The 144179-nt window shown below is 39.0% G+C and overlaps 1 protein-coding gene across 6 annotated transcripts; it reads right to left on the bottom strand.

The window, feature by feature from the left end:
- Positions 1-26720: 26720 nt before the first annotated feature.
- On the bottom strand, positions 26721-110281 carry LOC126365850 (uncharacterized). Of its 6 annotated transcripts, none has more exons than XM_050008504.1 (7): positions 109594-110281; positions 109021-109091; positions 85837-85986; positions 84222-85781; positions 68955-69123; positions 68519-68717; positions 26721-28382 (listed from the first exon to the last, which is right to left on the bottom strand). In XM_050008504.1, exons 3-7 carry the CDS (start codon positions 85966-85968, stop codon positions 28196-28198), a joined length of 2247 nt encoding a protein of 748 aa, XP_049864461.1. In that variant the 5' UTR covers positions 85969-85986; positions 109021-109091; positions 109594-110281; the 3' UTR covers positions 26721-28195. The 6 variants fall into 6 exon arrangements, with proteins under 6 accessions (XP_049864461.1, XP_049864463.1, XP_049864465.1 ...); XM_050008506.1 differs by having other exon boundaries at positions 84222-85757; positions 109594-110280; XM_050008508.1 differs by having other exon boundaries at positions 84222-85757; positions 109499-109602.
- Positions 110282-144179: the final 33898 nt, after the last annotated feature.

The raw sequence follows: 144179 nt of genomic DNA on the forward strand, positions 1-144179 counted from the left end.
AAAAGTGAAATTTTGGAGGATTGAAAGTTGATCATTTAACTATACTCCAGGGATGAGTGATAACTAATAAGAAATCTCTGAAACCCAAAGAAGCCAAAAAAAAAAAACTGCCTTACCAAACAATGTTCAACTTATGTTCGATCCACTGGAGAAAGCTGAACTATATGCAAGGACTTATGAAGACCAAAACACCCCAAATTTCCAGGATTTCCAAAACAATATAAACAAAGACAACAGTACCAAAGAAGTGGCTAGCAAAAAACATATCACAATCAGCAAAGACAGCTCAGAACTGACTTTTTTGTTCCCATTAATGGCAAGAAATTGGACATCAAACCAAAATATGAAGGAATTTCCCAGGCCTCAGTGCTGTCACTTGTACTTTTCACCATCTATGTCAATGACATACCCAAGCTGCCTAACATCATCCTTGTGCAATTTGCTGACAGCACATTCTTCATAACCGGCACTAGAGCCCTAAAAACAGCGATAAATTGTCTTCAACAACTGGACAGCCTAGAACTCTGAATCACGAAAAACAAAATAAAAATAAACTTACAAAAAACTAAGGGAATATTATTTATGAGAAGAAGACCAGTGCTTTGCACAAGACTGAAGATTTATGACCAAGAAGGTGACTGGACCAACCATACTTGATGCTTGGGAGTTACACTTGACAGGAATCTAACACACAGTCATCATATCACAACAAACAGAGAGAAGATCATCAAAACCATGCATGCACTCTACTCATTTTTAGTAGCAAGGATGTGCTCATCAAAACAAAACACAAGTAATATCTTACAACTATAATTTCCATAATTCTGTATGTGTGTTCTACTTGCAATACAACAAGCAAGACCAACATCAGTAAGCAGCAGTTACTACAAAACTGATATCTCAGGCCTATTCTCAAAGCTCTTAAATGGATCAGGATTTACACATTACGTGGAGAACTTAATACATCACGAACTGAACAAGAAATAAAAACCGGAACACAAAACTCGCAAGACAAATAGACTCACTAAGGCCATTCAGTTAGAAAATATAGCTACAATTGAGCCACAGCCCTAGCCGACATGGGGTAAAAGTCCCAAGAACTATAGTTACAATACCATAAACAAATTAAATGGAATGTAGGAAAGAAGTCTCCCAAGAGCCCACTGTCCTGCAGATAAAAAAAAAAAATTAAGACTGACTAAACCCTACCGTTCATCATGGAAGTCCAACTATCAGTGTGTAATGGTCATTCTTTTGGTTAGGCAGATGTGTTGTCAAACTTAATGGAAGTTTCTATTATGTAGAACAGCTTTTACTAATATACGAATGCATGGTTTCGTGGTGATATGTACTAATAAAAATCTCTCTAGATTCCAGCCATGTCAGGTGGTTTAAATTCCATAAGGTTTAGGCTAAGTACTCCTCAACCATTGTCAAGTGGTGACTGTCTTTTGGTTGCTATTACCATCCCTATAATAGTGCCTCTTTTGGTTGCTGTTATCATCCTCATAATAGTGCCTTATTTTACATCACTCATGCTTGCTCCAGCGCCATATAAGGAAATATCTTCATGTTTTCATTGTGTGCCTGCCTCAACCTTCCAACAATGGCTGGGCCCCAAGCTCTGCTTAACTGCAGGCCACTGCTTCCCCCTTTCCCAATAAAGATGGCAGCCTGCAGCTAAGCACGACGTGGGGCCATCAGAAGGTTGATGTGGGCCCATAATGAAAAAAAAAAAAAAAAATGTTGTATGGCACTGGAGCAAGCATCAGTGATATCACAGAAGGTGGTGCAGCTATATAAGGATGGTAGCAGCAACCAAAAGACAGTCACCACTTGACAATGGCTGAGGACTACTCAGCTACTTACAGTGACCTAGGGCTGGTTATTATACAAAGGAAAAATTATCTACTGGTTTAAAAAATAACAACCATAATCACTTAAATAATATTTCAGCATAGTGCAAAAACTGTCTTTTCAAACCTGAAACACTTAGATAGTACATTACTGCATTTACAACTTGTTTATAAATGCAGATAGCCGGCCAGGGTGGCCGAGCAGTTCTAGGCGCTACAGTCTGGAACTGCGTGACCGCTACGGTTGCAGGTTTAAGTAGTTCTAAGTTATAGGGGACTGATGACCTCAGAAGTTAAGTCCCATAGTGCTCAGAGCCATTTATTTATAAATGCAGATAAGTTAACATACAGACATAGCCCTCACTCTTACAGGTTCATCCATATGAGTATACCAACACTTCGTCTAGCAGACATTCTAAGGATATGTCAGCAACTATTGGGTAAGAGGATACTTGCAGGCCACGACCACCCATTGATGCTTCCACTGTGTGCCCTGTCAGTCTTCCCTGATGTGCAGTAGCATAAGGGTTCCGTTGAACTCATCTCCACTCTAGAGCACACTGTTGGTACTATGGACATTTTATTTACTCTGTTTTATTTATTTAACAAGCCAATGAGGCTACTTTGTTTTATGAGTGGAGTGTGCTCTCATTTTGTTAGTGCAATTTATGCACAGTAATATTAATTCCAGAAGGCCTGTAAAAATATTGTGCTATCTGGTTATTATGTTGTTTTCCCTTAGCATATTGGTTGTACAGCTGTGTGGATTGTCATTGTAACATTTTTTCCTGGTACATTGTAAAGACGAAGATGAGAGCTAGACTCTGTTGAAACTGATCATTGGAAAAATAAAATAAAATTATTACAACATACAATCTTGGCTGCCAAAAATTGTTATGTTGAGAATACTCTATCTGTAGTGAACTTTTGATGAAATGGTTATTGATGCAGTATTTTCATGGTGATGCAGTTAGGTGAGAGGTAACTGGGAGCAGAAGTTGTGGGTAGTTTCCTTCCATGGCACAAACAAGTAATGATTCAATGATACAAAGAGACATAGAATTTCAATATACAGGGTGTTTCAAAAAGATTATACATATTACAAAGTATTATTTTGCTCAAACTATCAATCGCTGCACCTCAGCTCGGCTGTTGGAGAAACGAATACATAGTCTAGTTTATATTAATAGCTGTTAGATGTCAGTTGTCGTATGTTTTTTATTGGTAACTGTCATATGTTTAAAATGGCTACTCTGCAGCAGAAATCATTTTGTGTTCTCAAGTTTGCGAGGTGCAATTCCGTGATTACAGTGAAAAGACGTTTCAGGTTGAGGTAGCAAATTGATCCTCCAAATAGGTGGAACATTTGCAGACTCTAGATACAGGATGTGTATGTAAAGGAAAGAGACCTGGCCGCCCTCGTGTTCCTTAGCAAATGTGTGGCATTTTGTAACGAGATTCTTGATGCTATTGACAATGACAACACTTTCGCACAACACATCCTTTTCAGCGATGAACCAACTTTCCATGGTAGTGGTCAGGTAAACAAACACAATGTTCAAATTTGGTGCCTACAAAACCCACATGCAGCCACTGAACATGTACAAGATTCACCCAAAGTCAATGTGTTTTATGCAATATCCCGATCATCTGTTCACAGCCCATTCTTCTTCGATGGAAACAGTTAACGGTCCCCAGTATCTCGCAACGTTATAAAACTGGTTGTTTCCGAGGCTGCACGAAGACAACTTAATTTTTCAGCAAGATGAGGGACCCCCTCACTGGAGTTACGAAGTGCATGAACATATGAATGAAACTACTAAACCGTTGGATTGGTCTTCAAGGAGCTGGCGACTTAGCATGTCTCAGCTGAGCTCCACGGTCACTGGATTTGACACCCTCTGACTTCTTCCTGTGGGGTTAACCTGGAAGAGTTGAAGAGCTGGATCCATACTGCTATAACATCAGTGACAAAGGACATGGCTTGCCCGAGTATGAGAGGAATTTGAGTACTGATGTGATATTGTTCGTGTTGCTGATGGAGGACATATGAAACATTTGTAATCTGAACTTGAGAGGTTTGTAAATATGTGTGTAAAATTTCATATTTGTATGTCTTAAAGTTTACTAAATGTATGCATTTGAAATACGTACATTCTTCTTCAGAAACACTGTACATCTTTTATTTTACACAGCATGGTACAAAAACTGTAGTGCCTCAAGAATTTTGGTGTAAAGTCTAAAAACACTAGGCCTTCCGCCATGAGAAACACCTGATATTTTAGGAGTGCAGGAGAGTGAGAATGTTTCTACCGATCCACCTGCTTCTATATGCATGTTGGAAGTTTGTTATTAGAAGACTGTAAGAGGGGCGAGTCACTGACGATGACAAGTATTTGCCACCATGCCACAGGATATGTGATGAAAACTCAAGGAATAACTATGTAGTATTCTTTGATGTGTTAGTGAAAGTGATTATTGTAGAAAAAGAGAAGAAAACAATTGACTATATACTTTTAATTTACTTCATGTCTTAGCTTTGCGTGAGGCTGGACAAATATGATGTCCATAAATTATTGGATTATTACAACTTACCCCATGAACCATCGACCTTGCCATTGGTGGGGAGGCTTGCGTGCCTCAGCAATACAGATGGCTGTACCATAGGTGCAACAACAATGTAGGGGTATCTGTTGAGAGGCCAGACAAACTTGTGGTTCCTGAAGAGGGGCAGCAGCCTTTTCAGTAGTTGCAGGGGCAACAGTCTGGACGATTGACTGATCTGGCCTTGTAACACTAACCAAAACGGCCTTGCTGTGCTGCTACTGTGAATGGCTGAAAGCAAGGGGAAACTACAGCCGTAATTTTTCCTGAGGGCATGCAGCTTAACTGTATGGTTAAATGATGATGGCGTCCTCTTGGGTAAAATATTCCATAGGTAAAATAGTCCCCCATTCGGATCTCTGGGCGGGGACTACTCAAGAGGACATCGTTATCAGGAGAAAGAAAACTGGCGTTCTATGGATCGGAGTGTGGAATGTCAGCTCCCTTAATCAGGCAGGTAGGTTAGAAAATTAAAAAAAGGAAATGGATAGGTTAAAGTTAGATATAATGGGAATTAGTGAAGTTCGATGGCAGGAGGAACAAGACTTTTGGTCAGGTGAATACAGGGTTATAAATACAAAATCAAATTGCTACAACACACAGCATAGTGAACGCATTATTATGTCCAAGATAGACACGAAGCCCATGCCTACTACAGTAGTACATGTTTATATGCCAACTAGCTCTCAGATGATGAAGAAATTGATGAAATGTATGATGAGATAAAAGAAATTATTCAGATAGTGAAGGGAGACGAAAATTTAATAGTCATGGGTGACTGGAATTCAACAGTAGGAAAAGGGAGAAAAGGAAACATAGTATGTGATTATGGAATGGGAGTAAGGAATGAAAGAGGAAGCCGCTTGGTAGAATTTTGCACATAGCATAACTTAATCGTAGCTAACACTTGGTTCAAGAATCTTATAAGAAGGTTGTAGACATGAAAGAATCCTGGAGATACTAAAAGGTATCAGATAGATTATATAATGGTGAGACAGAAATTTAGGAACTAAGTATTAAATTGTAAGACATTTCCAGGGGCAGATGTGGACTCTGACCACAATCTATTGGTTATGAACTGTAGATTAAAACTGAAGAAACTGCAAAAGGTGGGAATTTAAAGAGATGGGACCTGGATAAACTGACTAAAGCAGAGGTTGTACAGAGTTTCAGGGAGAGCATAAGGGAACAATTGACAAGAATGGGGAAAGAAATACAGTAGAAGAAGAATGGGTAGCTCTGACGGATGAAGTAGTGAAGGCAGCAGAGGATCAAGTAGGTAAAAAGACGAGGGCTAGTAGAAATCCTTGGGTAACAGAAGAAATATTGAATTTAATTGATGAAAGGAGAAAATATAAAAACGCAGTAAATGAAGCACAAAAAAAGGATAAAAAACGTCTCAAAAATGAAATCGACAGGAAGTGCAAAATGGCTAAGCAGGGATGGCTAGAGGACAAATGTAAGGATGTGGAGGCTTATCTCACTAGCGGTAAGACAGATACAGCGTACAGGAAAATTAAAGAGACCTTTGGAGAAAAGAGAGCCACTTGTATGAGTATCAAGAGCTCATATGGAATCCCAGTTCCAAGCAAAGAAGGGAAAGCAGAAAGGCGGAAGGAGTATATAGAGGGTCTATACAAGGGCGATGTACTTGAGGACAATATTATGGAAAGGGAAGAGGATGTAGATGAAGATGAAATGGGAGATATGATACTGCGTGAAGAGTTTGACAGAGCACTGAAAGACCTAAGTCGAAACAAGGCCCCAGGAGTAGACAACATTCAATTGGATCTACTGACGGCCTTGGGAGTGCCAGTCCTGACAAAACTCTACCATCTGGTGAACAAGATGTATGAGACAGGCGAAGTACCCTCAGACTTCATGAAGAATATAATAATTCCAATCCCAAAGGTAGCAGGTGTTGACAGATGTGAAAATTACTGAACTATCAGTTTAATAAGTCACAGCTGCAAAATACTAACGCGAATTCTTTACACACGAATGAAAAGACTGGTAGAAGCTGACCTCGGGAAGATCAGTTTGGATTCCGTAGAAATGTTGGAACACGTGAGGCAATACTGACCCTATGACTTATCTTAGAAAATAAATTAAGGAAAGGCAAACCTACGTTTATAGCATTTGTAGACTTAGATAAAGCTTTCGACAATGTTGACTGCAATACTCTCTTTCAAATTCTAAAGGTGGCAGGGATAAAATACAGAGAGCGAAAGGCTATTTACAATTTGTACAGAAACCAGATGGCAGTTATAAGAGTCGAAGGACATGAAAGGGAAGCAGTGGTTGGGAAGGGAGTAAGACAGGGTTGCAGCCTCTCCCCGATGTTATTCAATCTGTATATTGAGCAAGCAGTAAAGGAAACAAAAGAAAAATTCGGAGTAGGTATTAAAATCCATGGAGAAGAAATAAAAACTTTGAGGTTCGCCGATGACATTGTAATTCTGTCAGAGACAGCAAAGGACTTGGAGGAGCAGTTAAATGGAATGGACAGTGTCTTGAAAGGAGGCTGTAAGATGAACATCAACAAAAGCAAAACAAGGATAATGGAATGTAGTCGAATTAAGTCGGGTGATGCTGAGGGAATTAGATTAAGAAATGAGACACTTAAAGTAGTGAAGGAGTGTTGCTATTTGTGGAGCAAAATAACTGATGATGGTCGAAGTAGAGAGGATATAAAATGTAGACTGGAAAGTGTTTCTGAAGAAGAGAAATTTGTTAACATTGAGTATAGATGTAAGTGTTAGGAAGTTGTTTCTGAAAGTATTTGTATGGAATGTAGCCATGTATGGAAGTGAAACATGGACGATAAATGGTTTGGACAAGAAGAGAATAGAAGCTTTCGAAATGTGGTGCTACAGAAGAATGCTGAAGATTAGATGGGTAGATCACGTAACTAATGAGAAGTTATTGAATACAATTGGGGAGAGGAGAAGAGATGAATACACTAAGCAGATTCAGAAGGATGTAGGTTGCAGTAAGTACTGGGAGACGAAGAAGCTTGCATAGGATAGAGTAGCATGGAGAGCTGCATCAAACCAGTCTCAGGGCTGAAGACAACAACAACAACAACAACAACACAACCTATGATATTGTACTTGTGTTTTATCAAGTCTGACGTTTAAAGACACCAGTTGGCTTGGCAGAGTTTACATACTTATGTGAAAATTGCTTTGTGTTGAGAGTTGAAAATATATCATGAATGAATTGAAAGTGCTCCATGAGTACACAAATTATTTCAAGAATAGAGAAGTAGCTTAATAAATTCCTGTAACGTGCTATAGTCTTCGGAGAAGCAGCTTTTAGAGATCGATATAACTGATTACCCAGAGAAGAGGATCGGCTGTACAAAATATGTAAGTCAACTGTGAGAGACGTGCGAGTCTTGCACCCCAGTACCACACTGTCTTGTGTCTTCAAAAAAATGTTAAAAAACAGTCAGTCACTTCATCCAAATTAACTGTTTTCAGTGCGGACACTTCACTCTGCACTATCATCGCTGGTCAGTAATAGTCTTTGGGGCGCTGTCCCCACAATTCTGGTAAGCATCCCACAAGAATGTGTAGTAGATGTCAAAACTATACACATGGAATTTCAAACCTGCCAAGATGAGCTCGCACATGACAGTCCACTTTACTGTGTTGACAGTCTAGGCACACCTTTGTCCATTCCTGACAATCATGCTTAACACATGGCCAAACAAAATAATCAGTAATGATCGGAGTTGTTGCCCTTATGCCTGGGTGGCTGAGATTATGTAGTGTGCTGAAAAACACGCATTGCACCAATGGAGGTATATTAGGCGAATACATTGTTGTGACATGTCATATAGAAGAATTGCTTCCATTCCTGGAATCAGTCTGAGTTCTGTCTTGAGGTTAGTTGACACATCCTCAGGCAATGTACCAGTTGTCTGATTGCATTCCTGTTGTTCTGCAGCTCTGTTGAAGTTGAGGGTGAGGGATATGGTGCTGACTCACTACAAGTAATCCATGATGATGTTATCTGCCCCACAGAGGTGGCAGACATCCATAGGATACTGTGTAATCAGATAAAGATGTTGAAATTGTCTCAAGTGACCGTAGGTGAAGGATGTTGAATGGCGTCCACCAGAGGTTTATGAGTAGTACAGATAATCTATGACATCCCTCAATATCCTCACAAAAATAGCAGCATACAGCCTCGTAAACCACGAGTAGTTTTTTGTCAAAAGAAGACCAAATTGTCAGTGAGGCTGTAAGCTTCTATAGAAAAATCTCAGGGATTGTGTATCACCTACTACTTCCTACTGGAGGATAGCACCTAAAGCTGTGTCATTTGCGTCCATCATAATTGTAAGCTCTGCATCTGGTACCAGGTGCCTTGATGCAGGCAAATGCTGATAGCTTTTTCAGTGTCCATAATACACTGATTAGCCAGAACATTATGAGTACCTATGTATAGCCATTACATATACGTTTGGAATGGATAACGGAGAGTCAAGGAGGCTTTGGTAGATCGAACATATCCCAGATGTGCTCGATCAAACAAATCTGTCAAGTTGGGGGGGGGGGGGGGGCAGCACATCAATAGGAATTAACCACTGTGTTCCTTGAACCACTATCACACTCCTGGCCTTGTGAAATGGTGAATTATCTTGTTGAAAAATGCCACTGCCATTGGTAAACATGATTGTCACGATGAAGGGGTGTATGTGGTCTGGAACCAGTGTCTCATACTCCCTGGCTGTCATGCAGCCTTTTACGAGCTCCACTGAACCCCATCAATAACCACATGAATGTTCCCCAGAGCATAATGGAGCCACCGCCAGCTTGTCTCCATCCTGGAGTACTGGTGTCAAAAAGCTGTTCGCCTGGGAAGATGACTGATTCACACCTCACCCTCAGTTTGATGAAAAAGGTATCAGGATTCATCAGACCATGCACTGTTCTGCCATTGTGCCAACATCCAGTGCCGACGGCCATACACCCATTTTAGTCGTAGTTGCCGATGTAATGGTGTTAATGTTGGAACATGCATGGCTGTTAGTTTGGAGGCACATTATTAGGATTGTTTGGTGCACTATTTGTTCAGACACAATTGTAATTTGTCCAGAATTAAAGTCTGATGTTAGTTCCACCACAGTTCGCCACCTGTCCTGTTTTTCCAGTCTGCCCAGCCTATGATGTCCGAGGGATGGCTGCCCACCCCACTTCTGGATGTGGTTTCATCTTGGTATCACCATGTGTTGAAACACTCACCACAGTGCTCCTTAAATACCTGACAAGTTGGGCAGTTTGGGAAAATCTTATGCCAAGCCAACACAATCTGCTCTTGGGCAAATGCAGATCATGCATCTTCCCCATTTTACACATGGAGAGCACACTCACTGACACTATGTGCACCGTGCGTGTCTAACTAGAGGACATTCCTGGCCAGGTGACGCTGATATGGCCTGGACGGATTTATATCAACAGTAGGTTTATAGGCATAATGTCTTGGCTGATCAGTGTAATCTATAGTTTCCTTGCATGTGAGGCCTGACAAGGGTGTTCATTATCGGTGCTTCAAAATGAGCAGCTTATGGGGATACCATCTGTAAAAATTAAGGATTCCCAAGAATCATTGAATATCGTGATATGTGCAAGGCGGTGGCAGCCATTGGGTCAGTTGCATTTGGTAGAGGGTAATGAGAATGCATTTGAGATGAACTTTGTGGCTCTGATGACCATGGGGAAAAAATCAGAATGTCATCTAAAAACACATAGCTTCAGCATAATTTAAAAAATACCCCGTCGATGAACCATTGCCAGGTCTGAGTTGCACATATTTTCTTTTTTTGTTTTTGGCCATTTGGCACCTTCAGAAACTCAAATAAGCTGAACGGCATGATTATGGCCATTTTAGCAACATTTTTTGGTTGCAAAGATATCTGGTCTGGTAGTATGCCTTTTTACAATCCCTCATGGAAAAACTGTTGCCCCTGTGAGTGCATGAGTAAAGTTCTGTGTATTTGGTAAGGGTAACTGTTGTAAATCACGCATGAGTTAAGTGTTCTATAATCTCCACATATTCAAACAGAACCATCTTTCTTCATTATTAATTTAATGAGACATGCCTGTGCACTGTCTGATGGCCATACAACGCCCATGTGCAACCTGTCATTTACTACTATCTTAAAAGCTAGCAGGAGGGTTGGAGCAAGGTGGCATGCCTTGTACCAAACAGAGGGACCCACTGCCATACTGATGTGTACATTGTACCATTTTTAATACTGACTAATAAAGTAGAGCCCGTGATGCATTACGTCAAGCACTATCATGGCATCTGTTATAGGCATGGTGTAGCTGTCTTCAGACCATAGCAATACTACTGTCCTGGGGTTTCGCTGCAGAATGGTCATCTTGAAAGTTCATAATTGTGGCACGGTAGATGCGCAGCAGTCACATACATTATGGTAGGTATAGCAGGGTCGGGCATGACATCCAAACTTCATTTGTGCATGGCGTACAAGCCAAGGCCTGGCCTGTCTCAGCTTTGTCATTCTTGGAAGTACCCAGAACAGTGTGGCATTTCATTGAGTACTGCAGCATGGCATTTTTCAGTCAGCACAACTCTCTTTGCTTCACCCAGAATTGTGATGTTGGCACACAAAGAATTTAAAGATTTAGTTGACAATGAAAGGGCAAAAAATTACAATGATCAAAAGATGGGATTCATCATTCTATACATCAACTGGTGGCATGAATAACAAAATTTGTGAAGTTGCCTGCATAATTCCACTGTCAGATGCAACAATTTTCAATGGACCTGAACAAAGAGTATGGAGACATTATAATTACTGCAAAGTGCTTTGTTTAAGTCAAGGGCCATGCCTAAAATGATTTTTCAATTTAAAAGTGCTATTGTTTAATTTATGGAGAAAAAATGAGTACAGGAACGAAAATTAGAACATTTGTAATGGATTGCAGACATTGCATTTTAAGTGGACTTGAATGAACACTGCCCACAGTAGGACATTGCAAGATGAGAAACAATTGCTTTCTCATTTAATGGGGGTGCATTCAAAAAGAAAATTGAATTGTAGAAGGGACACTTTCTGACAAACACAGACCAGGTCTCTAAGCCCACTAGCATTAAAGAATTCATTGTGGCCTTGAAAGAATTACAAGGATTGTTTTGTAAATGTTTTGAGGCCGTTTGCCATTTCAGTTGACAGTGCCCCTGTGGGTGTAACTGACTGATCTGCAAAGTAATTATCATTTTAAACAGAAGTCCCTTTAGTGTTAAGACTGTCCAGGACATTTACTTTGATTTGCTCAGATAGTTTCCATGTCTAAATGGTGAAGTCACAAAAGTACTAAAACATTTCAACCAACATGCGTGAAAGATGTTTCTTAGATTATGAAACTAAATAAGATAAGATTACTTGGCAACTTGAGAGTGAAGATCTGTGAAATTGTCTGTGTCTGTCCATATACCAAAAATGTGCAGCAGATAAAAATTAGATTATGTCTACAACACACCAAAAATAATTAAATAATAGTGAAAGTTTTTTTTTGTCTGTGTTGTTGATAAATGTTAAATATAAAACAGAGTCATATGCAGTGTGACTTTAGTGCCAATTAAATGTGGTGCGTTCTCAGTTTCCCCCTCAGTCTGCATGTTGGGGAAATGTGCAGCAAGGCTGTGCATTACACCACTTGTACCAAGGAATGGATCGCAAGCAAATTCTTGGGCACCCCTGCGGTACAGTATGCCCCATCAGAATATTATTTGCTCTCACAAACACTACGAATTTATAGTTTCGCTGCACATGGCGTCAATGTAGCACAATAGTTGAGAGTAAGGACCGGACATAACGTATGCCTGTATATACAATATTGTAGGTGTAAAATCAGTCTGTACATATGTAGACCATGAGGGATCACCAAAATTCACTGTATTAAGTTTGGAGAAACAGTTCACAGTTAAAGACTGCCATTGTTGCATCACACTCACTGTGATCTGTGCAGCAATGTTAGCACTCAGGTCCTGTTCTAATCTACACACTGTTTGTTGTTGCGAGTACCGAGTTCCTTTAATAGCCCATATAATCGGAGCATACCCCATATAATCGAAGCCCTCCCCCCAAGAACCATGGACCTTGCCCTTGGTGGGGAGGCTTGCGTGCCTCAACGATACAGATAGCCGTACTGTAGGTGCAAGCACAACAGAGGGGTATCTGTTGAGAGGCCAGACAAATGTGTGGTCCCTGAATAAGGGCAGCAGCCTTTTCAGTATTTGCAGGGGCAACAGTCTGGATGATTGACTGATCTGGCCTTGTAACAATTTAGATATAGTGGGAATTAGTGAAGTTCGGTGGCAGGAGAAACAAGACTTTTGGTCAGGTGAATACAGGGTTATAAACACAAAATCAAACAGGGGTAATGCAGGAGTAGGTTTAATAATGAATACAAAAACAGGATTGTGGGTAAGCTACTACCAACAGCATTATTGTGGCCAAGATAGACACAAAGCCCATGCCTACTACAGTAGTACAAGTTTATATGCCAACTAGCTCTGCAGATGACAAAGAAATTGAAGAAATGTATGATGAGATAAAAGAAATTATTCAGGTAGTGAAGGGATATGAAAATTTAATAGTAATGGGTGACTGGAATTCGACAGTAGGAAAAGGGAGAGAAGGAAACATAGTGGGTGAATATGGACTGGGGCTAAGAAATGAAAGAGGAAGCCGCCTGGTAGAATTTTGCACAGAGCGCAACTTAATCATAGCTAGCACTTGGTTTCAGAATCATGAAAGGAGGTTGTATACATGGAAGAACCCTGGAGATACTAAAAGGTATCAGATAGATTATATAATGGTAAGACAGAGATTTAGGAACCAGGTTTTAAATTGTAGGACATTTCCAGGGGCAGATGTGGACTCTGACCACACTCTATTGGTTATGAACTGTAGATTAAAACTGAAGAAATTGCAAAAAGGTGGGAATTTAAGATGGGACCTGGATAAACTGACTAAACCAGAGGTTGTACAGAGTTTCTGGGGGAGCATAAGGGAACAATTGATAGGAATGGGGAAAGAAATACAGCAGAAGAAGAATGGGTAGCTGTTGTTAAATATCACGAATGGGGTGAAAACTTCGCCATGGAATAATTTACATGAAATAATTATACAGTTTTTACTAATCAGCATTTTTTTATGATGTATTGAGAGGTCATATTTCAGATTTTGTTGCCTTTTAGTTTCATGTTTGTATATATCAGCACTTAGTTGCCGTTTCTAGGATTAGTCTTGCTTAAGCATATTCTAGTTTGTTGGTACAATACGTACAGAATAAATACATGGTGATTTTAAAACACCCTTTCAATACATTACGGGAACCACCGTTATTCACTAATGTTGTTAAGGATGAATCTTTATATACTGTGATAGATGAGGGAATGTTTGTGAAAATAGGCGTACGAAGTGGGAAGGGCTACTAACCAATTTAATTTTTAATGAGCAAAATAATTAACATTTCATTTTCATTGTTACTAATGTAGGCACAAAGTAATCACTTCAGTATACAACCACAATTATAAAAGTGCATTGTGTTTTTTGTAGTAATTATGAATCTATTCCAACACTGTGATCAGAATACTTACGTAATGTGAAGGTGCTGTCTTACTTAATGTTTGCCACTGTCATGAAATTCTGTACAAGTGTATGATGTCTTGTACATGTTGTGCATATTCTTTCTAAAAAGGCAATTTGTTTGTTCACATTGTCAGTTTTGACAAACATACCACAGCTGTAGTAATTATAAAGGATTTGAGACACTACTTCAGATATTGAGCTCATCTTGCTGCTATTGTACTTGGATTTGTGTATGTAGTGATGTATAAATACTCTACAGTTTTTGAAAACATTTTTCATGCACCAGTTATCTTATTTATGCAATTGGATACTGTATTGGTAGGCCTTTTTGAATACGTTCCTACTAACATACATATCCATCCCTCCGACATTTATAGTTTCATCTGTTTAATGCCTCTGTCATTCCTTAATTGTATACAATGCTAATTAGGGTGTACGAATTGTAGGAAAAAAGCAATCTCTAATGTAGAGTTCAAGCAGGATACAAGCAAAGGAGTTGAAGAAAGAAGACTATGCCAGGAGACAAGAAACAGGGGTGAAGAAGATGTGTCACATACAACAAAAACAATTACATAGTATGCAGGGGCACCTGTAATAAAAGATACCTGTCGATTCAGTTCGTCTAGTGTCTACACAATTCAGACACCTAGAATGTATATTTTTTCTTTTACATTTATGTATCAGCAGAATCTCCTGTATAAAATTGTATGCACAAAATTCAGGGAGTGTGCGCAATGAAACAGACCAAGACTCACATACTGAATAATATGATAACCACAACTAAAATATTTAACGATACACTTGTCTATTTCGTCTTTTGTAGTAAACCTGTCCATTTTTATATTACGCTAGTGCTAATCAATTATGCTAATTTTCCTGTATTTTTTCTTTCATTTACACTCATCTATAAATTAAATATCTAACCAAATGAAATAATAATAGATGTTCTTACATCACTGGATTGTTAAAATCACGATTCATGTAATTTTCATATAAAGGCGCCAGATTTTGAAGAACTGTATTTACTGGAAAGATGATTGTACAAATTAATATCCTAATTCTCGTGGGAAATATTAAAGCTCAAAGTAAATAAAAAAATAGGTAAGTTAAATTTGAGAAGTTTGCTAATATCACAAAAAAAGGCTGATAAAATTGTCATTGTGATAGCCTGAATGGTAAAGGAAATTTTAACATGACCCTCATAGCACAATTATCTGGGTTATAAAATTGTTATTATGCTACATGTCTTAACTAGGAGGTTAGCACTAATCCATTGTTGAAAGTTAATATAAGCATATGTGCATTGCAGTTCAGTTTGGGACAGTTTTTGCTCAGTTCAACACAGTTGTGTCTCAGTTTTGCCACAATATTTTCTCAGTCTGATTGTTAATGAAAAGTTCTGTAATGGAGAACAGAAGAAACAACAAATAAATTTTGGATACTGAAAAATTTTGGTTATGAGAACCTAATTTCTAACGATGTAAGGATGCGACTTATATGAAGATAACCAATGCAATACTTTCTACACCAAACAAAACGAATGTGTCAATATGATCAACAATCATCAACACCTCTGACACATCAAGATCAGTATTTTAATAATACTGATTCATTTTCCTCCTTCGATGTTTATCTTTTACAATAACTTCTGTAAATTAATGCGAAGATTGAAATTAATGCACTTAAATTTATGTCTTAGTCACGAGCAGGAAGGTTTTAAGAGTATCGGTTATACACCATCTACAATGCTCTGAAGCACCAGTGTGCACTTTTAAGGTGGTGACTAATATTTTGTCCAGTAAGCTTATATGTTTTAGGGACTTGCCACACATTGTACAGGTCTTCCATAAAAAATGATAAAAGTCGAGTTACACAATGATTTACCTTTCCTCTTGCTATGTGATGAAGGGAACAACAATACAATAGTGATAGTGGAAAAAGTGCAAAGAGTACAAGTTTCATTCATTCCATTTTATTAAATATTAAATTGTGAATACAGACTGGTTTATTTTAATAAGAGTTGCATCTGCGGCAATAAAATGTCTCGTGAGTGGGCACATGACCAGCATGGTTGCCACTGGAATGAACAAGACAGAGCACACTAGTGTAATAAAATCACATTTGCTGGCAGATGAAAATTATTGAAGTCAAGAAACATCACTTCGCATGTGAAAAAAGTTTTATGGAATGTACTTCTGACTTGGCCATTCCACACATGTATTTCTGGTGCTGTATTCTGATTCATTATTATTTAACTGTCCCTGTTAACATATGACAGAAACTGAAAGGATATTATGTACAACTGAACTGGGACGAACTGCAACTTTTTGTTCCATACATACACACATACATACATTCTTATACAAGTTTTTGATGACAGTAATGACAAAATGGGAAATAAGCTCTTGTAGCAATTAGCATGGCCATGAACAGACCATTACATTAGTGATCTTTCTTAACCTGTCTGCTTACAAATGACCAGTATCACAGAGTGGCTGTACCAAATTGTACTCCTCATCTTGTGAGAATCAACACCTGGAATGGAGACAAGTGGTGTACAGTCCTAATAACAGTTTTACAAAAACCACATGAGATTATTTCTATCAGAAGTATAAACTTGTAGTGTATTACTAAATTATGTAATTTTATAGAAAATGTTATCAAATATTAATTTAAGCCAAAATATTTCCACCATAATTTCTTTTTCAAGAAATTTCATCTGACAGTCAATTGCCTCCTGGTGTGTCAGACTCACAAAATACATACTCCAAATATTTCTTTTCATGCACAGATTTGTCCATTGTTTCACAGTTTGTCTTAGATCGCATGAAATTACTTCTTATAAATTCAAAATTCAGTCACCTTTTTATGTTGTGATTACACACCAATTAAGTACAATGAGATTTTGAAATGAATTAGGTTTTTTGAGTGATAATAGTTCACTGCTAACTCTACTCATTATCATCTTAATTTTAAAATGTCAAATTGTACCATGAACTCTACATTACCAGAGTTCCTTTATGAAATACCTCTGGAATTTTCATCAGGCAGAAACCAAAACCACATACCCACATAAATGAAATGCAACTATGCCTTGTAACAGAGTGTGACAGTGATAATTAAAACATTAATCAGATGCTGCCCCCCCCCCCCCTTCCCGCCCTTGAAATCTACTCACTAAAGTGTATATTGTAACTAACTAAACTCTCTTTATAGCTTGGGAGTTGATAAGTACAGGTAATATAGCCTTGTAACTATCATCTTATGTAAATTTGAAATGTAACATGCTTCAATACCAGAAGGGTAATTATACAAAAGAAAAGAGTATTTGGGAGAACTTCCAGTTTAAGGGTACTGAAAAAAAGCTATATTTTGCTTTCTGTTATTACCAACACTAGTAACACGTCAAATATGCAGTTCATCAGTAAATTCATCAAAGCTGAAAAGGTGGAGTCTTAAGTCGCTGTCATGCTCTTCCTCTCTGTGCTGAACACATTTACAGGAATAAGTGAAAATGGCACTCTTAGTTAAGAAAAGATCACATCTTTTGTAGTTCATTACAGTTCATGTGCAAATGTTAATTACTTAAATTCATGGATAAAGTTCAAAAATATCCAGTTATTTTTTGACAGCTTCAAGAAAAAAGGTCATGAGCACTATGTGAGGATTTCTGCACTGAATCACTGGTTAAAAAGTCTGTGCCAAAACAGTGAAGCTGCAGGATGGAATTAAAAGCAATCACAACAACACTGCAGTGTGACAAACAGAAATGGAAGATGAATTAAAAAATGCTTGTGAACTCAATCACAATGCTGGAAAATAATACTAGTATATTTTAACTTGCACAATTAAATTATTCGTTTCTTAGTGGGTAAAAGCCTAAACTCCATAGGGTGGAGGAAGATAGGGTGAAACCTCCATTAGGACCATGCCTAATAAACCACTGTCATGTGCAAAAACATGACCATTTTCTTACTTCTATTATTTCTAGTCTGGATTCTATATCCTTTTCAGTGTCATTCATGCAATATCACAAATTTACATTTATACATACATTTCCTAATAACACAAAAAGCTGTTACACATAATGAAAAATGAGCATCTTCTTTCAAGGTTAATCATTCTAGTTTAGCTTGTAGAAATGTAAATTTCATGAAAACACCGTATCACAATTCATAATCACATACAATTGACACAATATTCTCAAGTGCCATAAGAATTAACATAAAATGTATTGTGTGGAAACAAATGATTGCAGTGTTTCCAAAAGTTCCATTGGTCACATTTGTTTCATGACTCCAAAGCTCATTATTTTGCTAATGTCATTACAGACTCAGTCTTCTATCCACAACAGCTGTATGGACAAATAAAATAGTAGGCACAATGAGTATATGTTTTTGTAACTACATACTACAGTATTGACTGAAAACTCTAATTACATCATTTGTTCACACATAAAGCATAACAATACAGCAATATTAAAACAACTCAAAACTGCATTGTGCATAAACAGTAGATGGGGATCTTTTGTGATTTCTGATTTATGGACATTAGGCTGTGGACTAAGGCAAGTTTCAGTGTCTAAAAATTTCATCTTGTAAAGCTGGAGACATCTTGAGGTTATAAAGACATCTTCAGTTGACTTTCAAACTTAAAAAACTGTTCAATTTGCTGAGACTGATTTTGAAAATCAACTAATGACATCTTTCTAGTCTCTGAGAATTTCTTCAGCATTAGGAGATGAAATAATCAGCACTCTAACGTGCTTTAAGCCATAGCCTAATGCCCAAAGTTGCTAAGAATGTAAATACCGGCTGTGAAACCAGCATTGTATGGCCAATGGCTAGGGACATCAGCATGTAACTAAGCTGGACATCACTGTGCAATTACAAAAACATTTATGTTGTATACACTGTACACTTTCATGAGAAATTTCAAGACACAAACAGCATTCAGATTGCTTAGGCTAGACAAAAACCAAAAACTAACGCCCTGTTCTGTTAGTACCAGAATAATGACAGACCAGAAAGATCATATGTTATAAGTAACACAAATTAAAATTGGATGATTACTTTTGTGGTATACAGCACTTTATAAAGTTCTGTTTAACTATTCCAGTATAATACAGCTGACCTAAACAATAAAGTAGGTTATATACATATATATAAAATATAAGAACAGAAAGACTAGTACTGTTGATGAAATAAGTTTTCGAGGGCTGCAACTATTACTTTAAGCTACTTCAGACTTGAAGCCAGTGAGTATATGTTTGTGGATTCTGTAAAACATAATAAAATATTTATTGTTCCCTTTCTGTCCTCATATTCTTCACTAACTCAATTACCAGTAGTCACTGAAAATGTTTGTTTCACTTTTGAAGATCAGCTTACTGTGTTGGTAATAAATGTGGGCCTAAAGTTCATACAACTTTCATCCTACTGTCTTAGATAACACATGAAACAAATAAAAATAGTACCTGAAAACTAGTGTTTAATCTGTGGTGATGTATTCACGATAGCTTGCCAATATCCCATGGTGACTAAGAAAGTGAAAACTCACTTCCTGCTAATTTTTCCAACTGTGATATTATACATGGAAATTGTTTTGATAAACTGGCAGGTATAACAACAGTTTCAAAACTGAATTGTGTATCAATAAGAAATAAATCAGTCGAATACAATAATTGACATATTACATTCCAGTTCATGAAACAAAATCATTTGGAATGTAATATCACCTTCTTTTAAACTTTTCTCTCTCTCTTTTAACAAAATTTCTCCAGTTAAATGTGTTATTAAGTAACCTTATTCACAAGTGGTCATACTGGGTAATTACACTTGTATTTGTTTGCATGGATAAATACATGCCAATGTGCAAATTTAAACTATTAAAAAACCCCACTTTCTTTTAAACAACTTGCAGAACTAATACACAAACAGCTTACTCTGTTAAATATCTGTGATTATCATAACTTTTTGCACCAAACTGTATCTATAATCAGAAATTATAATTAAAATCTTCAACTAGTCATTCATGAACAATTTCTACTGTAACTTCAGTTTTGTAACTGCTGGAGGAGGAGGAGGAGGAGGAGGAGGAGGAGGAGGAGGAGGAGGAAGGGGGGGGGGGAGAAAGGTGCTTTAGGAAATCCTCCTTTCAGTTAAAAATTGAACAATGGAAAATCCAAGATGAATGTAACAATATTATGAAAGAATAGTTGCTACTCATCTTATTGACAGATGCTGAATCACTGATAGGCACAACAAAAAAGACTAAAAAAATTAGCTTTCGGCCAACAAGGGCTTTGTCGAAGATACAACGAACTCTCTCTCTCTCTCTCTCTCTCTCTCTCTCTCTCTCTCTCTCTCTCTCTCTCTCTCTCACACACACACACACACACACACACACACACACACACACACAAACACAAACACAAAGTGCGCGCAGGCGTAGTATCTCCACTGAAGACCTTGTTGGCTGAAAGCTCATTTTCTGACAATCTTTTTGTTGTGCCTATCTGCAACTCAGCATCTTCGCTTTATGGTGAATAGCAACTATCTTCCTCATAATATTGTTACATTCTTTTCAGTTAACTACACCCACAAGTACATTGTTCAACATGAACCTGCAAATGTCTGTGAACACCTTACATAATGCAGACACTGTTCTCAACACTATTAACAAAATTTTGCTCAAACACGAGCTTTGTGTTTCAACAAATGTAATGTCTCTACAAAATGGTCCTGTCGTAACTAAATTTTGAGTAGTTGCTGATGAATAACAAAGCATTTATTATCTGTAATTCCCCCCCCCCCCCCCCACACACACACACACACTTCTTTCCTTGAAAAATAAAAAAAAAAGTGAAACCCAAGTGATCTGCTGAATCTTCTGATCATGATTTTCGAAGCAGATAAGACAAAAAAGTTCTTGGTTTTGGGTAAAATAGGAAACTTTAGCTACACCAATAAATTATCTGTATTAATCTGACCTGCATCACATATGAATCATAAGCTAAAAGATCATAATACAGATAGAACATCAACTTATTAACCACACAAATATGGCGTGACACCTTGGGATTTATCCAAATAAAACTAAACCAGTCTCCAGCAGTCCATAACAAATGAATCGGTTACTTTAAACTGAAGAAAGCAGTGTAAGATAAGTGGCACGACACACTTTACTTAACTGAAAACAAATTTTCTAACCGTTGTACATATTACGCAATTAAATTCTTACCTTCCCGTAACAAACATTGCTGCTACAAATAGATATTTTATTACACTTCAAATTTGGATGTAAGTATTTCTTCCCCACTTCACGGACATCAATTTTTCATGCAATAATGAAGAATCAAAATTTAAAATATTTGACTTTTTCTCTAAGGGTAAAAAAAGAATATGCAATTAAAAATAGTATACTGGAAGATGGCAAAATTTAATAATAATCAGAATGGAGAAGGGTTTAACAGACATTAACCAAGATGGACCATAGCTGAAATTCTGATGTTTCATTTAAGAGCTGACAAGTTCAGGTCACTGTCTTGCCATTATTATAATATTTCCCATTACTTCTCTGTGGAACTGAGTTAAAGCTTCGTTTTTAGTGAACGTTGAAATAACAACATGGTAGATCGCAATAAACAAAGATAGAACAGAGGAAATGTTGAAAATAAAGATTAGAGTGTCTAATGTTCACAGGTGATCTGGCATTATTAGCAGAAAATTATAGTATACAACCAGAACCTGATTGAAAAACTACTTACAAGTGCAGGAAAGACAGAACTAAAGCCATCTTATAAGCAGACAGATTACATTTATACCAATACAATAAACAAAACCATCTGGAAATGAGGTTTAAAAACTTCAAGAGAACAGACAAATTTAATCATCTTGGGGAATTGTTACAGCAAATAAAGGACTAGCTGAATGAGATTTTCACTCTGCAGCGGAGTGTGCGCTGATGTGAAACTTCCTGGCAGATTAAAACTGTGTGCCCGACCGAGACTCGAACTCGGGACCTTTGCCTTTCGCGGGCAAGTGCTCTACCATCTGAGCTACCGAAGCACGACTCACGCCCGGTACTCACAGCTAAACTTCTGCCAGTATCCGTCTCCTACCTTCCAAACTTTACAGAAGCTCTTCTGCGAACCTAGAAGAGCTTCTGTAAAGTTTGGAAGGTAGAAGACGGATACTGGCAGAAGTAAAGCTGTGAGTACCGGGCGTGAGTCGTGCTTCGGTAGCTCAGATTGTAGAGCACTTGCCCGCGAAAGGCAAAGGTCCCGAGTTTGAGTCTCGGTCGGGCACACAGTTTTAATCTGCCAGGAAGTTTCAAAGGAATAGCTATCTAGATGGAACTAGCATACATGATTGTACACAACAAGAGAGTTAACAACAAAGCATTACACCAAATTAGTAAAGACAGAAGCATTTTATAGTTCAGAATGCCTGTCATGGAACAAAAAATATACAATAAAAGAAAAGAATTAAAAAAATTACTGAACATTTTATGATGCAAAATGCCAATTGATGAAAGGAGGTGAAAATAAATATGTATGCAGATGTCTAGAGAAGATAACGGACACCCTATGCAACATAACACTAAAATTATGAGTGCCCTGCAAGAAACAGATAAATTAGATTCTAAAATGACAGCTAAATTATCAAGTCAAAAGTAACCATAAAATGGAAAAAGGAAATACAAAAAATACACCGAAGTTATGACTGATTAAATGGATACTTGCAAGTGTTTCAGACATATGTTAAGGGACCCTACGAAATAAAAACTACAGTACCCTACAGCATATTTCAGAAGAAAGCAGGAAGATGCTCAGTAAAAGAATGAAGAAATTCTGAGATAAAGAAGAGAGTCAAAGCACATCAAAAGTATTTGACACATTGTTTACTAAGCAGCAAATGGGACATAATGTAATAAGAAATAGAACTCATTACAGAAAAATAATGCAGATCAAATAAGTACAATGTAAAGTTTGTATACACACTGTTTCTTTAGTAAGTATGAAAAACATTAAGCAATTAATGTGATATATGGAGGATCAAGGAAACATTTCCAAATTAGTTGTCTTAGATTAGGATAAAATCACATAATTACAGGATGTTACTAAACCTACTACTATGGTCACTTGAGGCCCATCATGAAGTTTCATGCTAATTACAAAAAGGCTGGTATAAGACAAAATAACACAGCAAACAAATTCTCCACACACTGTGAGATATTATGAATTTTGTCCCACACAGTATACAGCATGTTCCCTCAACTATTCATTGAAATCACATTTGTTCATTGTTCTGCGTTGCATGCTTGATGGGACATCTCATATTTTGTCCTGTTCTCTCTCGTCTCCCACTAACAGGAGCACCTCTTTTTTCCTATTTGTCTTCTGTCTTCAAATTTGAATCAATGCTTTATCTCATATGGTTACATAAACAATATTTGTTTCTCCAAGCTGGGGAAAAAAAGTATGGAGTTGCTGGCCTGGAGGCCACATCTGGGGAAGTTCAGCCACCAAGTGTGTCTTATTTCAGTCGATGCCACATTGGGCGACTTGCATGCTGGAGATGAGGATGAAATGATGATGAGGACAACACAACATTCAATCCACAAGTGGAGAAAATCTCCAAGTCAGCCGGGAATCGAAACCAGGCCCGCTGCACAGGTGGCAAGCATTAACCACTCAGCTAAGCAGATGGACTGATAATCTGCAGAACAGACTGAACAAGTTAAGAACCTGGTTTCTGTTTATTGTTACCTGGCCATTGCTTATAGTCTGCCTATTAGATATTTCCTGTCAAATGAAAATCAACATGGAGAATATACTTTAAAACAAATATACCAGTACTTGTGAAAAACAAGGCTTGCGTACAGTAATGTCCTCACTGTGCTACCAAAGTTAATTAATATATCACAGGTGGAAATTCTGTGTTCATTTTACTGCACTTTAACCTTTTCTCCCAAAATTACTTTGTTTTTCTATAAAATTAGTACAAAATCAAAACTTTTTAACTAATACTTATGATTCATTTCCACACTAGCACCCCTTTTCATCAATGCCTGCTACCTGGAAATATGTCCACATGTCCTTTCAAGTCACTTATCTTTTACTGCAGATATAAATACATAAAGAGCATGTTTGCTCTGATTATACTGAACATAAAATACAGTGAATGTTATAATAACAAACATGCACAAGCAATTTATTTTTGTGTGCTAAAAACTATGCATTCTCGTCTTTCAAATGGTACAATAAAAACAATGAATGCTTGTGCATTAAGTATCAGTTCCAACTGAAACAGATCCAAGTTCAATATGAAAGTATGTACATTTAAATGTAACAAGCAAAACAATCAATTATTGATAAAATTATTAAACTGGATAGATAAAAAATCTACTCACCAAGTGGGGGCAGCAGAACACAAACATCAAATACTGTTGTGACTGGCAAGCTTTCGAGGTCAATGGCTCCTTCTTCATGCAGAAGGGTTGAAAGGGAAGGAAGAAGAGTGAAGGAAAAGGACTGGAGAGGTCTTGGAAAAGGTATAGATTATGGGAAAGTTGCCCAGAACTGCGGGTCAGGGGAGACTTACCATACGGGATGAGAGGGAAAGAGAGAATGAGAAAGAAGATCAGTCTTTCCTTCTCATCCCGTACAGTAAGTCTCCACTGACCCGCAGTTCTGGGTGACTTTTCCATAATCTACCCCTTTTCCAATACCTCTCCAGTCCTTTTCCTTCACCCTCCTTCCTTTCCTTTCAACTCTTCTGCCTGAAGAAGGAGCCACTGGCTCCGAAAGCTTGCCAATCACAACAGTCTTATATGTGTGTTCTGCCACTGCTTGGTGAGTAGATTTTTTTATCTAACCAATTAAATAATTTTGTGCATTTAAATGGTTTAATAAGAGATTTTAAAGTCTTAATAATGATTAGAAACAGTTGTGTTAAATTAGAACAGTATCTTTTTGGTAAATCTTGAAAAGATGTGACATAACTGTTTGATGTAACAATAGCTATTGAAAGCAAGCACCAAATTATGTAAGAGAAGCCGCTGTTTCAACAAAACACAGTGTTAGTAACAGCAAAGTAATTAAAAGGGGCAAAGTGCAGCTTGTTTTTGTTGTATTCATTGAGGCAAAATGAATTCTTATGTAAATTTACAATTTATTTTGTTAATGGCTTTCACAGCCATAACAGCACAGGTAGAATTACTATTTTCCTTTATTTCCAACAAAAAGTGCAAAATAACGGGCTTTACCTGTTGGCTATTAATATTTTTCTTTATTTGCCACGATTGTCAGCAGAAACAGGAACTGCCAATTCCTTTATCACAACAGAGCAGTCTACTACCTTCTCTCGTGTAATTAAAATCTCAGGAGTTGGCCATACAGGCATAAGAATACAAATGCAGTATTGGAAACAAAGATACGGTACAAAGCTTGCTGATACTTCTCACAATAAAGTATGTTTAATGTTCTGTGTCAAAATACTTTTATATTATCCAACGAAGTAATTTATTTCCTACAATGTCATGTGGCTTGGTGCCATTATGCAAAAATCACAGTCTAAACTGAATGGATTGTGAAATAAAGCAATAAGTTGTGAATTTGATTTGCTGTAGCCAACTTGATAAAAAAATACAGCATACATGTAGAACAGAAAATCTAACTTGTAATGAGCACACATATGGCATGAATTCTCCTGTATCAAATGTTCACAACAGCATTTGGAACTGTTAAAAATTATGTTAATTTCAAACAAAGTATCTCAAGATATTCAGACAGCAAAAATTTCTGTAGATGGCTAATGTTATTTTGTTTCTGGATTACATGTTGTGCATTTACAAAATGCCTATTCACTAGTTGAGAATGATATTTTCATACTTTCCCTGTAGCTTTGTACAATATTCTGATGGTAAGAGGGAGGAGGAAGAGGGGGGGGGGGGTTGGAGAGGGAGGGAGGGAGGGAGGGAGGGAGGGGAGAGAGAGAGAAAGAGAGAGAGAGAGAGAGAGAGAGAGAGAGAGAGAGAGAGAGAGAGAGAGAGAGAGAATGTTGGGGGAGGGGAGAGTTTTAAACCTATTCGTGCACTGCCATTATACCATGAAAATTAGCCACATTAGGCATTCAAATGGAACTGCTTTGTGGCAGTTCCCATCTTTACGTTTTCTCCTCTCTTTTCTTCAATATGTGGACAGTGCTACGACTATCAAAGGCAAAATCACAAAGAGAAGAAAGAGTGTAGAGAGGGAGAGGCACTGCTGGCTCTTATAAATGGCAGCACAATATTTATATCGGAAAAAAGCCTACAAATGAGAACAACAATCACATATAAAACAAATTATGCGAAATGGAGGAAGGTGTATAAGAAACATCCAAAATACAGCACAATAACAAGCATCCCTTAACCTGGAGTCCACAGTGACTTGTAAAATATGTAAACAGAATTGTCAGCAGCCAAATATCACAATTTTTAAGTGTGATTGTAAATGTGGTTTAGAAGTTCTGCCACTGGAAGCTCATTCAATCAGAGCTAAACCTAATATTGTAAATAACATCACAATGTACAAAATAATAAAGGACAAGAAAGAGTATAATTAATATACCAAGTGATTCATTCATATTAGAAAATATTTATCTTTCATAACATGAATATTCATTTGAACACAAATAATAGAACAAAATAGAAAAGAAGGTAACAAAAATAATTCTGGACAGTATATTTTAAGTCACATAAACTTTAGCTTTAGTTCAAAATATCACAACACTGTAGCAGCCTCAACAGGCTCAGTATGAAACTATGAACTGGAAAGCCATTATGAATGTAAATTGTGACTGGTATTGCACTGTGGTTACTACAATGGTACAGGTACTAATGATTCAAAATCTTTGTCATGAGACATATTTGAAATAAAAAATTGTAACTGTATAGCTAAAAAATCTTCAAATTAGGTTTTAGAAAACATATTTTATAAACAGAATCTTCTTCATGGAACAGTCATGAAAATACAGTTTCTGTATTTCCTACATATAAATAAGTGAGGGGGATAATAACTAGTTAGAAATATGTATCAGTCAAGACACCATGGAAATTGCTTCCTGAAAAGACATGTATGTAAGCCAGATATTCTCAACAATATTTGTACGAAGAAATAACAGTTTATAACTGCAATGAAAGCAATTATTTATGGTATAGCATTATTCCATAAGAAATAAATTAGAAACTGTTAATTAATTCACTTTGAAACACCTTACTCTTTAGAATAAACCACATATGAGGCATAGTGATACACTATTTTACAATATGCCAATGGCAGCAAGTATGGGACAAATTGTAATCAATATCTGAATTAAAGTAATAAAAAATTGTCGTGTAGCACCAAGATACCCTCAAATTCTCAGAGTACGTAAACCTGTTCTGTAGCCAAAATTAAATATTAAATGAGCTATGTCTTTAAAATGATACACAGAAATAAATATTTTGTTATCATATTTGAATCTGAATTGATACTCAGAATTCTGATGGCTTTGGTATATTACAGGAAAATCTTTTTCTCATGAAATAAAAGTAAAACACTTAAAGTTTAGCAAACACTTTTGCAAAGAGAAAACTCACCATGCATCAAACACACATTTAATAGTACAAAAATAACACATTCTAACACATTTTTGAAGTACGCATAATACTTTCAAACATTTGCTATCATGTAGCACAAATGATTTAAATGTTTAGCCACCATACATACATAACTTTTAGGACACAAAACAACTGTTTGTCTTGTCCTAAATAACGCACCGGAAAACGTAATTTAAGAGGAAAATACCCAAATCTAAACCATTAAGTCTTCTGACAATGCTCCACATAGAGCAGAAGTTCTTAAAAGTTATATCACAGTGACAATTCTATTATCTAGACATTTACTGTATTGGCATGATTTGCTCTTTCAAAGAAAGAGCCAACGTTAATACAATTACATTATGCTGCTCATACAGCAACTCATATTTGATACAAAACAATAACAATTACACGTACAGATTAAAACACATTAGCAAGAGACATGACAAATCGTTGACTAAAGGCAGCAACCTCAAGAGACGTGGTGGGGTACAAAAGAAATCAGTTCCACTTGAGCGTCTGCAGAGGGGGAGGAACTGCGTTCATCTTCCAGCAACTGCTCACTGTAGTAGTGAGGGGTATTCAAGTAGTCTATGACTCGGCGAGGCAGTGGCAGGGTGTGAATCAAGTCACGCCGTACTAGTTTCAGTATAACAAACCTGTAACAATTGGCATTATAGTACAAAGGTTATAGAATAACAATGATGCAGAAATAAAAAGGTTACTCTAGCAGTGCATAAAGTTAAAACTCTGCATTACCCCTTAAAAAAAAAAAAAAGTAAATAAACTTCATATACAGTTATGGATAACAATATTTTAATCGTCTATACTAGGTACATAGCAGTTAAGAGTGGAAATGTCAACAGTGAATAGATATGGATAACAATCAGTTTTCTTCCCTCCACCACCTCTCATCCAACTGCGAGGGAGAATGTTACACAGTTCTTCACAGAACTAGACTGTTAAAGAATGATTAACTAACTGCTGTTATACTTCAGGGGTCTCTTGTGTGTCACATTCCGATCCTGTAAGCAGTATGAAATGATTCTACAATATCATTTCGTGTGTGATTACTGACTCTCAATGGTATTTTAACAAACATATGGGAATTTCTGAGCAGATGATTCTGTACATCTGTTTCATCTGGTAACACAGAATGAAGGATAATCAATAATTAATGAACTCCACGAGTTTAAATAAAACAGACAACACAATTGTCTGAGTGTATGACTAATTGTGTTGCTGACAGACTACAAGAAGTGATTTGTTACTACATAAATGTAATTTGCATCTTACAATAACTGAATGATCAGTAAGTACGTTTTCAAGAATTCACTGACCAGATTTTTGATATATTATTTAACCAATATTTAAAGCTGGAATGTCATTCACAGTAGTAGGGAGTTTAACAGGAGCCATACTGCAAACAGGCTTCATAATTTTTGTCCATAAGCAGAAAAAAGAGGAGCTTCACTCACACTGCTCCCCCTTCCCAGAAGACAGATATTTATAAATACCTTAAAAAGATAAAAACGAACGTTGACTGAAATATCTGCTTCTGTAGACAATAGTACAGAAAGTGGTGTGAGGACATTAAAGATGGAGCATAAGCTCATTGAAGAATGTGGTAGGACTTCTGCCACATATTTTCCAAAGGAACTATACCAGTAGTTGCTAAGTAGGCTTATCATATGTCCAAGTCTAGACCTAACGGCCCTGGTCTTTTAGTACAGTCCAAGGTAATGTCTGGTGTTCCAAAAGTGTCCATGGTTTGAGCATTTTATTACTGGGGAGGACATTTTTAAAGATTCATAAGAGACTGTTTAAAAATGCCAGGCCACTCTCAGCTGAACATGAGCAAGCAATGATGTTGGTTAGGTGGTATGGCTACTGGTTCCACAACAACTTTTCACTGAGTCATTTAACAACACAAAAGGTGCAACGTGTTCATGTTGTTTTCATCTGTAAAGTAACTTTTCAATAATTCTCTCTGTATATGTTTTCCATTGCATTATTTGGCAATGGGGAAAAGAGAATGTGTATTTCAAGTTTTACACCATCTTCGGCCAAAGATCTGCTACCCACTCTAAAAGAAAATACTAATACCCAATACCTAGACTTGAGGAGAATCAGCTTCGATAAAGTTGGTAAATGGATAAATTTGTGAACTGAAATTGCCTGGTCTAGAGTGTGCACAAGTTGTCAATGAAATTATTAAAGATTCCATAAATACAGATGACCTATTTCATGAACATACATTTTTGAACCATATAGTTGAAAATCACATGGTTTAGAACATCGCTCCAGTTAAGAGTGTTTTCTCAATTATGCAGAAAGGCATAGCCTTTCAGCATCTACTGTTAAATACGTGCTAGTGTTAAAATTAATGCAAATCTTCCTTATTGTGAGTTTTATGTTGTAATTCAAACAAACCTATTCTGAAGAGAGTCATGTCCAGTGAAAAATACAACTGAATAAATACATTTTTAATGTTTCCGTAAATTGTTAAAGACATTTCAACGATTTCAAAACTATGTGCTGACCCAAAAAATATGGTTAGCCAAGCTTTAAGCAATTAAGCAAAGTCACAGAAAACATAAATTGTATTGGCAGAATAGGTATGAACCTTAGCCCTCTTGGATGTGAGACCAGGTCTTAACCATTATGCCACCTCACTTGGTGGAAGAGACCCAATGAAACATGCTAGGATATCTGTACTTCTCGATACATATATAGTAAACTACAGATAATACCATTTGCAGGTTATTTGCGACCGATTTTTCCCTATTTTTTTAACCTGCACAAAATTTTTCTTTTAGCCACAAGTGGTCACTGGTGAATGATAATGTCACATTACAACATGAGTGTAGTAAACAATGTGCTGCACGAACACTTCATGCACTGGACTGTATTGTTCTGATGGACACTGTAGTTATTTGGTTTATGTTAGTGCTGAAGAATGTATGAATAGCGAAGACTTGCTGTGCTTATGACATAGCAGAAACTGGAAATAATCAAACTTGAATAAGGCGGTAACAATATGTGGAATCTGGCACTGATTTACAATGTGGATGAAACTATGATCTGTGATACTTGGGGAAAAAAGGACAAAATAATTTAATTTGCTAGCAGTTCTGCCTCATCTGTAAGTGTGTGTGTGTGGTGTGGTGTGGTGTGGTGTATGGTGTGTGTGTGTGTGTGTGTGTGTGTGTGTGTGTGTCTCTCTCTCTCTCTCTCTCTCTCTCTCTCTCTATCTCTCTTTTCTTTTGATGAAGAAGGCCGTAGCCGAAAGCTTTGTGTAAGCGTCTTTTAATTGCGCCTGTGTGCAACCTGATGTATTTTCTTTACTGTAAGTAGTAATCATCTTTTCCTACATTCTTGACTCATCTAACAGTTTGTCAAAGTGGAAAGTTATTAAAATGTCTCTGTATGCAGAACTGGATAAATCCATGTTGGAATGCTTTCAGCATAAAAGAGCAGAGGGCACACAAGTATCTGGCCCAACATGCACCCAAAAGTCCCAGTTTTTCTTTGAAACCTTGGGGACTGAACGAAATTTTAATCCATCTTCCAGCTGGCTAATCAGATTTAAACATCATGGTAGCCAGGACATTGCCACCCAAGGGGAAAAGTTAAGTGCAGATAATAAGGTTGCTTCTGAATTTTGTAATGAGTTCACGGAGTTTACTGTATGAGAAAATTTAGAGATGGAGCAAATACAAAACACAAACATAACTGGGGTGTTTTAAAAGTTTCTACCAGCAAAGACTTTAGTTTTCCAGACAATGCACCTGATTATACATCAAGTAACAAAAGGATGACTGTGTTGTGTTGTGCTAATGATTTGGGATCAAGTAAAGTTAAGTTTCGTACAGAGGTAAAGCTAAAAAATAGTGCTATTTCAGAGGAAAACGAATGTACAATTTACCTGTTCATTATTTTTACTAAAAAGGGATGAACTGCATAATATTTCAAACAGGTTCCGTAACTGCTTCATGTCTCAGGTGTCAGACCTGCAAGGGCTTTATTGTTACTGGGCAATGCATCATCACATCTGAATGAATTTGTTCTGAAATTGGATGACAGGATGATGATATTAAAACATTTACCCCCTAATGTGACAGCCTTAAATCAGCTAATGGATCAGGGTGTCACTGCCACTGCGAAGAAAAGTTACAGAGAAAATCTGCTACAAAAATTAATGATGAGGGCAGCAAGCTTCAAACATTTTGGAAATAACTGATAGTGCTAAATGTAATTTATGAAATTTTGAAGGTAAGGTAAGGTAAAACACTCAACCATACCCAAATCTCGAAAAAACATTAATCCTAAAACTAATGAAATCAGTGATTCCGATGATCGAGAAGACTGCTCATTAGCAACATTAGCTGATGTTCTGAAACGTACTCTAGGCAGTGAAATTGTTGACAAAGAAAATATTTCTGAATAGTTGAAGTGCACTGCACAGAGCCAGGTCATGAAATGCTGAGTGACAGTGCAACTGTTCAGCGAGTAAATGGGAAATCTGAGGTGGTGAATGACAAGACAAAGACGAAAATATTCCTCTAATTTCAGAAACAGTAATTTGTTGTGCATCAGCACTTCAATGGGCCAAAGGGTTACTAGACTATCTGCAACAGCAAGAAGATGCTCCCCTTTCTGACAAGTTGGTGTTGTGTAAGATTCATAGTCTGATGTGTAAAAGACAAGCTACCTCACTGAGGCAGAAATCAGCTGACTATTTTATTTCAAAAGTAGTGTGGTGTAATGTGAAATTATTTTTCACTCTATTCTTTGTAAATACTATATTATCACACATAATACGATGAACAAAGTTGAACTTATTACAAACATTTGTCAAGTTATTTTAATTACGACAGTGTAATTAATCTTCGTTTTTGAAAAAGTCTAATACATTACTGCAAACTTCAATTGTGGGTTCTCTACAGAATTCGATTATCTGCAGTTTTCAAGATGGCAATTACCATGGATAACCGAGAGTACATTGTAAACAATCTATTCCACAGTGTGAGAAGCACACACAGATTTCTGCTGAAAAAGAATGTATCTCCAGGAAGGTACTGTACTTAAGTAATAGTTGTGAAACTAATTGGATTCAGTTATATCATTAAAATACCTAGGTTTACCTACCAAAGTAATGTTAAGTTTGGATGAGTGCACCAAGTCAGTTGTGAGGGATTTATCGGAAGAAATCTGGGAAATGTAGCACAACTGCAAAGCAGCTATTAGAAAGACGTTCGTGGAACCAATTCAGGTCCAGCTTGAATGTTAGGCACCTTCCCCAAATCAGATTACAGTAACAAAAATAAGGAATTAGAATTGGGTTGATAACTTTGCAAAAACTGACTGGTTTAATCAGTATAAAAATGTTACAGGAATGCTCAGGCATTATACAAAGGGTTCATTTTAGCTGAAAACACACACCCCCCTCCCCCCTATCTCATGCAAGCATGGTGAGGGACAACTCTAAAATCTTCAAAGGAACCCCTCATTTTTTATTGCAGATTATGATTCTACAGCTTAATCTACACACATTTTGACTTAAGCATTTTCTTCGTTCTGCCACAGATTATGTTGTAATCGGACAAACAGAGATTGGTACACAATTGTAATTTACGACATGCTACTCAATGGCCCTTGAATATCCAATGGCACATGGGACCCCACCCCAATGCTGCGAGGGTAGGACAGGCCAGTAAATCAAAACTTCTAATTGCAAACCCCATTTGCAACATTGTATACACCTGACATATCACATCAAGAAAGTTATAATTCCAATTTATTTGTCTCAGAGGGAAACAATGAACAATACCACACTGGACCCACTACCCTAAACTGTACATGGGCAGCAGAGGGCAACTTTGAAATTTTCAATGGGAACCTCCCTTTTTTATTGCAGATTACAATTCTATGGCAAAATCTACGTGTGTTTCGTCTTAAGCATTTTCTTCATTTCTCCACAGATGGCACTGCAATCAGAGGAATAGAAATGGGTATACAATATCAATATACGATATGCTACTCAGTGGCCCTTAAATATCCAATGGCACGTGGGACTCCATCTCCATGCTGTGAGGGTAGGACAGGCCAGTATTTCACAACTTTTTGTTGAAAACCCCATTTGCAGTGTTGTATTCCTCTGACACATCGAACAGGGTACTACTTGACATGCCCCTCTGAACTGCAAAGTATCATAACAGACAGTACACTGTGACTGGAGCTCACTTATTATGCAGATGTAGAACAGGGGACTACTCGACACACCACTGAGGACGTGGATCAAGGCAAACGCTACTATACTTTTCCAAATAGAGTAAGTGTTCAAACATAGTACCACTGACTTCAGTACTCTTTGTGATCTGCTTTTCAAATGAACATACACAGGACAGAAGCATATGTGCAGCAATGTCAACATAGGCGCTTCTGAAGTGGTCGATTATGTCTTCACTGTAGCGGCACCACCGTTTAGGATAGGGAAAGTTAGTTTTAAGTGATATTCGGAGCACGAGTTACAGCCAGGTGCAGGCTGGATTGCAGTAAGTTACGCATACCAGCAGTTGCGAGGGCAAATAGAGGCCACAGGGGTGTAGAACTGTCGGAGAGGGTGCACACAGCAGTTTCCATGGCACAAGTCACAGGCAGAAGAGGGCCACTGGCCAACCTAAGTGTTATGCATATGTGATGCGAAGTGGCACACTTGACAAAACAGAAGCACACATCCGAGTATAAATAGGTGCCGTTTTCTAACGAGATTCATTGAAGTGTGATGGCTCTCCTAGATGGCATGGCATGGCATGTCACACCGCTGGCTACACGCAGCAACAGATGGGGTGCCAGCATTCCAGTCCACGGCGAGTCACTGGTTCGACCCTCTGAGACCAACGCAGGGCATTCAAGTGTGGCAGCTCTCCTGGACGGCGGGACGTGTCACACCGCTGGGCTACACCCAGCAGCAGATGGGGTGACAGTGTCCCAGTCCACGGTGGGCCATTGGTTCAACCCTCTGAGGCTGTCGCAGGGTCCACAGCCAGCCAGCAGCGGGCCACTCTTCAGCTCGCTAACGCGGGCAGTCGTCTTGGCTCCCGACACACGCCAGGGACATCCGAGGCGTGGGCCACAGATTCGGACGCCGGATCGCGGGCGATCGTTGCCTCCGCGTTCTCAGCTTCGCCAGCGAGAAAGAAGCAGCAGCGCGCCTGACCTACAACTCCGGCAGAGCACCGCGGACTCAACAGGGACAGTGGCCGCTGAGTCAGCTGCTGGTGCAGCTATCCTGACATTATCAGAACTCAGCAGGCCGGCCAAGGCCGGCACGGCACAGCGTTGCATTGCATAGGGCGCTGGGGTGCTTCCTCAGCATTGCTGGGCCCTGTGATGCAGACCGAGGCGAACGGAACACTGTAGTGGAAACGAATAAATCATTTGGAAAGTTCTCGCCGATTTTTAATACGGCACCTCCTGGCACCCACCCACTACATTTGGTGTCTTCCTGCTACATTTGGCCATCCTGATACATTTGGTGGCAGAAGCCGCCACAACATCACGGTTGTTGGCACTTGCTGGTACAGCTTATCTTTTAAATATCCCCACTAAAAGAAATTTGGAAATGTCAAATCTGGCAACATAATGGGCCAATTAAAAGGGCCACATCTGCCGATCCACTGATCAAGACTAAACACAGTCTAATACCTCCCATGCTTCAACTGCGTAATGTGCTAGGCTACTATCAGGCTAAAACCACATTGTCGAACACCCAGTGTAACGTCCTCCAATAGTACTAGTAGCTCCTGTTCCAAAAATGTTTAATGTTTATGCCCATTCAAAGTATCATCAATAAAATACAGACCAACGACTTTACTCCCCGTGATGCCACATCATATGTTAATCAACCAGGGACATTGATAGACAACTTGCCATAAACAGTGGGGATTGTCTACACTCCAGTAATGCATGTTACACTGGTTAATGTTAACGTGGCCTGTGAGTATAGTCTCATTGGAAAATAGTACCTCAGCAAAGAATGTGGGGGTCGTCTGCATTTGTTGATGTTCCTATTCACAAATCACTACCTGATTATGGAAATAAGTGTCATGAAGTTTCAATGCTGTGACACATGGTATGAATGATAGTTATGAGGATGCAGCACTACCTATGGACATATTGAAATTGCAGCGTAATTGCCGAGTGCTTATCCACAGATTGTGCTGCACTGCTGCTAGTACAGCTGTTTCATTGGCTTCCCCTGTAACACGTTTACTTTGTTCCCTTTTGCCGGTCCGTGTGCTGCCATCAGACATAAAAGTTTTTCACAACTTTGTAAAAGAATGAATGAGAGTGACCTTTCCCTGAAAAATGCTCTGCACACACGGCAACAGCAGCCTCAACATTTCTCCTACATTCTTCACAAGTCAGTATCACTTCAATTTTTTCTTCTGTGGTAGCAACATTGATAATCCACTTGCACATCTGTTCTCCAAATGATACATAGATGTGCAGGCAATAAATACTGTGCAAATACAATAATGTCAGGAGCTGCTATCTGTTCTACATCTGCATAATAAGTGAGCTCCAGTCGCAGTGTACTGTCTTGTATGATACTTTGCAGTTTGCCAGAGGGGCTCATCAAGTAGTACCATGTTCCGATGTGTCAGAGGCATGCAACTCTGCAAATGGGGTTTTCAACAAAAAGTTGTGAAACACTGGCCTGTCCTACCCTCGCAGAAAGGAGATGGAGTCTCATGTGCCATTGGATATTTAAGGGCCACTGAGTAGCATATTGTAAATTAATACTGTATACCCATTTTTATTCCTCTGATTACAGTGCCATCTGTGGAGAAATGAAGAAAATGCTTACGACGAAACGCACGTAGATTTTGCCACAGAATTGTAATCTGCAATAAAAAAGGGAGGTTCCCATTGAAAATTCCAAAGTTGCCCTCTGCTGTCCATGTACAGCTTGGGGTAGTGGGTCCAGTGTGGTATCGTTGAATGTTTCCCTCTGAGACAAATAAATTGGGATTATAACTTTCTTGGTGTGATGTGTAGTTTGAGATATTTCAATGTCTTCAGTTAAAATGAACACCGTATACAATGGACTTTGTGCAAGAAATTGATATGAGGGCTATCCACAAAGTACATTACGTTTTGGAATTAAAAATAAATGAAGTATTGAATTTTTTTTATTATAGACAGATGAAAGCCACACTTAAATACTACTTTTCTACATAGTTGCCATTTAAATTAAGGCACTTATCGTAGCGATGGACGAGCTTGGAAATTCCTTCGTCGTAAAATTCGGCTGCCTGTGCCTTCAACCATGTGGTTACCTCTTCTGGGAGAAAAAGGTGTGATTTTTGTGGATTTCCTGGAAAGAGGCACTACAATAAACTCTCAAAGGTATTGCCAAACTCTGCACAACCTCAGAAGAGCAATACAAAACAAGCGCAGGGGAAAGTTGGGCCCAAAGATCTTGCTGATTCATGACAATGCCCGGGCCCACATGGCAAATGCCACTCGTGAAGTTCTCGAATCTTTTAAGTGGGAGTTGTTTCCTCATCCGCCATACAGTCCCGACTTGGCACCGAGCGACTTCCACTTATTCCCAGCAATGAAGAAGTGGTTGGCTATGCAGCATTTTGATGATGACGCACAGCTTCAAGAAGAGGTAACCACGTGGATGAAGGTGCAGGCGGGCGAATTTTACGACAAAGGAATTTCCAAGCTCGTTCATCGCTGCGATAAGTGCCTTAATTTAAATGGCAACAATGTAGAAAAGTAGTATTTAAGTGTGGCTTTCATCTGTATATAATAAAAAAATTCCAATACTTTATTTTTTTTTTAATTCCAAAACGTAATGTACTTTGTGGATAGCCCTCGTATTTTTGTGAAACTCTTCTGTGCAATTTAATAAAACTAAACTGAAGACAAACCTGAAAAATGGATTTTACTAGGCCCACTGTATCACTGTGGTCTAGGTCTACCATCTTTGTGTCTACTAATCTAATAGTCCTGTGGTCCAGCCACTGATTAAGTTTTGAATAACAATGATTACATATGATGGCCAAGGAGTGGCCCACATTCTGTCAATGCCTTTGTCAAAAGAGAGTGGGTAGCAGTTCAGGGCCTTGGGAATGGGAAATTGCCTTAGATGGCAGAAGAATCATTAACGGTCAACAGGGTGATGGAAACCACTGCATTAAAAACCCAGTAAGTGTATCCACAGGAAATGTGGTTTGTAGCTGAAAAGGTGTCAGGATGATCTCTCCATCGTAAAATGATACCAGATTAGTTCTCCAAGGTAATTGGATCTCTAGTAGAGTATCACGAGAAAAATACTGAAAAATCAACAAAGCAGTAACATTCTATGAGTTAGAGCATGGAATGGCAGAATTTTGAATGTAGCAGAGAAATTATAAATTCTGAAAATAAATGTAAGGCCAAGTCTAGAAGTAAAAGGGTTCAGTGAAGTTATATGGATAGAAGATAAATGATTCTAGTAAGAGGAAAATAGGACAGAATTAAATAGGAAGGTAGGGCAAAAAGTGAATTACTGTAAACAGTTTGACAGGATTATTCTAAACAGCTTCCAAACCAAACCAATGCCAAAAACAGCGATTTAGGTACATACACTGTGATCACAAGCAGAAGATGATGAGATAGAGATAGTATGTGAGGGAACTGAACACATAACTTAGTATGTTCAGGTACATGAAAATCTGATAATCATGGGGAATTGTAACACTACAGTAGAAGAAGGAATAGAGAGCAGAGTTTTGAAAGAATATGGGCTCAGCAATAGGAATGAGAGAGGAGAAAGACACTGAGTTTCAGTTATTAATGGCAAATATACAGAACAAAAATCATAAAAGGAAGAGGTATACATGAAAAGTCAAAGAGACACAAAAAGATATCACCTACATTAAAGAGATTTTGAAATCAAGTATTAGATTGTAAGGAATAGCCCGCAGCAGATACAGACACAGATCACACTTCAATAATGATTAACAGTACGGTGAAGTTTAGAAGAATTGCCAGGAAGAAGCATTATATACGAGGGTCAGTCAAAAAGTAATGCCTCCTATTTTTTTTCTACGTTTAATTGTCAGGAAATTTAAATGCAATTACATAGGTTGAAAACCACAACATTGAGGATCATTTTGTCATTTTTCAATGTAATCTCTGCCCATCTCTACAGTTTTGGTCCATCTTTGAACAAGGGCATGTATCCCAGCACGGTAAAAATCAGAGCTCTGGTTCCTAAGCCATTGACGCACGGATGTTTTGACGGCCTCCTCATCTTCAAAATGAATCCCACGATGAGCTTCTTTTAGTGGCCCGAACAGATGGAAGTCTGATGGTGCCAGGTCAGGGCTGTATGGGGGATGAGGCAAAACTTCTCATCCAATTTTGACAATCTCGTCAGAGGTGTGACGACTGGTGTGTGGTCTTGCATTGTCATGCAAAAGAAGAACATCTGCCATTGATTTTGTTGGGCGAACTCGCTGAAGACGTGCTTTAAGTTTTTTGAGGGTTGTGACGTATTGAACAGAATTTATTGTGCATCCCTGCTCCAAAAAATCAACCAGAATCACACCCTCTGTATCCCAGAAAACTGTTGCCATAACTCTCCCTGCCGATCGCACGGTTTTGAATTTTTTCTTCCTCGGCGAGCTTGTGTGACGCCACTCCATTGACTGCCTCTTTGATTCGGGTTCAAAAAAAATGCACCCATGTTTCGTCCCCGGTCACAATTTTTTTCAGAAACTCATCTCCCTCCAAACGGAAGCGCTGCAAGTGTTGGGAGGCTATTGTTTTCCTTGCCTCTTTATTCTGATCGGTTAACATTCTTGGAACCTACCGTGCACAAACTTTTGAGTACCCCAATTGTTTAATAATCGTGATCACACTGCCTTTACTAAGAGAAATAATGCGACACACTTCATCTGCAGTCACCCGACGGTCACCACGAATGATGTCATCAACTTGCTGAATGTTGTGTGGAGTCACCGGCCTGCCGCTCCGCTTTTCGGCAGTCAACGGTGTTTGCCCTTCAGCTTCCTTACAACGACGAACCCATCGTCTAACAGTGCTGACATCCACTGTCACAACACCATACACCTTCTTCAGTCTTTCATGAATGCGTATGGGCGTTTCACCTTCTGCATTCAAGAATTCAATCACACAACGCTGTCTCAAACGAACATCGATGTCGGCCATCTTACACAGAAAGTTACTACTGCAGTGGATTGCAGAAGAAGGTTTGAGGAATGGCGCCAAATTCAAATTTTTCACTTAACTTAATTTTTTTAAGTAGAAAAAAAATGGGAGGCATTACTTTTTGACCGACCCTCGTATAAGAAGTGGGAAACAGAAATATTGAGGAATGAAGATGTGTATCTGAACTTTGCTAAGCCTGTAATACAGCAATAGTGAACACTTCAGTAGGAAGCTCAGTTCAGTAAGAAAAGATATGCATATGAAAGTTAATCAAAAAAGTTGAACGGATAAAAATATAAGAAACTGTGATGAAATTGCATGTAACAGGGGAAATACTTTAACTGATGGACAAAAGGAAGCAATACAGAAACAGGCATCATTAGGATGAGATCAAATTGGAATTGCAAGGAAAATAAAGCGAATTGGCTGCAAGAAAAAGTGAAGAAACCGAAAAGGAAATGCTTGCTACAAGGAATGATCCAACAAACAGAAAAATCAAATTAACTTCTGCTAAAATTAATAGCAAAGCTGGGCCATTCCATGACAAGTGGTCAACTTTTGGAGAAAGTTACTGCATGTTCATTGATTTTTCTGAATTTTTGTGTCAACATTCACACATGTTCCCAATGGACATTGCTAAAGTTTTACTTTCATCACTTTAATACTTTCACAGATATACTCATTTGTTTGACCCTATAGCCAGCTATCGAATGTGTACCCATTCGTTTTTGACAAGTTTGAGACATAATATCAACAGAACTCTTTCAAACTGTTTCCATTAGAAAGAGCACATTCTAAACCACCTAAAAAACTATATTTGGTTTCCCTTTCTAAACATATAAGGTCCTAGAAACCAACTAGGTGGAGGTGCACTGAAAATGGGCTCATATTCTGCTGGTACTCAAATAAAATCTGACATCTTTCATTATCTCTACAATTTTTTAATACTCTCTGTGGGAGACAATATCAAAAGTGTTGATGACTAGGAAATGAGTTTGAGTCAGAAAAAACTGCAAATAAGTAGCTCTTTCGTTTAAATTAGAAATCTCAACAGCATTTAGCTCTACAAAATTCCTTTTATAAAAAATTAAATGGAATATGGAATCCAATAAAAAGATTTGTTTTCTCTTTATTGTGGCTCTAACAACTTGAGGTAATCACACCTGAAAAGCGAAATTCGTTGAGTTCTATCTAATCAAAATTTTTCCTCAAGACATACAACAAATTAATGAAACCTATAAAAAAATTTAAGTAGTTTGAAGTAACTGTAAGCTTCGGATTCTAAAGAGACTTCTTCTACCTGTGGCCTCTGACACTTATTCTATATCACCAGCTTGGAATCCTGTATAAAGAAACCTTTATCAGGCTTGGGAACATGTGGTAAAGATACAACCCTTGGCTGCTGTTGCATAGATATCAGGCATGGTCCCTACAGCAATGGGGATGTTGATTTTCTGACTTTAAAAGAAACCAGCAGCGGTTAAGCCACCACGGACCACAGCAACACATTTACACAGTTTTTCCATCAGTACACTAATGTTCCACATTAATCGCGAACTATGCTAACATAAAGTATGCCATATATTAAACTAGAATTAAATAAGCACATCAATAGCATTACACAATAAAAAGACCTACTAATAATTCTCAATAATATGAATCCGTTCAAAAAATTGTCAGCAAGGTTGCCATGAACATCAAAAAATTTACACATTAAAAACAAAGATTCCACAACTTAGTAAGCGGGAAAGCGCCGGTAGACAGGCACAATAAAATAACACACAAACACACACACAAAATTTCTAGCTTTCGAAACCAATGGTTGCTTCTTCAAAGCAACCATTGGTTGCGAAAGCTAGAAATTGTGTGTGTGTGTTTGTGTGTTATTTTATTGTGCCTGTCTACCGGCACTTTCCCCGCTTGGTAAGTCTTGGAATCTTTGTTTTTAATATATTTTTCCCATGTGGAAGTTTCTTTCCATTTTATTTACATCAAAAAATTTACACAATGTGACAATGGTATAAAACCTAAAGGCTATTTATTCGATGTGTGCTGCAGCTGCTATACAAACATTTTACCACCATGATCTCCACTGCTCTGCTAACACACAATTAAATTGTAAAGTTTGTAACAAGTTTGATTCTGTAGTTACAGCAGAAAAAAGACTGAAATATTTCAGGACTCATTGCAAATAAAGACACTTCTTTCTGTAAGTTTGTCAAGTTGTTTTTACTTTATCTCACTTCTAAGTCACACAGACTTTTGATATTGCCTTTCCTGAGATTGCTAAACAACTGTAGAACATAACAAATGGAGTCAGAGTTACTTTGAGTACCAAAAGAATGTGGCCCACTTTCGATGCACCTCCACCTCGTTGCCGTTTTTTAAGGCCATATATGATCACATTGCAAAACCAAACATAGCTTTCAGGTAGTTTAGAACATGGCCTTTCTAATAAAAACAGTTTAAAAGAGTTTATGTAAAAATGGGCTACAAATAACCATTTTTGATGCTTTTAGTAAAATCGTCTACTTCGCCCTCAATTATTATTGGAAAGCCGAAGAGGAATGAATGTTGTATTCTAAGACCTTGTTATTATATCTCTGGAAGTATTCCATTAATGATCATGGGACTTTACCAATGTTCATTGGGAATGTGTGCAATAGTTCATAAAAAAATTTATCAAAATCTGTGATGCTCATGTATAGAATTCCACTGTCAAACACAGAGGAGGGAGTGGAAAGGATGAATGAGATAGTTAAGAGCCTTCCAGCTGGAAGAACTATCTGCTGATGTGATAGAAGAAGAAATGGATGCAGATTTGGAAGATAGAGGGGATAAAGAATTAAAATGAAATAAGAATGTAAGCTTTCCAGGCCACTGTAGATGATGTTTCAAGTTCTTGGGTATTGCTATTGTGACCCTTTTCCAAAAGAGAATATTGTATCAATGTTGCTGCAATTTCTTTTCTTTTTCTTTTTTTTAACAAAGAACTATGTCATCTAAGGAGAACTTTGGTTATAAACAGTAGTTGTCAGTAGACAAATCTCCACAGTGTAAGTAAGTATCAGACATGAAAGGAAAAGAGGACATGTTCCGTAACTTGTATTTCTGCAATATATACAGAGCGTGACTGGTTGTGTCAGAATGTTCAGATGTCATTAACATTTAAAGCCAGGCATACCTAACCCCTGACACAGTATGTAGTGTCTGCAATGAAATCTGCCTATAGCTGAGCCAGATGGTAAGTTGTGATTTGGATTGGTGTTGAACTGGTACTTAATGCTGGTTTGGTATGCCACATAAGTAAACACTGACATGACGTATGCTATGTGGACAGATGTTGCATAACATATTCTCCAGCTTGCAATGTGACTAATTGTCACAACATGGTAATGAAAATAGAGCTAAAACGGTAATAGTGTCGAAAAGGAAATAAAAGATCAAATGATGAAAGTGTTACCATTTAGACAATTCCATAAGAAGATAACTCCTAAAAATAAGAAAACTCTTTGATGTTTTCAATAGCACTGATGCTCTGGTCTCCTGGCCATAACTGACTTACTGACAAGGCTGTTACAGGTACACTATGTGATCAAAAGTATCAGGACACCCCCTAAAACACACATTTATCGTATTAGGTGCATTGTGCTGGCACCTACTGCCAGGTACTCCATTTCAGTTACCTCAGTAGTCATTAGACATTGTGAGAGAGCAGAATGGGGCGCTCCATGGAACTCACGGACTTTGAACGTGGTCAGTTTGATTGGGTGTCACTTGTGTCATACATTTGTACGTAAGATTTCCACATTCCTAAACATCCCTAGTTCCAGTGTTTCTGATGTGATAGTGAAGTGAAAACGTAAAGGGACACATGCAGCATAAAAGCGTACAGGCCGATCTCCTCTGTTGACTGATAGAGATCGCCGACAGTTGAAGAGGGTCTTAACATGTAATACACAGATATCCATGTAATGTGTAATTGGCAGATTTATATCCAGCACCTCACACAGTAATTCCAAACTGCATCAGGATCCACTAAAAGTACTATGACACTTAGGCAGGAGGTGAGAAAACTTGGATTTCATGGTCAAGCGGCTGCTCGTAAACCACACATCACGTCGGTAAATGTCAAACAATGCCTCGCTTGGTGTAAGGAGCGTAAAAATTGGACAATTGAACAGTGGAAAAACATTGTGTGGTGTGATGAATCATGATACACAATGCGGCGATGTGATGGCAGGGTGTGGTTATGGTGAATGCCCAGTGAACATCATCTGCAAGTGTGTACAGTGCCAACAGTAAAATTAGAAGGCGGTGATGTTATGGTGTGGTCATGTTTTTCATGGAGGGGGCTTGCACCCCTTGTTGGGTTTTGCATGGCACTATCACAGTACAGGCCTACACTGATGTTTTAAGCACCTTCTTGCTTCCCACTGTTGAAGAGCTATTCATGGATGGCGACTACACACTCACGCACCTGTTCATAATGCACAGTAACATCCCTGTAATGAACTGGCCTGCACAGAGTCATGACCTGAATCCTACGGAACACTTATGAGATATTTTGGGATGCTAACTTCATGCCAAGCCTCACCAACCGACATCAATACCTCTCCTCAGGGCAGCACTCCGTACAGAATGGGCTGCCATTCCTCAAGAAACTTTCCAGTGCCTGATTGAACCTATGCCTGCGAGAGTGGAAGCTGTCATCAACGCTAAGGGTGGGCCAACACCATACCGAATTCCAGCATTACCGATGGAGGGCGCCATGAACTTGCAAGTCATTTTCATCCAGGTGTCCGGATACTTTTGATCACATAGTGTAAAAATCCAGAATTATCACTCTGACGGAACAGTGCAGCACTTTAACCAAAACCTTTACAAGGCTATAAAACCATTTCCACCTCTTTAATGAATTTCTTAGGAAACAGATGCTGCACAGGTTTACCAATCATAATTTTATTCTTTACACAGTCATCTGGTTCTTTGTGGAATTGGTAAGATAATCACCCATTTTAAGAAAATACTGTAGGAACTGTAAAATGGGTCGTGTGAGATAGCACAATGTGTAAAAGTTTAATACAGTATAACAATGAATCATCAGAAGCAGCAGCACATGAAAGATTGAGTCTATCTGTGTAGTGTAGTTACAAAGGTAATATCCTTTACTGACAACTCATTAGATCACAAATTTTTAAAAAATCACACTTAACTTCCCAACTGGTCCCAGGATTACTGTACGACACTTCAGGCAACTTTCAAATCTCAAAGATTTTTTTGCATTTCATCCTTGATGAGATTCCTGAGTCTCTCAAAAATGTATGTACAGAATGAGATATAAATAGGGTATTTTAATCTGTAGTGTTCCTCAGGCATCCATACTAATGGCATTTCTTGGGCTGAGGAGGGGGGGAGGGGAAATCTGGCAAGGGGTGGCAGGAGAACACACATACAAAAAAAGGTTTTACTTACACAAGCTTTCAGAGCCAGTGGTCCTTCTAGCAGAAGGGCTAAAGCGGAAGGAAGAGGGGTGAAGGAAAAGGACTGGATAGTTTAAGAAAAGCGGCAGAGTTCGGAAATCCAGCTCCTGGGTCAGGGAAGACTCACTGGTCAGTCTTTCCTCCTCATCCCACTCAGAAAGTCCCCTCTGATCTGGGGTTCTGGGCGACTTTTCCGAAATCTATTCCTTTTCTTAAACCTCTCCCGTCATTTCCCTTCACCTCTCTTCCTTCCCTTTCAACCCTCTGCCAAAAGACCAAGCCATTGGCTCCACAAGTTTGTGTAACTAAAACCTTTTTTTTTTATGTGTGTGTTGTTCTGTCACTGCTTGGTGAGTATATTTTTTTATCTATCTAATTACATGATATGAATATAATAAAGGGAAACATTCCACGTGGGAATAGATATAATTACATTATATACATTACTGCTTCACCAGCTGCAAAAGATAACAGTAATGCTGTTTTGTTTGCAGGTGATACAAGCACAAGAGTTTTTCTTTCAGATTTAAATGAGAAATTGACTAACATTCTGATTTGAGGGGAAACAATTCTGATTCACAATAATAAAACACAGCACATACAACAGTTTCTTATACAACATTCAATAGAAGGCATATTAGTGAAGCAGAAAATACCAGCCAGAGTGGATGGTAAGCTCTCAAGGAGGGCACATATTCACAGCTTCCTCCAGAAGTTCAACGTGTCTATCTTTGTGACTGTCTACAGAGAAACCAATGATACCCAGTTCTTTTCACCAGGGACAATATTTTAGGGCAATTCAGTTCAAGAAGAAATAATATTTTTAGTGTAAAAGCAAGTGTCTGGGTCACATGCAGTATTAATTAACACCACTCATGTAGATGTCTAACACCAGAATGGCAGAACGGATCAAAATGCATCCTATCATACTTTTTTTCTTCAATTTCATATCCATTTTTTTACTTCAGTCTTGAAATTATGTGAATCTTCATAATTTTTTCTCCTCTTTACCATGATGTTTAAGAGTTCAAAAATATTCAAATTTTTTTGGTCATTTCATGTGATATACCTAGAACTGGGACAATTTGATACCACTGTAATTTCTCTTCTGAATATACGTAAACAATTCAACTAAAAAGTGGTAACAATCAGCAATTATGTAGAGTTGCTTCTGCACATTGTTGCATCTAGGCATGTGCACATTACAATCTGCCAAAGCTTACATTTAGGTAATGTTCTTTTCACATGAAAGACATTTTAGAACTTCTTGCCCTTGTGGACTTTCTGATAAAGAAATGTTATATCTCTTAGAGAATTCCAACTTCAAATTGGAAATCGACTTCACTGATGAAGATGATGATTCTGTACCAGACAAGTGAAGATGAAGACAATGTGAGAGGAGGAATTGGTGGAGGTGGTTTCAGACACTGATCTACAATAATTCTCACCTTATTTGTCACAACAGGTCCAGTTGAATACCTCTACAAAGATGATCGTTAGGGATGGAAATGAGTAAGACATTGCCAATTCCTCAGCTTTTAGAGAAAGGTCAGCTATAAAGGAGAGAGGAGGTCCAACTACTTATACTTGTCAACAAATGGACGACTTTGTCATCAGAGCTTTCTGTCTTATTTTTGATGAAGTGATGCTAGGGCTCATTAAGAAACACACACAATGAAATGCTCAAAAACACTAAAAAATAATTATTTGACAGTGTCACTTGAAGAACTGCAACAACTGATAGCTGCCATATATCCTTGGAGCATCATCTGTAGAAAAGGTATGTCTGCAGGTGATCTTTGGTCGCATTCTTGGGTGCCTACTTCATCAAATACTTTATGACAAGGGACAGATTTCAAGAGCTTCTCCAACTTTTCCGTTTAAATGAAAAACAATGCTGCCAGCCAACAAATTTGCTCTTGTATCTGAAATTTGGGAAAATTTGATGGAAAACAGTATTCATATAGACGAGCAACTGTTACCAAGGAAAACAAGATATAGGTTCCCTCAACTGAAGTCTCAAATTTTGGACTGCTGCTCTGGCATAGATGAAGTTATGGTTTCCCATACCTTGGAAAAGAGGACATGCTTGCAGGGAGTATAATGTGTCTCATGCAGCTATTTCTAAATTAAGAATGAAACATGATGACATACAAAACACCTCTTCAACTTGCTAGGAAGCTCACAGACATCATTAGGTACCAAATGCTGAAATACAATCTGCCACCATCTTGCACCAGACTGGCAACACAGACTGCACCATGGCTGTATAGCAAGGAAAAATAGAATAAAGACTGCATTCTTCAGACTACACTGCATACTGAAGTATCAATAAGCAAAGAAGGAAAGTCGAAACCTGACACCATAACATTCTACGATGCAACGAAGTATGGTATGGACGTGGCTGATAAAATAACTTGTACATGTAACACAAAGGTTGCACATAGGAGATAGCCAATTCATGTCTTCTACATCAACTTGGACATGGCAGCAATAAATATATGGGCCATCTACAAAATAGTAGCAAACAAGAAAATGGAAAGGAAGATGTTAGTACTTCTGCTGGTAAATGAACTCAAGGGATTGAAAGAGCAGAAGAAGAACAGACAAAAGAAGAGAATACAGGACCAAAATTATCTAGAAAGAAGGAGACGTACCAAATTAGCAACTGCAAAGGCAACAAAACGAGCGACAACTGTGTAAAGTGCCAAAAAGCTTTATGGGGAAAAAATGTGCATGAAACAAGTCACCTGTGTGAAGTACATCTAGCAGATTCCAATGGCTTTAGTACAACACAGCCATTTGTAGAAAACATGAGAGTTCAACATGGACCACAAATACTAAATGTGGTTAGAAGGTTCTAAAATTAGTTATATATAAAGGCTACAGTTTGGGAAATTTATTAGCATGAATAACGACCAACTGGTAAGATTTGGTTTGTTGAAATAAGTAAATAATGTACTAATCAATATCTTAAATAATTGTTGTTATAACTCGCAAAAAGGTAGGGATAAACGTATGCTAATTTAAAGTGCTTGTGTCAGTCAAATATGAAAATATTTTATAGGGTTCAAGAAAATTGCTTTCCACTGTTCTAGAAATGTCAGAAACTCCACCGTTCTAGTGTTAACATGCCTAGGGCTGTTACTTTCACATCACAGTAAACCTACTCACAAATGAGACCTATAGTTGACATGAAGTTGTCTGAAAGGAACAGCAACATCCATTTGGTGAACATAAGACATAAGGTATGCTCTTCATGTCGCCAGGATACTTTTTACTGTTCAATGAGAAGTGCTGGACTCTACAACACACATTTTCAACAGGGTTCCAGAAGAGTAGAAAACTGGCAAACCTGTAAGCCTACAGTCATTTATCCGCGTTAGTTTACTTTTTGAATGTGCACCTGCATCATTTAGGTATTGGTAGGTTTTGTTGTAGGTGTTCCTGGTGTACTGTTGCTTACGCAGTAAGTGCAAGCAATAGAGTATGGAATGCAATAATGTGCAATTGGGCCATAGTATATCTTTAGCATAATTTTAATTACTGATATTAACTATGATCAATTAGAGATTGAGAAACAATTTTACCATTTTCAAGGAATGTAATATTTGCTTCAAAGTGTTTTGTAACAATATTATGAAAAGGATAGTTGCTACTCATCATACAGCAAAGATGCTGAGCCGCACAATGAAAAGACTGTCAGATAACAAGCTTTCAGCCAACAAGGTCTTCTTCAACTAACACACACACACACACACACACACACACACACACACACACACACACAAAACCACAGTCTCGGGCTGCTGAGACCACACAAAGTAAGCGTTTTATTGTAGTGGGTAAGTATGGTTTGCTGAAGTGAGCTGTATTGGTTTACTTTGTAGTGTCATTTACATATTGAGAAAAATATTAGGCCTACAACCTATATTATCACAAAATACACTAGTCAGCACCTCTGATGAGCAGACATTCTACATCTACATCCATACTCTGCAAACCTATGTGAAGCGCATGGCAGAGGGAACGTTCCTCTGCACCAACCATTAGGGTTTCTTCCTGTTCCATTCACGTTTGGATAATGATTGATTGATTGCCTCTGTGCATGCTGTAATAATTCTAATCTTGTCCTCACGATACTCACGATACTTAAAATTGAACGTATATTGAAGAACCATGGAGTAAAAACTGTCTTTTGCCCACCCAATAAAACATGAGCATTATTGGCAAGCATAAAAGAGTATCTGGATTTGTGGAAGGCCAGTAAATAAAAGGTTCCATGTCAATTGCCACACTGTCAAACAATGTTGCTAATAACACCAGAAGCACACACGACTGATGTACTCCAACAAGCCAGCACTTGCAGAACACTGTTTGCCCTACAATTACACGACGGAGTACGGACGTACCAACTTCCAAATACTGGGACAGCGTAATCAGAGAAGCAATTGAAATTTGCACCAGGGACAATCTCATCAACCAAGATTGTGGCTATAATCTTTGCAAGGCTTAGGAACCAGTACTGAGTTTAATTAAGAAGACTCTCAGCAAATAAAATGATCTAGTGATCAGGGCAGACAGAGTACTTACAACAATGCTATCATAGATGCTGAAGCTAGTGTGTCTGTGACCACCGAAGAGCAGCTGCAGGAGTGGAAGGGACAGCTCGTGGGGGCAGCGCTATTAGTCGGTTGCACGTCTTCAGGAGCTCAGTTAGTCAGTGCACCTGATGATGGCAACTTGTCTGATCACCGAAATATTGTGCCCATTGAACGCTATGAACCAGCAGTACACCCATGGACTGTTTTATCACTTCAGCTTTTGCTTTGCTACTTTCAAATTCAGTTTCTATCCCATTCATTAGGGACTGGGTCTAACTGTTGTGCTATGAACAGCCTTTATATATGATCAGAATTTCTTTGAGTTTTGTGAAAGATCATTTGATAATATTCCGTATGGTAGACACTGAAGGCTTTACACATTACCCTCTTGACAGCCAAATGTACTTCACTCAGCTTGTCTCTATCTATAGTCCTATGTTTTGTTTACACCTATTACGCAGTGGTTTCTGTTTCTTTAGAAGTTTCTTTGCAGTGACTGAATACCATGGAGATTCCCTGCCATTATGCACTGTTCTACTGGGTATGTATCTAACCAATGCACTGGATTGTCAACTATTCTTTTAAACCTGAGCCATAATTCCTCTACTGTGCTAAAAGTTTGAAGTTTCTCCTTGAGATATGACACTACTGATTTTTTATCTACTTAACTGAACATGAATTGTGAATCACATCGGCACAATTCTCTGACATCTTAAAGTGTGGTTTCAGTTACCTGATACTGCAGTTGTGTTCGTGCGTGTGTGTGTGTGTGTGTGTGTGTGTGTGTGTGAGAGAGAGAGAGAGAGAGAGAGAGAGAGAGAGAGAGAGAGAGAGAGAGAGAGTTGCAGACGGACACAAGAAAAAGATGAACAAGTAAGGTTTCAGCCAGAAAGGCCTTCCTCTGAATTAAACACACACACACACACACACACACACACACACACACACACACACACAACCACCACCACCACCACCACCACCACCACCACCACTACATTTCTGCCTGCTGAAGCCAGATTGCGAGCAGCAGCACAGGATGGGAGAAGCAATCTGGGTGGTGGGAACACCGGAGGAGGGGATGGGGAGGGGTAGCAGGGTACGGGTGGGGGACAGTAAAGGGCTGCTTGTAGGAGCACACATGGACGAGGTGGAGACAGGTGGGCAGCTACATGCAGTTGAGAGCTTAACATCTGGCAGGAGGGGAAGGGAGGGAGAGAGAGAGAGGAAAATGAAAGTAGTAGAATAGAGGGCTGTGTAGTGCTGGAGTGAGAACATGGAAAGGCATAGGTGGGTGTAGGACAAATACTAACAAAGTTTGAGGCCAGGAGGGTTACCGGAATGTAGGATATATTGCAGGGACAGTTCCCACCTCCACAATTCAGAAAAGCTCGTGTTGGTAGGAAGGATCCAAATGGCACAGGCTGTGAAGTAGTCATTAAAATGAACAGCACTGTGTTCAGCAGCGTGCTCAGCAACTGGGTGGTCCTGCTGTTTCTGTGCTGTTGCTGTCACAGTTTGTCAGTGGCTATTTGTGCAGTGCAGACTGACAGCTCATTGGTTGTCATGCCCACGTAGAATGTAACATAGTGGCTGCTGCTAAGTTTGTAGATCACATGACTGGTTTCGCTGGTAGCCCTGTCCTTGGTGGGATAGGCGATGCTCCTCACCGTACTGGAGTATATGGCAGTGGGAATCTGTATGAGACAGGTCTTGCATATATGTTTATTACATGTATATGAAACATGAGGCAAGGGGTTGAGAGCAGGGGTTGTGTAGCGATGGAGGAGGATATTGTGTAGGTTTGATAGGCGGTGAAATACCACTATGGGAGAGGTGGGAAGGATAGTGGGTAGGACATTCCTGCTTTCAGGGCACATGTGTGGCAGTCAAATCCCTAGTGGAGAATGTGATTCATTGGTCCGGTCCTGGTGGTACTGTCTCACGAGATGAATGCTCCTCTGTGGCCAGACAGTGGGACTTCAGAAGGCTGGGGGTGACTCGAGAGAACAGGCATGGTAGATCTGTTTCTGTACAAAGTAGGGATGGTAATTATGGTCTGTGAAGGCCTCAATGAGACCCTGGTATATTTTGAGAGGGACTGTTTGTCACTACAGATACAATGGACATGGGTGGCTAGGCTGTATGGAAGGGACTTCTTGCCATCGAATTGGTGGTAGCTGTTGAAATGGAGGTATTGCTGGTTGTTGGTAGGTATGAAATGGACAGAGATACTGGTATAACCATTTCTTAGGTGGAGGTCAGCATCAAGGAAGGTGGCTTCTTAGGTTGAGGATGACCAGGTGAAGTGAATGGGGGAGGTGTTGAAATTCTGGAGGAATGTGGATAGAGTGTTCTCATCCTCAATACAGATCATGAAAATGTTATCAACGAATCTTAAACTAGAGGAGGGGTTTGAGATTCTGAGTGGTTAAAAAGGGCTCCCCTAGAGGGTCCATGAATATGTTGGCATAGGATGGTGCCACATGGGTGTCCATTTCCATGCTCTGGATTTGCTTCTTGGATTTTATATTGTTTCATTGTGTCAACAAACAGGTGTGTATGATAGCTTAATTTGGCTACATTGTGTACCAGTGAACTATTTTAAAAGTGCAAGTGAATGTGAAATGTGATCATTGATGGAATATTATTTTCAATAGCGAAATATGCCCCTCATGCTCCTGATATGCACAATCCAACAAGTCTAAATGGCGTATGCAGACTAACAACAGAAGACTTGTAACCCATACCACTTGAGAAGTTACATAAAGCTGCCAGATTCTCAGACCCTGAATCCCAAAGAACTGTCCATGAACATACAGAAAAATTCAAGCAGACTTTCAATGCACATCAACTGCTACATGGCACTTCATGCAGATCAGACAGATGAAAATTCGACAAGAGATTTCTCACAACTGAGCTAAGTGAACCCCTGAAGGACTACCCTGCTTCATAAGCAATGCCCAGTGGAAATACAGCAAGCTGGAAGATGTGAAAAACACTTAATCACATCAGAACAGGTATAGTGTCACTTAAAACAAATCTTATTAAATGGGTGCCCAGACATGAAGCAGACAACAAATGTGACAGGGCATGAAACACCTTGTACAATGTCCAATTGTTGCACGAGATGTACCCTTGACTGTCTATGGTTTGACAAGACTGAAACACTGGACAAGGCCCGATATAGGGCTAAAAAACTGTATAAGAAATTTTCAGGACACAAAAAAGTGAAACAGTATTAGATGTTTACTGATCATTATTCAGGTGGATTGTCTTCATTTTCCCATTCACTGAAGATGCCACACTGATATACTAGTGGATCACTGACTGAGAACATCACAAAGTGATTGAGAAACTCCCTGGAGTGTTTTTTAGGACCTATTTCTGTACGGGCAGTTAAGCCCTACACCGTAATTTGTTCAGCAGCAACAGTGGGGTTTAAGCAAATGGTAAAAGACAAATGTAACATTCCATCATAGGTTTACAAGCTAAAGTTTTTCTCCATGCAAACTACTTCTAGTCTTCTGTGTGTGAATGGTTTAGATTCACTTAACTTAGTTAAGAGAATGAAAATCATGAGAAAAAATTGAATATGAAACTTGATCATATATTTTCCACTGCTTTCTCAAATCAATCTAGGCACATGAGATAGTTGTTTCTAACCTGGCATGTCTGGTGACTAATCCTCCCCCTTCTCATCACTGACATTCGTTAAATTAAGGAATTATTATTGTTTTCACTGTTGCTTTCATTCTAGAATTGATGTTATTTGTAGGGGTGATAGTGGGATAGTTAGAAATCAATATCAAGACGAAGAGCATACTTTAGTGAAATATGGAAGTAAAATGATTTTCATTCATTTGTGATGAATTCCTGATTGTAAATGTGGAAAGAAACAGCTTTTGTTAATCTGTATTACTCCACAGCTATTATGATTTGTGTGAAAAACATGGTTCAGAGACATACAACTGAAAACTCCTGCTTTCAGCAAAATTATGTAGAGATGGTTTTCTCTTAAATTCTCAGAGGGTAGTGATAACTCTACCAGTAATGTGAAAGAGAAAGATTATTTTAAATTAAAAAAGATGTTGGCAAATTCAAAAACAATACTGTTGATAAAAGTTCCTAAACATTCCACAGCACAATTCACCCTCATCAAAAGCTCTCCAGTGACTAAAGCCTACTGTTGCTCAAAGGGTAATTGGCTTTCAAACAGTAAATTTCCTCCAAACAAAATAGGTTTGACTGTTGAACTAGGTATGACCTGGATCTATTTTGTAAACAGGTGGAAACAGGTTTCCACAATTTGAGGAATAATGCAACACTCAGGAAACAATAATTAGCATGGGGGCACTCTCTTTACATTGACAATCGGTATTCAAGCATGGACCTGTTCCTGCGGTTTCATAATTATGGCACAACTGCAGGTCGTACTGTTTGTTGGAACAACCACAACATGACAAAACAACAGGACAAACTGAAACAAGGAGAAATTCAGTTTACATCCACTGATGTTATGAATTCATGGAATGAAAGATAAGTATGGATGTGAACCACCCTCAATACCAAATAAATATTTGAGGCTGGAAAAACTTTTGGATTAAGGGAGACCATTCACCGAAAAGCAGAAGCACAGAGTTTTTGATAAGCAGAAGCACCAAGTTTTTGATAGGCACGCACAAAAGAAAGGAAAGTTGTTCACTTTTGGAGTTATCCTTTGACAGTACAACACACATACGCACGCACGCTACTCACACATACAAATACCTCTGCCCCTTCTTGGTACCATTTGGACTAACAGTGCCAATGCTTTGTTTCTTGGCAGATGGACTGGTTGTAGTGGAGGTAGTGATGTGTGAGGTGGGTAGAGGGAGAAGGATGTCAAAGGCAGGGAGAGGGACTGGGGGTGTGCTGGTAGAAAGACTGTTGAAAGAATCAATAAACTCTAGTGTGTTGCAGATCTTTTTTTCCACATAGTGAACCTGTGTATTTTAAATGTTCCTGATATTCTCAGAGTAGCAACAGAATAATAAATGCCAGAAGCATAGTTTCATCTGTCTAAAGAATTGATATTTTGATCAAAGACTGGAATAAAAAAACATTCAACAGTATTGGATCACTGTTTGTATACGCGACTATGTCTCAGTTGGTGAAAAATAGTTTCATCTGTCTCTGGCAAGAGAAAAATTTGAAACTTATGCTACAGACCAGAGGAAAGCTAGTACAGACAGGTATTTTGACTGCAAGAATTCCCAAAATATACTGAGAGGCATTTTCCAAATACTATGCAGAATGAACAATCAAGGAAAGATACACTGACACATACGTGCATAATTTGCTTGAAACAGAAAACGTGCCAAGAAACCAGGTATTAATGCAGAACATCTTTCACTATGTACTGCACCGTGTATCAAGCCCTATCAAACGAAAAGAGGGTGTTAGGACTGGAAGCTTACATAACTTATTTGCTCTGGCTCAGTAACTGATTCAGGAGCATCATAACTACTTACACCACCTGAAATAGCCCCAGAATCATCAAACAGGTCTCACAGAATATATATACAGTTTCAAAGAGCTGTAGAAAGAGAATTACTGTTCAGAATGTCATCAAATATGAACAGCATATAATTGACGCAGGGGGAAACGTCTTAGGTGCAAAAAATTGACCAATACGCTGCACTGTAAGCACCTGAATATGTCTACCAACAAACACGCAGCACATGGCTGTTCCTCAGTTTGCATCCGAGACAACCAGCATGATTACCTCCATAAACGATTGCCTGTTTCTGGTAAAGCTAATTTACAAGAACGGTGACAATGTGCCAGAAGCCCTGCAGAAGTGCCAGATGCTCAAAGGTATGAAAAAAGGCATTGGTCCCAAGTCTGCTCAAGGCCTGGAAAGAATGAAAGCAAAATTCGGAGAGAGAGTTTCTTTTAAAGTGCATTGTGACAGAGGGAGGAAAGCAGTTGATATTATGTATGTCAAAGATGTGGACACAACACTGCAGGAGGACTCCAGCAGTGGTGTGTAAACCCGCAGTGCAAGAGAAGTTGCCCGAACGTTGAACATGATTGCAGGCACAGTGCATAAAATCCTACTACACATCCTGAACTGCTATCCATAAACAATCATCAATGTTCATGAGCTGCTTCCTGCTGAACTGCCAGCAAGACATATGTTTGCTCTGGATTTTTTTTTTCTTGCATGGATGAGGACAGTGAATAACCATGGAACATTCTGTGGGCAAACGAAGAGCACTTCTATCTCCAAGGACAAATGCAGAACTACAGAATATGGGCAATGGGAAATCCACATGCACATCAACCAGTACCACTTCATTCTGCAAAGTGTAATGTAATCAACCGCCGTAGATACGGTTTACCTGAAGCAAAAAGTACAATGCCCACAGTAAAGAGGTAGGTAATTCATTATAGTATTATGTTGCCAGAAAACGTGTTTAGTTTATTTAATTATGAATATGTTCTTTTATGATATATAATGAACATGGAGTTTATAAGGTCAGTAGACCAAAGAATCTAGGAAGCGGGGATGTCTGCAACTCCTGGGCACATGTTGGCTTGCCCGCCACTTCTTTGTCACTATTGGAGGAAGACGGACATGCTTTTGTAACAAGTGTAGTATAATGGATTTAGATTATCAATGTTGATAGTGAAAATGGTGTAGCTCCTAACAAAAAGTGGGAATAAATAAAATTTTTAGCTGAAAGTATTTCCAAGCCGGCGGAAATAATTTTAAACAGAACAAAACCCAGGCCATGCTTGATACTGGAAAGATTATTTTGCAGACAACACTACGAAAACCCCTTAGACAAACGAGATCTGCAGTGTGTAATCTTTCAGCTACTAAAAAATAATTCTTGCTGAAATTGTGCTGGAACTGGTCGTATTATTCCCATTCAAAAACATGTGGTGAGAGTGTTGTCCTACCATTATATACCGTGTAAGATTCCAAAAACAATTTTTCAGTTATCTAAGAAGCGAGAAAGATAACAACCAGTACAATATAGTGTCGTCGTCCAGGATTATTGAAAAAGTTATTGAAATAAATTACCACAGAGATTGCAAAGACAATGACAGAATTCATACATCCTGGATGAAAATGTTCAAGAAAGTCGTATGCTGACACCTTCAAGACAACGGAATGCAGTTACTGGAGCAAGAATAACGGCGCAATAAGACAAGAAAGAAGATAAAAGTGTAAAGTGTTGTGCAACAAAAAAGCAATATTCATGTAAGTGTATTGATTCAGTGTTGTGAATTCCATCAGCCACCAAACAACAAAGAAGGTGTTATAAGATAAAATCAGTGAACTGTGAGTAAGATAATTTAGTATCCTTTAGCAAAGATAAATTGTTTGTTTTTGTTTATTCCTGTGTAAAAAGATGACAATTGTAAAAGAGGAAAGTATTGACAATGGTATCGCTAATGCTAGTACCACTGTAAATTTATCACACGAAAGTGAATGCAACAGGAATAGTCTGGATCCTGTAGAGAAAGTTAAAACCCGTATGGAAAGACAGGATAAACTTAAAGAGATGTTATTAACAATAATGAATTATATGGAGGGAAAATTTAAGGCAATTGATGACACTAACAGACACAATGGGGAGTGGTTAGGAAATATTAAAGGCAGACTCGGTGTTAATGAGATTCATTTGGAGCAATGGAGAAAAATAGTGAGATTCTGCTTAGTTAGACCAGAATCTTAAGGACATCAGTGACAGATTTGAAAAACAGTTCAAAGAATATGAAAAGAAAAATGACGATAACTTTCAAAAAGTAGAAGCAAAAAAAGTGAATTCTTGAATGGACCAGTTTATAAACATGAGTTTAGTAGCATGAAGCAATTTTGCAAAAATCAGTTAAGGATACTCACTCACCAAAGCAAACCTTTTGATGAACTCGCTCAAATCGACGCACTAAAAAGAAGGCAGCCATATGAATTACAGTTGGAATTAGCTTATGGTCCTGATGACACAACAGATCAGTTTTTGAAGTATGCAGACAAACTAGACAGAATTATTGAGAAAACGGGTAAACCACAACACCATAGTCAAAACACTTTTCAAAAGACAGGTCATACAAACTGGGGAAACACAACTTTGGAAGTAATGATTTTCATCAGAGAAATCACCAGTACAACTTCAAGGGATCACAAGGAAACAATTTCCATTACAAGGATCAATATGGAAATAATCATAATCAATTTGGTAACAGACACTTTGAAAATAAACCAAAGGAGTTGCATAGTCATAATGGTATGGGGAGAACTGAACAGGCAACAACACAGGAGTTAAAAAACTGAATAGAGCTCCACTGGCGGTCCGCAAGGTAGGAGCTACTTATACACAAATGGAAAGGGCCAACTCAAACTGGCAAACTAGACAGAAAAATGCCAGTGGTATAATGAGCAATTATTTTAAGTAGAAGTGTTATCCCATTAATGTGGTATCTGTTACAAATAATATATGTCAAAGGTAAGTTATTTAAAGACACTGCTTGCTTGGAGAACTGTGAAGAAGAATGAAACTTAAGATTTACTCTATGAGTGGGCTGAGAGGGACACCTTGCTGGAAAATAGTTGTTCAAATGATCAAAGTGTGTTAGGAATTAGAGAACTTATGGAAGAGTATGGTGAGCTAGGAATGAAAATTGCACATAGTAAAGATGATTTAAATGTGTATCTGCATACTGAAGGTAAGGGTGCAGAGGATCCAGAGGATAATTTTTGTGATGTTGATTGGGAAGAAAAGGAGACTGAGGATAGTAGTGAAGAAAGATGTTTTATTGGTGTAAGTGAGTAGCTGGGAGCCTTAGGGACTACTAATATAAAATAGGATAGTAATGAAGTTAGTGAGGTACACATGAACACAGTTGGCAATATGAATGATAAGGATGTCAGAATTTTAGCCAATGAGCTATCTGATCTTAATACATGTAAGAAAAACAATGAGAGGGAATTGACAGCAGGTAATCTTAACAGCATTAGGGGAGTAGATGATGAAATGTAAGATAGCAAGCAATTTTTGTTAACTTATGGGTTAACAGTAGTGCCGTTAAGGATGATGAAAATTTCAGAAAGGTAACACTTGATATATGTGAAACTTTGTATCCAGAATGGTGGCATAAAATTAAGAACCACATTTCACAAATGTTAAGAGGTAAATATAAAGGAGAGGCACACAATATCACAAATGAATGTAGTTGGATTAATGAAATATTCAGGAATAGTAACCAGGCCAAAGAAAATGCAATTACAGTAATAAAAGCTTATAACTCTGGTATGCCATAGGTAAGGACACTAGAAAGGGATATGGGTTTTAGTGACACTGAAGATGACTTATTACATGAGAACATTAATAAAAAAAATTTGACTTTGATGTAACCAGTCCATTTATTGATGTACAGATAGATCATGGAAAGGAAAGTATTTAGTGGACACAGGAAGTCAAATATCTGGGATATCAGAATCATTAAGTAAAAAACTGAAAACTAATAAGGATTATGTTGAGTTACCTGTAGTAGGAATTAAAATAACAGGTGCTACTGGGAGGCACAGTAAATCAGTAAGGAGCCAGGCTTTTATTACTTTTGAAATTGAAGGAGTATCATGGTCACATGGGTGTCTCATTATTCCTGATCTCACAGAGGATTTGATCCTAGGCATTTCTTGGATAATAAAAGTAAGTGCAGCATTTGACTGGGTAGGACAGAAATTAATGATGACTCTACCAAGTGGTGAAGTCATTGTTATGAAACGTCTTACATCAAATGTGTCGAGTATGAATAAGACTGTGAACAGTATTGAATTTACAAAAGAAGGTAAGTACATTGAAAGCCAAGTCACAGATATTGATACAGATGAGATAGTGTTTGAAAACTTAGTAAATGAAAAAGTAGCCAAAGCTAGAGAACTAACTGAGGACCAAAAACAAGATTTGAAATTATTTTTGTAGGAATATAATGATGTATTTAGCAATATACCAGGTAAAGTAATTGGATATGAATGTACTTTGCAGTTGAAACCACATGGACCTTTCTTTACAAAACCATACAGTATTCCAATCTTGAAAAGGGTAACAGTGTAGAAGGAATTACAAAAGATGGAAGTGTGCGAAATCATTGAGAGTACAAGCCCTTATAATAATCCCTTGGTCATTGTAAATAAATCTAATGGACAAGTCAGATTAGTGCTAGATTCCAGGCAGTTAAACAAATGTTTATACAGAGAAACTGACTGCCCAGAGAACATTGATGAGTTGTTATATAAATTTAAAAATATCCAAATTTTGTCAAGCCTTGACCTAATTTTGCGTTTTCATCAAGTAGCTCTTGCAATTAGTTCTAGAAAGGACACTGCTTTCTTATACAATAGGAGATGTTACCGATATCGTATAGTGCCTTTCAGATTAAACTCATTAGTCGCAGAATTTATAAGAGTACTAGACTATGTAATTGGCCAAGAAGTTGTGTCAGAGTTAACCATTTATGTAGATGATACATTAGTGTCAAATCAAAGTTGGGAGGATCATTTGAAGTTATTGGAATAGGTGTGTGAAAAACTCAGAAGAGGAGGAATGACATTAAAACTAGAAAAATGTAAATTTGGTGTGTCAGAACTCAAATTTTTAGGTCATGTCATTACTAAGGAATGGATAAGTGCAGACCCTGAGAAAATAAAATCTATCGTAAACTTTCCATCTCCCAGAAACTGAAAACAATTGAAATCTTTCTACAGAATCTGTGGATTCTATCAAAAATATATAAATGGACAATGCCTTAATGTAACAAGTTTAAGCAACTTACTTAGACAAAATGCTACATGGAATTGGTCTGAAGAGTGTCAGAAAGCATCCGAGAAAATTAAGAATGAAGTTTGTAAGAACAATCTTTTACACAGACCAGATTTTAGTTTGACATTTTGTCTTCACACAGACAGCAGTGACTATGGACTAGAAGCAGAGCTATTTCAGGAGAAAGTTGTGAATGGAAAAAATCTTCATTGTACTATTGCATTTGCCAGTAGAATGTTACTTAAATATGAAAGGACTTACACAGTCACAGAAAAAGAATTACAGTACACTGGGCATTTACAAAATTTAAAACATACCTGTTAGGACACAAGATAAAAGCGTATTCAGACCACAAAGCTTTAAGTTATTTACAGGAATGTAGACTATATCATAATAGATGAACCAGGTGGACAATGTTCCTACAACAGTTTGACTATTAAATTGAGTATATTAAGGGGTCAGAAAATGTAGTAGCTGATGCTTTATCCAGGTTACCAGTAGGAGGAGATGAGGAAAAGTTTGATCAAGAGGAAGAAAAATAATTTAAAATAAGATACATGAAGGGAATCCAAGATGAAAAGCTCATAAGGACACTTTGCAATAACATCAGGAGGGGACAAAATAACGATCCTAACTGGAAATTGGTTAAGGACTGTTTAGGCAAAAAACGTATGATAAACTTGACAAATAATATAAGGTCTTTAAGTGAACACTCTTCAGAAGAACAGATGTCGACTCTGACAATTGGAAGCTATGTTGGCCAGAGTGTGAGGCAGACAAGTTAATAAGGAACACCCATGAAAGTTATGGTCACTGTGGAATACAGAAATGTGTAAAAAAGTTTCAAAAAAACATCTATTATTATAACATGGTAAAGGTGAGGAATGAAATATCAACATGCAACAAATGTCAAAGAGTAAAAGTAAGTAACAGAACCTGTCAGGGAGAAATGCAGAACATTATTCCGGATAAGCCATTAGGTTTAGTAGCTGTAGACTTTTATCGTCCTCTACCAAAGAGCAAAGGTGGTCACTGTTTTATATTCGTCACGATTGATGTATTTTCCAAATTAATTAAACTTTATCCTGTTCTTAAAGCTATGAGTAAAGAGATAATTACAAAGGTTGAGAGAGATTACTTCAAGAGCGTAGGGAAACCTAAAGCAATACTATCTGATAATGGTTCACAAAAAAACTGGAAAGCATTCACAGAAAAAACTAACACAAAACACATCTTGATATCAGTGTACAACCCATCTTCAAACCCAGCAGAAAGGTACATGAGGGAAATAGGGAGACTTTGCAGGACATATTGTAATCACATGGTCCGACCATGTAAACAACTTTGAGGATATCATGAACAGCTTGCAGCATAGCTCTACTGGATTTTCACCATATGAAATTATGTTTCATCTCAGACCAGTGAATCTTATTTCTGACTTAATAGACTTTCCACAATGTGCATTGTTATCAATGAAAGAACATGAAGATATTGTAACGAAAACCATGAAGAAAGTAGGTGAAGCTAGGAAAAACAGAAAAATAAAAGCTACCACATTCAGAGTACGCGACCATGTCTAAGTGAAATCCCATGAACGATCGAAGTTACTAACAGCAGAGCCATTTGAGATTATTGAGAACCCCTACCTGAATGCGTGCCGATTAGTATATCACAAGTCGAGAAAGCTGTATGGTCTTGTTTCTTTGAAGCCATATATTGAGAAAAGGACAAATTGAGCATACAAATATGCCTTTATCTGGAAAGAATTTTACTGGAAAAATGAAATGCTGTGAGATAAAGTCACAGGAACAAGTTGCAATCACCGTACTAAGTCATGTAACATATCTCATGCAAAATGATGATGTATCTAGACTGATTGTCACATAATTCTGTTATAAGATTAGATTTCGTAATTCCAATGTGCTTGTTTAAGTAATTGTAAGGTACTTAATGAATTGTAAAATACGTATACTTGACAAATGAGGAATTTTATTTTAATGAGGATGCTAGGAGACAATACATGTCACCCACCCTGACAGTGTGAGAATAGCAAATCTCATAATTTTTGAAATCTTGCTCATTCACTTAAAGAAACCATAATGCTTATAAGTTCTATAGTTAATAGACTATACTTTCTTGTATATCGAAGTGTGCTTTTGTTTTACATCACGCTCACCATGAATAACCATTTTTATTTGGCTGTGTTGATCACACAACATAGATACTTTATGCTGGCTTCTATCACCTCTTAATCATGATATCTATCACATAATCTACAAGGTTCATGAGAGCTTAGTATTGTTGAACTGATATACTTTTGTAACATCAGTGATGATATAGGAGTTAGTGCTATGTTTATCCTAATATGAGAAAATGTTTAAACTATGGTATTATTTATAGTAAGTTTCTGAGCAACAAGCCAATATGTGTGTTTATGTTATTTATGTTGTGAGACAAAGCAGGGAGTCAATGGGTGATGTAAGAATGAACAATTTAGTAGAGTTGTCATAAAAAGTTGTATACAAGCCAAGACAGTTATGCAATTTCTGTATCGGACTGACAAGTGGACCAGGGTACACTTGTAAGTCTGGTGGGCTAGTGTAAAGTAATCAACCACCGAAGATACAGTTTATCCAAAGAATCTAGGAAGTGGGAATGTCTGCAACTCCCGGGCACATGTTGGCTTCCCCGCCACTTCTTTATCAGTACTGGAGGAAGATGGACATGCTTTCATGACAAGTGTAGTATAATGGATTTAGATTATCAATTTTGATAGTGAAAATGGTGTAGCTCCTAACAAAAAGTACAAATAAATATAATTTTTAGCTGAAAGTATTTCCAATCTGGTGGAGTTTATTTTAGGCAGAACAAAACCCAGGCCTTGCTTGATATTGGAGAGATTATTTTGCAGAAAAAAAAAAAACCTAGACAAACGAGATCTGCAGTGTGTAATTTTCCAGCAGCTACTAAAAAATAATTATTGCTGAAATTGTGCTGGAACTGGTCATATTATTCCCATTCAAAAACATTTGGTGAGAGTGTTGTCCTACCACAATATACCGCGTAAGATTCCACAAACAATTTTTCTGTCCTCTAAGAAACGAGAAAGATAACAACCAGTACAAAAGTGATCAGCGCGGTGCAGATTGATGGCATCATTTATCATAGGGCCGCATTTTTTTTAGGAGATGAATCCTGTGGGTTCTGTTCCTTGTAATTCACTGGTAAATAGTGTGAGTCTTTTGCGCACCAACATCATTCCAAACCTTCGACAGTGTGGATGTGTGGGTAGGATCATTTTTGTGCATGATGGCCCTCTTCCGCACATTGCAAAACCTGTGCAGTGGCTGCTGTACAGACAATTTGGAAATGCAAGGATTATCAGCCATTATTTCCCTACAGCTTGACAGTGCAAATCACCTGATCTTAATCCGTGTGACTTCTGGCTCTGGAGTTATATGAAAGATGATGTGTTCAGTGCTCCAATTATGAATATAGCTGAGCTGGAGGCACATATTGTGCAATACATTCGAACATGATCCCCCAAGACACTCCCACCTGTTGTGGAACATGCTGTTTCTCGATTTCAACTTCTGGCAGAAAACAGTGAACAGCATATTGAACATGTCCTTCACCAGTCTCATGACAATTGGAAATTGATGTCATTTTTTTTATGTGATTTTTCACACCAACACAATTAAAAACTGAAGCAAGTCTCCCCTCAAACTTGAAGTTGCTGCTTTATTCTTGCTTGTAAATGTTCTCTCTCCATTCTTAAGCTCCAAACATCCAACTGATTTGCACATTGTAGAATTGTGAAGATGAAAGTAACAAGGCATTCAATGTAGCTGCCTTTGTAGCAGCTTAACCCAGACTGGCAGTGTGCACATGTGAGCACGCTTTATCAACCGCAACTTTGGGTGCAAAGCCAAGTGCAACTTCCAGTGCAAGCCTTATCAGCTTCTGCTTTCCAATGTTTTGAGACACTGTGGGGCAACCACACGGTTTTTGGTCCCATGACAATTGAAAACCAATGTCATTTTCCTTTTCATATGGGTTTTGGCCTCAGGACAATTAAAAACTGATTTTTCCCATCCAATGTAGGACGACCTAGCCATGATGGACGAGCTTACCTAACTAACAGTGCCACAACTGTTGACTGCCAAACTTGTACAGCCATGCATATTAAATTGTATGGCTGGTGTAATGTGCAACTCCAACCATAGCTGTCGTATTGTGATTTATCTGACATTTCCATATTGGTAAAATTTTCACTATTTTTTTTCCTTCCGTGACATTTCCCCTTGCAGCAAAAATATGCCTTTCAAATTTGACATCATTCTGAGCAGTGGTTCTCTTTCTACAGTATGTTGAAAATGGAACTTTAACTGTGGACACCTTGTGTAAATGAAGCTGGAGGGGCTAAAGACGAGAGCAGTCTACGTACCTTAGGCAGTGAAAACAGACAAATCCACAGCTTACTGTAAGGTGTTGTTAGGAATAAAGAATAAACATTTCACAAAACCCCCCTAAGGTGTATTTATTCACTGAACACCAGTTCCAGTCAAGCAAACATCTTCAAGCCATGAATGAACATTAAATCATGTTACAGGGCAGTTCATTGGTGTCAAATAAGTGATTACAGCTTCAGCATCTGCCATTCCTACATGTATCTCATCTATCATACATTTTTGCATAGTCACTAAGTACACAAATCTTTAGTCTGTTGGAGTGTTTTGTACTCTGTTCATAATCATATCATAAACCGAGAGTCTATTTTCCACATTCATTAATGGTATGTTTGCCCACTGTTCTAAACAAAATTTGTTCTTTTAAATACATTTCAAAACTGCAAAACACTGCAATCAGAATCAGTTTGGATGTAAACCTAGAGACTCCTGTAAACCTCTAAGATCTCCAGTGTTGTCCTTTACTATGCAGTTACATTACAGAAACCCTTATATTTTTCAAAATAAATGTAATATAGGTAATGACTGCAGACTACAAAAAAAGGGGGGAGGGAAGGAGAGGGAGGGGGAGAGAGAGAGAGAGAAATATTATTCATAATCACTTTACCAGACCAAACAAAAACTTACATAGGACCCAAATCAACACATTCCAGTGCCAAAACAGTGGTTTCCACAAGGGAGTAAAACTTTATAACAAACTTCTCAGAAACATAAAAACAATTACTAAGCTCAAAAACCTTTGGAAAATCTTTAAAGATATATTTACTGCATCATTGATTTTACTTAACTACTGAATAGATAAATTTAAGAAGTGTGCTACATAAATACTAAATGTTTGAACTGAATTATTCTGATCTTAAATAAGTACACATAGAAGTCTTTCATCTGCATACTTATAAACTGACTTGTGCAATGGCTTAAGCCTCAGCTTTAAACAACACTCTAGAACAAATATGAAAAACAATACTGATAAAGAATAGCACAGTCTAGAAAAATCGATCAAGGGAGGTGCTGATGAAGCAGTTGGTGAAAAGAAAAAGATAGGAAATGAAAAGGTTTACAAATTTGTGATGAAGCGATAGAAGTGGTTAATCAACAAAAAACAAGAATCTTATCTTAAACAATGGAATATTCCAGTCCGAGCTGCCAGAGAATGCAGCCATATGTGCATGAGGCGTGCTTGCTTGTGTGAACAAACATATGTAAGTGTTTCCTTTTCTGCCGAAGGTTTTGGCCAAAAGCTAGTGCTTAAGCGTCTTTTTGCCCTGCCTATCTGCAACTCAACATGTCATCCTTATAGTAAGAATCTTACCTTAAATAATTGAGCAGCGATCCACCTGAAGAAACTAACCATATTTGTAAACAAAAACTAAATAATGTTAAGAAAACAATAAAAAATCCCATCAAGATTCATGGGAATATTTATTGATCTAATGCAAAACAGTATTCATGGGGGCAAACAGTAGCCTACAAAAGAATCAAAATGCTCAGTAAATCAGAAAGAGAGTGGATTGTTATAAATAATATAAAAGAACTAGGTAATCAATTACAATAAAATATGGTATGAAGATTTAAATTCTGTTCAAAGTTAAAACAGATGAAAGAGACATGGATGCAATGGATGATCTAGATTTGGAAGAACTCACAGATGTCATGAGAGACTAGTAAGTGACATAAGAAATGGGCTTCTATAGTATGGTGGTTTGCTTCACAGCTCACATTTTTATGACCACCTAGCATGCATTGGAAAAGTAGTAGTACTACCATGGCCATGGCAGCAGACAAATATAATTTCATGAAATGTATTCACAGTTGTGAATATGAACCACCTTCAGCTGTATAGTGGAATGAAGTGAATGAAAACTAGTGCTGAGTTGGGACTCAAACACAGATTCCTCACTTTATGGAAGTGGCTGCCTCTTAACTGCTTCAGCTGTGTGAGCACAACTCACGGACAGAAACCAACTTCCATACATCGTTGTTCATGTGTCTTACCTGTACTTATTCATTCCTTTAATGTTATTCCTGCACAGGGGAGACATTTTATTTGGAAGTCACAAGCCCGGTGTTGGCTGATAAATACAAATTGCAGTGCCTCTGTTGTGAAGAAGTATGATGTAATGTTCTTTCGGACATGCACACATTCACAGAGAAGCGTTGAAATCAGGAACTTTTGAGTGTCCGAATAACTGTTACATTAACAGTGACCAAAGTCAGAGCAACATATGGAATCACCACTGTACACGCCAGAAAATATCTAGCACAGTGTGAGGTAGGCTGCATGCGTCACTCAATGCCAAATAGCAACCTGAGCACAAGTAACTTAGCGAGCAGGTAGTCAGATAACTGATAATGATGCAGTGGCCAAAATTGCAAGTAACAACAACCTCTGCAGCAGTTAGAGAGTTAATACGTTGTGACAAATGAAAATTTGGATAAAGTTGTAAAATCGTAATTTGAACCCATTTCGTGTCTACAGGGATACGTGATGCTTCCTACTGTCTTATTACACCCTTAATTACACCCCTCTTCGTTATACTTCAAACACTCAACTTCTATTTCTCTATCAATGAATGTCTCCTTGTTTGACTGTTCTAATAATTTCATGCACTTCATCCCCCATTCCCAATGCATTTTATCAGCTTTTGTCAGCTCTCTCTTGCTTTTAGCAACCCGTGATTTCATTTAAGGTTAGTTTCATCTTTGACATATCAGTAACTGCCAGCTCATTTTAACGCAATTAAATTTTAATATTCACCACTTTCTCCCTCCCTCCACCTTGTATTTTTTTCTGACACCAAACATTTGACATGATTGTATCACACCCCCTCTCTGCTCTATGTTATCTTTCACTTTCTTTCTACTCTCTATCTTTCCCTCTCTCTTGCCTAAGGAACTGTTCTGACAGCTAAAGAATCACGTATGCTTGTAATCTGAGTCCCTGCCCTGCTGCAATTGTTTGTTCAGCTTGTTGGTAAATGAGCCTTTCTTTTACTATGTATGTTTTCTGTGCTTCCTCGAGTTCTTCCTCTACCCTCTTCCCCTATCAATTTCTGTTTGGGAGTTCAAAAAAGCATTTTACTTCACAATTTTCAAGATTCTGTTAATCTTTTAAATGATGTTGCTAAATCTAATATCTTAATTACTTATGGCAATATAACATTTTTATCTATCTCGGGCATACTCACCTACACATATGTTGCAGACTTTGAACTTGCTTGAAGCGAGACACCGGATGCAATAGCTGCACTCGCATCGGGCCCAGTACTGGTCTACGATGCAGAAAGAATAAATAACGCCCACTTCTTGAGTGTTCTACTGCATTTTCGATGAAATCCACAATAGTATGACTTTTGAATTTTGTACAACTTCCAAAGCTAAAATTTCCTATGAGAAAAACAATGAAATTCGATGCCAAATTACAAAGTATAACCACAAATAAAATGTATAATAAATGTAATGGTTATTTCACACAAAAAAGGCAGAAAAACTGTAGTTCTTTGTACCATAACCTTTGCCAGACAATGTTATCAACAATATATAACAGTCTGCTGCAACCCAATATTCAAGAAAGGTCAAATATGTAAACACTTTACAAAAAATGACACCTAATATTAGACATACCTTGATCATGTTCTATCCTAACATGACGAATGCAACCATGCAGTTTAAAAGTGAGTGAGAAGATGTAGTGATCATCACTACTATCACGAACAATAAATGACCCATCAGGCTCGTTTGACAGAATTTTTTCAGCTGCCTCTCCAGAAATTGGACCCCAATACCAACCGTACTGCAAGACAAGATGTAATAAATAAGCTGTATAAAATGAGCTATGGGAAGGATGTGGGACATCATGTTTCTATGAACCAATTTTGCAGAGTATAACTGGAGAGAAACTCAACTCAAATCTTCAAATTAAAATGGGAAACTATACCATTTCCAAACCACTATGTTGTTACTTGAAAAAAATGAATAATACTTTGCCAAGACTCAATTATTTTCATACACATTCACAAAAATTACACTAAAAAGGCTACTACTAGATACACAAGATGTTCTTATTGTATATGAAACGTGATAACTTCTCGTAGAATAAGTAACAATTCAGTGTCAAGAAACTGATTAACAGTTTGCTCAGCCAAGTTCTGTTTTTATTTGAAAATGGATTTAGCGAAGATTGAAACATATGGTTAATTAAACAAGCCAGTAACAGTTGGAGCTGTTTTGTTCTTCATAACTGTTACAAAACAATTGTAAGATGAAGTTTTGTTAAACAATGCAAGATGGACAAAAGTTCACAAAAACGTATTTGAGATGTAACACATTGTTTCATTCATCATAAGTAAAGTTTTTTTACTGATATGACAATGAGCAACCGGCCAACAAAGCTCAAACCAACATATAACAAATTAAATATATACTTTGCATCAAACTGTCATAATATGGCGGCACTCAATCATGAGATATAGCAGTTACACAGAAGTGAAATCCGAGAAAGAATGCACCACTGTTAACCTTGTTGAATATGCTCATATTCAAACAAACTTGTTGACATCTCTAGCCTGAAAGACAATAAATTCCAAACAAAAAAGGTTGTGAATGTAACCATCACAATCATACATATTACTGTTCAATTGACAGATTACACTATGTGATCAAAAGTATCCAGACACCTGGCTGAAAATGACTTACAAGTTTGTGGCACCCTTCATCGGTACCACTGGCATTCAATATGGTGTTGGCCCACGGTTAACCTTGATGACAGCTTCCACTCTCACAGGCATATGTTCAAGCAGGTGCTGGGAGGTTTCTTGGGGAATGGCAGCCCATTCTTAACAAGTCGGCACTCCAAAACATCCCAAAGGTGTTCTGTAGGGTTCAGGTCAGGACTCTGTGCAGGCCAGTCCATTACAGAGATGTTACTGTGCATTATGAACAGGTACTTGAGCGTGTTGAAAGATGCAGTCACCATCCACGAATTGCTCTTCAACAGTGGGAAGCAAGAAGGTGCTTAAAACATCAATGTAGGCCTGTGCTGTTATAGTGCCAAGCAAAACAACAAGGGGTGCAAGCCCCCCCCCCATGAAAAAAATGACCATACCATACACCACCTCCTCTGAATTTTACTGCTGGCACTACACACGCTGGCAGATGACATTCACCGGACATTCACCATACCCACACCCTGCCATCAGATCGCCACATTGTGTACCATGATTCATCACTCCACACAACGTTTTTCCACAGTTCAGTCATCCAATGTTTACGCTCTTTACACCAAGCGAGGCATCGTTTGGCATTTACCGGCATGTTGTGTGTCTTATGAGCAGCCACTCGACCATGAAATGCAAGTTTCCTCAACTGCCACCTAACTGTAATAGTACTTGCAGTGGATTCTGATGCAGTTTGGAATTCCTGTGTGATGGTCTGCATAGATGTCTGCCTATTACACATTATGACCCTCTTCAACTGTCGGAGTCTCTGTCAGTCAACAGACGATTTCGGCATGTATGCTTTTGTGCTGTAGGTGTCCCTTCACACTTCCACTTCACTATCACATCAGAAACAGTGGACCTAGGGATGTTTAGGAGTGTGGAAATCTTGCATACAGACATATGACACAAGTGAAACCCAATCACCTGACCACGTTCAAAGTCCGTCAGTTCCACAGCGTACCCCATTCTGCTCCCTCAAGATGTCTAATAACTATCGAGGTGGTTGATATGGAGTACCTGGAAGTAGGTGGTAGCAAAATGCACCTTATATGAAAAACATGATTTTGGAGGTGTGCAGATACTTTTGATCACATAGTGTATGTTGTGTCTGTATTCAGCAATGACCTGAGGTTTTAATAAACAGATATCCATTTGTTCAACAAATTGAAATAATTCGGAATTAACTCCATATCTGTGTTCAATGTCATCACCATTTCTGGGTTAATAAACAAAAATGCTGAATCTGATTAGTTGTTTGTCCAAATCTGTCATCAATAATTCCAGTGGGCAGTTTTAATCTCCGATGGTAATATTTTTACTAAGTGGACTCAATAAATCTGATTTGTGTAAGGCACCACATCTACAAAACTTCTTCATTGGTAATATAGTACGTGGTCACTCACCAGTCATTTTACTTTTAAAAATGGCATCTTTTAACAGACATGAAGTGACGTGGAATAGAGGTTAAGGCCCTGGACTCACATTCAGGATGAATGGTGTTTAACTTCCATGTTTTGCCATCCAGATTCAGGTTTTCTGGAGTTTTCCTAACTTAATTAAAGAGAATGCCAGGATAGTTCCTTATAAAAGGATATTGTCAATTTTTTCCCCAACCTTGCCTGATCATAATTTAGTTGCATTCATCTCCCATGACCTCACACCTCACTGTCAACAGGATGTCGAAACCTACTGTTTAAACTGGCCACCAAATTATGACAAATTAACAAACACAGGAGAAGCCTTTAAAAATTCAAGTTAAGTTGCATATAAAAGTTGATGATAAGCAAAAAACCAAATATTAGCAAAATGCCCCGACCACTAGAAGGACCACATTCTGTCCATTCTGTCAAACACAGCTTAAATAGTTTAATCATACTGTGTTTTGACCTCAAATCTGCTTCATCACTAGGGGGGTGGGGAGAGGGGGAGAGGCGGGAGAGGGGGGAGAGGGAGAATGGCAAAAAGTGCAATGGATAAAGTGTCGATCAGAGGAAAGAGCAGACCAGAGGAAATCATGGAAAATGTGTATCATGAATTCCAAAATGGTGAAAATATGAGGGCTACCTCAAAGACCCACACAAGAGAATTTGTAACTTCAATGTGAGCAATTCTGTTGCTGCTACTGCGAATTCTACAATGGATTTCAAATTTATGTGAAACTAATTAATTTATGAAACAATTAATATTCAGTTTCAGAAACAGCTACATCTGCCATTGCTGACTGTACCTCAGTATTCGTTAGATTCTGACCTTTGCCATTCTACTTTTGTTAACCAGGTTTTCATGCACCAGATGAGACTTTATTAATTGACTGAGTCATCAATTAATATTTTTGCACAATTTACAATAATTTTCACAATGGTGCTTGTACTCATATGTAAGATATTCCCACCGTGGATGCATGAAGTGAAGACATAAACTTGTCTAAATTTCTCGAGTAGCATATTTTTGGTAAACCAAAGTTTTAGCAATAATTATAGTCCATAATAAACAGCAAAATCTAGCCTTGCCATTTTTCAAATGATTTTGGAGTTCCTGAAACAGCAATTTGTTCATTTAACAGTCTTTATACAGTCAGACGTCATTCAAAGTCTACAGTCTGTGCCCAATCCTAGTTGAAGTATCAAGCATGTAACACTTTAGTTTAGTATGGCCACAGTGTATGTTCATGCAATTGCCATGCACAAGTTGTTTGCAAAAATACCTGTATCGGTATACATGAAGACACAATAATGCGCATGTTTAAAGGCTTAAAGTGATGTCTTTTAACTCAAATTGATGAATATTTTGAATGAAATGTGTTGGACTTGGTATAAGGCTTGGGCTATTATTGTCATCAGAAAGAGTGATTGTTGAAAATTGTGACTTTCATTAATGACTGAACTAAGTGAACTACTGCAGTGTACGTCTATCTAGTGGATTACTAAAAAGAAAATGCTGTATGTGAACTATGGTGATTTGTGTAAATATGGGCTGCGTTCTATGCCACACTTAATTTTTTTCGTTTGGTGACTTGTCAGAACTATCACTGATTATTGGACAGTGTTTCATTATTTGTACTTCCGTACCTTTACAATTTATCTGAGTAATTCTGCAACTAGACTCTTGGTTTTTTGTGGGTGCCAACTGGCTGTTTGGTGCTAATAATCTCACAAAGAAAAACTGGTCAATGTCACAACAATACAACACCGAGGCTAACAAATGAGTAAAAAAACGTGCAACCTTAACTGTGGTGTTGATTACATTTTCCGCGCAAACATCATCAAAAACTAAATAAGATTTTCAACTTCAAGACAACAGACTGACATTCTACCAAAGAGGTGACAAGAAACTACAGGAAATAGGGTTGGCGACTTACACATTATGTATTTATCCTGTTAGCGAAAGGACTGGAACAGGTCCCATTTGGTATTTCGGGGAGAGTTGAGTATCTGCTTGAAGGAGATGTAGAGGCCAGGTTACAAAAGATGACACCAATAGCTGGGACAACTGTCTGCTGATCTCAAGTCATATTACACCTTAGGTCAAGGATGATGCATCGACTGGTCACCAGGCCAATATTCTATAGAATAACTATTCATCAGCAAGTTTAGCAAAAAGGGAAGCAAAATACACAATGAAATAAGTGCAGAGAAAATGTACAAGTGAAAACCTGTGGTAACTCCCCCCACCTTCTCTTTCTCTTACCACCACTCCATCTCCCATTTAGCTCATGTGTTGTTACTACCTCACTGCCAGTTGGTCCTAACAGAACACAAAACATATGGAAAATGCCTCTTTGAAACACTATTTACTACAGTAAAATTATAATAATGTGTGCATTACACACTAATGCGCTCTCCCTCCTTGAAAGAGTAATATTGTACATATAGCATTACATGAATGGCAGGATTATGAAAATGGCATTATAAATTAAATTTACATGCAATGACCCAGACATCCAGTTACCAATGCCAAATGATGAATGATGGTATTATTTAATGGGCAACTCAAATCTCTAATTTATTTTAGAGTGGGAGACGGGAGGGAGGGAGGGAGGGAGGGGGAGAGAATTATGACGACACAAAACTTAATAGCGAACAGAGGAGGTCCACATAGGGCAAACATACAGGAAGCATCTGTATTCAGAATAATCCAAATAAGAGGAATGATTGTGACTGTTTAGACAACAAACTGGAACAGAATTACAAAAGTTGGGTAACAGATAAAAGATTAAATCAGTGAAGGAATTCTAAGACACTTACAGAAAATGAAAGTGACTATGAAATGAAATAAAATGCCTACAGTGCTTCATGCAATAATTACACTCTATTTTTGGAATTATTTTCAATAGGTCTTATATTAACTGCACGGCACACACAAAATCAAATCAGAGTTATGTTTGTGACCAAGAAACCATATTATTAGCTATGCATTCATACAACATACTCTTTGAAGGAGAATGAGCATGTTGGCAACACATTTTATATGAACTCAAACCTCTAACTTTGATTACCAAGAGGATTCCGAAGTTTCCATATTCTGCCATCAAAGCCTCTTAAATGTCACAGTAGTAATTTAAACAGGGCTTCACTATGGTCTATGAAATCAACTGCCCCACACACAAATGATTTATATTACTGTCCACAAAGCACAACAGTGCTTGCTGAAGGAGGCTGACAAATAAATCGTCAAACCAGACATGTTTAATGACTGACATATCTGGCAAATGTGCCACCAGGAAAGCATTGACATCCACCCTTCTCTGAAAACATTTCGTACATTCCTTGGCACAAATGGCCAAGCATAATCTCGTTAAAAAATGTCATACAGAATTGCTTTAAAAAGGGACAGCATCACAAGCTCTCAAACCTGCCAGATGTAGTGGTTGCTGTTCAAATTTCACTCAATAAATATGGGTGAATATCACGTGATGCATGCAATAATGCCTCTAACATTGGACTCCCATACATGACGTGATTTTAAGGTTACCACAATGATCTCTTTTTCCTGTGCCTTTGTCCTGCATCGGCACAGGATTGGGAAGGTTATTTATAGATTTGCCGTGATTAGTTTAAGGGGTGGCCAGATGCCCTTCCTGTTGCCACCCAATTAGACCACCAGGATAGAATATGTTTACCCCCCCCCCCCCCCCCCGCCCCCAAATGTCTGTATGTGGATCAGAATAACAAAGTGATTGACAATGAAGCACAGCTGAGCATGAAAGGGGGTGAGGTTTTTGGTTTGCTGGTACATGCGTATGCACTATGGCTGTAGTAGCAACAGCTGTGTGATTCCTTACCGCAGTACCTTCTCACATTGCCCTTTTAATGTACAGTATTGAGTTCGCTTTACAGGATCGTTACATCTTTGTGGCTTGATAAAGGCACTCCTATGTATAAAATGATACTGTGTTATTATTTGTATATTTCATCAAAAGCAACAAGAAGAGCACTGTATTTACAATAATCAGAATGAATCATGTTCAGTTGTTGTATTCAATATGTAAGGAGCGTTTTAATGGGTCTGAATTGTTTATGTAAATACAATAACGAACAATATTAAAATAATATAAACTGCTTGACTACTTACCAATCACTGAAGTGTGCATGCAGAATGTAACACTTGTGCATACCTTAATAATCAGATGATAATTATTGTGCAACCGTGTTACACACCATTCAGTCAAAAATTCTAAATAAAACATATAAATAAAGACGAATTGAGGCAAAGGGTAAAAGCCACTTCATAATTGCTTTCTTCCTTGACACTGTTGTTATATGAGTTCTGGTCCATGGAGTTGTTGTTGTTGTTGTCTTCAGTCCTGAGACTGGTTTGGTGCAGCTCTCCATGTTACCCTATCCTGTGCAAGCTGCTTCATCTCCCAGTACCTACTGCAACCTACATCCTTCTGAATCTGCTTAGTGTATTCATCTCTTGGTCTCCCTCTACGATTTTTACCCTCCATGCTGCCCTCCAATACTAAATTGGTGATCCCTTGATGCCTCAGAAGATGTCCTACCAACCGATCCCTTCTTCTGGTCAAGTTGTGCCACAAACTTCTCTTCTCCCCAATCCGATTCAATACTTCCTCATTAGTTATGTGATCTACCCATCTAATCTTCAGCATTCTTCTGTAGCACCACATTTCGAAAGCTTCAATTCTCTTCTTGTCCAAACTATTTATCGTCCATGTTTCACTTCCATACATGGCTACACTCCATACAAATACTTTCAGAAACGACTTCCTGACACTTAAATCTATACTCGATGTTAACAAATTTCTCTTCTTCAGAAACGCTTTCCTTGCCATTGCCAGCCTACATTTTATATCCTCTCTACTTCGGCCATCATCAGTAATTTTGCTCCCCAAATAGCAAAACTCTTTTACTACTTTAAGTGTCGCATTCCTAATCTAATTCCCTCAGCATCACCCGACTTAATTCGACTACATTCCATTATTCTCGTTTTGCTTTTGTTGATGTTCATCTTATATCCTCCTTTCAAGACACTGTCCATTCCGTTCAACTACTCTTCCAAGTCCTTTGCTGTCTCTGACAGAATTACAATGTCATCGGCGAACCTCAAAGTTTTTATTTCTTCTCCATGGATTTTAATACCTACTCCGAATTTTTCTTTTGTTTCCTTTACTGCTTGCTCAATATACAGATTGAATGACATCGGGGAGAGGCTGCAACCCTGTCTTACTCCCTTCCCAACCACTGCTTCCCTTTCATGTCCCTCGACTCTCATAACTGCCATCTGGTTTCTGTACAAATTGTAAATAGCCTTTCGCTCTCTGTATTTTACCCCTGCCACCTTCAGAATTTGAAAGAGAGTATTCCAGTCAACATTGTCAAAAGCTTTCTCTAAGTCAACAAATGCTAGAAACGTAGGTTTGCCTTTCCTTAATCTTTCTTCTAAGATAAGTCGTAAGGTCAGTATTGCCTCACGTGTTCCAACATTTCTACGGGATCCAAACTGATGTTCCCCGAGGTCGGCGTCATCTAGTTTTTCCATTCGTCTGTAAAGAATTCGTGTTAGTATTTTGCATCTTTGACTTATTAAACTGATAATTCGGTAATTTTCACATCTGTCAACACCTGCTCTCTTTGGGATTGGAATTATTATATTATTCTTGAAGTCTGAGGGTATTTCGCCTGTTTCATACATCTTGCTCACCAGATGGTAGAGTTTTGTCATGACTGGCTCTCCCAAGGCCGTGAGTAGTTCCAATGGAATGTTGTCTACTCCGGGGGCCTTGTTTCGACTCAGGTCTTTCAGTGCTCTGTCATACTCTTCACGCAGTATCATATCTCCCATTTCATCTTCATCTTCATCTACACCCTCTTCGATTTCCATAATATTGTCCTAAGTACATCGTCCTAGTATAGACCCTCTATATACTCCTTCCACCTTTCTGCTTTCCCTTCTTTGCTTAGAACTGGCTTTCCATCTGAGCTCTTGATATTCATACAAGTGGTTCTCTTTTCTCCAAAGGTCTCTTTAATTCTCCTGTAGGCAGTATCTATCTTACCCCTAGTGAGATAAGCCTCTACATCCTTACATTTGTCCTCTGGCCATGCCTTCTTAGCCATTTTGCACTTCCTGTCAATCTCATTTTTGAGACGTTTGTATTCCTTTTTGCCTGCTTCATTTACTCCATTTTTATATTTTCTCCTCTCATCAATTAAATGCAATATTTCTTCTGTTACCCAAGGATTTCTACTAGCCCTCATCTTTTTACCTACTTGATCCACTGCTGCCTTCACTACTTCATCCCTCAAAGCTACCCATTCTTCTTCTACTGTATTTCTTTCCCCCATTTCTGTCAATTGTTCCCTTATGCTCTCCCTGAAACTCTGTACAACCTCTGGTTCTTCCAGTTTATCCAGGTCCCATCTCCTTAAATTCCCATCTTTTTGCAGTTTCTTCAGTTTTAATCTACAGGTCATAACCAATAGATTGAGGTCAGAGTCCACATTTGCCCCTGGAAATGTTTTACAATTTAAAACCTGGTTCCTAAATCTCTGTCTCACCATTATATAATCTATCTGATACCTTTTAGTATCTCCAGGGTTCTTCCATGTATACAGCCTTCTTATCTGATTCTTGAACCAAGTGTTAGCTATGATTATGTTGTGCTCTGTGCAAAATTCTACCAGGCGGCTTCCTCTTTCGTTTCGTACCCCCAATCCATAATCACCTACTATGTTTCCTTCTCTCCCTTTTCCTACTGACGAATTCCAGTCACCCATGACTATTAAAATTTCATCACCCTTCACTATCTGAATAATTTCTTTTATTTGATCATACATTTCTTCAATTTCTTCGTCATATGCAGAGTTAGTTGGCATATAAACTTGTACTACTGTATTAGGTGTAGGCTTCGTATCTATCTTGGCCACAATAATGCGTTCACTATGTTGTTTGTAGTAGCTTACCTGCATTCCTATTTTCCTATTCATTATTAAACCTACTCCTGCATTACCCCTATTTGATTTTGTGTTTATAACCCTGTAGTCACCTGACCAGAAGTCTTGTTCCTCCTGCCACCGAACTTCACTAATTCCCACTATATCTAACTTTAACCTATCCATTTCCGTTTTTAAATTTTCTAACCTACCTGCCCGATTAAGGGATCTGACATTCCACACTCCGATCCGTAGAACGCACCAGTTTTCTTTCTCCTGATAACGACATCCTCTTGAGTAGTCCCCGCCCGAAGATCCGAATGGGGGACTATTTTACCCAAGAGGACGCCATCATCATTTAATCATACAGTAAGGCTGCATGCCGTCGGGAAAAATTACGGCTGTAGTTTCCCCTTGCTTTCAGCCGTTCGCAGTACCAGCACAGCAAGACCGTTTTGGTTATTGTTACAAGGCCAGATCAGTCAATCATCCAGACTGTTGCCCTTGCAACTACTGAAAAGCTGCTGCCCTTCTTCAGGAACCACACGTTTGTCTGGCCTCTTAATAGACATCCCTCCGTTGTGGTTGTACCTACGGTACGGCTATCTGTATCGCTGAGGCACACAAGCCTCCCCACCCACGACAAGGTCCATGGTTAATGGAGTAGCCACTGGAATTGCCCAAGGATATAATTATATTTTCTATATTAGTCTCAACACTCACTTCACTTTTCCACGGTTCTTTAACAAACGTTTCTGTGTGGTGTATAACATTTCTCCACTTCTCTGGCGTTATGTGTGCCATTGCTTCCTCTAATAATCTTTGAATTTCTGCCACAGTGAAGCTTTGTTTTCTGTTGCCACGTAATTTTTAATTCCTGCACAAAGCATTTCGATGGTGGTAGAGTGGCAGTGGTATGGTGGAAGCCTAAGAACCCTGTGGCCATGTTCTTTAGTTATGTTGACCATAACATACTGTTGAAACTGTGGCTTATCTTTCTTTATTATTTCCATGAGTTCTGCCTTACATAAATCATTTTGAATATTCAGATTGCGGTGTTTCAACATTTCAACATTTTTGTTGCCATCATTGGCACTTTAATAACTGAATGGTATGAGGCATTATTCATTAAAATGACAGACAGCTGATTTACATTTTCCAGAGTGGACCCTTGAAACACTTCTGAAAACTATTGTGGTTCATCTCCTCATGGTAGTCGTTTGTTTTCCTCGATTTGTAAATGTGGAGACAGTTAGGTAAGAAACCAGATGCACTTCCAGCAAACAAGACAATAATTCTTCCGCCCTTTTTCCAGGACAATAGCAGAATTTCAACATAAACTACCATCTGTGCAGATTTTCCTGACAGAATGATCCACATTTATTCAGGTTTCGTGAAGCCACATAATGTCGTCAAATGGCACTTTAACAACAGTTCTTAAAAATCGACAATGCCATACTACAATGCTGCCTCTCCCCATTACAATTTTCTGTCCATTACCAAAAACCAAGGGCTCTGACAACCATTAACAGAGACATTTTTCTGCCACTTAATAACTCTGCCTCACGATGAGTAACCCACAATTTTTTAATAGTTGGATGTTCTTTTCAATTGCAAGATCCGTATATGTGGTGACAAACAGCATCTTGTTGAATTTTTACACTTGGTTCTCTCCTGCTCTTCTTCCCAGGTGTCTGCTGTTTGGATGAATCAGGTTCTTTCCCTTCTGCACAGTATTTCTCCTTACAAATTCTGACGACAGTATTTGTGTGTATCTTCAGGGTGTCTGCAGCTCTTTCGACAACCTTCTTTAAGAGTCAACAGAGTTGCACCATTGTTTCTCTCTTTCTCGAAATATTCTCACACCAAGCACACAAAGTCACGTGCCTGACACACAAAGTATGAGTATATCACTGAACTTTCCGTTTAGCAGCCACACTTTTATGCACATTTCCGCTACTGGTTTAAGATATTCTGCAGTGCAAAATAAACTAGCTGCACAGAGAAATAAACCACAAAACGAAACAGATTCCAACTATTAATGTTAATGGCTGCAAGCATCATCTACAAATGGCTACAGTAGCCGCTACCTGCAGTAACAGAGAGATTCAACAATGGTGAACGGAACAGGAGGTGCAGTCAAGTGCATTCTCTGATTGGCTCTGCTGTGGTAGCAGCCCTGTGAACAGCTAGACATTAATATCTTTGTTATTCTGATCTGTGTATAGTGTTATTCAGGTGAAAGCGAGCAAAATTTTTGAAATATTTGAAAACTGTGTAACCGGTGAGGGACACGCATACCAGCCTGGCATACAGCTTGTGAAATGTGGAAAACTGGCTAAAAACCACATACAGGCTGGCCGGCATGCCAGGCCTCATCATCCATCCACTGGACAGATTTGATTTGGGACCAGCGCACATCCCCGTCCCGGAGACGGCGCTTTAATATGCTTGGCTATCCAGGTGGGCTTGACCAACACAATAATGTCTAATATATACACCAAAATCACTACAGGGCAGTTTGAAGTGAAGTTTGTCTGAAAATACTAATTTCTCCTACATAGTAAACCAATGACAGCATTCACATTCATAATGTTTTGTTCTGTAGTGTTTGTCATTTTTGGACACTGTGTGCTGCTCCAATGGCACATGTACCGCAAGTCTACAGCCTGAAGCAGATGATGTCAAATAGGAGAGACAGAGTTTCAAACATATTGAAGTATCCTGGCAAATAGCTAATATTGTAGATAAACTTTTATGATTCGTTAAGAGTCCTGTGCACAATGAACTGCTCATCATATAAGAAATTATTGTGCATGATGCAGTACATGTTTGATGCTATGTACAACCTCCTCCCATCTGCTGGTTCCACACCAGCACAGCAGCTGCAGTAGCATATACAAACAGCAAAAATATAGTAATATTTTGATAATTCAAAAATATTAATACTGTGTAGAAAAAATATTAATATTTGCACATCAATATTACACAGTTCGTATCCAATGACAATTCATCTCTCTTCACGATTCTATTTTTTGTATAATTTTGCTGGGTAATTTAATGCATGTAAATGGCTGGGAAAGTCAGTTTAAAGGTCACTAGAGCAATGGGGTGTACCACCTATAATAGGGCCTTGCCTCATAAAGTATTCTGGTGTTTCAAATCAATCTACAAGTAGGAGAAAACTTTACATTTTAAGTTCTGTACCTCCTATGAGAATGATCAGGTTTCACCAACCTGAGAAAGAGCTACACGAGTGGTAGATTTCCCCATTATGCGAACAACTTGAGGTTTACCAAGTCAGCAAAACGTAGATGACAACTAGCTAATGTAATATCTATATCTACATCTACATCCATACTCCGCAAGCCACCTGACTGCATGGAGGAGGGTACTTTGAGTACCTCTATCGGTTCTCCCTTCTATTTCAGTCTCGTATTGTTTGTGGAAAGAAAGATTGTTGGTATTCCTCTGTGTGGGCTCTAATCTCTCTGATTTTATCCTCATGGTCTCTTCACGAGATATACGTAGGAGGGATCAATATACTGCTCGACTCCTCGGTGAAGGTATGTTCTCGAAACTTCAACAAAAGCCCGTAGCAAGCTACTGAGCGTCTCTCCTGCAAAGTCTTCCTCTAGAGTTTATCTATCATCTCCGTAATGCTTTCACGATTACTAAATGATCCTGAAACAAAGCACGCTGCTTTCCGTTGGATCTTCTCTCTCACTTCTATCAACCCTATCTGGTACGGATTCCAAACTGGTTGTCAATATTCAAGCAGTGGGCGAACAAGTGTACTGTAACCTACTTCCTTTGTTTTCAGATTGCATTTCCTTAGGATTCTTCCAGTGAATCTCAGTCTGGCATCTGCTTTACCGATGATCAACTTTATATGATCATTCCATTTTAAATCACTCCTAATGCCTACTCCCAGATAATTTATGGAATTAACTGCTTCCAGTTGCTGACCTGCTATATTGTACCTAAATGATAAAGGATCTTTCTTTCTATGTATTCGCAGCACATTACACTTGTCTACATTGAGATTCAATTGCCATTACCTGCACCATGCATCAATTCGTTGCAGATCCTCCTGCATTTCAGTACAATTTTCCATTGTTACAACCTTTCCTATATACCACAGCATCATCCGCAAAAAGCCTCAGTGAACTTTCGATGTTATCCACAAGGTCATTTATGTATATTGTGAATAGCAACGGTCCTACAACACTCCCCTGTTGCACACCTGAAATCACTCGTACTTCGGAAGACTTCTCTCCATTGAGAATGACAAGCTGCGTTATGTTATCTGGAAACTCTTCAATCCAATCACACAATTGGTCTGATAGTCCATATGCTCTTACTTTGTTCATTAAATGACTGTGGGGAGCTGTATCGAATGCCTTGCGGAAGTCAAGAAACACGGCATCTACCTGGAAACCCGTGTCTATGGCCCTCCGAGTCTCGTGAGATAAAAAGATTTTACAACTCTGGAATAATATAGATATATATTTATTGAGATAACTTACAGAATCGATAGATGTGTCATTTTATAGCAACAACCTCAAGTTTGATTCACGGAGTGCATCAGAACCCCATTCCGCCATCAAAGTTAACATGACAACTTTCACTGGTGCTGAGTGTGCTGTCACTGGTATTGTGTATCTGGATATGCTTGCATTTTTTTAATTCCACAGATCGATGAAGATGACTGAGATGGGGTGGTTTACTAGTAGCAAGAGGTGCACCACCTCATTTTTCAAGGAAGTTCAAGGTTTTTTTGGCAATTGCTCTATAGGTTGGAGTATTAGCTGTGAAGGGTCAAATGCATAGCTACCTCGTTCCCCAGACTTGACACTAATGGATTTCTTTTTCTGGGGTTGAATTAAAGACCATGTGTGTGTTCCTCCCCAAAGAAACAATTTAGCTGAGCTGGAAAATCAAATCTATGCCGCCATTGCACAAGTTACACCCAATTTGCTGCAACGAATGTGGGAAGATATTGATTACCAGTGGGATGCTCGCCACATTACAAATGACAGTGACATCAAATCAAAATGACACTTCACACTCTTACGTGAAACTTGAGATTATCTGCTAAAAATGACACATCTACTGATTCTGTAAGTTCTCTTTATAAAATTTTATAGCATTCCAAAGCCGTAAAGTCCTTTTTGACTCGCGCTGCATTCTCGATCTAGTGATCACTCATTAGTAGGTAATAAGCACCACTGTCGCTCAGGACATTCATTATGGTCCTGTGCTCTTTGTAATGTTATCTTCTTAGGAAGCAACAAGCTGATATGAGATTTGCACAATTACACATGCAGTTTAGAATATCTGTAAAAGAAATTGTGACTGGGAAATAAAAGGAATTTTGGTGTTGCATCAAATGATATAAATTTTTTACGCCTGATTTGGGATTCAGGAGCTTGAACCAGTGACTTAGATGAGACTATTTCTACATATGATACACTGCTACTTACAATGGAATAATTAAATCTACAAACAGCTCAATAATACACACTAAAAAAAGATATGTTCTCGAAACAAACATGACATTCACATTTTTCTGCATATGCAATGTTCAGTTTATATGATGGAAGATTTAAAAAGAGATTTTGTGCAATCCTTAAAAAGGTCAAAACTATTCCACTTTTGACTTCAATTATTAACTAAAATAAAAATAATGATAAATGCAGTTGAAATCGAAGCAAACGAGAATCATGGATTATCTTATCATACATCAAAATGTATTATTAGAATGTAAGTATACTTACATCTTTCACTTTTTCTATACTGGAAGCAAAGTCCATGCTCAACTCTTCTCCTGCAATTTCCACATCATCATCATCTTCATTTATTAACTGTCCATCATCGGGAGAGGGCAATGGTGTTGCATCCATTGCGCCATTTGTTTCTGAAGCATCATTTGATGTTACAGCTGGAAGCGGTGGAAGAGCCCGTCTAAGGAACGGTGGTTTCCCTTCCAAATTAACTGTGCCATTAGATATCTTGCAAGGTTCAACTGAAGGCTTCGGTTGTTGTGCAACAGGTTCCCGCTTGATCACACTGCGGTCAGGCGAGGAAAATTTTCGAAATCTAAATATGTTGCAAAGTGTTTGCTTCAAGCTCATTGTAAAGCTATGTCTACCAGATGATTTCTTTTGTTTTTCCTTTTCACAAACAGAATTTTCATTCTTAATATTTCCCCTGTCCTGAACAATATCACATGATTCTTTGGCTTTCTTATTTTTAATATTTATTACAAAATTGTTCTTTTTATTTCTCCTAACATCAGCAGCATCTGTGGTACTCCCAGAAACAGTTCCGAATGTATTTGTAACTGAAGGAGCAGTGTTGCAAGTCTGACGGTGCTTTGCAATGGGTCTGTTTTCTGAAGAGTCACTAGAACTGGAATACAAATTTTGTAGGTACTGCCTCACTTCGTGGAGAGTCATGTGGACGGGCTCGGCAACTCGACGTTTTGATGTACCAGGAACACTGTGCCGTTTGCTGCCGCCTCCAGATCCCCCTCCTGAGCACACACTCACAGGGGGTGTGGGCTTTCCACTTCTACAGCCAGTGTTGCCAGGTGCACACTTTGCACTACCTACTCCAGATGACGAGGTGTGTCTTCTTCGCGGTTTCCGATGGTGTCGCTTGGGCCTACTGGGTGGTACTCTCACTTCGGGGCGCACCACGTCTACAGGTACCGCGTATATGTCACTATCAAACGGCACATTATACACATCACTGATGTCACCAGCAGTGAGAACATCATGTGACATAGCAGAAGTGATGAAGCTCGAATCGTCGGCACGATTTGCTGCAGGAACCGATAACGAATTGTGTGAGCTGGATAGCCGCGAAGATGAAAGTGAACTTCGAGAACTGGGCCGGTGACAGGGGCTGAATGCAAGCAGTTCAGGGGTCCAACACAGCCGCGCTCGACTACGGAACTGCTGCTGGACATTTGTAACTTGCACCTTCTTTGGACTGTTGTCAGGTTTCACACTTTCCGGGTGCACCACAGACTTCGAAGACACACGAAGTGCTTCTTCTAAAACGGCAGCCACAAGGCGCAATGCAAACCTTTCCAGACATCGCTCAAACTTTAGTAGTGATTCTGGAGGGCTGTCCTGAAATTCTGGTGGGGGATCGATAGGTATCACATGTTTGCAGCCATCTCCCGGAAGGTCAGGCCAGCCAGGACCTTTCTTCAATGTATTGAAATTCTCTCCACACATGCCGTCCGAGTAGTCCAGAGAGTCATCTTGCGAAAGAGACTTTTCTTCTCCGTCGCTCTCGAGGAGCTGAAAGACATCAAGTTTTGAAAACTGATTAACACGGTAATAGTCTTCTGATTTGCGGATCTCAAGTTTTGTCGCTTACCTCGAGTGGCAACTGGCCACCACCACTGCCACTGGAGATGGAGCCACTGTGCCCACTGGTCAGCAGCAGTCCACTGTCGTCGCTTGTTGGAAATACTTCTGACCACGTAGAGCAGGTAGGCGGTGACTCCATCGTTCCCCCTCAAGTCATCTGTGAAAAATACTTGTACATAATACAACTGCAGTGGCAATGAGACAGCATTTAAATCAGGTGGAACGTGCCAAGTAGTTAAACCAAAGTGTCACTGTAAGTGTTTAGCACCATGAATCAAAAGGTTCTGAAGGTGTATGTTAAAAGGAAGACACATATTTATTAAGATTTTTAGGTAAAAAAGAAAAAACTAATACATATTTACTAGGTCACACTTCTCACAGTAGTAAGAGAAGGCAGAAATTTCTAAACAGAGCTCCACACTGACGTCTTATAAGGAAGCAAATGGACAACATTAGCCTTTAAAATTTTTCAGTAACTTACATTAAAAGAATTCTTCAAAGATATTCTCTATTAGTAAAAAGAGAATGGTACTGTCACTTAGGCACAAAAAATACAATTTTCAAGATTTGTAATGTTTCTTTCTCTTTAATCTGCCACAAGTATTAAATACATTTTGATGCAGTTATTGTAACAACAAATGTATGACAGGACACTCAACATATGCTTCATTAATTGCTGCACTTCATTAATTGTTATAAATTACACAAATATTTCACAATCATATATTGTCAGCTAACATCGAAACCTCACAGCAGACAGGATTTCCCAATGTAGCCGAGAAACCAAGCGGAAATCAATATAAGTAAAAAGCAACATATTATTAACCAACTGTTTTTTGATCTTAATTAAATTGTAAATATCTTTAATTACAGACCACTGATGATGCCTTACCTAAAAAAAGCGAACTGCATCAGATGAAAAAAACACTCATTTTCTTGTCACTGCAATGACAGAACAAAAATACCCTCAGGGCATACTATTATCTCTAAACTGAAGAAACACTGAGAGGCAGTAGAAGAAGAATATTTTCCAAATTTCAAATTACTGACGTTGAATCCAAACTACCTACACAATCAACAACAACCCAGACCAATAAGTTTAATAGTGACCTCCTAAATTCAGAAGCACATAACTGCAAGATTAGCCAATGTGAGAAAACAGAATTGCATGAAAGCTACTATTACTCCAAAAATGACTGGAAAACGTAGTACTTCTTCTGAAAACAACCTTCATATTCCCTTGAGATAACTACAACTGCCACACTAGATTACATTTCTTTCAGAATTCAGTGACAACCTGTGTGCAAACTAAAGCTGTGACTTTAACCAGTTCACAATAAAAGACAGACTGAATCACTCACTGGGTCCAATGTGAAACCTAAATAAGTCTGTATTGAATGATCAATTTAATCTACATCATGTAGCCTGGAAGAAGAGTGGCAAATCACTTATATATGCCTTCAAGGACACCACAAAGCAGCTACAGTTAACATTCTCTTGCAGATAACACTGCCTAGCAAGATACATAGCTGTCTGAACATTTTTGCAAAGGGCCACACGGGACTCAAAGAAACTGCTGAAAAATGAGACACTCTTAGGACAGCGGCATGTTTGTGAAGATCCAAAGAAAACAATGAAATGATTCATGACTGTTCATTCAAAATGTTCATGGTGAGATACAGTAATTTCATGGCGGTTATTTCTAGAGCAATCTAGACGTCCAAAACATCAATGAAGTATAATATACACAAGCAGAAATTCATATTCTACTGTAATTTTACACTGTTACTGTATTGGTTTGATAGTATATTAGCTTTCATTATTTCTTCGATGAGGTCACCATTTGCTTTTGGCCATGACTGTTTCTGACGGTGCACTGCATTTTTGGCCCTTGTGCCACTGTGATGCATAAGGTTCTATGTCATATTATGGCATGAAAACAGGTTAAAAATAACCATGTCCTTGAGAATAGTCCACGGGACAAAATAACAACAGCATAATAAAAAATGTTACAGCTAGAAATTGAAAATGACATAGGTAAAAGACTTTAGAGAGACTGTGGACCGGCATTACAAGGAGTTATTGATTCCCTTATTTGCTGGATATTTCCTAACCCTTCCTCTAAATCATTGGTTCCCAAACTTTCTTAGACCCTTACCCTTGAGTGCAATTAGACATTAGCTAGTAAACCCCCCCCCCCCCCCCCCCACACACACACACTCACACAAACACCATCACCAACTCTAGCACCTAAATAAAATGCAGAATTACAGACTTGTCTTGGATACTTTTATTTTCAAAATGATGAACTATGAATGTTATTTTGTGCATTTTTTTAAGTGAATGATGATGAAATTCATGGTGCACTGCTAGTGCTACCCACAACTCCTCAGATAAGAAAGTTAACTATCCATCTTGATAATAGCCACTTGTTACAAAATATTATTCCCCTGCATTACTCCTCTCCATTGTGGCAATAGCTTGACCTGAACACTGCAACCCCATTTAAAATGTTTGCACTATACTTACAGTTTGTAAATCACTCGATTGCTGCATCCCTTACTTTTGAACTGGCAGAAATTGGAAGACTTCAGGCTGCTAATGCTTTGTGCCCTCACACAGTTACTGCTGTGTCGTGCTGTTAATTAATTCATATATCTGTTTCGAAGCAAGTGATGAAGCAATTTCTGTACTGCTGCAGGTACTATCTACAACTTGGAGAAGATATTTTCTGAGATATTTAGCATTTGTTACGCATACGTCTCACTTTTATCATCAGTGATGTACACAACAAAGCACACCTTGTGCGGTGGTTTGACTACGTGAGGAACTTATAACCTCCACCACATTAATGCTACTAATTGAAAAAAGGAATTATTGATAACTTATATAATCAATATATGAGTCTTACAAAATTGTGATAATTGTAATGGTCAACTGAAAATAATTTAGTTTCATGACTGAAACAGAATCGAATTGCCTAGTTTTTATGCCTTGGGGTAATTATCCACAGGTTGAGAACCACTGCTCTAAATAATCTCATAGTCACTGCACTTAGAATTTATAGTCATCTATAACCCATAAATTGTGCCACAATTCATACAAGCAGCTTCAGAGATTAGCAACTGCTTTGCACTTCACTCTTCAAAATTGGAAATATATCTGCCAGAAAAAAGTTTTCTTTGTCTGCACTATTTTCCTCTTTAATGACTGGCAAGCAGCTTCTCTTTCATAGTTGAAATCACTTCCTAGATCATAGAATTTATTACAATTTTTTCAGTGAATCTTCCTTGCTTCAACTGTGTTGTTCTGATAGTAGTTCCAACTCCTATATCTCCCCAGAGTGACACTCAGTCCTTAATTTACCACCAACACTAATTCTTCACAATCTTGACTATATATTCCATTCAATATTTCTTACTCTCAACAAGAAATGTGATGTAGTCATCAAACAAACAACTCTGCTCTCCCTTCTTCCAATCTTACTTATTTTACTTCATTCATTGCCTTTTACAAATTACTGTTGAACACTAGGCAGTGATAAGTGGATTTCTTATCTTGCTTTGTACTCAGTAAATGCACCTCTGCCATGACCAAACTTTTCTAACAGATTAAAACTGTATACCAAACTGGTACCTGAATATATATTTTTGTTCCTCGTAGACAACAATCCACCAAATCAACTATTTGATCACAATTCACAATTTCACGAACTGCCATTTAAGGGTATCTGTCTCATATTATTTCAGTGGGTGAGTCCCTGTATCAGGAAACATTTTTAATCTGCCAAGGGAGCGCATTTCAATGTTCTCTCTACTATAAACAGAAATTTTTAATAAATATATATTGATAACACAATTTTGGTATTTGTTCATATTGCATTTTTATCTGTTATTGAGCTTTCTACATCTACTAACAAACTCTGCAAACTTCTTTGAAGGACACGACAGAAGACACTTAGCATTGTACAACAAGCAGGACTGCTTCTCATTCCAATTGCATATGAAGTGCAGGAAAACTGACTGCTTAAATGCCTCTGTGTGTGCTATAATTAGTGTAATCATATCTTTACAATTCCTTCATGAGTGGTGCATAAGGGGCTGAAGTATATCTCTAGAATCTTCACTTAAAACTGGTTCTCGAAAGTTTGTAAGAAGGCTTTTGCAGGATAATCAACATCTATCTTAAAGCGTCTTTCAAATCAGATTTTTCAGCACTTTCATAAAGCTCTCCTGTATGTCAAGCAAATCTGTGACCACTCATACTGTCCTTTGTATACATTCATTATCCCCTATTAGTCCTGGTATGGGTCCCACACGTATGAGCAATACTGGAAGATGGGATGCACAAGCTTTCGTAAACACTCTCTCTTTTCTCAGTATGCTGCCAATAAACCATAATCTGCTGTTAGCTTTACCTAGTTCTCAGCTAATGTAATCATCCAGTTTCATATCCACACAAAAATTACACCCGGGTATTTGTATAAATTGGCTGATTCCAACTGGGAGTCATTGATATTGTCGTCATAGGATACTACTTTTCTGTATTTTCTGATGTAAACAATTTTATATTTCTACATATTTGCACCACTATGAAATCTTATCAACATCTGATTGGATGTATGTGGACTTTTTACAGATAGTATGTCATTAATCTGTTTCCTCCATCATTTCTAACTTTCCTCAATTAACATAATAAAACTCTCTCACTGACTTACAGGCACAAGATCAAATTGTTTCCTCCAACAATGTTACTTTCTCAAGACTGAACTGTTCATTATGCAAACTGTCTTTGCTGACAGTTTCTAGTCACCCATGTCTTACAATCAACAACTTGAGAATGTGAGCATGGATTTCTGTGGCCACCATCTCCTTCATTAAATCTTTTCTAGACTGCTTCACCATGTTTTGCAGACCAGTATTTCAGCCATTGTTGCAAGTTGTTAATACCATCAACAGAACCTAGATTTTTTATGTATTTATATATTTTTTGTTCCTTCCCTCCTATGCATGTAAAAATGGTAAATGTTCATGAATTATTTGCCAGCTTGGATATATTTCATCGTATCATCACATATTTTTACGTATTTCACTATGATTACATCTATTTACATATTTTAACTTTACACTTTGTAGAATTACATATTATCACTTTTTTAACCCTTCTGGCCATATCTGCTCCCTAGAAAAACATCCAAATCAGACACACCATAAAAGTTAATGACAAGAAGTAAATTATCTTCAAAATTACATTATAATGCTATACAACAGAGTTAACTGCACTTTGAATCGAATTATGAAGGGCATGTTTCTGCTAAATTTTCCACGATTTGGAATTTCGATCCTAAAAAGCAAAGCAGATACAATAACAATACTATGTGTATCATTACCGTAGCCATTATTGTGTGCAGTAAAGGGCTTCATGTGCTGTCAAGATTGGTAATGGGGCAAACAAAAGACTAGCAGTCCAAAGTTTTCCATCTGCGAGCAATTTCTACAGGTTCAGCAGAACTAAGGAGTGTGGGTGCCAAGAAAATTTTGCTAAATAGTACTTCTTAAGAGTTCATGACTATGTTCATGCCGCCTCCTGACGTATCAAAATTATCATCTAAATTAAGATCTTTAGTTTCGAAGAATGATCTTTCTGTACTGATGGAGAGATTGTTTTATGCCAAGCATGCAATAAGCGGATTGGATGTATTATGAAGGCCCAACTTCAGCAACATGTACACAAACAAGCACATAAAGAACAAAGCGATTCAATCTTCTAAAAAATGAATTTTAGTGATGCAGGCGCAAAAGGCTTTAAACTCCTCAAATGATTTTTTCCATGGTATGTGCTCCACTACTATTGCTGCAATCATCTCATGGTACAAGTTCCAAGTGCCTGAATACTGTGCATTTCTGTGAAAGTGCTGTAGGTAACAGGTTCCTGGTGAACTGACAATAAGGAAAAACTGCTGGATAGTTTTCAACGAAGCAGAAGACATGTTTCAACAGCAATCTCATATGAGAAGAATTGTCAAAGCCAGTGCTGATATCCTGTGAAGTGTTGTAATGCACAAATCCTTCAACAGTAGCTCATTTTGTGAACGACAGTCTTAAATTGCTAGGGCTTGGGGGAGTCCGAGTATAAAACGTTCTTGTCATGTATTTAGATGCTGAGACCTTCACACTGAAAGTGGCAACTGCCCTTCACATATTTTATCTGCATTTAATCCATTTCACCAGTCTGGTCCATGCACTGCAGTGTATCGCCGAAGAAGTGTTGGCAGCTGTCCACAAGTAAATAAAATAATTTCATACACTAAGAAAGTGTTTATCAAATCTCTGCAGCGTGTGTTGCCGTATAGAGAACTGCTGCTGAACCTAGCATTGCTGCCCGAGCTTGTCCTAACGTGGTGTGGTGTGCATGGACCGAAGCTGTCAATTTTTATAATAAACATTTTCATGCCGTGAAATCTGTGTTTGATTAATTTCCAACAGAATCTTAAGTTTCAGTATGACAGGCACAAAATGATTTCACCAAACTTATACTCTCGTTGCTTTTGCAAAAACTGTCAGAAATTATTGAATGCCAATTGCAGGATGATTGACCTCAGTAATACTGGGCAAATAGTAGTGAAAAAGTATGACACTGCTTTGGCCAAAAATACAGGCTACTCCATTTTCTACTATCAGCAATATCCAGCCAACATGTCTCCAAGGATATTCTCGATACACATGACAACATGGAATGTGCCATTTGTGCAACAGTTGTATACATATAGAAAACCATATGCTACTAAATATGTGGCATACTGATAGGTAGCTGATTGTTTCTATCAAATTAGAAGTTTACCAAAATATTATTAAAAATCCTAAAGCTAATGACCTATAAACAGCAGCCATGCACACACACACACAAAAGTTACACAAGACAATTCTGGGAAGGACTAGAGGAAGCAAAATTAGCAAGTGTTGACTTCCCTATTACTTGCCCCTATTGTATTACCCTTGAACCAGAATGACTGTTGATGCCCAATTTAATGCTATTTTAGCCCTCCATAATGAATCTTTCACTTGCAGTGGAGTATGAAATGTTTTGAAACTTCCTGAGAAACTGCAAACTGTCAGACTAGGACCTTAACTGGAAAACTTGCTTTTCACACGCAATACTCTCTCCGACCCAAGCACAACTCAAGGCCCGCCCAAACAGCTCCAATTGTCAGCGCCTCCTTTCTAGCTCCCAGAAAACACGAGCGCCCCCCCCCCCCCCCCACACAGCCCAGCAAGATCAGCATTCTTTTAAAAAAAAGGTTTCCTTGAACAAATGGCTTAGGCACAGCCTTGTGGTTGTTTACACCACGAATTCTTTAATCTGCAGCACAATGCACCTTGTGTTGTAACTTTGGAACATATTAAAAGTGTTTGCCAGGCGGAGGACACAAATGTTGACCGCTAACTGCAGAATGTGCGGTTCCACGTTTGAGTCTGAGTCCAGCATATAGTTTGAAATTCGCTTCATTTCCTCCTATTCTCCTCTCTTGTTGGACTAAGTAATGCCTGTTTTATAAAGCAAACGTTTGGTCAATACCTGTGGGTCGTCACACTGCTGCCACTGAATTACTCAGATTTTTTCCTTGATTGAGGGAAAACTTATTTTAATTCAGTGAAGTTTTAAGTTACTGGACTCCCTTTCAGGAGGACCACTGTTTCTACCCCATACAGTCATCCTGACTTGTGTTTTCCAAGACTTCCCCTTGTTGTTAAGGTGAATGCTGGGGTGGTTCCTTTGATTAGGCCACAGCCGATTTTGTGCCCTATACTCAACTATCCTATCATATTTTGTTAATATTTTATATGTATTTATTATTTCTGTAATGTTTCTGACATGTCCAATACCATGGTTCTAAATAGTCTATTGACGAGTAAATCTATGTAAATAAAAAACCCATTGCCACATGTATGAAAGGTCATCACCTGAGAACGGCTTGATCGATTTGGTCGATGTTGTTGTTGTTGTTTTAGTTATTGTCAGGACAAGGTATGTATGAAAGAATTCTTTTGGAAAATTCAATGGAAAGGTCAAAAATTACAATCAATTACAGCTTGTACAAAATCTAGTCGATTAAGAATGGCTCGATAGATTCTGTTAATTTTTGCCATTGTTGTGTTCATAATTTTCAGGACAAGGTTGTATGAAAGAAAAGTTTTGGAAAATCCACCAGATGAGGCTGAAATTAAAATCAATTGTGAAAGATCACCGCTTCAGAACGGCCTGAACAATTTAGTTAATTCTTTTGTTTTTTCCCTGTTGTGTTCGTAATTGTGGCTGGTAATGGTATTTTTGGTATGAAGAAGAAAATAATAAAATATTGTACGCTGAGTTTGACAGTTGTATATATAACACACATATAATATGTAAAGGGGAAACACTGTTACTATAAATCTCGAAAAGTTCTTGACCAACTTACTACAGCTTTTACACAATACTCTAATGAACTTTTGTACAGACATAGGCTATATACCTTTCTAATTTACAATATATATATGTAATATATAAAGGGGAAATGATGTTACCATAAATCTCAAAAAGATCTTGACAAATTTATTTCAAATTTTTACACAATATTCTACTGAACATTCAGACAGAAATGAGAGAGGTGAGGAGGAGATGGACAGAGAGAGAGGTAAGGAGGTTACGCGCTCAGAAATGGGGGATGGAGGAGATGTACAGAGCTACCGAACATCAAGACAGAAAGAAAGAGGGGAGGGGCAAGGAATATAGGTTGTATATGCAATTTCCATACATATTTAACAATTACGAAGCATTGCCAGGATTGCTAGCAAATGAATAAATTCATACATGGTACACATATCTTCAAAAGATAGCCACTCAGACTGGCAACAGGAATGTGCATTTCGTGGAACTGTTTCAGCGTCACGATCGGCCTCATCTTAATACAGCTGTCAGGCATAATAACATAAGACTTGGGGGTGTGCTGATGACAGAAGGCATGAGTCACATTTCAGTGGTGTCGGTGGAGTCTATCAGCAGGGCGGGTTTCACTAGACATGGCCTGCACATCAACAGGTATGGAAAGGGGAGGTTGGCAAAGCTTATAGGTGACAGCATAGGTGAGGGTGGTGGGATCACTCATGGGAAAATTCTGGTAGTTGTGGGTGTTAGAGCTGTACCTTTTTTAGATTGAAGTCAGCTGATAGGTATTCCTGCTTAAGGGAAGTCTCTCTAACAAAGAAACCACTTTCGACGAAGCTTAGGTATCCGATTAATGAGGGAATTAGTATATTTCATCAAAATATACAGGGTATAAGAGATAAAGTTAGTGAACTGCTTATAGGTATTGACTCTGAAATTATTGGTATATCTGAACACTTCTTAAATAAGGAGATAATTCAGAGGCTTCCTTTACCAGGATACAGGTTGGCTGGCAGCTTTTCTAGGAGCTCTTTGCAGTGTGGGGAAGTAGCCATGTGTGTGAAAAACGGTATCCCATTTGAGTCAATTGATGTTCCAAAGTACTGCACTGAAAAGATGTCTGAATGTTGTGCAGGTGTGGTTAAATTTAGTGGAGCTAAACTTCTTACTGTTGTTATTTATAGATCCCCAGACCCCGATTTCACAACATTTTTGCTAGAGGAGGTTCTCGGTTCACTTTATAGGAAATACAAAAAGTTAGTTATATGTGGTGACTTCAATATTAATTGTATAAGTGATTGTGCAAGGAAGAGGATGCTGGTAGACCACCTTAATTCATAAAATCTTATGCAAACCGTATTCTTTCCAACGAGAGTGCAAGGGAACAGTAGAACAACCATAGACAACATTTTTGTTCATTCCTCACTACTAGAAGAGCATTCTGTTAGCAAAAAGGTGAATGGCCTTTCAGATCATGAAGCACAAATTTTAACTCTAAAAGATTTTTGTGCTGCAACACATGTTAAATATAGTTAACAACTTTTTAAGAAAGCTGATCCAGTTGCTGTAGAGACCTTTGTAAACCTTATCAAGGAACAAGAGTGGCACGATGTTTTTAGTGGTGATACAGTAGACGATAAATATAATGCTTTCCTCAAGACTTTTCTCGTGCTCTTTGAAAGTTGCTTTCTGTTAGAACGTTCAAAACAGGATACTAGCACAAACAGGCAGCCTGGGTGGCTGACTAAAGGGATAAGAATATCTTGTAGGACAAAGTGGCAATTATATCAAAACGTTAGAAACAGTCACAATCTAAATGCAGCAGCCCATTACAAACAGTATTGTAAGGTGCTTAAAAAAGTTATTAGGAAGGCAAAAAGTATGTGGTATGCAGATAGAATAGCTAAGTCTCAGGATAAAATTAAAACCATATGGTCAGTCGTAAAGGAAGTGGCTGGTCTGCAGAGACAGGTCGAGGATATAGAATCAGTGCACAGTGGGAATGTCCGTGTTACTGATAAGTCGCATTTATGTACAGTATTTAATAATCACTTTCTGAATACAGTAGGTGAACTAAATAGAAACCTAGTCCCAACAGGGAATCATATAGCACTCATAGAAAAAAGTGTTCCGAGACTGTTACCTGAATGCTCCTCCATGATACTGATAAGAGGGAGATTGAGTTAATAATTAAATCACTAAAGGCCAAGAACTCTCGTGGATATGAAAGGGTATCTAGCAGAATACTGAAGTATTGTTCCATGTATGTTAGCCCAGTACTTAGGCATATCTGTAACTTTTCCTTCAGGAGTAGTCGGTTTCCTGACCCATTAAAGTACTCGGTAGTGAAGCCACTTTATAAAAAGGGATACAGGGATAATGCTGACAATTATAGACCTATTTCTATGCCATCGATGTTTGCTAAAGTTATCGAGAGGGTTGTATATACAAGGTTACTGGAGCATTTAAATTCACATAATTTGCTGTCAAATGTACAGTTTAGTTTAAGAAATTTAAAGTACTCGGTAGTGAAGCCACTTTATAAAAAGGGGGACAGGGATAATGCTGACAATTATAGACCTATTTCTATGCCATCGGTGTTTGCTAAAGTTATCGAGAGGGTTGTATATACAAGGTTACTGGAGCATTTAAATTCACATAATTTGCTGTCAAATGTACAGTTTAGTTTTAGAAACGGTTTAACAACTGAAAATGCTATAGTATCTTTTTTTTTCTCCACAAGGATTTATCAAAACATTACTGTGCAATATTTGTGTATGAAATTATGCTCAAAATGTTGCTATTAAAACACACTTATTATTGTTCTTAATGCAAAAATTTCTGAGTACTGATCTATCTGCTCAAGTAAAGTGCGGGGAAACTGCAACAAGAAACTCCTAACAAAATAAATATTTTTCTTGTTTGCACAAAATAATTGCAGATTTCTGAAAGACAAGATATTTTGTGCCTGCGTGATCACTGTGTGGTGAGTACACAGGAGTAGTGTGGTGAGTACATACGAGTATAAGCTTTGGAAATAAATAACTGGTACATTAATGATAAAAGCAGACGTACAACACACACGAGTACACACAGAATTTAAATTCGTCTGGCTTTAGACAGGAACTAGTCAGAAATTTCAATTATGAGCATCGTCTGGAGAAATTTAATGCACAATGACCACAGAAACTCAGCTGTGGAAAATGCAGATGCCAGATTCAGATTTATTGGAAGAATCCCAAAGTAGTATAGTTCAGTACAAAAGAGGTCACCTATGGAAACTCTTCATTCAACAAATTATTGAGTACTGTTCAATGGCCTCTATATTCAGATTACAGGTGTCCAGACTGACACTGTGCTAGGTTCAGTTCTTAACCCTTTGAGTGACACTGGTAAATACAATGATGTACAAAACTTAGCAAAGAAAGCAAATTCCACATGATGTGTCATTGCCCAGAAACAGATCTTGAAGATTCTTGGAACACAGATGAAAAGAACTGCTACAGTATAGTACAGAAGGTAACTAAAATAAATACAAAGTGAGACAATCAGAAATGACACTTTTATTCAAAAACAATAACGAGACTGAAGTAACTGAGATTCATGATGGTCCCCTGAACAGTACACAAGGTGGGATAAGGTTCTTAATAGGGTGTGTGATGAACACAGACAACAGTGGCTACTCTGCAAGGTGATACCATTCTGACCATAAGGCTGGTGAGGAGTTATTTTGGTAGGGTGTTCCATTCGCCCATCAGTGGAGCTGACAGTTTAAAGCTGGATGCTCGATGGTGCACGTGGACATGCTGCAATACATATTCCCAATGCATCCCACATGTATTCAATGGGATTTAAGTCGGGGAATGGGCAGGACACTCCATTCAGTGAATATCCTCTTGTTGTCATCCATAAAAATGTCTGACAATGTTGCTGGGTGTATTATAAGTACCCACCCCTCGCCAGAAGAGGGTAGTCCAACATGATTGTTTTAGTGATCCAGCTGTTATGGTGTGGGGAGGATATGTATTTTTATGGATTACAATGTGTGACCACATCAACAGTGCAGGTGGAGAAGCTCTTGGAATACAAGGATATTTGGCAAAGTGATTGACCTTACTGTTGCCCCAATTAAAGTCCCATTGAGCATATGTGGGAGACGTGTTGCAGCACATCATAGGCACCGATGACCATCCAGTAGTTGTCTACTGTGCTGGAGGAAGAATGGAATGCCCTAGCACAAGAATTCCTTCCCAACCTTGGGGCCAGATTCAGAGCACACAACAGATCATGGTCATCATGCAACCAGTATGAATCATGACCCAACATTTGTAATGTAAAGAGGACCACACAAATTCCAGTGACTTCAGTGCAATTATTGTATTTGAATAGAAGCATCATTTCTCTAAAACTCACTGCATATTTCTGTTACCTTCTGTACTACACTGGAGCAATCCTTTCTGTGTATGGCCAAGTTTTATTGAGCCACATTACTTGGTACTAGCTCATCACGCTACAATTACTTTAGTCCAGTTTTGCAGATATATGTATAAACAACGTAATTACCACATAATTGTTTTTATCCTAATTCATTAGAATCAATATTTATCAGCCCATACCCCATCCTAGACTTGAAGCCTCCTTTAGGTATGTCTCATACATGATTGGTCATCAATGACGTAATGCTGTAGGTGGTGATGGGTGGAGCTTACAGTATATAATCTCATTCAAAGCTGCCTTATTCAGCAGTGAAAACTGTACCCTATGGTTCACGCTTATCTGCCGCCACCAACAGCCATAGTGGGTATAACCTCGTACTTTGTAGCTTATATTTTAGATGTTGTTTGCTATATTTTCATCCCCCTAAATTGAATCTGTATTATTACAGCAGTGTAAGCTAGAAAATAGTCCAAGGAAAGGGCCAAAACTCATTGTCAAAAATAAAAAATCTGGAAACACAATGGAGACGGTTTTTATTAATTTTTAAAATTTTATACTAATCACTGTCCTCCAGGCAAGAATGTTTTCTAAAATTTTAGATAATTATCCAATGAACAAGCAAATATCTAACAAAATATATAGAGGAATATAATAGAGGGAAACATTCCACGTGGGAAAAATATATCTAAAAACAAAGATGATGTAACTTACCAAACGAAAGCATTGGCATGTTGATAGCCACACAAACAAACACAAACAAAATTCAAGCTTTCGCAAGCAACCGTTTCTTCATCAGGAAAGAGGGAAGGAGAGAGAAAGATTAAATGATGTGGGTTTTAAGGGAGAGGGTAAGGAGTCATTCCAATCACGGGAGCGGAAAGACTTACCTTATGGGGAAAAATGGACTGGTATACACACACACACACACACACACACACACACACACACACACACACACACACACACACACATCCGTACATATACAGACACAAGCAGACATACAGAGATGCAGACACTTACAGCCAATTCTCAAAGCACATATTTAGCAAGAATTCTACAAAGTAACCAATCCGAATAACTAATGGAATTAGAATATCATGAATGAGGAAACAGAAGCTTTATCATACTACGAAAGACAGCCAAAGCCCAGTGAAAAACTTTCTCTAAAGATAATACTGCAATGTGGTGAAGAATGTACAACTGATCAAGTGCTAACTTAAGGCTCTTCACCCATGCTGGTTAACACAGGGTCTCCCAGTTGAGAGGTAGTGCGATTTCGTGTCTGCCTCATTGTACTGTGGCACCACTGGCCCCATTTCTCTCATCCACTGGAACATTCTTAGAAATATGGCATGTGTTGAATGACTCCTTTGTGCGTACTTGACCCAAACCAGTTTCCAACAGCTTGTTTGTATATGATGTCTCTTCTAATTCTTTAGTTGATAAACTGGTGTTTCACAAGGACTTAAATGTCTGCCTGCCTTCTAGAGTCATAACAGCATGGAGTTGAATTCATGTACCAGCATCCTGTTGAGACAGCTGTGTACCTCAGCTGTAGTACAGGAAATTCTTTAGCTGTTATAGTTCAATATCTCTGGCCACAGATGACAGAAAAAAAAGACACATTGTTGCAGAGCTGTGGTGTTCATTTTGTAAGAAGACTGTGAGCCCTTCTGACATCAAAGGACATTATTGTAAGGGTTTTGATGTTTGTAAACTGGTTTTGAATTGTTATGGTTAATTTAAACTACAAGGGTTTTTTTTTTTTTTAAAGTCAGGGCCGTTCGCGCGTATAGTCCCGTAGTTCGCACGGACGCCGCAACAAGCCACCGCGCCACTTGCCAGCATCCTTCCCGTTCACACTGATGCAAGTTGCAGCTCTTTAGCTGACGTGTACGCATCGCTGTGCTATTTTATAATGTTTACGATTATTGAATCGCCCGCCGCGTCTGAGATATGATCAGTGACACGTTTTTTGACCGCAAGAAGCCTATCAGCTGCAGAAATTCATTGTCAATTAACAGAAGTTTATGGCTTGAATGCAATGAGTGAAGGTAAAGTGCGTCAATGGATTAGAGAGTTTAAAAATGACCGTCAAAACGTCCATGACGAAGAACGCTCAGGCCAGCCCTCTGTGATCACTGATGATTTGGTGGCTGCGGTCGAAACAAAGATTCGTGAGGACAGAAGATTGACAATTTCCACTCTTTCTTTAGAATTTCCACAAGTTTCAAGATCGGTTTTGTATAACATTGTGTCTGAAAACCTAAACTTTATAAACTGTGTTCTCAGTGGGTACCCAGACTCCTCACAGAGGACCACAAAGGGAAGAGATTTGCCACTTCATTGGACTTTTTGATTTGTTACAAGGAAGAAGAGGATGACATGTTGAGTCAAATTGTCACTGGAGATGAAACATGGGTATCCCATATCACTCCCGAAAGCAAGCGACAATCGATGGAATGGTGACACACAAAGTTGCCCGTCAAGGTCAAAGCCAAACAGACGCTGTCAAAGCGCAAGATTATTGCAAATGCGTTCTGGGACCGGTGCGGTGTTTTGCTAGTGGACTTTATGCCACAAGGAACGACAATCAACTCAGATGCCTACTGTGCAACTCTAAAGAAGCTCCGCAGAGCAATTCAAAACAAAGGGCGCGGCATGCTGACAAAAGGCATTTTGCTCCTGCACGATATCGCTAGGCCTCACACCTCTCAAAAGACTCGGGATTTGATTGATTCTTTTGTATGGGAAGCTTTGGATCATGCACCATACAGCCCCAACCTTGCTCCTAGCGATTTTCATCTTTTCCGGTACCTGAAACACCATCTTGGCGGGCAGCGCTTCAATGACGACGAAGTGAAAGCACCCGTGAACTCTTGGCTGTCGGAGCAGGCGGCCGAATTCTTTGAAGAGGGAATTAAAAACTTAGTTATACGGTATGACAAGTGCTTAAATAAACAAGGCAACTATGTAGAAAAATAGGCAAAAGTGTGTAGAATCAGAAAATAAAAGTTTTTTTTTACAAAAGTATTTGTATCTTTTTAAAAAAATACAAACAACCATTACTTAAAAAACAACCCTCGTAGTATCAGGTAGGATGGAAACATCCTGATGAAAATCAGAAGTCCCACTTGCATTTTAAAGGCCTACATAAACTTAAAATGATACATCTGCATTACAAGGCACTACGCTATTTTAGTTGATTTGGTGATATTCCCCTCCTTTTGTACAGTTTTTTATTGTTTCAGCAGGAAAGTGTCAAATAACAAAATATCACCAGTGGGTAGTTTTTGTGATATATCTAAGGAATTTTTTTTGTAGATCTTGGCATTCTTTTAAAAAAGTTTAAAGTTTTGTGGAATTAATGTTTTTAAAAACAACTGCTTTAAATCACATTTTACAAAAAAGTGGTGCCGTATAATTCTGGAAAGGGAGAAAATTACAGTTATTGGGGAAACTGCTGAAAAGTGTAACTAAGAGTTCAGTTTTTGTCACACGCTTTCTGTTTATGTATGTGAACAACTTTTCACTTAATACACATCAAACAGAGTTGGTACTTTTCACAGAAGACACAAATGCTATAATTAATCTTGTCAGAGAGACAGTAACAGAAGAGATTGTTAGTAAAGTTTTTCAAAGAAATAATAAGAGGTTGTCTGTAAATGGACTCATCTCTTTTTTTTTCAAGAATCAAGAATCAAGAATTTTATACACCGTAGATCATTTTACAGCGATATTGGCTTCATCATACAATATGTACTAGTACATACAGAATAATAAAATAATCTTCTGTCAATACATTATAGAATACATTTGAAGCATGGCAGTGTACCAAATTACAAAGGATAGCTTTTAAAAGTTAACGCAACAAGCTATCTTAAAATTCATTTCTATATAACAAAAAAGTAACAATAAATGTAGTATACGAATCACGTGAATAGGATACAAAGCTCCAAATTTTATCCATTCATTAATGTATTACACCATGATTTCCTGGGTAACTCACTGCTTAGGAAGACAGTACTCATTGCACAAAAATGAAGTGAGAATAATTTGCGGAATTCTCCCATAGTAATCCCATCGGCATCTCCCAAGAAGTTAGGCATTCTAACTATATCTCTACATTATATATGTATCTGCTAACAATGTCAAAAATAACCCACTGCAATTTGAGGAAAACAGTAACGTTCACAGTTACAACACTAATGGAAAAAAAACCTTAGCTACTCATCACTTAAGCTACCAGTGACTAAGAAAGGAATTCAATATGAACCCACAAAAAGTCTACATCTATATACACACTCAAAGTGCATGGCAGAGGGTACTTAACTGTATTACATTAGTGTTTCTTCTCGTTCCAACTGATTATGGAGTGTGGGAAAAGTGAATGCTTAAATGCCCCCAAGTGCAACTTTAATACTGACTGTCTTTTTAATTTCTCCACAGGATAACTGGTGTTTTAGGTTCAAATGTCTGTCTACTCAGGTTTTCAGCAATTCCATGACACTGTCCTGTGATTCAAACAAACATAAAACCATTTGTGCTGCCCTTCTTTGAATATGTCTCGTAGTTTGTGTCTGTCCTGTTCGTATGGGTCGCACATAATTGAGCAGTACTCTAAGATGGACCATACAGGAGTTTTACAAGCACTTTATATACTGGCTACATTTTCCCAGTGTCCTGCCAATGAAACGTGGTCTGCTGCTAGCTTTACCCACAAGTGAGCCTATGTGATGATTCCATTTCATATCCGTTACAAGATATTGCATTCAAATAATCCGTACAAGTTGACTGATTTCAAATCTGTCACACAGATACAGCTTTTCTGCAATTTGTGAAGCTCATAATTTTACATTTCTGAACATTACAGCACGTTGCCAATTTTTGCAACACAATAAAATTTGATCAAGATTTGACTTGATATTTTTGCAGCTTATCTCAAATTGAATTTCATTGTAAATAACTGAATCACCTGCAAAAAGTCTAAGTTACTATAAATACAGACTGCCAGGTCATTAACACAGAAAATGAAAAGCAACAATCCCAATACACTTCCTTGGGGCATGCCTAAAGTTACAACTACTCTTATCTATGACCCTCCATCCTAGATCACGTTCTGCATCCTTCCTACCAAGAAATCCTCAATCCTATCATAAATATTGTTTGATAATACTTTAAACTGCCATACTTTTGTCAATAAACGTTGGTATGGTACTGAGTCACATAGTTTTTGGAGTTTGAAATACCAGATCCTCCATACTGTCTTGATCCAAGACTTACAGAATGTAACATAAGAAACGCGCGAGCCATGTTTCGCATGATGCTGGTTACCATGGAAGAAATCTGATGAGTTACACAATAAATTTTAAATTTAAGGTAAAATGATTTCTTCTATACTATCTCCTACCTACAGATAATTACTCAGTTTAATGCATATAGCATGAGGATGACTGTAGAAACATATATTTACTTTCTTGATACATCTATGGTTCTCTTGTAACATGAGAAGCGATGATGACCTATTTAAGCTACTGAGATGTTTACTATTCTGAAACTGGCCAGCATGCATCAACATTTATTATCAAGCTGTACACACACGTCATTTCAATAGCATCACATAAATAAACTATGTGAATATATCTACCTAAGCAGAGTTAGAACCTACATCCATTAAAAATCAATTTATTACCTCAAACTATTATACACTGGCCATTGTATTTGACTGCTTGCTTGCGTGCCTCAGCGATACAGATAGCCGTACCCTAGGTGCAACCACAACGGAGGGGTATCTGTTGAGAGGCCAGACAAATGTGTGGTTCCTGAAGAGGGGCAGCAGCCTTTTCAGTAGTTGCAGGGGCAACAGACTGGATGATTGACTGATCTGGCCTAGTAACAATAACCAACACGGCCTTGCTGTGCTGGTACTGCGAATGGCTGCAAGCAAGGGGAAACTACAGCCGTAATTTTTCCCGAGGGCATGCAGCTTTACTGTATGATTAAATGATGATGGCGTCCTCTTGGATAAAATATTCTGGAGGTAAAATAGTCCCCCATTCGGATCTCCTGGCGGGGACTACTCAAGAGGATGTCGTTATCAGGAGAAAGAAAACTGGTGCGTTCTACGGATCGGAGTGTGGAATGTCAGATCCCTTAATCGGGCAGGTAGGTTAGAAAATTTAAAAACGGAAATGGATAGGTTAAAGTTAGATATAGTGGGAATTAGTGAAGTTCGGTGGCAGGAGGAACAAGACTTCTGGTCAGGTGACTACAGGGTTATAAACACAAAATCAAATAGGGGTAATGCAGGAGTAGGTTTAATAATGAATAGGAAAATAGGAATGCAGGTAAGCTACTACAAACAACATAGTGAACGCATTATTGTGGCCAAGATAGATACGAAGCCTACACCTAATACAGTAGTACAAGTTTATATGCCAACTAACTCTGCATATGACGAAGAAATTGAAGAAATGTATGATCAAATAAAAGAAATTATTCAGATAGTGAAGGGTGATGAAATTTTAATAGTCATGGGTGACTGGAATTCGTCAGTAGGAAAAGGGAGAGAAGGAAACATAGTAGGTGATTATGGATTGGGGGTACGAAACGAAAGAGGAAGCCGCCTGGTAGAATTTTGCACAGAGCACAACATAATCATAGCTAACACTTGGTTCAAGAATCAGATAAGAAGGCTGTATACATGGAAGAACCCTGGAGATACTAAAAGGTATCAGATAGATTATATAATGGTAAGACAGAGATTTAGGAACCAGGTTTTAAATTGCAAGACATTTACACGGGCAGATGTGGACTCTGACCACAATCTATTGGTTATGACCTGTAGATTAAAAATGAAGAAATTGCAAAAAGATGGGAATTGAAGAAGATGGGACCTGGATAAACTAAAAGAGCCAGAGGTTGTACGGAGTTTCAAGGAGAGCATAAGGGAGCAATTGACAGGAATGGGGGAAAGAAATACAATAGGAGAAGAATGGGTAGCTTTGAGGGATGAAGTAGCGAATGCAGCAGAGGATCAAGTAGGTAAAAAGACTAGGGCTAGTAGAAATCCTTGGGTAACAGAAGAAATATTGAATTTAATTGATGAAAGGAGAAAATATAAAAATGCAGTAAATGAAGCAGGCAAAAAGGAATACAAACGTCTCAAAAATGAGATCGACAGGAAGTGCAAAATGGGTAAGCAGGGATGGCTAGAGGACAAATGTAAGGATGTAGAGGCTTATCTCACTAGGGGTAAGATAGATACTGCCTACAGGAGAATTAAAGAGACCTTTGGAGAAAAGAGAGCCACTTGTTTGAATATCAAGAGCTCAGATGGAAACCCAGTTCTGAGCAAAGAGGGAAAAGCAGAAAGGCAGAAGGAGTATATAGAGGGTCTATACTAGGGCGATGTACTTGAGGACAATATTATGGAAATGGAAGAGGATGTAGATGAAGATGAAATGGGAGATACGATACTGCGTGAAGAGTTTGACAGAGCACTGAAAGACCTGAGTCGAAACAAGGCCCCCGGTGTACACAACATTCCATTGGAACTACTCACGGCCTTGGGAGAGCCAGTCATGACAAAACTCTACCATCTGGTGAGCAAGATGTATGAGACAGGAGAAATACCCTCAGACTTCAAGAAGAATATAATAATTCCAATCCCAAAGAAAGCAGGTGTTGACAGATGTGAAAATTACCGAACTATCAGTTTAATAAGTCACAGCTGCAAAATACTAACACGAATTCTTTACAGACGAATGGAAAACTTAGAGAAGCTGACCTCGGGGAAGATCAGTTTGGATTCCGTAGAAATGTTGGAACACGTGAGGCAATACTGACCTTACGACTTATCTTAGAAGCTAGATTAAGGAAGGGCAAACCTACGTTTCTAGCATTTGTAGACTTAGAGAAAGCTTTCGACAATGTTGACTGCAATACTCTCTTTCAAATTCTGAAGGTGGCAGGGGTAAAATACAGGGAGCGAAAGGCTATTTACAAACAGAAACCAGATGGCATTTATAAGAGCCAAGGGACATGAAAGGGAAGCAGTGGTTGGGAAGGGAGTGAGACAGGGTTGAAGCCTATCCCTGATCTTATTCAATCTGTATATTGAGCAAGCAGTGAAGGAAAAAAAGAAAAATTCGGCGTAGGTATTAAAGTCCTTGGAGAAGAAATAAAAACTTTGAGGTTCGCCGATGACATCGTAATTCTGTCAGAGACAGCAAAGGACTTGGAAGAGCAGCTGAACAGAATGGATAGTGTCTTGAAAGAAGGATATAAGATGATCATCAACAAAAGCAAAACAAGGATAATGGAATGTAGTCGAATTAAATCGCGTGATGCTGAGGGAATTAGATTAGGAGTGAGACACTTAAAGTAGTAAAGGAGTTTTGCTATTTGGGAGCAAAATAACTGATGATAGTCGAAGTAGAGAGGATATAAAATGTAGACTGGCAATGGCAAGGAAAGTGTTTCTGAAGAAGAGAAATTTGTTAACATCGAGTATAGATTTAAGTGTCAGGAAGTCATTTCTGAAAGTATTTGTATGGAGTGTAGCCATGTATGGAAGTGAATCATGGGCGATAAATAGTTTGGACAAGAAGAGAATAGAAGCTTTCGAAATGAGGTGGTACAGAAGAATGCTGAAGATTAGATGGGCATATCACATAACTAATGAGGAAGTATTGAATCGGATTGGGGAGAAGAGAAGTTTGTGGCACAACTTGACCAGAAGAAGGGATCGGTTGATAGGACATGTTCTGAGGCATCAAGGGATCACCAATTTCGTATTGGAGGGCAGTGTGGAGGGTAAAAATCGTAGAGGGAGACCAAGAGATGACTACACTAAGCAGACTCAAAATGATGTAGGTTGCAGTAGGTACTGGGAGATGATGAAGCTTGCACAGGATAGAGTAGCATGGAGAGCTGCATCAAACCAGTATCAGGACTGAAGACCACAACAACAACGGGTACACAACTGATACAACCATTTCAAGAGGCACAGTTAGCAAAAACCACTGTGGTACTTCAAACAGAATTTCAAACCCACTTCAGATATGTTTGCTGCATATACCAAAATAATGTTCTGAACCAGACCAAATGCAATCTCATTTAGCTACAGAATTTGTATTTTGTGATATAACAGGTGTTAATTATTGTGGAAACATGCAATCTTCTAACAATCAGAAAATAACAATTCACTGAGATTAGCATTATTACGAGAGACAAAAATGGGTGAGTTTTCACAAGGCTGGGGGGCAGGAACTGACTGCTAGGATTGTGGTGTGAATGAAATGTGACAGCTTGATGAAAATGAATACATCCAATAAAGTTTACTACACTCAGTGAAACCAGTGGGTGTATAAAGACAATTGGACTCTTATTGACAATGTTTTCTTTGATGAAGCTCAAAGAAAGAAAATAATTGTTTAACCAGTAACAAAAGGTCCTCTGATCATGAATAAACAACATAGCACCTTTCGGTATGGACACCTCAGCGGAAATCAGTTAGAATAACTAGTGACTCCAGGAGAAATGTTTTTAAGAATAGTTGAAAGGAGATGACATGGGATGTAATTTATAATGAACCAAACACTAACACAAAATTTAATCTATTCCATGATGAATTCATATCATTACTTGAAAACAGCTTTCACGTAAGCGAGTCAGAAAGGACACTAAACAGAGAGATAAAAAAAAAACATGGATCAATGAAGGTATTAAAATATCTTGTGAAAAGAAATGAAATGGAATGTATCTTTCAGAAAGAACAAGTAGGGATTCTGCGGTATTGCACACTACACAAAATTACAAAGAAAAGTTATTAAAAAATCAAAGAAGCTGCACCCAATGTCCTAAATCAATACATCCAACAACAGACTTAAGGCAACATGGAATGTAGTGAAGCGAGAGACAGGAGAACCAGTCACAGAACAACATTATTGGACTGAATGGATGGGCTCTAAATGATGAATCTCAGGTAGGAAATGCATGTAATAATCATTTATTAAATATAAAAGAAAGCACAGGGGCAAACAGTTAAAAAGCAACAAGGTCACAGCAGATTGTTGAAAATGTAACTTTAATTTAAAAAAAAAAGTGGCTGCAATTGTAAATTCAGACGTGGATTCTACGACATCAACATTAAGTACGGAATTTTTTAAAAACTCTGGTATCTAAAGTAGGGACGTATGTGCTCCGAAAATCACCGTGAAGTTTTGTACTTGCATTCTAAAAATTAGTTGTTCCGTTATCTTAACTTTTAATGTACAGGAATCAATTTCGAGTTACACGTTAAGTCAAATTTATACGTCTCCATACTTACTTGCTAGGTTATCCAGCCCCGCGACTTCTCGTGCATGATTTAAGGCGTACAGTATGTGCGTATGCAAATGACTGTAACGAATAAAATGAAATAATGTATTATGTAGTAGTGCTGAATCCAATTACTTCTTACTGGTACTGCATAATTTAGTGATACTAAATAGTACATATTTACTATACAGTTGTGTTTAAGAATTACATCTACCAAAGTGAGAACAGTCATTTTCGTAAAGTTGAAACAAGAAATTATTAATATGTTTTGAGGGAAAACTATGTATCCAGGGCTTTCTGGTAACGTACAGAAAAAATAACTGGAGCTATCTGCAAGCTACGAAAACAAAATCAAATACGTATTTGGCTTATTTACATTCATCCAATGACGTTTAATCCACTACAAAATTTCCATCATTTACAGTTAAAGAAAAGATCACAAGTACATGCATCAAATTAGTTGAATGTTTCTCCTTTCCATTACTCACTTTCCTCAGCTACATAACAAATACATAAATCAATAAAAATTGTCTGTCTTAATGGTACTACATGATAGTAACGCCATATTGTTTTACTACATTACCCAGGATGCTGCGTGCGAGGAATCTCCCATTGAGAGCGACGTAGTGCGAACTTTGCGGTTGTCAATGATTGCTTATGCGAAGCTGTTTCGGCTGTTCGTAGGATCTGACGATAAATTGTTGGAGAAAATCGTTAAACAGTTACATTCTACATTTTTTATTCATTTCTGTCTTCTATTAGTCATTGCCCTGCCTGTGTAATACTCAGATTTCCGTTCCTCTGTAAGCTGTTTCTGTTTCTCGAAAAGCATTTTCACCTATTATTGGAGCATTACTGAACTGATACTGTACCGTAGGATGTTATGAAAGTATTTTTTTCTTAATTTCTGAACAAAAACTTATTGATTCATATTTCCTGCATTCAGAAGTTGCCGATGTGCATATTATCAGATTGACAACGGTTCTGTCGTGTGGCACGAATTTACCAAAAACTCCGATTCGTTTACCCTTAGTTTGGATGATTTGCGGTCATTGTAAGGAGCATGCGCCAGACTCCAACATGTAAAAACAATTAACTGTTCGTAGAAACAGATTTTCGTACAGTATTATTCCTCAATAAGGTGATGTTGACCCATATACCGTAATAGGAGTTCGTACAGAACATGGTCACTTTGCTTTACCGAATCCGTGATAGAATTTCATGACTGCTGCAACAATGCAATGAGTAAACATTAGAGGAGGACCAGGTTATAGCAGGAGCTATAGAGGTGAACAGGTTTAAAGATAAGACTTAGGTAATACTTTCTTTGGAGAATACCAACATATTCCTTTAAATATGAATATACGTGTGTGTAATGATGGTCTATTATAGCATAAGTTCATAAAAGTTGCTTCTGTTTCGTTAATGTGTAGGCCTATGTTAACTTGTAACACATTCCAGAAGGTTCTCCTTGATGAGATGAAGGAAAAAAAAAAATGAATGGATAGTAAAGTGAGGAAGGTAGCCTCTGACTTTTGATTTACATTACTGCATAGTCAGCCATGCCATCATGTTGTTATGAAGTGTTTTAGTGGAGGGCCGGATAAGTAAGCTGATTAAATACTTTCTGTCAGGAACAACAACAGATAAGATTTTAATCGGTATTATCTAAATCCAAGCAGGATAAGCAAGACATGATTGGTTCAGCACATTGGTTGTAGTTGAATGCCTAATTATAGTCTCTGTCTTGGTGTTTCCCTCCTAAAGAGTTTAGCAAATATATGGCCTTAACCAATGGAAGACTCCAGCACCATTGAACTTTTTTGAGTAGCACATTGCATTTCTTTCATTTGTACTTTGCCAGAACCTACATTCCAAAAATTAATACAGACACAAAAGAAATATTGTCAGTGTTCCATTCTCATTCAGTCTGCACATCTATGACATTATACACCACATCATCGTTATGATACAAGACAAATCCAACATCCGGTATCACCAGGTTCAGTTGGCATGACTTTTGACTTGATTCAGCAGGGTCCTACAAATGTAAATACTTGCAGATATCTTTACTTTTCAATGAACTCATGTGCTTTGAAATTGGATTCCTTAATCTATTCCTTCTGTGCTCCTGCTTTACAATTTGCATTTTGCAACTTTGTTCACAAATAATTCTTCTGCCACTGAAATACCCATCGGATACTGAAGCAGTTTTGGTAGCTGCTCTCCAATTATGTGTTCCTTCGTAACTTCCATATATACCAAGCACATGCTACCAAGAAATACTCAGTACTTCTTCACTAATGAATGTTTGGGATTACAGAAGTGCCCAATTCCACCCGATTGATTTGACCTATGATGTCAGCAATATGGCGGAAATGGCTATTCTAAGCGTCTCCAATATGTCGCCTATGACGTCACTACATACCCATGGAACAAACATGAAAATGCATATAAATAAGACAATAACATCCCCCTCCAAATATACAGTCAAACTAATGGGACAACTGCGGGAAACTGGGGGTGTCAGGGTAGGGGCAAGCTAAACATAATAGAAAATAAAAGAACCACACCATGATCCCACAACACACTAAATGACAAAAAAAAAAAAAAAAATCTGCTACACCAACAAAATCTAAAGGAATCTGATATTTCACTTGACCCATATAGGTCAACCACGGCTGACACTATCAAAATACCAACACCTTCTCCTAAAACTGCGAAAAGTAGAATCAGTCATTTCCCTTGATCTATATAGATCAACTACAACTATTGATGCAAAAAACCAACACCTACAACTACAATAAATAATCACAAAACCACAACACCTCAAATACCAAACATCCCTACATAAATTAAAACACATCCATTACATCATAAATACAAAATACACAAAACATCAACTTGAGAAGAACAGACCCAAAAAGAACAATTACTTACCACCAACAAATTCTGGCACTGCAAACAAGTCCCCCCCCCCCCCCCCCCCCACACACACAAAACACCACATGTACTCATCCCTGGCCTGAGACATCGGAACTCTGATCAACTTCATGTTAAGTCTGACTGATTCAGTGACATAAGCTAGAACTCAAGAGTGTCTAAATAGTTTTGAATATATCTATATTTGTGTAGCTTATTCTACTGAGAACAAGAGAAAATAAACACACATATCATCCATGTTGTTGTTGTTGTTGTTGAGGTCTTCAGTCCTGAGACTGGTTTGATACAGCTCTCCATGCTACTCTATCCTGTGCAAGCTTCTTCATCTCCCAGTACCTACTGCAACCTACATCCTTCTGAATCTGCTTAGTGTACTCATCTCTCGGTCTCCCTCTACGATTTTTACCCTCCACGCTGCCCTCCAATGCTAAATTTGTGATCCCTTGATGCCTCAAAACATGTCCTACCAACCGATCCCTTCTTCTAGTCAAGTTGTGCCACAAACTTCTCTTCTCCCCAATCCTATTCAATACCTCCTCATTAGTTACGTGATCTATCCACCTTATCTTCAGTATTCTTCTGTAGCACCACATTTCGAAAGCTTCTATTCTCTTCTTGTCCAAACTAGTTATCGTCCATGTTTCACTTCCATACATGGCTACACTCCAAACAAATATTTTCAGAAATGACTTCCTGACACTTAAATCTATTTTCGATGTTAACAAATTTCTCTTCTTCAGAAACGCTTTCCTTGCCATTGCCAGTCTACATTTTATATCCTCTCTACTTCGACCATCATCAGTTATTTTACTTCCTAAATAGCAAAACTCCTTTACTACTTTAAGTGTCTCATTTCCTAATCTAATTCCCTCAGCATCACCCGATTTAATTGGACTACATTCCATTATCCTCGTTTTGATTTTATTGATGTTCATCTTATATCCTCCTTTCAAGACACTGTCCATTCCGTTCAACTGCTCTTCCAAGTCCTTTGCCGTCTCTGACAGAATTACAATGTCATCGGCGAACCTCAAAGTTTTTACTTCGTCTCCATGAATTTTAATACCTACTCCAAATTTTTCTTTTGTTTCCTTTACTGCTTGCTCAATATACAGATTGAATAACATCGGGGAGAGGCTACAACCCTGTCTCACTCCCTTCCCAACCACTGCTTCCCTTTCATGCCCCTCGACTCTTATGACTGCCATCTGGTTTCTGTACAAATTGTAAATAGCCTTTCGCTCCCTGTATTTTACCCCTGCCACCTTTATCATCCATAGAAACATATATTTCTCTTTTCCTTAACAATCAAAAAATTTTTGTGGAGTCTAATGATTCGCCCATTCTTGCACTTCACTCAACATTTCAATACACGAATGTTTTTGTAAATGTAATTGCCTTTGACTCAGAAGCGAATCTGTTGAAGATTCTTGTCATTTGGAGCTCAGATTTAACAATAATTGTGGAACTGGTTTCTCCTATGTTGGGAAACAGTTTTATTGCTTTTGATGATTTATCATCACATTTGTGTGATTTTCCCTTAGGCTACAGTTGTGTTGGCTTATTTGGTACGTTAAATGAAGTAGGTATTACATTCCATACATGTTTCTTACATTCCACATTCACTGGTTTGGCTCAAAGTGTAGCAAACAAAACTCTGATTTGTTGAAGAGATATACGATACCTTCTGTAAAAGGTGAGGCCTTTGGTATATGCTGGCAATTTTTTGTTGTTGTTGGATACCAACAATATCCAGTAAGTGTGTATACATTAGAAGAGAATCATAAATAAACTGTCCTGTAATGTACAGTTACGTACATCCCAGGGTCCTCAGGAAACTACACACATCAAAAAAAGTTTTGCATCACCTTTGTTCTGAGAGTTCTGGAACCTGTACTGGAAACTGGAATAGAGATCAACATAAACATCGTTTCCTCCCTTTTCATTGCTCATGAAAACCATACATTGCATGTTGAACCACCATATAGCGAGACCATTAGAGGTGGTGGACCAGATTGCTGTACACACCGGTACCTCTAATATCCAGTAGCACGTCCTCTTGCATGTTTATTAAGGTACTGATGGTTCGCATTTTCCCACTCCTTAAGGGCGATTTGGCGTAGATCCCTCAGAGTGGTTGGTGGGTCACATCATCCATAAACAGCCATTTTCAGTCTATCCCAGGGGTGCTCAATAGGTTTCATGTCTGTGTAACATGCTGGCCATCCTAGTTGAGCAACATTGTTATCCTGAAGAAAGTCATTCACAAGATGTCCACAAAAGGAGCGTGAATTGTCGTCCACAAAGACGAATGCCTCGCCAACATGCTGCTGATATGCTTGCACTATCAGTCGCAGGATGGCTTTCACATATTGTACAGCCTTTACGGCGCCGTGCATGACCACCAGCGAAGTATGTCGGCCCCACATAATGCCATCCCGTAACAGCAGGGAACCTCCACCTTGCTGCACTCGCTGGACAGTGTATCTAAGGCATTCAGTCTGACTGGGTTGCCTCCAAACACGTCTCCAACGATTGTCTGGTTGAAGGCATATGCGACACTCATCAGTGAAGATAATGTGATGCCAACCCTGAGCAATCCATTCGGCATGTTGTTGGGCTCATCTGTACCACGCTGCATGGTGTTCTGGTTACAAAGATGAACATCGCCATAGACATCTGGAGTGAAGTTGTGCATCATGCGGCCTATTGCGCAGACTTTGAGTCATAACATGACGTCTTGTGGCTGCACGAAAAGCATTATTCAACATGATGGCATTGCTGTCAGGGGTCCTCTGAGCCATAATCTGTAGGTAGCAGCCATCCACTGCAGTAGTAGCCCTTGGGCGGTCTGAGCGAGGCATGTCATCGCCAGTTCCTGTCTCTCTGTATCTCCTCCATATCTGTACAACATCGCTTTGGTTCACTCCGAGATGCCTGGACATTTCCTTTGTTCAGAGCCCTTCCTGGCACAGAGTAACAATGCGGAAGTGATCAAACCGCGGTATTGACCGTCTAGGCATAGTTGAACTACAGACAACACTAGCTGTGTACCTTTTTCCTGGTGGAATGACTGGAACTGATCAATTTTCAGACTCCTTCCATCTAAAAGGTGCTGCTCATGCATGGTTGTTTACATATTTGGGCAGGTTTAGTGACATCTCTGAACAGTCAAAGGGACTGTGTCTGTGATAAAAAAATTCACAGTTAACGTCTACCTTCAGGGATTTTGGGAACCGGGGTGATGCAAAACATTTTTGGTGTGTGTAATTCATCGTGATATCCATACCTAACAACAGAAGCTACAGTCTTACCACACCAGAAACAGCAAACCAATAAAATGTAACGAAAACACCAAACACTTAAACAAAAAAAAAATTAATTGATTACTCACTGAAAAAACTTCCAAACTTTACGTGTGGAACTACAAACACTGCCAACAATTTCACATATCCAACACCAAGACTCAAATGATCCCAGTTCAACACATTACACTCAGTGCACACGCGCGCGCGCGCGCTCACACACACACACACACACACACACACACACACACACACACACACATGCACCACTGGAGGGCAACATCAAACATAACACAACAAATTGATAAACCCTGTGCCGTAATGACATCACACACAACAACACCCTTACATCAAGGGTCAATGTAGGTGGGTGGAGTTGGACGCTTCCATTAACCCGAATGTTTTAGAAACAAACTAAAATAATTTCTACTTGATAACTTCTCATCAACTTCTCATACACCATACATGAATTTTTAAATATGTAGTAGCTGCCAGTGGTTTGGTTATACAAGTCAAATTTTGTTTTGAATTTTTATAACAATCTAGTTACATAAACGAAGAGGATGTGGCTGTGTTTTCGCAAAGACAGTGTAACTTATTTGCTACTGATATATCCGTATCTACATTTTCATGGTAGTAGGTACTTCCCATTGGGATAAATAGGAATATTCAGTACTAGTGATTGGCCTTGACAAGTGACAGGAAGCTTGCAACAAAAATCATAATCATCTTGGCAATTGGAACATTATATTAGAGGTTATTTTTTAAAAAAAACAGGCTCAGGTATACATCAGTGTGTCACTGCAACCAGGTGTTTTGCTTTCCCATTCATTGGTGCCAACTCTTAACCACATTGTTACTTTTCACCTGCACCTTGACTCAAAATCCCATGCTACGAGTTATTAGGGAATTTTCTCATCCCATTCATATATAGAGCGTAGGAAGAAAGGATGCTAAAATGCTTCTGTGTATGCTGTAAGTGATCAACTCTTGTCTTCACAGTTCATATGGGAGCAATGCGTAGGGGATTGTAGCATATTCGTAGATTAATCATCAAGAGTCTGCCAGTTCAGTTCTTTTACCACCTCCATGACACAGTCCCATGCATTGAGCTAACCTGTGACCATTTGTGCCGCCCACCTCTGTATATATTCAGTGCCCACTGTTAGTCCAATTTCTTACAGATCCCACACACTTGAGCAATATTCTAGGATTGGACACACAAATGTTTTATGTGCGATCGTTTTTGTAGACTGATTGCATTTCTGTCATATTGTACCAATGAACCACAGTCTGTTACCTGCTTTACCTGTGGCTGAGCCTGTATGATCACTTCATTTTATATCCCTACAAGTTGTTATGTTCTGGTATTTGTATGAGTTGACTGATTTGAAATGGGAATCATTGGTCTTGCAGTCATTGTGTACTACATTTTGTGAACTACAAAATTTTACATTTATGAACATTTAAGCCAAACTGTCAATTCTTACACCACTTTGAAATCTATCAAGATCTGACTAAATGATCTTACAGTAATCTTGAGGCACTTGAGGCAGTACTTCATTATATGTAGCAACATCATTTGCAAAATGTCTGATGTTAGTATTGATATTGTCTGCAAGGTCATTAATATACAATGTGAACACCAAAAGCCCCAGCACAATTTCTCAAATGGTTCAAATGGCTCTGAGAACTATGGGACTTAACATCTGAGGTTCGATTCCAGGCAGGGTCAGGGATTTTCGCTGCCTCGAGATGACTAAGTGTTGTGTTATCTACATCATCATGATCATCATCATTCATCCCCATTACGGTCGGAGGAAGGCAATGGCAAACCACCTCCGCTAGGACCTTGCCTAATCAGCAGTGTGGGTCTCCCGCATCATCCCCTACGCCCGTTGGAGTATGGGACCTCATCATCATTATCATCAGTCCCCTAGAACTTAGAACTAGTTAAACCTAAGGACATCACACACATCCATGCCCAAGGCAGGATTTGAACCTGTGACCATAGCGGTCGCGCAGTTCCAGACTGAAGCGCCTGGAACCGCTCGGCTACAGTGGCCTGCCAAAATTTCTCAGGGCACACCTGAAGCTACTCTTGCATCTGGCAATGACTCTCCATCCATGGTAATGTCCTGTTTATTCTCCTCCAAGAAATCCTGAGTCCAATCACAAATCTCACATGATACCACATGTGATTGTTTTTTGATTGTATGCGTATGTGTGATACTGGGCTAAATGCCTTCTTGGAGTCAGAACCACTGCAGTTATCTGACTGCATTGACCCATGGCTTTCAGGAGGATGTCACGTGAGAAAAATATGAGTTGGGTTTCACATGATCCCTTCCCCAACCCTCCCCCCCCCCCCCCCCCCCCCCTTTCTCCGGAATCTATGCAGGATGCTGGTCGACTTGAAGGAGGTCATTCTGTTCGAGATAGCTCCTTACATTGTCCTGCGTCCTTCAGGGGTACATTACAAGACATCCATGACCTCACTACTGAAGCATTGGAATGGCTGGCCTACAGTGACCTGTTTTTCTGATAAAAAACCTAAGACCAAATTGAAAATCCAGTCTCTATGGTCTTGGAAACAGTGGCTACATGATGTTAAATCAGAAAAGGTAGTAATAAATAAAATAAAATTTACATGAATCCTATTCAGAGGACAAGCTGCAAAGTATATATTAGTGTAATCAACAATATAACAGAGGGATTTGCTTAATTTTTTTTTTTTTTTTTTTTTTTTTTTCCCCAGAAACTCTCCAACAGCATACAAGGTGTGAGCCATGAGGATTACTGCTAAAAAATTTTAATTATTGTGATAGCTTATTGAAAATGGATGCCAGAGAATACTGTTCAACTTGATGCACAAGGGTCGAGGAGGCATGATTCAAACGCAGACTGAATTTTTTCATAGTATTAATTGACTGAAAGCTGCTAATTCTTGGGAATAAGCTCATTGTTAACAGCATTAAACAAAAAATATATATTGAGAGGCCAATGTCGTAATTCCCAGACTCCTGAATAGGGATGGACAAAAGGTTAATCAACTTACACTACACATTGCTCGAACTGCCCATATATGAACCAAAAATACACTTTGCAAATGGGACGAATGCAACACTGTCTGTCATTAGCAGATGAAAATAAACAACATAGACTAATTTTCATATTGGACTCTCAATTATTTCATATACTGTTCTCATGGTAAACATAGCAGGATTCGGTTTTTGAACTAGATCTCGAACTTGGGCTTTCCATGATAGGTTCACATCTACCTGAACATGTAGAAATTTTGCTCGTTCAGACTCAAGAATTATATGCCCATTCTGTGTAATCAAAATGTCAGTTTTAGCTGAATTGTGTGTTACAAACTAAAAGCTGAGCCATATTGTGATTCAGCACCCATTTACAGCAATGAATTTATGTCTTGAACTGTGTGATTTGATACGTTGCCTGTGTGGCCTTGACATCCTACCCTATCCAGCTGGTGTCACTAGCAAAGAAAAATGTTCTAGAATCACCTGCCGTACTTGCATGGTGAGCTGGCTGACATAATAATTATAGCAGTTTATAGAGCACCTAGTGATGACATTCTCTAATAAATTGGAGTCTTTGCTGGACATTATGTTTACTGAAAAAGCTACTATTATTGTTTGTGAAGACTCATCTAGGAAGCTTTTTTTTAATGCACTGCACGGCTTCAACATGTTTACTCTTGTAAATAGCCCCAAAAGGATAACAGATAGATCAGAATGTTGACACCACAGAGAGAAAGTATTGATTCTGACTTAGGGCTATCTGACCATAATGCCCTCATCCTTTCAATTCCAGTGATACCTATGAAAGAATGGAATGTACTTCTTTCTTATAAAAGAAATTTTTCTGTGGAAAATTGTGCTAGTTTTATTGTTAGTCTAAGTAATGAATCCTGGTTAGAAGTGCTTTCTCTCCAATATTCATGCCCTGTTTTGAAATGTGTTTTCCGAAGAAACTGACTAGAGCCCATTCATGTTGGGATGCTAAATCTAGTTCCTGGGTCATGTCAGGCATTAACATATCCCACAGGACTTTAAAAAAATACTCAGTTCTCAAATGAAAAGACCCACAGATCCCCCGTTTGTAAAAAAGACAAAGCTTAGAACTGATAACATAAAAAGAATGCCAGTCAACAAATTAATATCCACATCAGATATCATAAAAAGTGAAACAGAAAAGATACATGAAGAGCAGGAAATTAGTCTCATAAAAGCTGATTTAGACTTTGGCCAAGAAGACCTATTAGAGTGTATAAATGATTACTTTATCAATGATTCCAAACTATTTGCTCAAGTTTCAAACCTCAGGGTAAACGTAGGTTTTTGCACACTAGCATACAGTTAGTTCAGCAAATGAGCATAAAGTAGTAAAGATGATTAAAAGGCTCAAATGCAAAATGTCAACTGGTGTAGGTGATATACCAGTGTCACTTAAAATATGTACAGCTTTATAAATTCTATAGCCCATGGCTCACTGAGGGTGTGTTCCTCCAAAGATTAAAAGTATTGAAATGATACCTTTATTCAAGAGTGGCATAGGCATAAAGTTGAAAATACTGACCTATTTCACTCTTCCTGGTATTCTCTAAAGTAACTAAGAGATTAATGAAACAACAGATCGCCAAGTACTTAGAAAACGACATCTTACTGAATAATAATCAGCATGACTTTTGAACAAATAGAAGTACAGAAACAGCAATAAATGATTATACTGACAAAATAGCTCATAATTTAGATAACAACAATAGTTTTGTAGGAGTTAATTAGACCTTTCAGTATGGGCAGTCATGAAATTCTTTTAGATTAGTTGGATGCAACAGGGATACAAGGAAGAGAGAAAAAGCTGGTTCTATCATACTAGGTGGTTACAATTAAACTTTCCCTATTGAACACATTATAACACGGAAACTAATTGCCGTACAAAGGACCTGGAGAAGAGAAATAACGCAGAATCAATTCAGCTGAAACATGTTTAATGTACTGCTACAGTACATCATACCATTATGTATCAGTACCATTACTGCTGTAAAAGGGCCTCATTATGGTGCCCATTAATGTCCAGAAAAGTCTGAAAGTGGAGGACTGCATTCAGCACAGCAGAATGAAGCATGTCCATAGGTACACTGGCTACCTCCCTTGATATGCTGCGCTTCCGATCAGCACATGTGTGAATGTTCCTCTGGTAAACCTTGTTCTTCAGATAGCCCCTCAGCCAGATATAACAGTGAGTGAAATCATGTGATAGTGCCCGCCAAGCATTTGGAAACGATCAGCTGATAATTCGATTATTTCCAGGTGTGTTTCAGAGAAGCAGGTGAACTTTAGGAGTGATGTGCATTGGGGCCACATCTTGCATGAAAACTGTTAAGCTCAATGTGTTCCTCTCCTGTAGGGTGGGTATGACATGCTGGAGAAGCATATCACAGTAATGCTGGCCAGTCGCACTGCATGTCTTTGGCCCTTGAGCACCAACCTATTCAAAAAAGAATACACCAATGATCAATGTATCCATAAAGCCACACCATATGGTGAAATGTTCACCATTCAGAGAACTTCATGCACAGTGACTGGAGGTGAAGATCCCCACACTTGGCAATTCTGTGTGTTCACCTCACCTGTCAGAGAAAAATGAGTTTCGTCTGTCCATAGGATGGTCCAGGGCCAACCATTATCAACTTCATTCCTTGCGAGAAAGTGGAGAGCAAAGTCAACATGCCATTGTGCATCCTGAGGTGCAAGCTGCTGTATGATGTGGATCTAGTACAGATACCATTTGAGAATGATACAAAGCACCTTCCATACTGTGGACCATGGGATGTTCAACTGTCATGACACAGCACATGCACTGCCTGATGATCAGGAATTGCACGCAGCATTGTCTGCCATAGCAACAGTGATTTCATCAACCACCTGTGATGCAACTGGTCATAAGCCTCTTCTCGGAGTGACGGCCAGTTCTCCAGTTGATTTGAACTACTTTTTCATTCTACGCACACCAGGTGGAGAAAGAGGACCTTTCGGCAATCCTTTCAGCCAGCGATATTCTCAAAGTGCAGTTGCAGCATTACTGTTGTTTTGATAATAGAGCTTCACCAACAATGTCCAGCTCCTTTTGTCCAAGCTCATGTTGACACACCAACAAGTGCACTGTGAGTGGCCAGGCATGTGAATCTTGATGACTGATTATGCCACTTGGTGGACAATGGCACTGTGATGCTTGGAAATCGTGCACCCCATAATCTGGATATAAATGCTACCAGTTTTGGTACTCGTACAGTAATTAGTTTCTCTGTTATAATGTGTTAAATAGGAAAGTTTAATTATAACCACCTGGTACTTACAGAGAGCACATCTGAGGCTGAGAGCACAGCACGGTGTAGATAGAAATCACTGGAGGAGCGATTGGTACACTGTCAGAATCTTGTGTTATAGTTGAACACAACATTGCACTGGCCTGTTCAGAGTCCTTGTGAATGGGATCTGGTTGTATATTTGCATCCTGTGAGCCAGTGGATGAATGACAGAACTGTTGCAGACATATTAGGACAGCAATATGTTGCTTGGCTATGTGTAGTGTGGCAGAAGGTTAGTGATGCATTACTGGAGGTCTGGAGGTTTGTGTTATCGTGTCTCATAATGTGATCTGCGATGTGTAGCGAGTAGTAGTCCAGCATCAGAGAGCGAAGTTTGTTGAACAGTAGAGAACACTTAAGGGGAAGGTCTAATGGTCTATCTCACAGCGATGATGGAGTGGACGGCAGTGGAGCTTGCTTGGTGTCAACATTGCCAATAACGCCACCGATGGGATGCTGACAGCTGTGGCATAATGACAAACAATGAGCGAGGTCAGGATGCAGCTGATAATGATGTAGAAAATCCGATCGCAGGATTGGCTCGACAGTCTGTTTGACAAAGAAGGCAAGTCTAGGTAATGCCGGCAACAGCTATGATGATATCGTTAGGGGCATGTAATTGAAGCAACAATAGAAAGAGAATAAGCGGCATTTGAGGTGGTGGGGGAGTGGTGATATCAGCTCCTGTGTTAATGAGTAAGAAGGCTCATGTGAGACGGTCATAAACAAATAAGTGGGAGTTGTTGGAGGGCTGATGTGGGGTGGAAGAGCTGTGCTGGTCCAGTTGGTTAAGGCGTTTTCTGGTTGCAGACCTGGTGCACCTACAGCAAGTTTCTGTACATGTTTGGGTGAGCATAAGGCGTCCTGCAGTTGTTTACCTCGTGTCTAAATTTGCTATGGAACCAACATTATCGCTTGGCTGCTGAAGCAGCAAGGCAAGTGACACTGTTTTCTGTCTTGAATTTGTATGTAAACTTTGCTAGAGGAGTGGCAGGCTGAGGGGAGGAGGTGCAAGCATATTCACTGTAGCATTTAGCATTTGTTGGCTGTCCACGCAGTGAAGCTCTCGCAGGGAGGCAGGGAGGGGGGGGGGGGGGAAGCTCAGGCCAATTTGGAGGGAGTTGGCTGTCCTCGGTCATTTTGCAGCTGTGTGGTGTGAAGGCAGTGATGATATCTGGCGTTATGGGTGGGAGCTCAGACTGGTTCAGCAGGAGTTGACTGTCTTTGGTCACACTGTAGCTGAGCTATACGATGCCCTTGATGGCATCAGACTGGCTGTTAATGAGATAATGATGCTCTGCCAGGGGGTGGATTCATTCTATGAGGCAGAGTCTGGTGAAAAGGAGGTCTTCCCCATGAGACAGCATTGCAGTTTGGTTGTGTGTGGGAAGTTTAAGAAGCCACAGTTTCCAGAGAGTGCTGTAAGGTATAAGAGTAGGACCAATCTTTGTACGGAGTTGGCACCAGTGGAAGGAAGGTGAGCTGTCGCTGAGAGTTTCTTCATGTATAATCTGGTGTAGCTGCTGCTCCAGGGAGTGTGAGTGGCCCTGGAGCAACAGGACCTTGGCTGTCTTGCACTTATTGTGAATGGATGCTGCCAGGAAGAGATCACTGAGATGACTGATTAAAGTCATAAATCTTACATCATTGTGATGATGCCATCAGCAGACATCAGGCACTCACATAAAGTGAACCATACTGCCAGGAAATTGGTACAGAATGGGGGCAGTTTAAAATGAGGCTGGGTGGCATTATGACTGTTTTGGGCTGTGGATGCAGTACTGGCCAGAGCAAGGTGTTAACTGGTGTGGGAGCAGTGGATAATGTAGTATGCAGTTGTTGCATTTCATAGAAGTGCATGTCAGGCATGAGCACAAAGACGTGTGACCCAAGTGGGATGGACGTTACGTCTTCTGAAGTACAGACCTTGGGCAATGTACCATACTGCTGAGACGATCATAGGAGCATGGCTCAAAAACCGATGCAGCAGTCACAGAAGGGATTGGGTATGGTCAGTACAACACATGGATCCCTGTTCGATGGGTGGCGTATGAGAGGTCAAAGGTGAATGGCATGGCTAATGTGGATGTGATATCAGACATAGATTGGCTCTGCAGAGGTGAAAACTGAAGAGGTAAAGGCTGTGAGAGTTCAGGCTTGTGGAGCATGTTTACAGTTTACACAGAATGCACCTGACAGGCATGAGATGTGAGGTGGGCGGTGGTGGTGAGATTGAAATCAGCGAAGATACTAATGGAAAGGGGTGGACGTCATTTTTCGTTGCACCATGATCACATTTAAGTGGAATGGATGATGTGGAAATAGGTGCAACATGAGACTTGGACACCACGGAGGGATGAACCAATGGAATTTGCTGTCCATAAACTGAATAGCTGGATGAGATAATGGTAAAATTGTTTGACAGAGTCCATTGTTGATGTGTGGTAAAGGCACTGTTAGGATCATCCATATAGCACTGTGGCCAGAGATTTTCACTCAAAAAGTCACTGGAATGGTTCAGTAGTCTGTGAATAGCATGGGAGTCTGTTCAGTGAAAAACACAGTTACTTACATATTCAACTGATCAGTCTCACGGTAACCATTATGAAGTGGAACATGTCAAGTGCATTCAAGTGTGCATTTTTTATGCACTTGACATGTTCCACTTCATAATGGTTATAGATTTATTTATTCCTATTCAAGAAATCATGTATGGTATAGAAGGAGTTGTCAAGGGGACATGATTTCAATTTATTTCTAAAACTGTTACTGCTGTCTGTCAGACATTTTATTTCATCTGGTAATTTATCGAAAAGTCTTACAGAAGCATATTTTACCTCTTTCTGTGTCAAAGATAGGTTAAATAGAAGCTAGTGTAAGTCTTTCTTTCTTCTGGTGTTATAATCATGAATGTCACTATTGTTTTTGAACTGGACCCTGTGTTGAGAACAAATTTCATTACCGAGTAAATGTACTGTGAGGCTGTTGTAAGAATTTCTAACCGTTTAAAGAGATGCCTACAAGATGTGCAACTATGAGCACCATACATTATTCTAACCACTTCCTTTTGAGCAGTGAATATTTTTTGCCTACGTGTTGAGTTACCCCAAAATATTATTCTGTATGACATCAGAGAGTGAAAGTATGCAAAGTATGTTAGCTTGCTAATTTCTATACCCTCAAAATTAGCAGTTATCCTGATTGCAAAAGTTGCTGAACGTAATCGCTTTAGGAGATCGAAAATATCAATTTTTCAATTAAGATTCTCACCTATATGAACATTCAGAAACTTAGTATGCTCTAACCTGGCTACTGACTTCTGTTGGTGTGTTATATTTATTGAAGGAACTGTACTCCTTGTAGTAGAAAATGGGATGTACTGTGTTTTTTCAAAGTTCAGAACAAGCCCATTTGCATAAAACCAATCAATAACTTTTCCAAAGACATTATTTGTATCATTTTCTAATGGAGTTTCTTTTACTGGATTAATAATGATGATTGTATCATCAGCAAACAGTGTCAGTTTAGCCTTCTTGTTTCAGATAAGAAGGGAAGTCATTCACATATATCAAGAACAGAAGGGGACCCAATGATTGAACCCTGTGGAAAACCTAATATAATTTCACCCTAGTTCGATGAAATGGGAAACTTTCTTAAATCACTTAAGCCATATAAAGAAACTTCTTGCTTCCTGTTCTGTAGGTATGACTTAAACGACTTATATGCTGTTCCATTTATACCATAGAACTGTAATTTCTGTAACATAATGTCATGGTACACACAATCAAACACTTTGGACAAGTCAGAAAAAATCCTATTTGTGACATTTTGCTATTTAAAGACTGTACAATGTAGGCAGTGAAATTATATATTGCTGTCTCACTGGAACAGCATTTTTGAAATCCAAACTGTGATTTACTAAGTATCCCATTACTGCTGAGTTGGCTAACCACTCTTGAGTACATTACTTTCTTGACAGTTTTTGAAAATGCTGTGAGCAAGGATACTGGGTGGTAATTATTGACATCTGTGGTGTCCCCTTTTTTGTAGAGAGGCTTGACAATGGCGTATTTGAATATGACTGGGAAAATACCTTGAGTTAGTGATGCATTACAGACATGACTCAGAACATCAGCTGTAAATGCTCCACATTGTTTTAATATCTTGTTAGAGATGTCATCTACTCCAGCAGAACATTTATTTTTCAGAGATTTAATGATTTTCCTTATTTCACAAGAGGCTGTTAGATGAAAACTAATCTGACTAGGATTTCTCAAAACAGACTCTTCTATGTACTGCTTGGCTTTTTGTTTTGAACTATTCTCAGCAATTTTGCACCTACACTTAAGCAATGGTTGCTCAATACATTAGCTACTTGTGTACTGTTGGTTAAGATGGCCTCATTCTCTTTAATAGTAATACTACCTACCCCAGTGGTTATTTTTCCTGTTTCTCTTCTAACAACATTCCATACCGATTTGATTTTATTGCCCAAGTTGTTAATTTCATTTCTAATACAAACATTTTTTTTTTAAATTTTCTGACAACTTTTCTCAGTATGTTACAATTATTTTTATAGTGTAAAATCACTTCTGGGTCCTTACTAATTCTTGCTGTCTCATATAAACTCCTTTTACTTTCTGAAGACTCTTTAACACATGTAGTGATCCAAGATTCTGTTGAAAACTGTTAAATTTATCAAGAAATATGTTGCATTTATCATTGGCATTTGGCTTGTTATATACATTTCCCTATTAACATTTCTTAAACTTTATCGGACGTGCTCTATAGACACCTGGTTGACCAGCCTTACACTTTTACTTAATGGCTTCTGGACTGTATACCCTGCTAAGTTTTGTAAGTTAATCAATTGCCCATCATGGTCTGATAATCCATTTATCACAGGGAAAGCATGTGTTAGTTTTATATCCTCGTGCTGCACAAATACATTATCTGCACAAATACATTATCTATGAGATTAATGTTGTCTTGAGCTATACATGTTGGGAAATTGATCCCTGATTCTATGTTGTATGTCATTAATAGCACTTCTAGTTCATTTTTCCTATCAAAATTACTTAGAAAGTTTACACCGAAATCACTACACATTAATAACTTCTTCTTTTTTGTCTGACAGACAGCATAACAGGGAGTTAAACTCTTTTATGAATAGCTCTCAGTCTCCTTATGAGGACCTGTATGCTGTTGCTAATAACAACACTACAGTATCTGGCTGCAGTTCACATGCATAAACTTCAAAGTGCTGATCAAAACAAAATTTGCTTACTTCTACATTTTTGTACTTATACCCTTGTTTTTTTTGTAAATGGCAACTCTTCCTTTATCCATGCTAGATCTGCAAGTGTAAGATGCTAAATTATACCCATTTATACTGACAATTTCCATCCCCACAGTTAGACAGTGTTCAGGCGGACAAAATATATCAATCTCATTCTTATTTTTGAGATTATCTAAACACACTAACAGCTCATCTACTTTATTTTTTATTCCCATGATATTTTGATGAAGTAAATTGACACTACCCACCTTATAGCAGAGATGCTGAGTCGCAGACAGCACAAAAAAATACATTACATTCCATCCTGAATTTTCCATTGTTTGAAATTGATACCACCCTTAGCTTTATCCCTATTAACTGTACATGAAGGTTCTTTTGTTCTATTTTTCATTATTTTTGTCTGTCTAGACTTTGGATTTAACCTAAAAAACCTATCTGCCTGGTCCCATTAACCACAGGAATCATCCCTTGTGTGATTGTGGTCCCCCTTACAGTATCTGCTATAGAGAAGCTAACTTATCTTTCCCCTTCCTATTTAGGTGCAGGCCATGTTTAGTGTATCCCCCTCTACCAATAGCATCAATTGGAACAACACTCGTGAGATTTTGTCGGTGTCTGGAACATTCTGTTCAGCTCAGTGTTAACATGCCTTACAGCAGCTAGGAGCATGTGAGATAGCAGTTGCAGTATAAACAGGGTGCCATTGTTCGTGATTCCACTCGACATTATTCTTGTCCAAATCACTGCACTGAATTTCACTTGGTCCAGGTCAAAGGTCATTTTGCAGAATGTCACATGGAATGTTTGTAACACGCTGTGGCACTGTATGCAAAATAGCCTCAGTGCCATGGTGGAGGCAGTCAGGTGACACCGTGGACAATGGCAGCATTTTCATGTACCCAAACAGTACGGTAGATTTGCACAATACGGTTAGATGCGTACATGGAATAATTTACATTGGTACTAAGTAGACAATTTCATACTTTATTAGCAGAGTAGAAAATACACCATGACACTCAAGTCAGAGGTACCAAGAATTGAACTCAGAGTCAAAGACGTTACTGTTACCTGCTGCTCAGGGGAGCAACATCAATATTTACACTGAGAAATGATAGTCACTATGTTGCCACATCCCATTCTATCAGGTGTATTCAATGTATACCCACTAGGTGCCATAATGTTTAATTTCTTGTACAGTAAAAGGTAATTTTACAAGTCTAATGGCAAGTCCCTTAACCTTTAGCTTTTTTATTATTGGACTGAAGTTTTTCTGCTGTACAGCTTGAAGGAAAAATACCTGGTCATCACACCAGATGTGAGTGTCGTATTTGCAAGATATTTCAGCATCATACTTAGATGTCATCATGAGGTAATATGATGTACCGAAGTGCTATTGTTTTTCCATTCCATACATATATACCTCTCTTACTCCTACTCATGGTCCACATTATGCGATTGACTTTATTCCCTCATCACTGACATGTGCCACATCATGTTACTCCAACCAACAAGTGAGAACACCTGCAGGAACATAAACACGCTATGCAGTACAAAGACACACACATTGTGAGATAGCCCTTTCCGTACTGGGACAGCATCATCAAAGAGATTGCAGAAGTTTACTTTTAGCAAAACCCCATGGATCAGGATAACACATACTTCATCATAAAAAGATTAAGCTCTTGCATTAAAAGTATTATATACTTCATGTCAGAACACTTCAGACCAGTAGGTGTAGGGGCAAGGCAGAGCATCTGCAGACACATGCTAGCGTAATAGAAACTCTAGCTCACATGGCTTGTGCCCTCTGTGACACAAGGAGTTGCACAAAGGAACTAGAAAATATTAGGCCATTTTTCTTAACAGCAGCTGCTGCATGGAACAACAGATTTGGTGAGTGATATACCCAACATTGACAGTACAGTGAGAGCAAAGAATAGGAACATGTGAAGACTGTGGTTAATATGTTTCTCCAGCATAGTGAGACAATGTCCAGAAAAATCAGACAAATTTTGTAGAGGCACGGGATCAAAATCATTTTTGGCCCACCAGTATGGAAACTGCTTGGTTGTGTGATATTTTTGCATCAGAATATAAAACTCCATTCTGAATTATAGACAAGGATGGAGTAGCTTAAATGGGAATTAGTTTTACTTGTAAGATTGTGGTTCAGAATTTCTCAATTCACCCAACTGTGCTTTTACTATTAACCACAACACCAATAAGAATGGACATAGGTTTTCATTTGAGTGTAAGGGGCTTCTGCAAAATGTCTGGTTGCCAACTTTACGTAGTACTCTTACAACACACTTCTGTATAATAAATACATTTTTGGTGTTAGTATCATTTCCCCAAATCATAATCTCGTAGTATAGTGTCAAGTGAAACTATGCTAGGAATCTTGTCTGTGGGTCAACTGAGAGATATATCCAAGTTTAAATCAGGCAGAACTGAATCTTTTCATTAACTTATCCATGTACTGTTGCCACCTCAGTTCTGTATCTGAGAACTTCATGTCTGGAGCTTCATTCAGGGTGTTCCCATTGATCTCTAATTCTTGGACCTGGAAACCATATTTATTTATTTGTTTGTATTTGCGTGATATGAGCCTTTGCACCATTAAGAGTTAAGCTGTTTATTTTGAACCAGTTGTAAACCTGTTCCATTATTCTCATGGCTTTTTCTGGTTCAGATGTTATTATCATACTAAGTACCATCATTTAACATCACAGTTTTTGAATGATCCTCCAATGTCTTGGAAGAATCACTTACGTAAGTTAAGAAGAGGAGTGGCCCAAGTGATAAACCTTGCAGACACTATAATAGATGTTTCCCAACTTCAAATCTATTTTTATTCCTGGGATATTATTTATTAATGTGATCCTCCATTTCCTTTTGTTAAGTAATAACTCAGTCCATCCAAGGGGAATGTGTTTAGTGCCACAATGTTGTAGTATCTGTGACAGAATTTTATTATCTACATTGATGAGAGGTCTTGGCAGCGTTGTAGAAAATCCCAACATGGCTATTTTCATACTTCATCCTACCAGTATAGAGTTTAAGGGATCATAAGTTGCTTTCTCTGCAGAGAAATATGCACAGAACTCAAACTGAGCAGATGTTTAAGGGGTATTGTCATAAAGAAAGGTCAATATTCTGTTTGCTACCTTCTCAAAAATTCCGCTCCACAAGCCACTGTACATTGCATGGTGGAGGACACCTTGTACCACTACTAGCTTCTGTTTCTGCTCCATTTACAAATGGAGCAAGGGAAAAATGACTGTCTAGTACCTCCATACGAGCCCTAATTTCTCATACCTTGTTGTTGTGGCTTTTCTGCAAGATATACATTGGTAGTAGAATTGTTGTGCAGTAAACAGCAAATGATAAACTTTATCAACAGTGTTTCCTGGGATTTCTAATTGAGCTCATGGATCATTTCCATAATTCTTGCATGTTGATCAAATCTACCATTTACAAATCTAGCAGCATGCCCCTCAATTGCTTCAATGTCTTCCTTTAACATTACATGGTGGGGTCTCAAACAGTCAAGCAGTACTCAAGAATGGTTTGCACCCTGATAGCTGCTTCCTACTTATAGTGCACACCTGACCTATTATGGGAAACCCTACAATTTTGTACCTGGCATGGGAGGTTGAAAAATTTGCTTCTGATACCACTGCACAGTCATCTGAGCCTCTTGTTTAGATCTTCCATTCTGCTCTAGACCAGAGGAACATGATCAATTCTAGTACAAAGCTAACATAATCAGCTTAGCCTGCACCCCCCTTGCAATGCTGTTGCCTTCACAAAATCAGCCAACTGCCGAAAGAAGCTGAGGATGGCTTCAGAACCCAAGCTGCAGGCATCATTCATGCCAACATGTGCCATTATTTGCAGCTGGTCACACCAATTTCACTTGTTAGCTGCCAGGACGGCCTTCTCCATGTCACAGATGAGATCCCTGGTGAACAAACTTATTGCACACTGGCATTCTTCCCCACCTTGCATGCTATTTCCCAGAGGGGCTCCATTACCTGCCTGACGTTGGAGCTCCCAATGACTAGCATATCTGCCCTCTGCACTTGTCCAGATTGGGCATTAAAATTTGCTGCTGGCTTGTGCTAGTTCAGGAGTATTATCAACACAGAGCAGCAACTCATACATGTTGCTAAGGTTTAAGGAGCCAGCCAAACAGTCCATTCCCTCTTTCGCCATCATTGAGTGTCATGAAAACCCACCATTCCTTCTCAAATGAGGACAGATTAGCCTGATGTTGCATATCAGAAGACACAGTGCCAATCAGGTCACCAGCAGATTCCAATGGGACCAAAGATGTTGTAGGGCTCATTACTAGCACCCCATTGTCACCACAACTTTGAGCAAAGCCAGTTGGCCATAGCCATTGCAGTTTCCAGTTGTTTACGGACAGCTGCCAATACTCATTGTGTTCACCCATGCCAAGCACAGTCCCTAGCCATATTGTACTGTGTAAAGAAGTTGAATAAGATCTCAAAAAATACAAACAAAGCAGTCAGGACAAACTGAGAAAGTACAAACAGATTACTGGCACCAAAACATAAGATTACAGACAGAAGGCCAAAATACTGAATTTGGTCTTCCACAATTGTTTCATCGTGGAACATCATAACATGTTTCCTCCTTTATATTGTTGTATGAATGCTGGAATGGTAGATATTGAGACAACTCATGACTGAATATAAAAGCAAGTACAGTTTCTTAGCGGAAAAGCGTCAGAACCAGATGATATAGCTGTAAGATTATGCAAAAGAGATTGCTCCTCTTCTAACAGCAGTTTACTGTAGGTCGCTGGAGCAGTGAAGGGTACCTAGGAAGTGGAAAAAAAGTGTGGGTCACCTATTTTTCAAAAAGGGGTGTAGAACATATGCACTAATTATAGGCATATATTGTTCACATCAGTCTGTTATGGAATTATGGAATAAGTTTTATGCTCAAGAATTATGTCCTTTTTTGAGAATGAAAATTTTCTCTGTAAAAATCATAATGGATTCTGCAGAGATCTTGAGAATCTCAGCTCACTCTGTTCTTCCATGAGATCTATAGACCCGACTCTCAAGTTGATTCTGTGTTCCTTGACTTAGGAGGGGGGGGGGGGGGGCAAGCATTTGACACTGTTCTGCACTGTCAGTTAATGAAAAAATATGAGCTTACTGAATATCAGACCACACTTGCGACTGGATTCAAGACTTCCTTGTGAACAGAACTCAACATGTTGGTCTTAATGTAACGAAATCGACATTCGTAAAGCTGATTTCTAGAGTCCCCAAGGAAGTGTGGTAGGACTGTTACTTTTTACAATGTATAGGAATGATCTAGTAGAAAGTGTCCGAAGCTCTTTAAGACTGTTCGCAGATGATGTGATTGCCTTTAGGGAAGTTGTAATGCCAGAAGGCAATATTGAGTTGTAGAATGACCTGCAGAAGATTGATGAATGATGCAGGCTCTGGCATTTAGCTCTGAACATGAATAAATGTAACATATTGTGCATACTGACAAAAGAAATCCACTGCTGTACAACGACATCATTGATGAGAAACTGCTGGAAATCGTATCAGCCACAAAATGTACAGCAGTAACCATACAGAGTAATCTTAAGTGGAACGACCACATAAAACAAATAGTAGGAAAAGCTGATGCTAAACAGAGATTTATAGCAGGAACCTTACGGAAGTGTAACTCAACCATAAAAGAAGTGGTTTAGAAGATGCTTTCTCAACCAATTCTTGAGTACTGTGTGTCAATATGGGACCCTTACCAGGTAGGACTGGTACAATAAACAGAGAAGATCCAGCAAAGGGTGGCACATTTCATCATGGTATCATTTATTCAGCATGAGAGAATTACAGAGAAGCTCAACAAATTCCAGTGGCAGGAATTACAAGAGGGACATTGTGGATCACAGAGAAGTTTTTTATTGAAATTTTGAGAGAACTCTTCCCAGGAAGAGTTGAACAACATATGACTACCTCACAGGTACACCTCGCGAAATGATCATGATGAGAAAAGTCAAGAAATTACAGCTAATACACAGGCTTACTGACAATCATTCTTCCCGCATGCCATTCGTGATTAGAACAAGGAAGAGGGATCTTCTGGCAATACCAACACTACTCTTCACCACACACCATTACGTGGTGTGTGGAGTATAACATAGATGTAGTGTTCTGTATTCGGTCTCCTTTGTAAATGAGTTACACTCACTTAGAATTCTCCCAGTAAACTGAAGTCGACCATCCACCTTCCCAATTACCAAACTTACATGCTCGTTCAGTTTCATATTGCTTTGCAGTGTTACACCTAGATGTTTAACCAAAATGACTGTGTCAAGCAGCAGATCACTTAATTGTTTTTCCTACTCAGCTATATTAACTTCAATTTCATTACATTTAGGACAAACTATCATTACTTACAAGAAATAAAAATTCTGTCACTCGGTGCTGACACTTTCCCTGTACATTACAGCATCATCAGTAAACAATTACAGGCTGGTCGTACTCCTCAGATCATTTATGTATATAGCGAACAAGAGCTGTCCCGTAACACTTCCCCAAGAAGCTCCTGATGATACCCCTGTCTCTGATCAACACTCACTCTTGAGAACAATGTATTGTGTTCTATTGCTTAAGAAATCCTTGAGCCGCTCTCATATCTGGAAACCTATTCCATATGCTTGGACCTTCATTAACATTCTGTTGTCAGGTACCATATCAAATGCTTTCAAGAAATCTAGGAAAATGGAATTTGTCTGTTGCCTTGTCCATCTCTGATCTAAACTGAATTTTTTAATGTTCATTTTCTCCACTGATGCTTCCAGTGTAACTTTTGTTTGTATTTTGCAATTTTTGGTTTGTAGAGGAGCTTGATGCATTATTGTACTTTTCGGTGGTTACTACACTCCTGGAAATTGAAATAAGAACACCGTGAATTCATTGTCCCAGGAAGGGGAAACTTTATTGACACATTCCTGGGGTAAGATACATCACATGATCACACTGACAGAACCACAGGCACATAGACACAGGCAACAGAGCATGCACAATGTCGGCACTAGTACAGTGTATATCCACCTTTCGCAGCAATGCAGGCTGCTATTCTCCCATGGAGACGATCGTAGAGATGCTGGATGTAGTCCTGTGGAACGGCTTGCCATGCCATTTCCACCTGGCGCCTCAGTTGGACCAGCGTTCGTGCTGGACGTGCAGACCGCGTGAGACGACGCTTCATCCAGTCCCAAACATGCTCAATGCGGGACAGATCCGGAGATCTTGCTGGCCAGGGTAGTTGACTTACACCTTCTAGAGCACGTTGGGTGGCACGGGATACATGCGGACGTGCATTGTCCTGTTGGAACTGCAAGTTCCCTTGCCGGTCTAGGAATGGTAGAACGATGGGTTCGATGACGGTTTGGATGTACCGTGCACTATTCAGTGTCCCCTCGACGATCACCAGAGGTGTACGGCCAGTGTAGGAGATCGCTCCCCACACCATGATGCCGGGTGTTGGCCCTGTGTGCCTCGGTCGTATGCAATCCTGATTGTGGCGCTCACCTGCGCGGCGCCAAACACACATACGACCATCATTGGCACCAAGGCAGAAGCGACTCTCATCGCTGAAGACTACACGTCTCCATTCGTCCCTCCATTCACGACTGTCGCGACACCACTGGTGGCGGGCTGCACGATGTTGGGGCGTGAGCGGAAGACGGCCTAACGGTGTGCGGGACCGTAGCCCAGCTTCATGGAGACGGTTGCGAATGGTCCTCGCCGATACCCCAGGAGCAACAGTGTCCCTAATTTGCTGGGAAGTGGCAGTGCGGTCCCCTACGGCACTGCGTAGGATCCTACGGTCTTGGCGTGCATCCGTGCGTCGCTGCGGTCCGGTCCCAGGTCGACGGGCACGTGCACCTTCCGCCGACCACTGGCGACAACATCGATGTACTGTGGAGACCTCACGCCCCACGTGTTGAGCAATTCGGCGGTACGTCCACCCGGCCTCCCGCATGCCCACTATATGCCCTCGCTCAAAGTCCGTCAACTGCACATACGGTTCACGTCCACGCTGTCGCGGCATGCTACCAGTGTTAAAGACTGCGATGGAGCTCCGTATGCCACGGCAAACTGGCTGACACTGACGGCGGCGGTGCACAAATGCTGCGCAGCTAGCGCCATTCGACGGCCAACACCGCGGGTCCTGGTGTGTCCGCTGTGCCGTGCGTGTGATCATTGCTTGTACAGCCCTCTCGCAGTGTCCGGAGCAAGTATGGTGGGTCTGACACAACGGTGTCAATGCGTTCTTTTTTCCATTTCCAGGAGTGTATTTTGTTATCTTTTTTGAAGCTGTTGTAGATATTTCATGCTTTCAGAATCCAAGTAGTCTCGGGCAACTGAGTCTGGTTTCAGTTGTAGAGAGATAGAGATAGAGATAGAGAGAGAGAGAGAGAGAGAGAGAGAGAGAGAGAGAGAGAGTGTGTGTGTGTGTGTGTGTGTGTGTGTTGTTGTTGACAAAGGCTTTAATGGCCGAAACTTTATTTGTGACAGTCTTTTTGTTGTGCCTGTCTGTGACTCAGCTTCTCTGCTATATGGTGAGCAGCAACTTCCCATTTCATAATGTTATTACACTTTATATTTAAACCTTTGTAATTCAATTAAGGCTTACCTGTACTGCCTTATGTTTGTTTGTTTGTATTAGTCAACCACAATATTATTGCACCTTGGAGTGAGGGTGCTTCAGTCAGCTTATCATGAGTTTTTATTGCGTATTTCGTGAGGCCAAGCTGAGTCACTTGATAGTATATGCACAAGTGTCCTGAAAGCATTTACAGTGTGATGCACTTTCCGTAATCATCATTGTACTTATTTGTTGTTAAGTCACAGCATGTTTCCGGTAACAGCCACGACAGGCCAAGTGCAATAATGTCGTTGTTGAGTAGTATGTAATGGGACCCAATGATGTGAACTGGCTGTTCTGAGTAAGTCATGGTGCAGTGAAATACTAGTGTCAGACAAGCTGTAATCATACAGTTAAAAATTTGTATGGTCCTTGTTGTAACTGTTGGAAGCTGAGAGAGAAGTGTAATATTTCTAAATCGGATATGTTAACATGACTTTGAATTAAAAACTTTGCAATAAATTAAAAAATCAACAGAATAAACTATTGCAACAGTTCTTTGACTATGCTCTTTGGGTTTTGTCTTCTAGTCTTTGTGTTCTGGTGCTACGTTTGATGGCCATCTATCTGTATTCACTCTGTCAAGTGATGAAATAAATTTCATTTCGATCCTAAAAGTGTGTTATTACAGTTCAGTGCCACGTAAAACCCACAGTGGTGACACTGACTTTAATGTTGTGCATTCAGGAATTATTTTGTGCTTATTTTCATCAGTAACAGCCTTCGTGTGCCGGCACACTGCTCTTTGTGTACTGCTTGTGGCTGCCCCCCCCCCCCCCCCCCACGCAGACCTCGGGCGATGCATTGCCCACTGCTACTGCACTCCCGGTGTTGGGAGCTCCCACAACCGCTGACACGGGTCTTCGCCTACCTGTGCTACATCAACATGTGTTACCCAGCAGATTTCCTTAGCTGTATGCATTGCAAAAGAACAACCCTAAGACTTAGTTCACTCTGATGGACCATCTACTAGATATCCACGTGATCTCGGATGACAATGCCCATTTTGTCCGCCTGGTGAGCCACCTCCAGGACCATCCTGACCTAATGAGTGATGTACTACTCTCGCCACCCACTTTGCACAAGTACGTGATGGTGAAAACTTTGATTATCAAACACCTTTCTCACTCACTGACCGAGGCCATCCACCACATATCCCTGACAAGAACCTCAAAGATCGCACACCTTCACAGCTGTGGCAGTGCCTTCGTATGTTGATTGATGACCAATCACTACCCAGTGCTGCATTGTGGACTCTGTGAATAGTCAAACTTCCATCAGACCTACGGCTTCACCTGCTATTGCATGTCGCCGACCCTCTCGAGGTCCACCTATGTGGGGCCGATTGGGCCTACGCAGTCATTCGTCACAGACACCACCTGTCATGGACAACATCACCTTCACCTTCAGTTGGCACCCCTGCTTCACCAGTTCTACGCACCACCAACAGAGGCCACCGCGTGTGCCTCAGCAGCTCAGCGACCTGCCAGGAGCTGCCTCCTGGCGGCCTACAGGAGGTACTACCTGCACCCTCCCAACAGCAGCTGACCTTGTCTGAGCAGCAGCCCAAGCTTCCTTGAGCTTTGATGCAGTTAGATGCATCCCTCGCCCGCCCCACTATGCCTTGCCTCCAAGCTTACCCACTTTGCTGGTACCATGCAACCCACGGGCACTCTTCTCGCAACTTCCATGAGCCTTGTGCATACCCAAAAGACTTTGGTGGGCACGTTTAGGCGCCACATCCTGCCATGATCATCAATGATGCCTTCCTTTGGACGCCACACTGCTTGCACCAACAGCGCGACACCTCTATGTCACGGACTTGTTGTCGGGCACGCGCTTTCTCGTTGACATGGTATCAAGATGTTGCTTTGTCTGTCCCTGGCCGACATTTCCTTGGACCGACGTGGACGAACCTGTGATTAGGTTGGACTTTCTACACCATTACAAGCTTTTGGTGGACCTACAGACTGCTATGCTCTGGAACCGCGCTGCTGCTATGGTCACAGCTTCGAATCCTGCCTCGGGCATGGATATGTGTGATGTCCTTAGGTTAGTTAGGTTTAAATACTTTTAAGTCTAGGGGACTGATGACCTCAGATGTTAAGTCCCGTAGTGCTTAGAGCCATTTGAAGCTGCTACGCTCCACCACGCGTCTTGTTCTACCATTCTGTGTTCAAATTAGTGCAGCATTTCTCTGCTCTCCATGTCCTTGGCCACACTTTCCACATGTGCTTGTCTGCTCGAAGATATTATAGCTTGCCTCTCTGATTTATCAGACATCTGCAAGCAGATTGATGGACTATGCACTCGCCTGCATTTCTCCCGCCTCTGCTGAATTGGCTCAGGTACGGATTACTTTACACTGCCTCTCTACAGAGCCGCTCCTGTCAATGCAGCCTCCCTCTCCTACTGTGTCTCCACGCTGCTTCACTCCTGTGTCTAGCTGCACCTTTCCTGATGTCAGTTCCACATGGATGCAGTTGGACCTGCAGTACACTCCTGCCCCCACTTTGCAGGATCCTTTGCATTGCGTGGCCGTCACACCACACCCACTGTTGCCATCTTCCACCAAGGCACTGCCCACGTCTCTCCGGCCCAGCTCGGATGCTCATGTTTCTGCTTCATGGGATCACTTGCTTTCTGTGGCTACCGTGCCGCATGCTCAGCCGTCGCATACTTCCGATGCTTCATACATGCCATCCTGGCACACCAAGGTCAGTCAACCACCACCACTCGTGCCCCCCCCTCTCCCCCCCCCCCCCCCTCTCGCCAACCATGCGTGCGTCCCTCCACAGGTCTTGGCAATCAGCAAAGGCACCTGCCACCGAATCTGCATCACGGATGGCCCTCCCGTATGTCACAAAGCTCGACATATAAACGGTTTGAAATTGTTGCAAGTGAAAGAGACAGTTCAGGATTTACTGGCTTCAGGTGTGCTCCGACCATCAGACAGCAACTGGTCCTCTCCCATCCACCGGGTGCCTAAGAAAGATGGTTCGCTCCACGTGTGTGGTAACTATAGGTCTCTTAATGTTAGGACTATTATAGACAACTATCCAATTCCTCATATCCAGGATTTCACGCAGGTTCTGCATGGCTCAAAGTTCTTTTCTGTCTTGGACTTTTCGAAGGCATATGACCAAATTCCAATGCACCTGCTGAACATTCCGAAAACAGCGGTGAAATTAAATGAAATGTCTTGTGACGAGGGCCTCCCATCTGATAGACCGTTCCCCTGGTGCAAGTCTTTCAATTTGACACCACTTCGGCGACTTCCATGTCGATGGGGCTGAAATGATGATGATTAGGACAACACAACACCAAGTCCCTGAGTGGAGAAAATCTCCGACCCAGCCGGGAATCGAACCCGGGCCCTTTGGATTGACAGTCTGTCGCGCTGACCATTCAGATACCGGGGGCGGACCAACAGCAGTCATAATGCCTTTTGGCCTTTCAAATACTGTTTCATGCCCTGTGGTTAAAAAAACTCTGCACAGACGTGGCAACATTTCATGATTCGATTTTGCTACCACTTCCTTTCGCTTTTGCCTATTTGGATTACATACTTATCTTTTTCTCGTCTGTGGAGGAACATCAATTTCACGTTGATGCAGTTCGTGTTGCTCTTGTGGCCAACAGCGTGATTATCAACCACGACAAATTGCAGCTCTGTTCCACATGTGTTACTTTCCTTGGCCATACCATCTCATCTGATGGGCCTCCTCCCTACTGATTCATGAATCGCAAATATCTTCACTGTGCCTCTCCCCGAGGATTACGCACAACTGTACCGTTTCCTAGGGATGGTGAACATTTATTGGCGACATATACCTTGGGCTGCCTTCATCCAGTCAGCTGTTATCAACGTCCTCTCTGGTAAAAATACAATGGGAAAGCATAAACTGGACTGGACTAAGGCCATGCTGGACACTTTCGACAATTTGAAATTGACCATCAAGTAGACTATTACTCTCGTGCACCCCGAACCTGAGGTGCGGATTTCTATCGCAACTGATGCTTGCGAGTTGGCAGAAGGTGCTGTCCTCCAACAGCATACTGCAGAATCAACGAGCCGCTGCATTTCTTTTCAAGAAAGCTAACAAGGAGTCAGTGTAAATGGTCGACCTTCGACCCCAAATTCCTCGTGGTTTATGAGGTAGTTAAACATATCAGGAGTGATGTCGAAGGACATGATTTCACCATCTATTCTGACAATAAACCTCTTGTTGGTGCGATCTGTAGCCCAGCAAAAGATCTCCCACATGCTGCTTCTGGCACATGGACTTTATTTGCCAACATTCTTCGGACACTAGTTATATCTGTGGTGCAGAAAACATAGTTGCTGAATACCTCTCCTGCATTTCTATGCTCTCTGACCCGCACCGCATTTAACACTGCAGGATCAATACATTCATGATTCTGCTCAACAGCCACGATGATGTGCTCGAGCCACACACTTCGTGTGCCAGACGCCGCCTCCGCCCACCATGCTGGTACAAAGATTTTTTTGTGGGTGTGTGCTAGCTCAGCCCCGCCGCGCTTCGCACTACCAGGGGGGGAGAGGGGGGTGGCGCTGTGGCGTCTCTGATGCGAAGTGACAGTTCTTTGACTATTCTCTTTAGCTTTATCTTCTAGTCTTTGTGTTCTCCCGCTATGTTCGACAGCCATCTTTCTGTATTCGCTCTATGAAGTGACGAAATAAACGTCATTTCGATCCTAAAAGTGTGTTATTACGGTTCAACGCCATGTAAAACCCACACTGTTATGTAATATACAATATAAACTTGGACCTGAATTTGGGAATGATGAAGGGATTTTTGCTGCCCCTAGACAACAGTTGCTAGAAGAAGGTTAGTAAATTAACTTCTTCTTTCTATTACCAATAGTGAAATTGTCTACACCATATATACATACGCGATATACACTTTGGTTGAGAGGGAGACAGTTAAATTGTTGACTACAGTATCTGTCTCATGGTAGTGAGCTGATCAAGCCCTTCATCCAGGGTTCACAGGATACCATACAAGAAAAGGACAAGCTTAATTTTGTGCGAGCAAAGTTATGCTATGGTTTTAAATGCCACCTTACAGAAATGTGGCTTAACCAAAATCGATCATGCAAAAGGACTGAGCTGGGATTTGAAGTACACATCATTCACTATTTGACAAACTGGATTGTTTTTTAAAATACTGTATAACTAAGAGAAACAGTTTCTGAGATCAGCAACATTCACTTTAAACAACAGTTAAAAAGAAAACAACAGCTTGGATGCCAACAAATGTTTTGAAATAAAACAGGACCTTTCATCAAATTACAACTTTTTGTAGACAATTTAATAAACTGGAAATATTAAATGTCAAATCACATCCAAATGTTACGATAATTTAAACCACAAACTGTAATATTTTAACCAAGGGCACAGCTTGAGAAAACAGTAATGGATGCAAATAAGTTAATTACAGTTTTAAATTTACTTTTGATGAGAATGTTACAAACTTGACCTTTTAGCAGAGTAATTTGCTGGTGGTATCTGACTGGAACTGTAAGATTTATTGTACACATTAACACATTAAACACAGTTACACAAACTATTGTTTTATACAGTCCACAAAATAAAGAATAACACTGTGCATAGCAACCCAAAAGATATATACCCAGTCAAGGAACAGATTCTAAATTCTCTCACCCCCCACTGGAATCAAGCATAAAAAAAAAAAGAAATAAAACCAGATGTTTTGTCATCATATCTGCTACCATGGTTTGAAGATATGTGCTGCACAGTGACTTGTGCTGGCTCTAGTTTTTCTCCTATAAAGTGGTGTCTAGTGTTTATATGTTGGGTTTGACTCTTGTAACCATTAGTCTTAAATAAGGCAATTGCTACTCTGTTGTCACACAATAGTTTGATAGGATCCTTCTTGGGGATTTGAGATATGTGATTGTCTAACCGTTGAAGCCACAGAGCCTCCTGACCTGCTGAGGTCAGGGCCATATATTCTGCTGCAGTTGTGGATAAGGCTGTGGTTGGCTGTTTCTTCCTGTGCCAGGATTTTACTGCTCCTTGAGATTTAAACAGTTATCCAGTTGTTGACTTCCTGTCTTTGGAATCTTTGGCCCAGTCTGTATCATAGTAACCTGTTTTGTGGCAGTACTGTCTTTTAGAAAACAATAGTCACATATCCTTGGTTCCTTTAGGTATCTAATGATTGTTTTGACTGCTTGTCAGGGTGGCATGCTTGGATTGTTACAAAAATAACTGACAATCCGTATCGAATAAGCTAGGTCTGGCCTCTTTCCTAACTGAGCAGACACTAAATCTCCTATTGCTTTTGATAGAGTATGTTCTTCATAGCTTCTTGCTCCTGTTCTGTTTTTTTGAACTCATGTCATGAATGAGCAATTGGTTACTGTCAAGTGGCATAGATATTGGGTTCCACTCTTTCATATTAATTCTGTTGAGAATCTGCTCCACATAGTTTGTCTGGTCTATTCATATATAATCTTCTTTATGGTCCCTAGTGATTCAGATACCTAAACAATTTGCAGAATCACCAAGATTTTTCAGCAAAAATTTTTCTCTGAAACTTTTTTTGAAAACTTGTTTCTATTATGAATTGTTACTGAAAATTTGCATATCATCCATATAAACAGCAGCTATTAAAATGTCTGAACTTTGATTTTTGTAATAGACACAAGGGTCAGCTGTTGATCTCTTGAAGTTTAGATTTAACATTGTTCTGTCTAATTTCAAGTTCCATCTGTGACCACCTTGCTTTAATCCATATTCTGCCTTTTTCAGTCTTTCAGTACCAATATTTTTCACTGTCTCTGTAGCAGAGGCTACCTCTAGCACTTTCATGTAACTCTCTTTATGTAAGTCACCTTGTAGGAAAGCAGTGGCAGCATCTAGATGATCAATGTGAAGATCAGGTTTAGCAGCCACAGCAAATAAATATCTTGATGAGTTATATCTTATACCTGGAGCATATGTTTCACCGTAATCCAGGCTTTGATTCTGAGCAGTACCTTCTATTACTAGCCATGTTTTATAGTGTACAATGTGATCTTTCAAATCTTTCTTTCACTGAGACACCCATTTCTCATTTATTGGTTTCTTAAACGAAGGTGAAACAGCAGACTCCCATGTGTAGTTCTCTTTGTGTGATTGTAGCTCTTCTAGTATTGGTTTCAGACAGTTTTTAGCATTGTCTAACATCATTACTTCTTCCAATGACAAAGACTGAGTGTCGGATGACTGTTTAGACTGATAAGTCACAAAGTCATATAGCTTCTTTACCATGGGAATTCTGGGTGACTTTTGTACTGACTCAAGTTGCTGTGGATGCTCGTTATCATTATTTGCATTATCTGGGTTTGGTTCCTCATTGTATTCCTCAACTACTACTGTCTGTGATAGTCTCAGGTTCAGTTTCAAATTCTTCGACTTCAGTCGTTATTTGATTTTGCTCCTTTTGCATCAGTGGGAGAAACAATAGACTTGGTTCCTGCAACACAGTTTTTTCTTTACACTGTTTAAAAGTACATTCATAAAAAATAATGTCCCTTGTTTTTATGATTCTATGGCAATTAGTTTCAAAGACCTGTTTGTTTTTGATTACTCACAGTATCCTACCAAGATACATCCAATACTTTTTTTGTCCCAGATTCATCGAGTAGCTTTCAGAATGTGAATATAGGCCTTGCTTCCAAATATTTTGAGATGTTGAAGATCCACCTTTTTGGTTATCTCAGCTTCTTCTGGAGTCTTGCTTTTTAGTGTCTTAGTTGAGATCTCTCAATTACATAGACTGCATGGGAGACTGCTTCTGCTCAGAATTTATTTGGCAAATTTGCTTCAAAGATCAGGCATCTTGCTTTTTCTACTATTGTAGGGCGATTATGCTCATCAACTCTGTTTTGTTCTGGTATATACAGTGCTGTAGTCTGATGTTGGATACCTACCTGTCTGAAAAAGTTTATCAGTTTATCATTGAAATATTCTGTGTGTAATTACCTGCATGTGGAGTACAGATCATTTTTCCAGTTTGCCTTTCAACTAGATTTTTAGTATCGAATCAGGTGTGGTACTTGATTTCTATTTCTGAGGGTATACACAAATACTTTCCTGGAGTAGCAATTAAGGTAAGGTAATACTTGGCTCCTTCAGTTGACTTATTTTGTACAGCCTACACAAACCTGAGTAAATTAGGTCAAGAGTTCCCAAGGCTCTTGAGCCAGATCATGAAAAAGAAAGTTTTGTTTGTTTCCCCTTTAAGGAAATATCGCAGGTAGTATTAGCTGCTTCCTCAAATGAAATTCCACTAGTCAGGCCTTGCGAAGTGCATGCATACTTCAGATTGCAGATGACTCGGACTTTTATGACAGAAGCCTGTGCTATTTGACTGTAATACTGATTTTGCTTTAAAAATTAGATCTGTTACTGTGGATTACCTGTCTTGAGCTGAGTGCAATTTAATTAATATTTCTTTTTAATTAAATTGCAGTCAGCTCTAGAC

This window comes from Schistocerca gregaria, chromosome 4 (assembly GCF_023897955.1).
Source record: "Schistocerca gregaria isolate iqSchGreg1 chromosome 4, iqSchGreg1.2, whole genome shotgun sequence".
Lineage (NCBI taxonomy): Eukaryota > Metazoa > Arthropoda > Insecta > Orthoptera > Acrididae > Schistocerca > Schistocerca gregaria.

What these genes read in the sequence shown, in the direction of transcription:
- LOC126365850 (XM_050008504.1), bottom strand. Translation starts at nt 85,968, where the DNA reads ATGGAGTCACCGCCTACCTGCTCTACGTGGTCAGAAGTATTTCCAACA. An exon ending in GTATAGAAAAAGTGAAAGAT is followed by an intron (nt 69,124 to 84,221) that starts GTAAGTATACTT and finishes CTTGTCTTGCAG; the next exon opens with TACGGTTGGTATTGGGGTCC. An exon ending in AGTCTGCAACATATGTGTAG is followed by an intron (nt 28,383 to 68,518) that starts GTGAGTATGCCC and finishes CAATTGTTACAG; the next exon opens with GTTTGTTATACTGAAACTAG.